The sequence below is a fragment of the Heptranchias perlo genome, chromosome 3 (assembly GCF_035084215.1).
Source record: "Heptranchias perlo isolate sHepPer1 chromosome 3, sHepPer1.hap1, whole genome shotgun sequence".
Lineage (NCBI taxonomy): Eukaryota > Metazoa > Chordata > Chondrichthyes > Hexanchiformes > Hexanchidae > Heptranchias > Heptranchias perlo.
In genome coordinates this window covers 1,195,230-1,327,423 of record NC_090327.1, presented here as the reverse complement: position 1 = coordinate 1,327,423, position 132,194 = coordinate 1,195,230, and the positions used below count along the sequence as shown (strand labels likewise).

Here is a 132,194-nt window from a genome sequence, read left to right as displayed (position 1 = left end):
TTGGAGAGGTGTGAGTGGGGAGAGAGGGGACAGAGCGATGTTTGGGGGAGTGGGTTGCAGAGGTGTGAGTGGGGAGAGAGGGGACAGAGCGATGTTTGGGGGAGTGGGTTGGAGAGGTGAGTGTGGGGAGAGGGGAGCTCCATGCCGATTATTCCACACTCTGGTCAATGACAACCTGATTTCTTAATTTCGCCCTTTACAGGAAAAGTACAAGAAGATGGAAAGGGCCTTGAAGGCAGAACACGAGCGGAAGATGCAGAACTTCCTGAAGGAGAAGAAAGATGCCGGGGGTGACAAAGAAAGGACAGCTTCCCGAGACCCCCAAAACCGCCGAGGAGATCTGGGAGCAGACGGTGATCAGAGATTACATAGCAAATCACCGGGTAAGTCAGCAGTGGATCAGAGCTGCTTTTGTTTATATTTATGTATCTCTTCTCGGGATGCGGTTTTCTGAATTGGCCTCCTCCAGCTGACCTACAGGCACCGGACCTTGCAACCCTCCTCTTCTATATCTATCAATAAAAATGTATTCAAAATCTTGCCTATTATGATGAACATTTATAAAACTCTGGTCCAATTCTGGACACCGCACTTTAGGAAAGATGTGAAGGCCTTAGAGAGGTGCAGGAGAGATTTACTAGAATGATTCCAGGGATGAGGGACTTTAGTTACGTGGATAGACTGGAGAAGCTGGGGTTGTTCTCCTTGGAACAGAGACGGTTGCGAGGAGATTTGATCGAGGTGTTCGAAATCATGAAGGGTCTAGACAGAGTAAATAGAGAGAAACTGTTCCCATTGGTGGAAAGGTCAAGGACCAGAGGACATAGATTTAAGGTAATTGGCAAAAGAACCAAAGGTGACATGAGGAAAAACTTTTTTACACAGTGAGTGGTTAGGATCTGGAATGCACTGCCCGAGGGGGTGGTGGAGGCAGATTCAATCATGGAAAGGTTACAGCACGGAAAAAAGCCATTCGGCCCATCGAGTCCATGCCAGCTGTATGCAAGAGCAATCCAGCTAGTCCCACTCCCCCGCCCTATCCCCGTAGCCCTGCAAATTTTTTCCTTTCAAGTACTTACCCAGTTCCCTTTTGAAGGCCACGATTGACTCTCCACGGGTGAGACGGCCTCTGTGGGGAGAGAGACGTAGGGTCACATTTCAGGTCAGAAACCTTACATTTCTGTCTCCGCTGTTGCTGCCTGACCTGCTGAGTGTTTCTATTTCAGATTTCCCACATCTGCAGTTTTCTGCTTTTAATGGTCAGCGTCTCACTAATTTTGCCTCCTGATTTTATTTAACTTCCTTTTTAAATGCTTACCCTGCTTCTGCCACTTATCATAAAGCAATCTGAGTTCTGGAAAACAAAATAAAATCCTTCTAACTTCCCCCTGATTCCCCACAGAGGCTGTCTCACCCGTGGAGAACCCACCCCTTTGACCAAACTTTCAGCGATGATTCAGTGTGTGCTTCCTTGTTACCAGTTCATCTGGAATTCCCTCCCTAAACCCCTGTGTCCCTCTCTCCTCCTTTAAGACACTCCTTAAAACCTACCTCTTTAACCGAGCTTTTGGTCACCCGTCCTAATATCTCCTTATGTAGCTCGGATGTTTGGAAGATTATGGCCAGCACCTCTGCAATTTCCACCCTTACTTCCCTCAGCAATCTCGAATGCATCCCATCCGGACCGGGTGACTTATCTACTTTGAGTATAGCTAGCCTTTCTAGTACCTCCTCTTTATCAATTTTAGCCCATCCAGTATCTCAACTACATCTTCCTTTACTGAGACTCTGGCAGCATCTTCTTCCTTGGTAAAGACAGATGCGAAGTACTCATTTAGTACCTCAGCCGTCCCCTCTGCCTCCATGAGTAGATCTCCTTCTTGGTCCCTAATCGGCCCCACCCCTCCTCTTACTACCCGTTTACTGTTTACATGCCTGTAGAAGACTTTTGGATTCCCTTTCATGTTGGCCGCCAGTCTATTCTCATACTCTCTCTTTGCCCCTCTTATTTCCTTTTTCATTTCCCCTCTGAACTTTCTATATTCTGCCTGGTTCTCACTTGTGTTATCAACCTGACATCTGTCATACGGCCCCTTTTTTCTGCTTCATCTTACTCTCTATCTCTTTTGTCATCCAGAGAGCTCTGGCTTTATTTGCCCTCCTTTCCCCCTCGTGGGAATGTACCCAGACTGTACCTGAACCATCTCCTCCTTAAAGGCCGCCCACTGTTCAATTATAGTTTTGCCTGCCAATCTTGGATTCCAATTTACCCGGGCCAGATCTGTTCTCATCCCATTGAAATTGGCCCTCCTCCAATTGGGTATTTTTACTTTAGAGTGGTCCGTGTCCTTTTCCGTAGTTATTCTAAACCTTATGATACTATGATCGCTGGTCCCTAAATGTTCCCCCACTGACACTTGCTCCACTTGGCCCACCCTCCTGCACCATCTCTCCAGCCACGCATTTATCTGCTCTATCCTCCTATTTCTATCTCACTAGCGTGTTACTGGGAGTAATCTGGAGATTACTACCTATGAGGTCCTGCTTCTTAATCTCTTTCCTAGCTCCTTAAAATCTACCTGCAGGACCTCATCCCTCTTTCTACCTATGTCATTGGTATCAATATGGACCACGACCCCTGGCTGTTCACCCCCCCCCCCCCCCCTCCAGAATATTCTGCAGCCGCTTAATGACATCCTTGACCCTGGCACCAGGGAGGCAACATACCATCCTGGAATCACGTCTACAGCCACAAAAACGCCTGTCTGCTCCCCTAGCTATTGTATCCCCTATCACTATTGCTCTCCTGATCTTTCTCCTCCCCCCCCTCTAACCAGTATTCAGAACTTGTCTGTCAGGTGGGCACCTAGTCCCCCTCTGCCTGTACTCTCCTAAGCTGCAGGGTGACCATCTCCTGAAATGTGCTATCCACGTGGCTCTCAATCATGGCTTTCAAAAGGGAACTGGATAAGTACTTGAAGAGAAAAAATTTGCAGTGCTACGGGAAAAGGGCAGGGAGTGGGACTAGTTGGATTGCTCTTGCATAGAGCTGGCACGGACTCGATGGTGCTGTAACCTTTCAATGATTTTATATTTCTAATTAAAAGTCTTACATTTGTGCAGACATCTTGATCTCTGACTCACTGTGAGCAGTACTAGAAGGGTCAGTGTGTGGGGTCAGTGCAGGGTCCGTGTGTGGGGTCAGTGTGTGGGGTCAGTGCAGGGTCCGTGTGTGGGGTCAGTGCAGGGTCCGTGTGTGGGGTCAGTGCAGGGTCAATGTGTGGGGTCAGTGCAGGGTCCGTGTGTGGGGTCAGTGCAGGGTCAGTGTGTGGGGTCAGTGTGTGGGGTCAGTGCAGGGTCCGTGTGTGGGGTCAGTGCAGGGTCAGTGTGTGGGGTCAGTGCAGGGTCAGTGTGTGGGGTCAGTGCAGGGTCAGTGTGTGGGGTCAGTGCAGGGTCAGTGTGTGGGGTCAGTGCAGGGTCAGTGTGTGGGGTCAGTGTGTGGGGTCAGTGCAGGGTCAGTGTGTGGGGTCAGTGTGTGGGCTCAGTGCAGGGTCAGTGTGTAGGGTCAGTGTGTGGGCTCAGTGCAGGGTCAGTGTGTGGGGTCAGTGCAGGGTCCGTGTGTGGGGTCAGTGCAGGGTCAGTGTGTGGGGTCAGTGCAGGGTCAGTGTGTGGGGTCAGTGTGTAGGGTCAGTGTGTGGGGTCAGTGCAGGGTCAGTGTGTGGGCTCAGTGCAGGGTCAGTGTGTGGGGTCAGTGCAGGGTCAGTGTGTGGGGTCAGTGCAGGGTCAGTGTGTGGGGTCAGTGCAGGGTCAGTGTGTGGGGTCAGTGCAGGGTCAGTGTGTGGGCTCAGTGCAGGGTCAGTGTGTGGGGTCAGTGTGTAGGGTCAGTGTGTGGGCTCAGCGCAGGGTCAGTGTGAGATCAGTGCAGGGTCAGTGTGTGGGGTCAGTGTGTGGGCTCAGCGCAGGGTCAGTGCAGGGTCAGTGTGAGATCAGTGCAGGGTCAGTGTGTGGGGTCAGTGTGAGATCAGTGCAGGGTCAGTGTGTGGGCTCAGCGCAGGGTCAGTGCAGGGTCAGTGTGTGGGGTCAGTGCAGGGTCAGTGTGTGAGATCAGTGCAGGGTCAGTGTGTGGGGTCAGTGCAGGATCAGTGTGTGGGGTCAGTGCAGGGTCGGTGTCAGGTCAGGGCCAGTGCTCCAGCCTCGACCGCCAAATCTCTGCCTCTTTCTCCCCAACTCATCTGCTCGATAGACTCTTGAAATGGTTTTCGGAATCTGTTAAGAAAAAGAAGCAGAAAATCTGTTAAATGGGCCGCTCTTTAATCCAAAAGGCTTGGCAGTGTTTTTGTTCCAAAGTATGAATTGTTTTGTTAAGAAGTTACAATAAGTAGAAAATATAAGAATACAATTAAGCATACTAATAAGACATTGGGATACAACCTGGCAAAATTTATCACTGACAAGGTTCCGAGGAACAATCTCGAAGGTCCCTGAAATTACCGTTGAGCGATCCAGCCTGCCTCCGAGAACGTTCTAACAGGGACGATTTACTTCTCAGTTTATATACGTTTATTAACACAAACGGTTCATAATATCGTAGTAGATACAGCACAGGAGGAGGCCATTCAGCCCACCGTGCCTGTACTGGCTTTTTGAAAGAGCTATCCAGTCCCATTCTCCTGCTCTTTCCCCACAGCCCTGTAAATTTTTTCCCTTCCAAGTATTTACCTAATTCCTTTTTGAAAGTTATTATTGAATCTGTTCCCACCGCCCTTTCAGGCAGCGCATTCCAGATCAGAACAACTCGCTGCGTAAAAAAATGTTTTCTCATGTCGCCTCTGGCTATTTTGCCGATCTCCTTAAATCTGTGCCCTCTGGTTACCGGCCCTTCTGCCACTGGAAACAGTTTCTCCTTATTCACTCTATCAAAACCCTTCATGATTTTGAACATCTCGATCAAATCTCCCCTTAACCTTCTCTGTTCCAAGGAGAACATTCCCAGCTTCTCCAGTCTCTCCACATAACTGAAGTCCCTCATCCCTGGAACCATTCTAGTAAATCCCCTCTGCACCCTCTCTAAGGCCTTGACATCCTTCCTAAAGTGCGGTGCCCAGAATTGAACACAATACTCCAGCTGAGGGCGAACCATTGTTTAAAAAAGGTTTAGCATAACCCCCCTCCCCTGCACTCCATGCCTCCACTAACAAAGCCCAGGATCCTACATGCTTTCCCAACAGCCCTCCAAACGTGCCCTGCCATGTTCTACAGGACTATGTGCAAACATCAAGTCTCCCATCGATAATTTTCTCTGTCCAGTGGTGTCAGCCATCTGCTCTCAGGGGTGAGAAAGGACCTTGGCTCGGAGGATCAGGAAGTAGAATCAATCTGGGTGGAAATAAGAAATAACAAGGGGCAGAAAACACTGGTGGGAGTAGTTTATAGGCCCCCCTAATAGTAGCTATACCGTTGGACAGAGTATTAATCATGAAATAATAGGAGCTTGTAACAAAGGTAATGCAGTAATCATGGGAGACTTTAATCTGCATATAGACTGGGCAAATCAAATTGGCAAAGATAGTTTGGAGGACGAGTTCATGGAATGTATTCCAGACGGTTTCCTAGAGCAATACATCATGGAACCAACCAGGGAACAGACTATTTTAGATCTTGTATTGTGTAATGAGTCAGGGTTAATTAGTAATCTCACAGTAAAGGATCCTCTGGGGAAGAGTGATCATAATATGATAGAATTTCACATTGAATTTGAGAGTGACGTACCCAAGTCTGAAACTAGAGTCTTAAACTTAAATAAAGCCAATTATATAGGTATGAGGGGCGAGGTAGATTGAGAATTTAAATTGAAGGGTTTCTCCATAGGAAAAGTAATCCACCCGTGGCTAATTAAAGAAGTTAAGGATAGTATTAGATTAAAAGAAGAGGCCTATAATGTTGCCAAGAAGAGTGGTAAGCCTGAGGATTGGGAGAGTTTTAGAAACCAGCAAAGGAAAGATAGAGCAGGAGGTAAGAGAGGAGGGGGAGTTGCGTTCTTGATTAGGGAGAACATCACGGCAGTAGTGAGAGGGGATATATCCGAGGGTTCGCCCACTGAGTCTATATGGGTAGAACTGAAAAATAAGAAGGGAGAGATCACTTTGATAGGATTGTACTACAGACCCCCAAATAGTCAACGGGAAATTGAGGAGCAAATATGTAAGGAGATTACAGACAGCTGCAAGAAAAATAGGGTGGTAATAGTAGGGGACTTTAACTTTCCCAACATTGACTGGGACAGCCATAGCATTAGGGGCTTGGATGGAGAGAAATTTGTTGAGTGTATTCAGGAGGAATTTTTCATTCAGTATGTGGATGGCCCGACTAGAGAGGGGGCAAAACTTGACCTCCTCTTGGGAAATAAGGAAGGGCAGGTGACAGAAGTGTTAGTGAGGGATCACTTTGGGACCAGTGATCATAATTCCATTAGTTTTAAGATAGCTATGGAGAAGGATAGGTCTGGCCCAAAAGTTAAAATTCTAAATTGGGGAAAGGCCAATTTTGATGGTATTAGACAGGAACTTTCAGAAGTTGATTGGGAGAGTCTGTTGGCAGGCAAAGGGACGTCTGGTAAGTGGGAGGCTTTCAAAAGTGTGTTAACCAGGGTTCAGGGTAAGCACATTCCTTATAAAGTGAAGGGCAAGGCTGGTAGAAGTAGGGAACCTTGGATGACTCGGGAGATTGAGGCCCTAGTCAAAAAGAAGAAGGAGGCATATGACATGCATAGGCAGCTGGGATCAAGTGGATCCCTTGAAGAGTATAGAGATTGCCGGAGTAGAGTTAAGAGAGAAATCAGGAGGGCAAAAAGGGGACATGAGATTGCTTTGGCAGATAAGGCAAAGGAGAATCCAAAGTGCTTCTACAAATACACAAAGGGCAAAAGAGTAACTAGGGAGAGAGTAGGGCCTCTTAAGGATCAACAAGGTCATCTATGTGCGGAACCACAAGAGATGGGTGAGATCCTGAATGAATATTTCACATCGGTATTTACGGTTGAGAAAGGCATGGATGTTAGGGAACTTGGGGAAATAAATAGTGATGTCTTGAGGAGTGTACATATTACAGAGAGGGAGGTGCTGGAAGTCTTAACGCGCATCAAGGTAGATAAATCTCCGGGACCTGATGAAATGTATCCCAGGACGTTATGGGAGGTTAGGGAGGAAATTGCGGGTCCCCTAGCAGAGATATTTGAATCATCCACCGCTACAGGTGAGGTGCCTGAAGATTGGAGGGTAGCAAATGTTGTGCCTTTGTTTAAGAAGGGCGGCAGGGAAAAGCCTGGGAACTGTAGTGGGTAAGTTGTTAGAGGGTATTCTGAGGGACAGGATCTACAGGCATTTGGAGAGGCAGGGACTAATTAGGAACAGTCAGCATGGTTTTGAGAGAGGAAAATCATGTCTCACGAATTTGATTGAGTTTTTTGAAGGGGTAACCAAGAAGATAGATGAGGGCTGTGCAGTAGACGTGGTCTACATGGACTTCAGCAAAGCCTTCGACAAGGTACCGCATGGTAGGTTGTTACATAAGGTTAAATCTCACAGGATCCAAGGTGAGGTAGCCAATTGGATACAAAATTGGCTTGACGACAGAAGACAGAGGGTGGTTGTAGAGGGTTGTTTTTCAAACTGGATGCCTGTGTCCAGCGGTGTGCCTCAGGGATCGGTGCTGGGTCCGCTGTTATTTGTTATTTATATTAATGATTTGGATGAGAATTTAGGAGGCATGGTTAGTAAGTTTGCAGATGACACCAAGATTGGTGGCATTGTGGACAGTGAAGAAGGTTATCTCGGATTGCAACGGGATCTTGATAAATTGGGCCAGTGGGCCGATGAATGGCAGATGGAGTTTAATTTAGATAAATGTGAGGTGATGCATTTTGGTAGATCGAATCGGGCCAGGACCTACTGCGTTAATGGTAGGGCGTTGGGGAGAGTTATAGAACAAAGAGATCTAGGAGTACAGGTTCATAGCTCCTTGAAAGTGGAGTCACAGGTGGATAGGGTGGTGAAGAAGGCATTCGGCATGCTTGGTTTCATTGGTCAGAACATTGAATGCAGGAGTTGGGATGTCTTGTTGAAGTTGTACAGGGCATTGGTGAGACCACACTTGGAGTACTGTGTACAGTTCTGGTCACCATATTATAGAAAGGATATTATTAAACTAGAAAGAGTGCAGAAAAGATTTACTAGGATGCTACCGGGACTTGATGGTTTGACTTATAGGGAGAGGTTAGACAGACTGGGACTTTTTTCCCTGGAGAGTAGGAGGTTAAGGGGTGATCTTATAGAAGTCTATAAAATAATGAGGGGCATAGATAAGGTAGATAGTCAAAATCTTTTCCCAAAGGTAGGGGAGTCTATAACGAGGGGGCATAGATTTAAGGTGAGAGGGGAGAGATACAAAAGGGTCCAGAGGGGCAATTTTTTCACTCAAAGGGTGGTGAGTGTCTGGAACGAGCTGCCAGAGGCAGTAGTAGAGGCGGGTACAATTTTGTCTTTTAAAAAGCATTTGGACAGTGACATGGGTAAGATGGGTATAGAGGGATATGGGCCAAGTGCAGGCAATTGGGACTAGCTTAGTGGTATAAACTGGGCGACATGGACATGTTGGGCCGAAGGGCCTGTTTCCATGTTGTAACTTCTATGATTCTATGATCAAAAAATTAATAGGGGGAGAAAATAGAATATGAAAGTAAACGAGCAAGAAATATAAAAACAGATTGTAAGAGTTTCTACAAGTATGTAAAAAGGAAGAGAGTAGCAAAAGTAAACATTGGTCCCCGAGAGACTGAGACAGGAGAAATTATAATGGGGAATCAGGAAATGGCAGATGCGTTAAACAAATATTTTGTATCTGTCTTCACAGTAGAAGACACAAAAAGCAAATCAGAAATAGTGGGGAACCAAGGGTCTAATGAGAGTGAGGAACTTAAAACAATTAATATCAGTAAAGAAAAAGTACTTGAGAAACTAATGGGACTAAAAGCCGACAAATCCCCTGGGCCTGATGGCCGACATCCGAGGGTTCTAAAAGAGGTGGCTGCAGAGATAGTGGATGCATTGGTTGTGATCTTCCAAAATTCCCTAGATTCTAGAAGGGTCCCAGTGGATTGGAAGGTAGCAAATGTAACCCCGCTATTCAAGAAAGGAGGGAGAGAGAAAACAGGGAACTACAGGCTAGTTAGCCTGACATCTGTTGTCTGGAAAATGCTGGAATCCATTATTAAGGAAGTGGTAACAGGGCACTTAGAAAATCATAATATGATTAGGCAGAGTCAACATGGTTTTATGAAAGGGAAATCATGTTTGACAAATTTATTCGAGTTTTTTGCGGATGTAACTAGCAGGGTGGATAAAGGGGAACCAGTGGATGGAGTATATTTGGATTTTCAAAAGTCATGGGAACATTGGAACAGGGGTAGGCCATTCAGCCCCTCGTGCCTGCTCCGCCATTTGATAAGATCATGGCTGATCTGTGATCTAACTCCATATACCTGCCTTTGGCCCATATCCCTTAATACCTTTGGTTGCCAAAAAGCTATCTATCGCATTGGACAAGGTGCCACATAAAAGATTGTTACACAAGATAAGGGCTCATGGGGTTGGGGGTAATATATTAGCATGGATAGAGGATTGGTTAACGGACAGAAAACAGAGAGTAGGGATAAACGGGTCATTCTCAGGTTGACAGGCTGTAACTAGTGGGGTACCACAAGGATCGGTGCTTGGGCCTCAGCTATTTACAATCTATATTAAAGACTTAGATGAAGGGATCGAGTGTAATGTATCCAAGTTTGCTGACGATACAAAGCGAGGTGGGAAAGTAAGTTGTGAGGAGGACACAAAGAGTCTGCAAAGGGATATAGACAGGTTAAGTGAGTGGGCAAGAAGATGGCAGATGGAGTATAATGTGGGGAAATGTGAGGTTATTCACTTTGGTAGGAAGAATAGAAAAACAGAATATATTTTAATTGGTGAGAAACTATTAAATGTTGATGTCCAGAGAGACTTGGGTGTCCTTGTACAAGGAACACGGAAATTTAGCATGCAGATACAGCAGGCAATTAGGAAGGCAAATGGCATGTTGGCCTTTATTGCAAGGGGGTTGGAGTACAAGAGTAAGGAAGTCTTACTACAATTGTACAGGGCTTTGGTGAGACCTCACCTGGAGTACTGTGTACAGTTTTGGTGTCCTTATCTAAGGAAGGATATACTTGCCTTCGAGGCGGTGTAACGAAGGTTCACTAGATTGATTCCTGGGATGAGAGGGTTGTCCTATGAGGAGAGGTTGAGTAGAATGGGCCTATACTCTCTGGAGTTTAGAAGAATGAGAGGTGATCTCATTGAAATACAAGATTCTGAGGAGGCTTGACAGGGTAGATGCTGAGAGGTTGGAGAGTCCAGAACTAGAGGGCATAGTCTCAGGATAAGTGGTCGGCCATTTCAGACTGAGATGAGGAGGAATTTCTTCACTCAGAGGGTTGTCAATCTTTGGAATTCTCTACCCCAGAGGGCTGTAGATGCTGAGTCGTTGAATATATTCAAGGCTGAGATCGATAGATTTTTGGACTTTAGGGAAATCAAGGGATATGGGGATCGGGCGGCAAAGTGGAGTTGAGGTTGAAGCTCAGCCATGATCTGATTGAATGGTGGAGCAGGCTCGAGGGGACGTATGGCCTACTCCTGCTCCTATTTCTTATGTTCGCTCCCTGGACATTCTAGATAACCGAATACCTGACATCATTGCCTCCCTTATGCTTAGTTGTCTCCGAATTATCAAGGACACCATGTTTACCCCGTGTTTATGCAATGGCCAACTCCTCCTACCCTCCCTAACCCATCTTCTGCACATGAGATAGAATATTTCATTGCACAACTGGTGTCTCATTACTCAAGCCTTTATAATGCTTTTCCTAACACGATTAGCAATATTATATCGGCAGCTTGCATAGTGCTTCTCTTACAAGTTGAAATCTATTGTGAGAAGTCTATCTTGCCTTTTCTCTCCTATTGCCCCCTCCCCCCCTTACTCCCCCCCCCCCCACCCCCCCCCACTGACTGCAGAACGACCGCAAAAAGGCACAATCAGCAATGGAGATCGCCTGGAAGACCATGGAGAAGAAGGAGAAGATCCCCTGGATTAAGAAGGCAGCAGACGACCAGAGGCGATACGAGGTGCGTACGGTGCAGATTGTGCTCATCAGACCTTGCTACCCGCACATGCCCCCCCCCCCAACCCCCCAACCCCCCCCCCCCACCTCCCCATTTCTCTCCTCTTGTCTTCTGAAGGCGCTGACTGTTGCTGGGAGACAGGGTGCCAAGGTCACCGACTGCCCCAGTGGGCACTCGACCCGTGACAGCCCGGGCGGTAAACACAAACTCAGGACCTCCCAAAGCTCCTCACAGCCAATGAAGAACTTTTGTGAAGTGTAGTCACTGTTGTAATGTAGGAAATTCAGCAGAAAATTTGCACACAGCAAGATCCCACAAACAGCAATGAGATAAATGACCAGATAATCTATTTTAGTGATGTTGGTTGAGGGTGTGAAGATCCCATGGTGATCCAGGGGCCATTTACCCGCATCAAAAAACATCCCAATTCAGCACCAAAATTGCAATCTCGCTCAAATAGGCAACAAAATGCAGAGAGTTCTAATCTGTATCTCCCACCCTGGGAATGTTTGATGGGACAGTATAGAGGGAGCTTTACTCCATATCTCACTCGTGCTGTACCTGCTCTGGGAGTGTTTGATGGGTCGGTGTAGAGGGAGCTTTACTCTGTATCTAACCCGTGCTGTACCTGCCCTGGGAGTGTTTGATGGGACAGTGTAGAGAGAGCTTTACTCTGTATTGATTAAGCAGAATATTGCAGTGCTGGAGAGAGAGGATGTCCTGGAGGGGTCAAGGACAGAATCTATTTGGTTAGAGTTAAGAGATAATTCTGGTCACCCTACTATAGAAAGGATATTATTAAACTAGAAAGAGTGCAGAAAAGATTTACTAGGATGCTACCGGGACTTGATGGTTTGACTTGTAGGGAGAGGTTGGATCGACTGAGACTTTTTTCCCTGGAGAGTAGGAGGTTTAGGGGTGATCTTATGGAAGTCTATAAAATAATGAGGGGCATAGATAAGGTAGATAGTCAAAATCTTTTCCCAAAGGTAGGGGAGTCTATAACGAGGGGACATAGATTTAAGGTGAGAGGGGAGAGATACAAAAGGGTCCAGAGGGGCAATTTTTTCACTCAAAGGGTGGTGAGTGTCTGGAACGAGCTGCCAGAGGCAGTAGTAGAGGCAGGTACAATTTTGTCTTTTAAAAAGCATTTGGACAGTGACATGGGTAAGATGGGTATAGAGGGATATGGGCCAAGTGCAGGCAATTGGGACTAGCTTAGTGGTATAAACTGGGCGACATGGACATGTTGGGCCGAAGGGCCTGTTTCCATGTTGTAAACTTCTATGATTCTATAATCTATGATTCTAGAGGTGCCATTACACTACTGGGTGTATTCTATAGGCCACCAACTAGTGGGAAGGATATAGAGGAGCAAATTTGCAGGGAAATTACAGAGAGGCGCAAGAACCATAGAGTGGTGATAATGGGGCATTTCAATTATCCTAATATAGACTGGGACTGCAGGGCATTCTGGAGGGGGAGGGTGAACAGCCAGTAGTCGTGGTCCATATTGGTAAAAAAAAAGGATGAGGTCCTGCAAGGTGAATTTAAGGAGTTAGGAGATAAATTAAAAAGCAGGACTTCAAAGGTAGTGATCTCAGGATTACTACCGGTGCCACGTGCTAGTGAGTATAGGAACAGGAGAATAGACAGGATGAATGCGTGGCTGCAGGGATGGTGCAGGAGGGAGTGATTTAGATTCCTGGGACATTGGGACCGGTTCTGGGGAAGGTGGGACCTGTACAAGCGGGACGGGTTACACCCGAGCAGGACCGGGACAAATGTCCTCGCGGGGGTGTTTGCGAGTGCTGTTGGGGAAGGTTTAAACTAGAGTGGCAGGGGGATGGGAACCTGAGCGGGGAGTCAGAAGGGAATGAAGTTGAGAGCAGCAAGAGAGGGGAAGACCCAGGGGAAATCTACAATACAAATAGTACATACAGTTGTTCAAGAACAAGTGAAAGGGAAAAGCGTAGAGCAGCGGAAAGAAAGTGCACTTTAGGCACGAGAGATAAAATAAAAACTAGAAAGTGCAAGGCGATTAACCCAGCATCAAAGCTGTGGCAGGGGGTTAGGAACCTGAGCAGGGAGACAGAGGAAAGCGTGTCAGGAAGGGACAGAAGGTATGGAGAAAAAGGTAAAGTGTTAAAAAAGGAAAAAGCAGGAACTAAGTGTCACAAAACATATTTGGAAGTTCTTTATCTGAATGCACGTAGCATTCGTAACAAAATGGACGAGTTAACGGCACAAATAACTACGTATGGATATGATCTTGTGGCCATTACAGAAACATGGCTGCAGGGTGACAACGACTGGGAATTAAATATGCCAGGGTATTTAACAATCAGGAAGGACAGGCAGGAAGGAAGGGGAGGTGGGGTGGCTATGTTAATAAGGGAAGGAATCACTGTAATACAGAGAAAAGATATTGGGACAAAGGATCAGGATAATGAAACAGTTTGGGTAGAGATAAGGAATAATAAGGGGGAAAAAACACTCGTGGATGTAGTATATAGGCCTCCTAATGGTTGCAACTCTGCTGGAAGAAGTATTAATCAGGAAATAGTCGGGGCATGTAATAAGGGAACAGCTATAATTATGGGGGATTTTAACTATCATATTGACTGGACAAATCAAATTGGGCAGGGCAGCCTTGAGGAAGAGTTTATTGAGTGTATTAGGGATGGATTTCTTGAGCAGTATGTAACTGATCCAACAAGGGGGCAAGCAACCTTGGACCTGGTCCTGTGTAATGAGCCAGGATTAATTAATAATGTCCTAGTTAAGGATCCCCTTGGAATGAGTGACCATAACATGGTTACATTCCATATCCAATTAGAGGGTGAGAAGGTTGATTCTCAAACAAGTGTCCTGAGCTTGAATAAAGGAGACTATGATGGTATGAGAGCGGAATTGATTAAAGTGGACTGGGAAAATAGTTCAAAGGGTAAGACGGTACATGAACAGTGGTGTTCATTTAAGGAGTTATTCTACAACTTTCAAAAAATATATATTCCACTGAGGAAAAAAGGGTGTAAAAGAAATGACAGCCATCCGTGGCTAAGTAAAGAAATTAAGGATAGTATCCGACTAAAAACAAGGGCATATAAGGTAGCCAAACTTAGTGGGAGGATAGAAGATTGGGAATTCTTCAAAAGACAGCAAAAAGTAACGAAAGGATTGATTAAGAAAGGGAAGATAGATTATGAAAATAAATTAGCAAAAAATATAAAAACAGATAGCAAGAGTTTCTACAGTTATATAAAAAGAAAAAGGGTGGCTAAGGCAAACGTAGGTCCCTTGGAGGATGAGACCGGGAAATTAATGGTGGGAAACATGGAGATGGCAAAAATGCTGAACAAATATTTTGTTTCAGTCTTTACGGTAGAGGACACGAAGAATATCCCAACAGCGGACAAACGGGGGGCTCTAGGGGGCGAGAAGCTAAATACGATTAAAATCACTAAGGAATTGGTACTCAGTAAATTAATGGGACTCAAGGCGGATAAATCCCCTGGACCTGATGGCTTACATCCCAGGGTCTTGAGGGAAGTGGCAGTAGGGATTGTGGATGCTTTGGTAATAATTTTCCAAAATTCTCTGGACTCGGCAAAGGTCCCGGCAGATTGGAAAACTGCTAATGTAACACCCTTATTTAAAAAGGGTAGTAGGCAAAAGGCTGGAATTGATAGACCAGTTAGCCTAACATCTGTGGTGGGTAAAATTTTGGAGTCTATTATTAAGGAGACAGTAGCGGAACATTTGGATAAACATAATTTAATAGGACAAAGTCAGCATGGCTTTACGAAGGGGAAGTCATGTCTGACAAATTTGCTTGAGTTCTTTGAGGATATAACGTATAAAGGGGAACCAGTGGACGTAGTGTATTTAGACTTCCAGAAGGCATTCGACAAGGTGCCACATAAAAGATTATTGCTCCAGATAAAGAATCACTGGATTGGGGGTAATATTCAGGCATGGGTGGAGGATTGGTTATCTAACAGGAAGCAGAGAGTTGGGATAAATGGTACATTCTCGGACTGGCAACCAGTAGCCAGTGGTGTTCCGCAGGGGTCGGTGCTGGGTCCCCAACTCTTTACAATCTATATTAACGATTTGGAGGAGGGGACCGAGTGTAACATATCAAAGTTTGCAGATGATACAAAGATGGGAGGGAAAGTAGAGAGTGAGGAGGACATAAAAAACCTACAGGGGGATATAGACAGGCTGGGTGAGTGGGCGGAGATTTGGCAGATGCAATACAATTGGAAAATGTGAGGTTATGCACTTGGGCAGGAAAAATCGGAGAGCAAGTTATTATCTCAATGGCGAGAAACTGGAAAGTACTGCAGTACAAAGGGATCTGGGGGTCCGAGTGCAAGAAAATCAAAAGGTTAGTATGCAGGTGCAGCAGGTGATCAAGAAGGCCAACGGAATGTTGGCTTTTATTGCTAGGGGGATAGAATATAAAAACAGGGAGGTATTGCTGCAGTTATATAAGGTATTGGTGAGACCGCACCTGGAATACTGCATACAGTTTTGGTGTCCATACTTAAGAAAAGACATACTTGCTCTCAAGGCAGTACAAAGAAGGTTCACTCGGCTAATCCCGGGGATGAGGGGGTGGACATATGAGGAGAGGTTGAGTAGATTGGGACTCTACTCATTGGAGTTCAGAAGAATGAGAGGCGATCTTATTGAAACATATAAGATTGTGAAGGGGCTTGATCGGGTGGATGCGGTGAGGATGTTCCCAAGGATGGGTGAAACTAGAACTAGGGGGCATAATCTTAGAATAAGGGGCTGCCCTTTCAAAACTGAGATGAGGAGAAACTTCTTCACTCAGAGGGTGGTAGGTCCATGGAATTTGCTGACCCAGGAAGCTGTGGAAGCTACATCATTAAATAAATTTAAAACAGAAATAGACAGTTTCCTAGAAGTAAAGGGAATTAGGGGTTACGGGGAGCGGGCAGGAAATTGGACATGAATTTAGATTTGAGGTTAGGACCAGATCAGCCATGATCTGTTTGAATGGCGGAGCAGGCTCGAGGGGCCGATTGGCCTACTCCTGCTCCTATTTCTTATGTTCTTATGGGATAGTAATAATAATAAGGGGCAAAGAGGGGGAGGAATTTTTGAAGTGTGTTCAGGAGAACTTTCTTAACCAGTACGTTTCCGGCCCAACGAGGAAGGAGGCATTGCTGGAATTGATTCTGGGGAATGAGGTGGGCCAAGTGGAGCAAGTGTTCGTGGGGGAACATTTAGGGAACAGCGATCATAGTATCATTAGGTTTAGAATAGCTATGGAACATAGGAACATAGGAACAGGAGTAGGCCATTCAGCCCCTCGTGCCTGCTCCGCCATTTGATAAGATCATGGCTGATCTGTGATCTAACTCCATATACCTGCCTTTGGCCCATATCCCTTAATACCTTTGGTTGCCAAAAAGCTATCTATCTCAGATTTAAACTTAGCAATTGAGCTGGTATCAATTGCTGTTTGCGGAAGAGAGTTCCAAACTTATACCACCCTTCGTGTGTAGAAATGTTTTCTAATCTCCCTCCTGAAAGGTCTGGCTCTAATTTTTAGACTGTGCCCCCGACTCCTAGAATCCCCAACCAGCGGAAATAGTTTCTCTCTATCCACCCTATCCGTTCCCCTTAATATCTTATAAACTTCGATCAGATCACCCCTTAACATAAGAACATAAGAAATAGGAGCAGGAGGAGGCCAATCGGCCCCTCGAGCCTGCTGCGCCATTCAATAAGATCATGGCTGATCTGATCCTAACCTCAAATCTAAATTCATGTCCAATTTCCTGCCCGCTCCCCGTAACCCCTAATTCCCTTTACTTCTGGGAAACTGTCTATTTCTGTTTTAAATTTATTTAATGATGTAGCTTCCACAGCTTCCTGGGGCAGCAAATTCCACAGACCTACTACCCTCTGAGTGAAGAAGTTTCTCCTCATCTCAGTTCTGAAAGAGCAGCCCCTTATTCTAAGATTATGCCCCCTAGTTCTAGTTTCACCCATCCTTGGGAACATCCTAACCGCATCCACCCGATCAAGCCCCTTCACAATCTTATATGTTTCAATAAGATCGCCTCTCATTCTTCTGAACTCCAATGAGTGGAGTCCCAATCTACTCAACCTCTCCTCATATGTCCACCCCCTCATCCCCGGGATTAACCGAGTGAACCTTCTTTGTACTGCCTCGAGAGCAAGTATGTCTTTTCTTAAGTATGGAGACCAAAACTGTATGCAGTATTCCAGGTGCGGTCTCACCAATACCTTATATAACTGCAGCAATACCTCCCTGTTTTTATATTCTATCCCCCTAGCAATAAACGCCAACATTCCGTTGGCCTTCTTGATCACCTGCTGCACCTGCATACTAACCTTTTGATTTTCTTGCACTGGGACCCCCAGATCCCTTTGTACTGCAGTACTTTCCAGTTTCTCGCCATTAAGATAATAACTTGCTCTCTGATTTTTCCTGCCAAAGTGCATAACCTCACATTTTCCAATATTGTATTGCATCTGCCAAATCTCCGCCCACTCACCCAGCCTGTCTATATCCCCCTGTAGGTTTTTTATGTCCTCCTCACTCTCTACTTTCCCTCCCATCTTTGTATCATCTGCAAACTTTGAAATGTTACACTCGGTCCCCTCCTCCAAATCGTTAATATAGATTGTAAAGAGTTGGGGACCCAGCACCGACCCCTGCGGAACACCACTGGCTACTGGTTGCCAGTCCGAGAATGTACCATTTATCCCAACTCTCTGCTTCCTGTTTGATAACCAATCCTCCACCCATGCCAGAATATTACCCCCAATCCAGTGATTCTTTATCTTGAGCAATAATCTTTTATGTGGCACCTTGTCGAATGCCTTCTGGAAGTCTAAATACACTACGTCCACTGGTTCCCCTTTATCCACCCTGTACGTTACGTCCTCAAAGAACTCAAGCAAATTTGTCAGACATGACTTCCCCTTCGTAAAACCATGCTGACTTTGTCCTATTAAATTATGTTTATCCAAATGTTCCGCTACTGTCTCCTTAATAATAGACTCCAAAATTTTACCCACCACAGATGTTAGGCTAACTGGTCTATCAATTCCAGCCTTCTGCCTACTACCCTTTTTAAATAAGGGTGTTACATTAGCAGTTTTCCAATCTGCCGGGACCTTTGCCGAGTCCAGAGAATTTTGGAAAATTATTACCAAAGCATCCACAATCCCTACTGCCACTTCCCTCAAGACCCTGGGATGTAAGCCATCAGGTCCAGGGGATTTATCCGCCTTGTGTCCCATTAATTTACTGAGTACCAATTCCTTAGTGATTTTAATCGTATTTAGCTTCTCGCCCCCTCGAGCCCCCTGTTTGTCCAGTGTTGGGATATTCTTAGTGTCCTCTACCGTAAAGACTGAAACAAAATATTTGTTCAGCATTTTTGCCATCTCCATGTTTCCCACCATTAATTTCCCAGTATCATCCTCCAAGGGACCTACGTTTGCCTTAGCCACCCTTTTTCTTTTTATATAACTGTAGAAACTCTTGCTATCTGTTTTTATATTTTTTGCTAATGTATTTTCATAATCTATCTTCCCTTTCTTAATCTATCTTCCCTTTCTTAATCAATCCTTTAGTTACCTTTTGCTGTCTTTTGAAGACTTCCCAATCTTCTATCCTCCCACTAAGTTTGGCTACCTTATATGTCCTTGTTTGTAGTCGGATACTATCCTTAATTTCTTTACTTAGCCACAGATGGCTGTCATTTCTTATACACCCTTTTTTCCTCAGTGGAATATATATTTTTTGAAAGTTGTAAAATAACTCCTTGAATGAACACCACTGCTCATGTACCATCTTACCCTTTAATCTATTTTCCCAGTCCACTTTAATCAATTCCGCTCTCATACCATCATCGTCTCCTTTATTCAAGCTCAGTACGCTTGTTTGAGAACCAACCTTCTCACCCTCTAATTGGATATGGAATGTAACCATGTTATGGTCACTCATTCCAAGGGGATCCTTAACTAGGACATTATTAATTAATCCTGGCTCATTACACAGGACCAGGTCCAAGGTTGCTTGCCCCCTTGTTGGATCAGTTACATACTGCTCAAGAAATCCATCCCTAATACACTCAATAAACTCTTCCTCAAGGCTGCCCTGCCCAATTTGATTTGTCCAGTCAATATGATAGTTAAAATCCCCCATAATTATAGCTGTTCCCTTATTACATGCCCCGACTATTTCCTGATTAATACTTCTTCCAGCAGAGTTGCAACTATTAGGAGGCCTATATACTATGCCCACTGGTGTTTTTTTCCCCTTATTATTCCTTATCTCTACCCAAACTGTTTCATTATCCTGATCCTTTGTCCCAATATCATTTCTCTGTATTACAGTGATTCCTTCCTTTATTAACATAGCCACCCCACCTCCCCTTCCTTCCTGCCTGTCCTTCCTGATTGTTAAATACCCTGGCATATTTAATTCCCAGTCGTTGTCACCCTGCAGCCATGTTTCTGTAATGGCCACAAGATCATACCCATACGTAGTTATTTGTGCCGTTAACTCGTCCATTTTGTTACGAATGCTACGTGCATTCAGATAAAGTACTTTGAAATATGTTTTGTGACACTTAGTTCCTGCTTTTTCCTTTTTTAACACTTTACCTTTTACTCCATACCTTCTGTCCCTTCCTGACACGCTTTCCTCTGTCTCCCTGCTCAGGTTCCTAACCCCCTGCCACAGCTTTGATGCTGGGTTAATCGCCTTGCACTTTCTAGTTTTTATTTTATCTGTCGTACCTAAAGTGCACTTTCTTTCCGCTGCTCTACGCTTTTCCCTCTCACTTGTTCTTGAACAACTGTATGTACTATTTGTATTGTAGATTTCCCCTGGGTCTTCCCCTCTCTTGCTGCTCTCAACTTCATTCCCTTCTGACTCCCCGCTCAGGTTCCCATCCCCCTGCCACTCTAGTTTAAACCTTCCCCAACAGCACTCACAAACACCCCCGTGAGGACATTGGTCCCGGTCCTGCTCGGGTGTAACCCGTCCCGCTTGTACAGGTCTCACCTTCCCCAGAACCGGTCCCAATGTCCCAGGAATCTAAATCCCTCCCTCCTACACCATCCCTGCAGCCACGCATTCATCCTGTCTATTCTCCTGTTCCTATACTCACTAGCACGTGGCACTGGTAGTAATCCTGAGATCGAAGTCCTGCTTTTTAATTTATCTCTTAACTCCTTAAATTCACCTTGCAGGACCTCATCCCTTTTTTTACCTATGTCGTTGGTACCAATATGGACCACGACTACTGGCTGTTCACCCTCCCCCTCCAGAATGCCCTGCAGCCGCTAAACTCGAGAGAATACAACCCCAATTTGTGTAATCTCTCCTCGTAACTTAACCCTTGAAGTTCGGGTATCATTCTAGTAAACCTACGCTGCACTCCCTCCAAAGCCAATATGTCCTTCCGAAGGTGCGGTGCCCAGAACTGCTCTCAGTACTCCAGGTGTGGTCTAACCAGGGTTTTGTATAGCTGCAGCATAACTTCTGCCCCCTTGTACTCTCGTCCTCTAGATATAAAGGCCAGCATTCCATTAGCCTTACTTGAAGGGAAGAAATTTGCAGGGCTACGGGGAAAGGGCGGGGGAATAGGACCAGCTGGATTGCTCTCGCACAGGGGCAGTGTCGAGGGAGCTTTACTCTGCATCAGACCCGTGCTGTACCTCCCCTTTGAAGCCTTTCTGGACTAGAAACCCAGAGGTTATGAGTTCACCTCTGAATCCGAAGGTCATGAGTTCAAGCCCAACTCTAGAGACTTGAGCCGACAATCCAGTCTGACACTCCCAGTGCAGTACTGAGGGAGTGCTGCATTGTTGGAGGTACTGTCTTTCTGATGAATCATAGAATTGATTCATAGAATGGTTACGGCCTGTCGAGTCCGTGCCGGCTCTCTGCAAGAGCAATCCAGCTAGTCCCACTCCCCCACCCTTTCCCTGTAGCCCTTCAAATTTTTTCCTTTCAAGTACTTATCCAGTTCCCTTTTGAAGGCCATGATTGAATCTGCCTCCACCACCCCCTCGGGCAGTGCATTCCAGATCATAACCACTCGCAGTGTAAAAAAGTTTTTCCTCATCTCACCTTTGGTTCTTTTGCCAACCAATGAGATGTTAGATCCCGTGGCCACTATTTGAAGAGGAGCGGGGGAGCTCTCCCACTGTCCCGACTGACATTCATCCCTCAACCAACATCACTGAAACTGATTATCTGGTTCGTAAATTTCTATGATTCTATGCTGAGGAAACTTTTTTCACCCAAAGGGTGGTGGGGGTCTGGAACTCACTGCCTGAGAGGGTGGGAGAGGCAGAAACCCTCAACTCATTTAAAAAGTACCTGGATGTGCACCTGAAGAGCCGTGACCTGCAGGGCTACGGACCGAGTGCGGGAAAGTGGGATTGGGCTGGGTGGCTCATTTTCGGCCGGCACGGATACGACGGGCCGAATGGCCTCCTTTTGCGTCGTAAATTTCTATGATTCTATGAAACCCACCAGGGCAAGTTGTGAAAATGAAATGAATAAATTTGGTAATTCCTGGGCTGGCACCAGGAAAAAATGTCCATGAAAACTGCCGGATTGTCGTAAAAACCCAACTGGGTCACTAACGAACTTCAGGGACGGGAACCTGCCGCCCCGACTCGGTCTGGGCCCACACCTCACCCCAGTCCCTCGCTGTGTGGGTGAGTCCTCATGCCCTCTGAAGTGGCCGAACAAGTCACTCAGTTATTGAATAAATCCGTTCGGTCCAGTCAATAAATGCAACCTCTCAACATCGAGCAGACGCCGAGAGTTTGGATTCAGTGGGCAGTGGTTGATGCGATGTTTTATGTAGTCCTTGTGTAGTTAATGGATTTTATTATAATACAATCATAAAAGCTCGGAACTATTTTCACCCTCCACTGCGAACTGAATAATTTACTCACTGTTCGAGATGTTAAACCGAGGCCCCTCCCACCCGGTGTCTGTCTCGCCCGCCCCCGTACCCCGCCCCGTACCCCGTCCGTCGGCCGCCCCGTACCCCGCCCGTCGCCCGCCCCGTACCCCGCCCGTCGCCCGCCCCGTACCCCGCGCGTCGCCCGCCCCGTACCCCGCCCGTCGCCCGTCGCCCGCCCCGTACCCCGCCCGTCGCCCTCCCCGTCCGTCGCCCGCCCCCGTACCCGCCCGTCGCCCGCCCCCGTACCCCGCCCGCCCCGTACGTCGCCCGTCGCCCGCCCCGTACCCCGCCCCCGTCGCCCGCCCCCGTACCCCGCCCGTCGCCCGCCCCGTACCCCGCCCCCGTCGCCCGCCCCCGTACGTCGCCCGCCCCGTACCCCGCCCCCGTCGCCCGCCCCCGTACCCCACCCATAGCCCCACACACCCAGTGTTTACACAGAGGATGGTTTAAAGCGGGTTTTGTTGTAATGGGAGCCCCGTTGTGTTGCAGAGGGAACTGATGGAGAGGCGTTGGTCCTCAGGCTCAGCACAGCACTCGAGGAAGCTGAAATTTGATGGGGAGCCAAAGAAACCGCCAATGTAAGTGACCGTCGACTGACCGGGGGCGACCGTCGACTGACCATCGACTGACCGGGAGTCTGGTTCTGTGTAGGTTACACTCTACTGACTGGCAGTGTGGGAGGTAATGGAGATCTCCCTGGGTACTGCCCCCTGACCCGGGAGAGCGGTACCCGGGCACTGCCCCCTGACCCGGGAGAGCTCTCGCCGGGCACTGACCCCTGACCCGGGAGAGCCCTCGCCAGGCACTGCCCCCTGACCCGGGAGAGCTCTCCCCGGGCACTGCCCCCTGACCCGGGAGAGCTCTCCCCGGGCACTGCCCCCTGACCCGGGAGAGCTCTCGCCGGGCACTGCCCCCTGACCCGGGAGAGCTCTCGCCGGGCACTGCCCCCTGACCCGGGAGAGCTCTCGCCGGGCACTGCCCCCTGACCCGGGAGAGCTCTCCCCGGGCACTGCCCCCTGACCCGGGAGTGCTCTCCCTGGGCACTGCCCCCTGACCCGGGAGAGCTCTCCCCGGGCACTGCCCCCTGACCCAGGAGAGCTCTCCCCGGGCACTGCCCCCTGACCCGGGAGAGCCCTCGCCGGGCACTGCCCCCTGACCCGGGAGAGCTCTCGCCGGGCACTGCCCCCTGACCCGGGAGAGCTCTCGCCGGGCACTGCCCCCTGACCCGGGAGAGCTCTCGCCGGGCACTGCCCCCTGACCCGGGAGAGCTCTCGCCGGGCACTGACCCCTGACCCGGGAGAGCCCTCGCCGGGCACTGCCCCCTGACCCGGGAGAGCTCTCCCCGGGCACTGCCCCCTGACCCGGGAGAGCTCTCCCCGGGCACTGCCCCCTGACCCGGGAGAGCTCTCCCCGGGCACTGCCCCCTGACCCGGGAGAGCCCTCGCCGGGCACTGCCCCCTGACCCGGGAGAGCTCTCGCCGGGCACTGCCCCCTGACCCGGGAGAGCTCTCGCCGGGCACTGCCCCCTGACCCGGGAGAGCTCTCGCCGGGCACTGCCCCCTGACCCGGGAGAGCTCTCGCCGGGCACTGCCCCCTGACCCGGGAGAGCTCTCGCCGGGCACTGCCCCCTGACCCGGGAGAGCTCTCGCCGGGCACTGCCCCCTGACCCGGGAGAGCTCTCACCGGGCACTGCCCCCTGACCCAGGAGAGCTCTCCCCGGGCACTGCCCCCTGACCCGGGAGAGCTCTCGCCGGGCACTGCCCCCTGACCCGGGAGAGCTCTCGCCGGGCACTGCCCCCTGACCCGGGAGAGCTCTCGCCGGGCACTGCCCCCTGACCCGGGAGAGCTCTCGCCGGGCACTGCCCCCTGACCCGGGAGAGCTCTCGCCGGGCACTGCCCCCTGACCCGGGAGAGCTCTCGCCGGGCACTGCCCCCTGACCCGGGAGAGCGGTCCCCGGGCACTGCCCCCTGACCCGGGAGAGCTCTCGCTGGGCACTGCCCCCTGACCCGGGAGAGCTCTCGCCGGGCACTGCCCCCTGACCCGGGAGAGCTCTCGCCGGGCACTGCCTCCTGACCCGGGAGAGCCCTCGCCGGGCACTGCCCCCTGACCCGGGAGAGCTCTCGCCGGGCACTGCCCCCTGACCCGGGAGAGCTCTCGCCGGGCACTGCCCCCTGACCCGGGAGAGCGGTCCCCGGGCACTGCCCCCTGACCCGGGAGAGCTCTCGCTGGGCACTGCCCCCTGACCCGGGAGAGCTCTCGCCGGGCACTGCCCCCTGACCCGGGAGAGCTCTCGCCGGGCACTGCCCCCTGACCCGGGAGAGCTCTCGCCGGGCACTGCCCCCTGACCCGGGAGAGCTCTCGCCGGGCACTGCCCCCTGACCCGGGAGAGCTCTCGCCGGGCACTGCCTCCTGACCCGGGAGAGCTCTCCCCGGGCACTGCCTCCTGACCCGGGAGAGCGGTCCCCGGGCACTGCCCCCTGACCCGGGAGAGCTCTCGCCGGGCACTGCCCCCTGACCCGGGAGAGCTCTCGCCGGGCACTGCCCCCTGACCCGGGAGAGCTCTCGCCGGGCACTGCCCCCTGACCCGGGAGAGCCCTCGCCGGGCACTGCCCCTTGATCAGACTATCACCCCCTCTAATCAGCAGTGAGCACTCCGGCCTGTATTTGTTGTGTGTACCTGTGGGTTATTGATTTGAATCCATGTCCCAGAGTCTGATCCACTGCCCCCGTCCTGCAGGAGTGGTTACCAGATGTTCTCCCAGGAGTTGCTGACCAATGGGGAGCTCAATCACTTTGGGCTGAAGGAGAGAATGGTGGAGATCGGGAAAAGGTGGCAAAAACAGAGCCAGGCCCAGAAAGACGGGTACAAGAAACGGGTGGAGCAGCAGCAGCAGGAATACAAGGCTGAGCTCGAGCTCTGGCTCAAGGTGGGTGAACCCAGTGCAGGGACAGACCTGTACCCCCCAGTACTGTACCCCAGTGTTATACAGGGACAGACCTGTACCCATCAGTACTGTACCCCAGTGTTATACAGGGACAGACCTGTACCCACCAGTACTGTACCCCAGTGTTATACAGGGACAGACTTGTACCCACCAGTACTGTGCCCCAGTGTTATACAGGGACAGACCTGTACCCACCAGTACTGTGCCCCAGTGTTATACAGTGACAGACCTGTACCCACCAGTACTGTGCCACAGTGTTATACAGTGACAGACCTGTACCCACCAGTACTGTGCCCCAGTGTTATACAGGGACAGACCTGTACCCACCAGTACTGTGCCCCAGTGTTATACAGTGAGAGACCTGGACCCACCAGTACTGTACCCCAGTGTTATAGTGACAGACCTGTACCCACCAGTACTGTACCCCAGTGTTATACAGGGACAGACCTGTACCCACCAGTACTGTGCCCCAGTGTTATACAGTGAGAGACCTGGACCCACCAGTACTGTACCCCAGTGTTATAGTGACAGACCTGTACCCACCAGTACTGTACCCCAGTGTTATACAGGGACAGACCTGTACCCACCAGTACTGTGCCCCAGTGTTCATTGAATCATAGAAAATTTACGGCACAGAAGGAGGCCATTCGGCCCATCATGTCAGTGCCGGCTGAGAAACGAGCCACCAGCCTAATCCCACTTTCCCGCACTTGGTCCGTAGCCCTGCAGGTCACGGCTCTTCAGGTGCACATCCAGGTATTTTTAAATGAATTGAGGGTTTCTGCCTCTCCCACCCTCTCAGGCAGTGAGTTCCAGACCCCCACCGCCCTCTGGGTGAAAAATTTTTCCTCAGCTCCCCTCTAATCCTTCTACCAATCACTTTAAATCTATGCCCCCTGGTTATTGACTCCTCTACTAAGGGAAATAGGTCATAGAATTCAATCATAGAAAGGTTACAGTACGGAAGGAGGCCATTCAGCCCATCGAGTCCGCGCCAGCTCTGTGCAAGAGCAATTCAGCTTGTCCCACTCCCCCACCCTTTCCCCGTAGCCCTGCAGTTTTTTTCCTTTCAAGTACTTATCCAGTTCCCTTTTGAAGGCCATGATTGAATCTGCCTCCACCACCCCCTCGGGCAGTGCATTCCAGATCATAACCACTCGCTGTGTAAAAAAGTTTTCCCTCATGTCACCTTTGGTTCTTTTGCCAATCACCTTAAATCTGTGTCCTCTGGTTCTTCACCCTTCCTCCAATGGGAACAGTTTCTCTCTATCTACTCTGTCCAGACCCTTCATGATTTTGAATACCTCGATCAAATCTCCTTTCAACCGCCTCTGTTCCAAGGAGAACAACCCCAGCTTCTCCAGTCTATCCACGTAACTAAAGTCCCTCATCTCTGGAATCATTCGAGTAAATCTCTTCTGCACCCTCTCTAAGGCCTTCACATCTTTCCTAAAGTGCGGTGCCCTGAACTGGACACAATACTCCAGTTGTGGGTGAACCAGTGTTTTATAAAGGTTCATCATGACTTCCATACTTTTGTACTCTATGCCTCTATTTATAAATCCCAGGATCCTGTATGCTTTTTTAACCACTTTCTCAACCTGCCCTGCCACCTTCAATGATTTGTGCACATATACCCCCAGATCTCTCTGTTCCTAGACCCCTTTTAGCATTGTGCCCTAGGTCCTTCCTATCCACTCTATCTCGGCCCCTCATAATTTTATATACCTGAATTAAATCTCCCCTCAGCCTCCTCTGTTCCAAAGAAAACAACCCCAGCCTATCCAATCTTTTCTCAGAGCTAAAATTCCCCAGTCCTGGCAACATCCTCGTAAATCTCCTCTGCACCCTCTCTAGTGCAATTACATCCTTCCTGTAATGTGGTGACCAGAACTGTGCGCAGTACTCAAGCTGTGGCCTAACCAATGTTTTATACAGTTCCAGCATAACCTCCCGGCTCTTATATTCTATGCCTCGGCTAATAAAGGAAAGTATCCCGTATGCCTTCTTAACCACCTTATCTACCTGTCCTGCTACCTTCAGGGATCTGTGGACATGCACTCCAAGGTCCCTCACTTCCTCCACACCTCTCAGTACCCTCCCATTTATTGTGTATTCCCTTGCCTTGTTTGCCCTCCCCAAATGCATTACCTCACACTTCTCCGGATTGAATTCCATTTGCCACTTTTCTGCCCACCTGACCAGTTCATTGATATCTTCCTGCAGTCGACAGCTTTCATAGAGTCATAGAGTTATACAGCACGGATAGAGGCCCTTCGGCCTATCGTGTCCGTGCCGGCCATCAAGCCCTGTCGAATCTAATCCCATATTCCAGCATTTGGTCCGTAGCCTTGTATGCTATGGCATTTCAAGTGCTCATCCAAATGCTTCTTGAATGTTGTGAGGGTTCCTGCCTCCACAACCCTTTCAGGCAGTGAGTTCCAGACTCCAACCACCCTCTGGGTGAAAAAGTTCTTTCTCAAATCCCCTCTAAACCTCCCGCCTTTTACCTTGAATCTATGTCCCCTTGTTATAGAACCCTCAACGAAGGGAAAAAGCTCCTTAGTATCCATCCTATCTGTGCCCCTCATAATTTTGTACACCTCAATCATGTCCCCCCTCAGCCTCCTCTGCTCCAAGGAAAACAAACCCAATCTTCCCAGTCTCTCTTCATAGCTGAAGCGCTCCAGCCCTGGTAACATCCTGGTGAATCTCCTCTGCACCCTCTCCAAAGCGATCACATCCTTCCTGTAGTGTGGCGACCAGAACTGCACACAGTACTCCAGCTGTGGCCTAACCAGTGTTTTATACAGCTCCATCATAACCTCCTTGCTCTTATATTCTATGCCTCGGCTAATAAAGGCAAGTATCCCATATGCCTTCTTTACCACCTTATCTACCTGTTCCGCCGCCTTCAGGGATCTGTGAACTTGCACACCAAGATCCCTCTGACCCTCTGTCTTGCCTAGGGTCCTCCCATTCATTGTGTATTCCCTTGCCTTGTTAGTCCCTCCAAAGTGCATCACCTCGCACTTTTCCGGGTTAAATTCCATTTGCCACTGTTCCGCCCATCTGACCAACCCATCTATATCGTCCTGCAGACTGAGGCTATCCTCCTCGCTATTTACCACCCTACCAATTTTTGTATCATCAGCGAACTTACTGATCAAACCGTTTACATTCATATCCAAGTCATTAATGTAGACCACAAACAGCAAGGGCCCCAGCACAGATCCCTGTGGTACCCCACTGGCCACAGGCTTCCAGTCACAAAAACAACCTTCGACCATCACCCTCTGCCTTCTGCCACTAAGCCAGTTTTGTATCCAAAATGCCAAGGCACCCTGGATTCCATGGGCTCGTGCCTTCTTGACCAGTCTCCTGTGGGGGACTTTATCGAAGGCCTTACTGAAATCCATGTACACCACATCCACTGCGTTACCCTCATCCACACGCCTAGTCACCCCCTCAAAAAATTCAATCAAATTAGTCAGACATGATCTTCCCTTGACAAAGCCATGTTGACTATCCCTGATTAATCCTTGCTTCTCCAAGTGGAGACTAATTTTGTCCTTCAGAATTTTTTCCAATAATTTTCCTACCACTGATGTTAGGCTCACTGGCCTGTAGTTCCCCGGTTTTTCCCTACTCCCCTTCTTGAATAATGGTATTACATTAGCGGTTCTCCAGTCCTCTGGCACATCCCCTGTGGCCAGAGAGGTTCTGAATATATGTGTCAGAGCCCCCGCAATCTCCTCCTTTGCCTCACACAGTAGCCTGGGTTACATTTCGTCCGGGCCTGGGGATTTATCCATTTTTAGGCCTGCTAAAACCGCCAATACCTCCTCCCGCTCGATGTTAATATGTTCGAGTATATCACAGTCCCCCTGCCGTATTTCTATGTCTACATCGTCCTTCTCCATAGTGAAAACAGATGCAAAAAATTCATTTAGAACCCCTCCTACATCTGCCGGCTCCACACACAGATTGCCATTTTTGTCCCTAATGGGCCCTATTTTTTCCCTAGTCATCCTCTTACCCTTAATATACTTATAAAACATCTTAGGATTTTCCTTTATTTTGCTCGCCAGTGTTATTTCATGGCCCCTCCTTGATCTCCTAATTTCTTTTTTAAGTATCCCCCTGCACTTTTTGTACTCCTCCAGGGCTTCCTCCGTCTTTAGCCTTTTGTATCTGCCAAAAGCCCTCCTTTTTTTCCTAATCCATTCTCGTATATCCCCTGACATCCAAGGTTCCCTGGAGTTCTTGGAACCACCCTTGACCTTTACGGGAACATGTTGCCATTGTATGGTCTCAATCTCCTTTCCGAAAGACTCCCATTGCTCCGATGCGGATTTTCCTACAAGCAGCTGATCCCAGTCCATTTTGACCAGATCCTGCCTTATCCTATTAAAATCGGCCTTCCCCCAATTTAGAACCTTTATTTCCGGCCCCTCCCTGTCCTTTTCCATGACCACCTTAAATCTCACTGAATTATGGTCACTGTCACCAAAGTGCTCACCTACGAGCACTTCTTCCACTTGGCCGGCCACATTCCCTAGAATTAGGTCCAGTACCGCCCCCTCTCTTGTAGGACTTTCTACATGCTGGCTCAAAAAGCTCTCCTGGATGCACGTTAAGAATTTTGTACCCTCTAAGCCTTTTACACTCTGAGTATCCCAGTTAATATTGGGGAAGTTGAAATCCCCCACTATTATTACCCTATTATTTGCACAATTTTCTGAGATTTGCCTACATATCTGTTCCTCTATCTCCCCCTGACTGTTTGGGGGCCTATAGTACACTCCCATCAAAGTGCTTGCCCCCTTTTTGTTTTTAAGCTCCACCCATATGGCCTCATTAGAGGAACCTGCTAATATATCATCCCTCCTTATGGCAGTAATTGATTCTTTAATTAATATTGCGACCCCCCCTCCTCTTATACCTCCCCCTCTGTCTCGCCTGAAGATTCTGTACCCCGGAATATTGAGCTGCCACTATCCTCCTCACTATCAACCACACGGCCAATTTTTGTATCCTCTGCAAACTTCTTAAGCATGCGAACCTACATTTAAGTCCAAATCATTAATATATACCACAAAATGCAAGGGACCCAGTACTGAGCAGTGACAGACCTGTACCCACCAGTACTGTATCCCAGTGTTATACAGTGACAGACCTGTACCCACCAGTACTGTACTCCAGTGTTATACAGTGACAGACCTGTACCCACCAGTACTGTACCCCAGTGTTATACAGGGACAGACCTGTACCCACCAGTACTGTACTCCAGTGTTATACAGTGACAGACCTGTACCCACCAGTACTGTACCCCAGTGTTATACAGGGACAGACCTGTACCCACCAGTACTGTACCCCAGTGTTATACAGGGACAGACCTGTACCCACCAGTACTGTACCCCAGTGTTATACAGTGACAGACCTGTACCCACCAGTACTGTACCCCAGTGTTATACAGTGACAGACCTGTACCCACCAGTACTGTACCCCAGTGTTATACAGTGACAGACCTGTACCCACCAGTACTGTACCCCAGTGTTATACAGTGACAGACCTGTACCCACCAGTACTGTACCCCAGTGTTATACAGTGACAGACCTGTACCCACCAGTACTGTACCCCAGTGTTATACAGTGACAGACCTGTACCCACCAGTACTGTACCCCAGTGTTATACAGTGACAGACCTGTACCCACCAGTACTGTACCCCAGTGTTATACAGTGACAGACCTGTACCCACCAGTACTGTACCCCAGTGTTATACAGTGACAGACCTGTACCCACCAGTACTGTACCCCAGTGTTATACAGTGACAGACCTGTACCCACCAGTACTGTACCCCAGTGTTATACAGTGACAGACCTGTACCCACCAGTACTGTACCCCAGTGTTATACAGTGACAGACCTGTACCCACCAGTACTGTACCCCAGTGTTATACAGTGACAGACCTGTACCCACCAGTACTGTACCCCAGTGTTATACAGGGACAGACCTGTACCCATCAGTACTGTGCCCCAGTGTTATACAGTGACAGACCTGCACCCACCAGTACTGTACCCCAGTGTTATACAGGGACAGACCCGTACCCACCAGTACTGTACCCCAGTGTTATATAGGGACAGACCTGTACCCACCAGTACTGTACCCCAGTGTTATACAGGGACAGACCTGTACCCACCAATACTGTACCCCAGTGTTATACAGTGACAGACCTGTACCCACCAGTACTGTACCCCAGTGTTATACAGTGACAGACCTGCACCCACCAGTACTGTACCCATGTCGGACGGTTCGCGTTGGTTATTGTGAATGTAAAAGAATGATTTGAATTCGATGCTCTTTTCATATCTTTCAGTCTCTGTCTCCACACGAGCGGACTGCATACAAGGATTATATGACAGCGGTCAGTATACTCAGTCACAGCGAACAAAACTCTCGAGAAACCTCTGTCACTGTAAATCCAGTCATATCACAACATTGCTCGGGCCCCAGCCGATCCCTCGGGCCCCGGCCGATCCCTCGGGCCCCGGTCAATCTCGGAGGAAGTCCCGGAGTTTGGTAAACTGCAGTGGGGCTACTGCGATTGGGCAACATTAGAGGGCATTAGAACAAGGGGCACAATCGTAAAAGTAGAGCCAGGCCAGTTAGGAGTGAAATCAGGAAGCACTTCTTCACATAAAGGGGAGTGGAAATCTGGGACTCTGTCCCCCCGAAAGGCTGTGGCTGCTGGGGATCAATTACAGCTTTCGAGACGGAGATCGATGGGTTTTTGTTGGGTGAGGGTATCGAGGGATATGGGGTTGAGACACAGATCAGTCATGATCTAATTGAATGGTGGAACAGACTTGAGGGGCTGAATGGCCTCCTCCTGTTCCCGTTTTCCCGATCCCATCCCCGGCCTGTATTGAGTTAGCCAATCCCACATGGGGCAGCAAATTTAATGGGCTGGTGGGACGGAGGGAGGAATGGGAGGGGGAGAGGGAGGGAGGGAGTGAGGGGGTGATGAAGTGAGGGAGGGAGGGAGGGAGGGGGTGATGAAGTGAGGGAGGTAGGGAGGGGGTGATGGAGGGAGGGAGGGAGGTGGAGGGGGTGATGAAGGGAGGGAGGGAGGTGAGGGAGGGGAGGAGGTGAGGGAGGGAGGAGGTGAGGGGGAGAGGGAGGAGGAGGGAGAGAGGCTGACTGACCAATTGAGGGTACCCCAGGGTTGAGCAAACACCCTCAGTCATGTAATGTCCTTTTCTGCTCCATGCAGTGATCAGATGATTTGTTCTCAGTTAATTCCCTCGCGTGTTTGTTTAAGAGCAAGGTGGGAACAGACTGAGATGATCTGACCCTTTGCGTTCGGTGTGAAATATTGTTCAGCAGCAGCCCTCTGTGACATGACTGTTACAGACCCTCGTGCACAGCAATGGAGGGTCTGTCCGTGTTTCAACATTTTAATTAATTGTTCTTTCCAGAAACGTAAAGGTCCAGTCAAGGCTGGAGGACCAGCGGCTAAAGTGAGAATCCCATCTCAGGTCACATCGGTGAGTGTCGGTAGCACAGGCCACTCTGCAGGTCTCCATTCCTTCATACTCTGTACTGATTGACCTCTCAATACTGTGGCCCTGTCACTGTGTGACTGACTGACCAACCTCTCTACCCCTTTCTCTCTCTCGCTCACTTCCTCCCTGCCTCTCTCTCCCACCCTCTCTCTATCTCTCCCCCTCTCTCTCCCACCCTCTCTCTATCTCTCCCCCTCTCTCTCTCTCTCCCTCTCTCTCCCTATCTCTCCCCCTCTCTCTCCCACCCTCTCTCTGTCTCTCCCCCTCTCTCTCCCGCTCTGTCTCTCTCTTCCTCTCACCCTTTCCTTCTCCCTCCCTCTCAACCCTCTCACACTCTCCCTCCCTCTCACACTCTTCCACTCTCCCTCCCTCTCTCCATCTCCATCTCCCTCCCTCTCCCTCCCTCTCTCTTGCTCCATCTCCCTCCCTCCCTCTCGCTCCACTCCCCTCCCTCTCGCTCCACTCCCCTCCCTCTCGCTCCACTCCCCTCCCTCTCGCTCCACTCCCCTCCCTCTCGCTCCACTCCCCTCCCTCTCGCTCCACTCCCCTCCCTCTCGCTCCACTCCCCTCCCTCTCGCTCCACTCCCCTCCCTCTCTCTCTCTCGCTCCATCTCCCTCCCTCCCTCTCTCCATCTCCATCTCCCTCCCTCTTCCTCCCTCTCTCTCGCTCCACCCCCTCCCTCCCTCTCTCTCTCCCTCGCTCCATCTCCCTCGCTCCATCTCCCTCCCTCCCTCTCGCTCCACCCCCTCCCTCCCTCTCTCTCTCCCTCCCTCTCCCTCCCTCCCTCCCTCTCTCTCTCTCGCTCCACCCCCTCCCTCCCTCTCTCTCTCCCTCCCTCTCCCTCCCTCCCTCCCTCTCTCTCTCTCACTCCACCCCCTCCCTCCCTCTCTCTCTCCCTCGCTCCATCTCCCTCGCTCCATCTCCCTCCCTCCCTCTCGCTCCACCCCCTCCCTCCCTCTCTCTCTCCCTCCCTCTCCCTCCCTCCCTCCCTCTCTCTCGCTCCACCCCCTCCCTCCCTCTCTCTCTCTCTCTCGCTCCACCCCTCTCCCTCCCTCCCTCTACCCCTCTCCCTCCCTCCCTCTCCCTCTCAATCTATTTTCTTGCTTTCCCCAGGAATCGTCTGATGATGACGATGATGAGATTGGGAGGAACGACTCTTCCGATTCGGATGATGAAGGAGATGATTCCTCAGCCTCGTCCAATAGTGGGGCAAACAGTGAGGAGGAGGAGGACGGAGAGGTGAGTGACGTCCGTTCAGGCAAAGCTCATCACTAGACTTGCGAATCTGTTGCTGCCGACACCGTCTGTCCGCAGCGGCTCCGGTCGCTCTCCGCGACTCTTCCTCACGATCATTTACTGTATGTGAACCAGGACCAAGCTATTCGGCCAAGGTGGGTGATCACAGCCGATCCCAATTTTCCCCTCTCCTGGTGTCCAGATCCATTTGTTGCCCACGACCTCCCTCTCCCCAACATGGAGACACTGAAGCCCCGACTGTAGATCGAACCCCCTCGTTATTGGCGACAGGCTGTGAAGGTGAGGAGCAGGGACGATGGCCTTGAATAGACGATCCTGTGACATGGCCTTTTGGAGCAGGGGCGTTGGTATTGGCCACTGCGCAGCTCCCCTCACCTCCGCCCTCCTCTCCCAGTGCCCCTTGTTCTAATTTATCGGGAGTGTTGATGATTAAACTTCACGCAGATCCTAAAACGCTGAATCTGTTTGTTTCCCGTCTCTCCCTGGGGTCCCTCCGAATCCTCGGCCATGAGAAACGGAGATTTTAACCTCCCCATCACTTTGCCTATTCCTCCCTCCCCCGGGGAGCTCCCAGTGTCCGGGTCCCACCAGCGAATATTCCTATATGTTTTTATTTTACATTAAAACGAACATATGAATTAAGAGCAGAAGTAGGCCATTCGGCCCCTCGATCCTGCTCTGCCATTTGATAAGATCATGATTGATCTGATTGTGACCTCAACCCTACTTTCCCGTCTACCTACTATGACCTTTGACTCCCTCGTTAATCAGGAATCCAGCTAACTCAGCCTTAAAAATATTCAATGACCCTGCCTCCATCTAAAATGGGAGACACCTTATTTTTAAACTGTGGCCCCTAGTTCTAGTCTCTCCCACAAGGGGAAACATCCTCTCAGCATCTACCCCTTCGAGTCCCCTCAGGATCTTATATGTTTCAATAAGATCACCTCTCATTCTTCTAAACTCCAGTGTATACAGGCCCAACTTGTCCAACCTTTCCTCATAAGATAACCCCCTCATCCCAGGAATCAGTCGAGTGAACCTTCTCTGAACCGCCTCCAAAGCCATTATGTCCTTTCTAAAATAAGGAGACCAAAACTGCACACAGTATTCTAGATGTGGTCTCACCAGTGCCCTGTCCAACTGTAGCAAAACATCTCTACTTTTATATTCCATTCCCCTGGCAATAAATGACAACTTTCCATTTGCCTTCCTAATCACTTGCTGTACCTGCATACTAACATTTTGTGATTCATGTACGAGGACACCCAGATCCCTCTGTACCTCAGAGTTCTGCAATCTCTCTCCATTTAAATAATGGTGTGGAGATGCCGGTGATGGACTGGGGTTGACAATTGTAAACAATTTTACAACACCAAGTTATAGTCCAACAAATTTATTTTAAATTCCACAAGCTTTCGGAGGCTTCCTCCTTCGTCAGGTGAACGGTGTTCACCTGAGGAAAGGAGGAAGCCTCCGAAAGCTTGTGGAATTTAAAATAAATTTGTTGGACTATAACTTGGTGTTGTAAAATTGTTTACATTTAAATAATATACTGCTTTTCTATTCCTCCTCCCAAAGTGGACAAGTAAACATTTTCCCACATTATACTCCATCTGCCAAATTTTTGCCCACTCACTTAACCTGTCTATATCCCTTTGCAGACTCCTTACGTCCTCTTCACAACTTATTTTCCTACCGACCTTTGTGTCCTCAGCAAATTTAGCAACAATACATTCGGTCCCTTCATCCAGTCATTGATATGTATGAACGATTAATTCATTCTTGGGATGTGGGTGTCACTGGCGAGGCCGGCATTTATTGCCCATCCCTAATTGCCCCTTGAGAAGGTGGTGGTGAGCCGCCTTCTTGAACCGCTGCAGTTCGTGTGGTGACGGTTCTCCCACAGTGCTGTTAGGAAGGGAGTTCCAGGATTTTGACCCAGCGACGATGAAGGAACGGCGATATATTTCCAAGTCGGGATGGTGTGTGACTTGGAGGGGAACGTGCAGGTGGTGTTGTTTCCATGTGTCTGCCAGGATGGGAGACGGTGAACTAGATGGACTTTGGTGTTTTTACATCAAGCAATTGCTGTTCCTCAGGATCAATGACCAATGGATAGTTCTAGAAGCCCATGAGGGGCGGGCCCTGATTGCAGTTCCTGCCTCGCCCAGTTCTCTGTCCAGACACTGAAAGGGATGAGTTACAACTGGGGGGCGAAATCCAGAGAGCAGAGAAACAGGTGAACTCTGAACTGTCCACACCACATGGTATGGAGCAGCATTGAGGGAGGGGGGGTTTAAGGTGGGGGGTTTAGGGTGAGGGGGGTTTGAGGTGGGGGGGTACAGGGTGCGGAGGGGGGGTTTGAGGTGAGGGGGGTTCAGGGTGGGGAGGGGGGGGTTTGAGGTGGGGAGGGGGGGTTTGAGGTGGGGGGGTTCAGGATGAGGAGATTGAACTGTTTTTGAGCCCTGGTTTTGCCTTTTCTTTTTAGAATGACGATGATGAAGAGAACCAATCCGATGCCAGCTCCTCCTCCTCTTCCTCCTCCTCCTCCTCCTCCGATGAAGATGATGATGAAGATGATGAAGATGAAGATGAGTCGTCTGAATCAGATTCTGACTGACCCCTCGCTCCACTCCTCCGAGACGGACAATGGTGGGAACAGTGAAATGCCCTAACCTGGGACTCCCGCTTAATGTAACATCACGGTGCGAACAGACCCACCGGCCGCGTTGGGTCACCGCGCAGTGTGTGTTCACACCGCACCCCCGCACGGACTGTAGTTATACTGTCTCAGTGACTTCCCGCCAGGGGCACACAGCTCCCTGTGATTGGCCCCCTATCTGCTCCGTCACGAGCTGTAAATAAACTCTTCTGTTTGTCGATGTGATCAACAACTCAACATTTTATATTTTAGAAGTAGAAAGTGAACTTTTTTTTTAACTTATTATTTTATTTGAATCGCCCTCCGGCCCGCTGACCTTCTCCCATTCCCGTTCTCCGTGAACTTTTCTCGTTGGTTGCTGGGCTGGAGACTCGGAGACGATCGCAGCCCCTCAGAGACAGTGTCCGAAAACGGAAAGGGGTCTGTGATGAGAAGAGACAGGGTAACCCTGGGGCCATTCCCTGGTGTGGAGAGAGGGAACCTCACCCAGACATCCTTCGCCTGCTCTCTCCAACATGCCCCTTCTCTGCGATTCTCCGCTATTTTATTTTTGGGTTTTCCAGAACTTTAGCTATCTGCTGTCGCCGTTACCGCTGCCCGACTCCCGACTCCAGTTTCGGGGATGATCGGGTTCAGCTCCACTGGGTCTGGTCCTGGACGAGCAGCCCAGGGCCGTGAGTTCAAAGGCCGAGTGAAACTTAAATTCAGTGAAGCCGCCTCCCTGACCCCAGTCTGGGTCCACACCTGACTCCTGTCCCACACAACCTGCTCCATTCTTGAAGCCCCCGGTGTCATCCAAACCCCGAGAACAAATACAAACAAAAAAGGGTCTGTTCCCTGGATCCTGGACCCCGGGCCGTGTCCCATTCCCCGAGACTCCAATCGCCCACCACCCCCCCCAGACCGAAGGCTTTGTTCAGGCCTGGGCTTTACAGCAGGTTTGCTCTGTGACTGCAGAATGGGGGAGGGTTGATTGCGATTTTACAAAACAAGATTTTTCTAAACCCTCACCTGCCCCGTAATAAGGACAGGCCCCAGGCCCCAGTGCTGGAGGGGATTGGGGGTCGAGGCCCCAGTGCTGGAGGGGATTGGGGGTCCAGGCCCCAGTGCTGGAGGGGATTGGGGGTCCAGGTCCCAGTGCTGGAGGGGATTGGGGGTCCAGGTCCCAGTGCTGGAGGGGATTGGGGGTCCAGGCCCCAGTGCTGGAGGGGATTGGGGGTCCAGGCCCCAGTGCTGGAGGGGATTGGGGGTCCAGGCCCCAGTGCTGGAGGGGATTGGGGGTCCAGGCCCCAGTGCTGGAGGGGATTGGGGGTCCAGGCCCCAGTGCTGGAGGGGATTGGGGGTCCAGGTCCCAGTGCTGGAGGGGGTCCGGGGTCCGGGGTCCAGGTCCCAGACCGGGGCCCTGTGTCAGCAGCCAATTGATTTACTCTTGTTCGTCCGCGGTCCAGTCAGAACCAGTAATTGTTCCCGTCCCCAACCCTCTCCTCTCAGAGGCACTGAATCGCACTGAGATGCAGTTCCACAGGTACCAGCTTCCCTCCCCCCCTCCTCCTCCCTCCCCTCCCCCCTCCTCCTCCCTCCCCTCCCCCCCTCCTCCTCAACCCCCTCCCCCCCTCCTCCTCAACCCCCTCCCCCCCTCCTCCTCCCTCCCCTCCCCCCTCCTCCTCCCTCCCCTTCCCCCCCTCCCCCCCTCCTCCTCACCCCCCTGAATGCTCATTCCTCTTGTGAGTCTGGACAGTGTGTGGTGACGGGCTATTCGACTGTTACAGCCATTCACTTTGCAGCGGGGGGTCTCCCGGAGAAGGACTGGGAACAGGTCCGGTCCCTGTCTCGGGGCGACTGATGTTGGCTCTTATCCCAGCTGCTGTTCCAGTGAGCAGCGCGGGAGGGAGGGGGTTTATTTTAGTTGAGGATTCAGCGTAATCCCTCCCCCTCCCCCTCCTCCCGTTGACGAAAGAAGGACCTCACACCTGAACAATTACAAGCGGACCTGAGCTCACCACTCGCCATGTTTAACGGCCAGTCTCTGGATCACAGGCCGGGTTTCGTGTGATCTCCACTCGGCTCTGTTCAGTAGATTCCGCCTGAGAGGCCTGCAGACTTCCTCGAGGTTTATTTTTAAATTAATTCTCGGGATGTGGGCGTCGCTGGCGAGGCCGGCATTTATTGCCCATCCCTAATTGCCCTTGAGAAGGTGGTGGTGAGCCGCCTTCTTGAACCGCTGCAGTCCGTGTGGTGAAGGTTCTCCCACAGTGCTGTTAGGAAGGGAGTTCCAGGATTTTGACCCAGCGACAATGAAGGAACGGCGATATATTTCCAAGTCGGGATGGTGTGTGACTTGGAGGGGAACGTGCAGGTGGTGTTGTTCCCATGTGCCTGCTGCACTTATCCTTCTAGGTGGTAGAGGTCGCGGGTTTGGGAGGTGCTGTCGAAGAAGCCTTGGCGAGTTGCTGCAGTGCATCCTGTGGATGGTGCACACTGCAGCCACGGTGCGCCGGTGGTGAAGGGAGTGAATGTTTAGGGTGGTGGATGGGGTGCCAATCAAGCGGGCTGATTTGTCCTGGATGGTGTCGAGCTTCTTGATTGGAGAGTATTCCATCACACTCCTGACTTGTGCCTTGTAGATGGTGGAGAAGCTTTGGGGAGTCAGGAGGTGAGTCACTCGCTGCTGAATACCCAGTGGTAAATGGAGGGTGGATGGGAGAGTGGGGAAGCCCCGAATAAACATGGATAAATGGGCCAGTGGTGGGCGATGAGATATGCTCCACTGGTGCCTGTTGTAGGAGGCAGCTGGTTGCGACTGACGCTGTAACGAGGCCGGAAATGGAGCAAATATCACCCGGGGAAAACCCACCTTCAGTTCAGTTTACTTTTCCCATAACCCAATAATCATGAGCGATTTAACAGACGGTGAAACTGATCGATCTGACGGTGGGCAAGAGAGCGATGTCAATTACCGGATATTAAATGACTGTAACGTGTTCAGTTATCAATCTGTATCACTCATTTTTTGTATAAACGACTAGATTGTGGTCCCAGGCTCGGTGCCAGAAAGTTAGAGGCTGGACTCTTGGGGTTTCTTTGGTAGAGTCTTGTGTTTGTTAGTTAGAAGGTTTTGTTTATCTGTGATTTTTGTGGCGGTTTCATGAATGTGAAAAGTTACTTATTCCCAATCCCAAGGCTGTGGGAAAAACTACTCGGAGAGAGAAAACTATCTGTTACTTGTGAAGTTCTTGGTGTTCGAGTAGAGCTCACCTCAAATCTGCTGTGAAAATTGCCACAAGTTTGTACCATTCGGGCCTTTGTAAAACATTTTTTAAACTCGAGCAGGTGTTTGAAGAATCTCCGTTGGTTCCATTGAAACGACCGAATTCTGCACAGATTCAGAACTCTGACAGCAGCCACTCGACACCACAATAAACCTGAGCTCAAAACAGTCCTCTCCTGTCTGGTTATTTTTAATACAAATTCTTGCTTCCAGTTTTCCCAGGTTTACAAACTGGGACAAAATCTCAGGAATTAAAATAAGGGGGGACGGGGAGGGGGCTCGGGGATGTTAATGCACCGAGAGCTGCTGAACCAAGACCCTGGATCATAAGAAATAGGAGCAGGAGTCGGCCATCCGGCCCCTCAAGTGTGCTCCGCCATTCAATCAGATCATGGCTGATCTTCAACCTCAACTCCACTTTCCTGCACCATCCCCATATCCTTTGATGCCTTTAATATCTAGAAATCTATCGATCTCTGTTTTGAATGTACTCAATGACTGAGCCTCCACAGCCCTCTGGGGTAGAGAATTCCAAAGATTCACCACCCTCTGAGTGAAGAAATTTCTCCTCATCCCAGTCCTAAATGGCCGACCCCTTATTCTGAGACTGTGACCCCTGGTTCTAGATTCCCCAGCCAGGGGAAACATCCTCCCTGCATCTACCCTCTCGAGCCCTGTAAGAATTTTGTATGTTTCAATGAGATCACCTCTCAATCTTCTAAACTCTGGAGAATACAGGCCGAGTCTACTCAATCTCTCCTCATACAACAATCCCGCCATTCCAGGAATCAGTCTGGTGAACCTTCTTTGCACTCCCTCGATGGCAAATATATCCTTTCTAAGGTAAGGAGACCAAAATTGTACACAATGCTCCAGGTGCGATCTCACCAGGGTCCTGTATAATTGCAGTAAGACATCTTTATTCCTGTACTCAAATCCTCTTGTGATAAAGGCCAATATACCATTTGCCTTCCTAATTGCTTGCTGCACCTGCATGTTAGCTTTCAGTGTCTTGTGTACAAGGACACCCAGGTCCCTTTGAACATCAACATTTCCCAATCTCTCACCATTTAAAAAATACTCTGCATTTCTGTTTTTCCTACCAAAGTGGATAACTTCACATTTTTCCACATTATATTCCATCTGCCATGTTCTTGCCAACTCACTTAGCCTGTCTATATCCCCTTGAAGCCTCTTTGCATCCTCCTCACAACTCACATTCCCACCTAGTTTTGTGTCATCAGCAAACTTGGAAATATTACATTTGGTCCCCTCATCCAAATCATTGATATGTATTGTGAATAGCTGGGGCCCAAGCACCGATCCCTGCGGTACCCCACTGGTCACAGTCTGCCAACCTGAAAAAGACCCGTTTATTCCTACTCTCTGTTTTCTGTCTGTGAACCAATTCTCAATCCATGCCAGTATATTACCCCCAATTCCATGTGCTCTAACTTTATTCACCAACCTCCTGTGTGGGATCTTATCGAAAGCCTTCTGAAAATCCAAATACACCACATCCATTGGTTCCCCCTTATCTATTCTACTGGTTACATCCTCAAAAAACTCCAATAGGTTTGTCAAACATGATTTCCCTTTCATAAATCCTTGTTGACTTTGCCAAATCCCATTATTATTTTCGAAGTGTTCTGTTATCACATCCTTTATAATAGACTCTAGCATTTTCCCTGCTACTGATGTCAGGCTAACAGGTCTGTAGTTCCATGTTTTCTCTCTCCCTCCTTTCTTAAATAGTGGGGTTACATTTGCCACCCTCCAATCTGCAGGAACCGTTCCAGAATCTATAGAATTTTGGAAGATGATCTCCAATGAATCCACTATCTCTATAGCCACCTCTTTCAAAACCCTGGGATGTAGATCATCAGGTCCTTGGGATTTATCGACTTTCAGCCCCATTAATTTCTCTAGTACTATTTTTTTTTACTAACACTAAGTTCCTTCAGTTCCTCATTCTCGCCAGACCCTTGATTCTCCAGTAATTCTGGGAGGTTTTTTGTGTCTTCTTCCGTGAAGACAGTCACAAAGTATTTGTTCAATTTCTTTGCCATTTCCTTATTCCCCATTATAAATTCTCCCGTCTCTGTCTGTAAGAGACCCACATTTACCTTCACCAGTCCTTTCCTTTTTACACACCTATAGAAGCTTTTACAGTCGTTTTTATGTTTCTCGCTAGATAACTCTCATAGTCCACATACGAATTAAGAGTAGGAATAGGCCATTCGGCCCCTCAAGTCTGCCAATTGATAAGATCATGGCTGATCTGATTGTGACCTCAACCCTACTTTCCCATCTACCTACTATAACCTTTGACTCCCTTGTTAATCAGGAATCTATCGAACTCAGCCTTAAAAATATTCAATGACCCTGCCTCCACCGCTCTCTGGGGAAGGGAGTTCCACAGACTCACGACCCTCTGAAAGAAAAAATTTCTCCTCATCTCCGTCTTAAACGGGCGACCCCTTATTTTTAAACTGTGGCCCCTAGTTCCAGTCTCTCTCACAACGGGAGACATCCCCTCAGCATCTCCCCCCTAGTGACCACAATTCAGTTAGTTTTAGCATTATTATGGAAAAGGACAGAGAGTTAAATCAGGAGTAAACGTTTTAAATTGGGGGAAGGCAAATTTTACAGAACTAAGAGGTGATTTGGCAGAAGTGAACTGGACACAACTACTTGAGGAGAAATCAGTGGCAAGACAGTGGGAGGCACTAAAAAGTGAAATTCTACAGGTACAATGCAGACACGTCCCCTCAAAGAAAAAGGGTGGCACTGGCAAATTTAGAGCCCCCCTGGTTGTCCAGAAGTATACGAGGCAAGATAAAGCAGAAAAAGAAAGCTTATGACTGTCACAGAAAACTAAATACCGCAGAAAGCCGAGAGGAGTATAGAACATACAGGGATGACATAAAAAAGGAAATAAGGAAAGCAAAGAGAGGGCATGAAAATATATTAGCTAGTAAGATTAAAGAAAACCCAAAGATGTTTTATCAGTACATTAAGAACAAGAGGATAGCTAAGGAAAAGGTGGGACCTATCAGGGATGATAAGGGTAACTTGTGTGTAGAAGCAGAGGATGTGGGTAGGGTTTTAAATGAATATTTTGTCTCCATATTCACAAAGGAAAGGGATGATCCGGATGTAGTAGTTAAAGAGGAGAGGTGTGAAATATTGGATAAGGTAAACATAACGAGAGAGGAAGTACTAGAGGGACTGGAATCCTTGAAAGTTGATAAGTCACCAGGGCCGGATGGATTGTTTCCTGGGCTATTGAAGGAAGCCAGGGAGGAAATAACGGATGCTCTGAGGATCATTTTCCAATCCTCACTAGTTTCAGGGGAGGTACCGGAGGACTGGAAGACTGCAAACGTAGTACCATTGTTTAAAAAGGGTACGAGGGAAAGGCCGAACAATTATAGACCGGTCAGTCTTACCTCGGTGGTGGGCAAACTATTAGAATCAATACTGAGAGATCGGATAAACTGTCACTTGGAAAGGCCTGGTTTAATCAGGGATAGTCAGCATGGATTTGTTCAGAGAAGGTCGAACCTTACAAATCTGATTGAATTCTTTGAGGAAGTGACAAGGAGGATTGATGAGGGTAGTGCAGTGGATGTTGTCCACATGGATTTTAGAAAGGCATTTGACAAGGTCCCACATGGCAGACTGGTCAGAAAGGTAAAAGCTCATGGGATCCAGGGAAATGTGGCGAATTGGATCCAAAATTGGCTCAGTAACAGGAAACAAAGGGTAAAAGTCGATGGATGTCTTTGCGAATGGAAATCTGTTTCCAGTGGTGTGCCACAGGGCTCAGTGTTGGGTCCCTTGCTGTTTGTGGTATATATTAATGATATGGACTTGAATGTAGGGAGCATGATTGGCAAATTTGCAGACGACATAAAAATTGGCCGTGTAGTTGATAGTGAACAGGATAGCTGTAGACTCCAAGAAGATATCAATGGGTTGGTGGAGTGGGCGGAAAAGTGGCAAATGGAGTTCAACCCGGAGAAGTGTGAGGTAATGCACTTCGGGAGGGCAAACAGTAAAAGGGAATACGCAGTAAACGGGAATATATTGAGAGGGGTAGAGGAAGTGAGAGACCTTGGAGTGCATGTGCTCAGGTCCCTGAAGATGGCAGTGCAGGTCGATAAGGTTGTGAAGAAGGCAAACAGAATGCTCTCCGTTATTAGTCGAGGTATAGAATACAAAAGCAGGGATGTAATGATGGAACTGTACAAAACGCTGTTAAGGCCACAGCTGGAGTATTGTGCGCAGTTCTGGTCACCACATTACAGGAAGGACGTAATTGCTCTGGAGAGAGTGCAGAGAAGATTTACAAGAATGTTGCCAGGGCTTGAAAATTGCAGCTATGAGGAGAGATTGGATAGGCTGGGGTTGTTTTCCTTGGAGCAGAAGAGGCTGAAGGGAGACTTGATTGAGGTGCACAAAATTATGAGGGGCCCAGATAGAGTAGACAGGAAGTACCTGTTTCCCCTAGTGGAGAGTTCAAGAACTAGAGGACATAGATTTAAGCTGATTGGCAGCAAAATTAGAGGGGACATGAGGAAAAAGTTTTTTACCCAGAGGGTGGTGGGTGTATGGAATTCGCTGCCCAAATTGGTGGTAGAGGCAGGGACCCTCAACTCTTTTCAAAAGTACCTGAACCTGCACCTAAAGTGCTGTAAGCTACAGGGTTATGGACCGGGTGCTGGAAGGTGGGATTAGAATGGGCACCTGGTTGTTCTTTGAGCCGGCGCGGACACGATGGGCCGAATGGCCCCCTTCTATGCTGTATCTTTTCTATGGTTCCAGTCCCCTCAGGGTCTTATATGTTTCAATAAGATCACCTCTCATTCTTCTAAACTCCAGTGTATACAGGCCCAACTTATCCAACCTTTCCTCATAAGATAACCCCCTCATCCCAGGAATCAGTCGAGTGAACCTTCTCTGAAACACCTCCAAAGCAATTATGTCCTTTCTTAAATAAAGAGACTAAAACTGCACACAGTATTCTAGATGTGGTCTCACCAATGCCCTGCACAACTGTAGCAAAACATCTCTACTTTTATATTCCATTCCCCTGGCAATAAATGACAACTTTCCATTTGCCTTCCTAATCACTTGCTGTACCTGCATACTAACTTTTTGTGATTCATGTACGAGGACACCCAGATCCCTCGGTACCTCAGAGTTCTACAATCTCTCTCCATTTAAATAATACACTGCTTTTCTATTCCTCCTGCCAAAGTGGACAAGTTCACATTTTCCCACATTATACTCCATCTGACAAATTTTTGCCCACTCACTTAACCTATCTATATCCCTTTGCAGACTCCTTACGTCCTCTTCACAACTTATTTTCCCACCTACCTTTATGTCATCAGCAAATTTAGCAACCATACATTCAGTCCCTTCATCCAAGTCATTGATATAGATTGTAAATAGTTGAGGCCCAAGCACTGATCCCTGTGGCACTCCACTCGTTACATCTTGCCAACCTGAAAATGACCCATTTATTCCTACTCTCTGTTTCCTGTTAGTTAACCAATCCTTTATCCATGCTAATATGTTACCCCCTACACCATGAGCTCTTATTTTGTGTAGTAGCCTTTGATGTGGCACCATGTCAAAGGCCTTCTGGAAATCCACAGGGTCCCCTTTATCCACGTTGCTTGTTACTTCCTCAAACACAATTTCCCTTTCACAAAGCCGTGTTGACTCTGCCTGATTGCATTCTATTTTCCCTTTATCAATTTCTTGGTCCTCCTTTGCTGAATTCTAAAATGCTCCCAATCCTCAGGCTTACTGCTTTTTCTGGCAACTTTTTCTGCCTCTTCCTTTGATTTAACACTATCTTTACTTTCTTTTGTTAGTCCTGTCTCTGATCAGTGCTGGTCTCAGACTCTCATCATTAGGGAGGAGATCAAAATCTGCCAGCGTTCCTGCTCCTGCTGAATCACAGAATCAGTGAAAATTTACGGCACAGAAGGAGGCCATTCGGCCCATCATGTCAGTGCCGGCTGAAAATGAGCTACCCAGCCTAATCCCACTTTCCAGCACTTGGTCCATAGCCCTGTAGGTCACGGCTCTTCAGGTGCACATCCAGGTTCTTTTTAAATGAGTTGAGGGTTTCTGCCTCTACCACCCTCTCAGGCAGAGAGTTCAAGACCCCACCACCCTCTGGGTGAAGAATTTATTTCTCAGCTCCCCTCTAATCCTTGTAGCAATTACTTCAACTCTATGCCCCCCGGTTATTGATCTCTCTGCTAAGGGAAATAGGTCCTTCCTATCCAGTCTATCTAGGCCCCTCATAATTTTATACACTTCAATTAAATCACCCCTCAGCCTCCTCAGTTTCAAGGAAAACAACCCCAGCCTATCCAATCTTTCCTCATAACTAAAATTCTCCAGTCCTGGCAACATCCTCGTAAATCTACTCAGTACCCTCTCTAGTGCAATCACATCCTTCCTGTAATGTGGTGACCAGAACTGTGCACAGTACTCAAGCTGTGGCCTAACTAGTGTTTTATACAGTTCCAGCATAACCTCCCTGCTCTTATATTCTATGCCTCAGCGAATAAAGGAAAGTATTCCATATGCTTCTTAACCACCTTATCTACCTGTCCTGCTACCTTCAGGGATCTGTGGACATGCACTCCAAGGTCCCTCACTTCCTCTACACCTCTCAGTATCCTCCCATTTATTGTGTATTCCCTTGCCTTGTTTGCCCTCCCCAAATGCATTACCTCACACTTCTCTGGATTGAATTCCATTTGCCACTTTTCTGCCCATCTGACCAGTCCATTGATATCTTCCTGCAGTCTACAGCTTTCTTCCTCACTATCAACCACATGGCCAATTTTTGTATCATCTGCAAACGTCTTAATCATGCCCCCTACATTTAAGTCCAAATCATTAATATTTACCATAAAAAGCAAGGGACCGAGTACTGAGCCCTGTGGAACCCCACTGGAAACAGCCTTCCAGTCACAAAAACACCCATCGACCATTACCATTTGCTGCCTGCCACTGAGCCAATTTTGGGTCCAACTTGCCACATTCCCTTGGATCCCATGTGCTTGCACTTTTTTGACCAGTCTGCCATGTCGGACCTTGTCAAAAGCCTTGCTAAAATCCATGTAGACCACATCAAACGTGCTACTCTCATCGATCCTCCTCAAAAAATTCAATCAAGTGAGTCAGACACGACCTTCCCTCAACAAATCCGTACTGACTGTCCTTGATTACTCCGTGCCTTTCCAAGTGACGGATTATCCTGTCCCTCAGAATTGATTCCAATAATTTGCCCACCACCGAAGTTAGACTGACTGGCCTGTAATTACTCAGTCTATCCCTCGCTCCCTTTTTAAACAACTTTTTAAATGACTGGTGGAAATTGCGACAAGGTCCCAGTGAGAAACAGTGTCTGGGAACCCATACCCCAGTGAGAGTCAGTGTCTGTGGAACTGTACCCCAGTGAGAGTCAGTGTCTGTGGAACTGTCCCCCAGTGAGAGTCAGTGTCTGTGGAACTGTACCCCAGTGAGAGTCAGTGTCTGTGGAACTGTATCCCAGTGAGAGTCAGTGTCTGTGGAACTGTACCCCAGTGAGAGTCAGTGCCTGTGGGACTGTACCCCAGTGAGAGTCAGTGCGTGTGGAACTGTCCCCCAGTGAGAGTCAGTGTCTGTGGAACTGTACCCCAGTGAGAGTCAGTGCCTGTGGGACTGTACCCCAGTGAGAGTCAGTGTCTGTGGAACTGTACCCCAGTGAGAGTCAGTGCCTGTGGGACTGTACCCCAGTGAGAGTCAGTGTCTGTGGAACTGTCCCCCAGTGAGAGTCAGTGTCTGTGGAACTGTCCCCCAGTGAGAGTCAGTGTCTGTGGGACTGTCCCCCAGTGAGAGTCAGTGTCTGTGGGACTATCCCCCAGTGAGAGTCAGTGTCTGTGGAACCCGTACCCCAGTGAGAGTCAGTGCCTGTGGAACTGTCCCCCAGTGAGAGTCAGTGTCTGTGGGACTGTCCCCCAGTGAGAGTCAGTGTCTGTGGAACTGTCCCCCAGTGAGAGTCAGTGTCTGTGGGACTGTACCCCAGTGAGAGTCAGTGTCTGTGGGACTGTCCCCCAGTGAGAGTCAGTGTCTGTGGGACTGTACCCCAGTGAGAGTCAGTGTCTGTGGGACTGTCCCCCAGTGAGAGTCAGTGTCTGTGGAACCCACACCCTATCACTAGATAACAAGTACTAGGTAAATTAATGGGTTGAAAGGCTGACAAGTCCCCTGGACCTGATGGCTTGCATCCGAAGGTTTTAAAGGAAGTGACGACAGAGATAGTAGATGCATTGGTTGTAATGAACCAGATTTAGTTAACGGCTTAACTGTGCGTGAACATCGATCCAATAGCGATCATAACATGATCGAGTTCAATGTAGTGTTTGAAAGGGAAAAAAAGTGAATCAGCTGCTAAGATTCCAGACTTGGGCAAGGCTGACTTCAATGGGATGAGACAGAGACAGTCCACAGTAAACTGGGCAAATCTGTTAATGGGTAAAACGACTGATGATCAGTGGGAAATGTTTAAAGAAACATTTAACGTGATACAGAACCGGTTTATACCCCTGAGGGACAAGAACTCTACTTGCCAAAAAAAAACAGCCATGGACAACTAAAGAGGTAAGGGACAGTACAAGACATAAGGAAAGGGCATACAAAAAGGCAAAAAATGGCACAGATCCTGGCGAATGGGAAAGATACAAAGATCAACAAAGGGTCACAAAACAGATAGTAAGAGCTACAAAAAGAGAGTATGAAAAGAAACTCGCAAGGGATATCAAAACCAATACAAAGAACTTTTATAGTTATATTAGGAAAAAGAGGGTGGTCAGGAGCAGTGTTGGCCCCTTAAAAACTGAAAGTGGGGATATTGTCATTGACAATGGGGAAATGGCGGACATGTTGAACAATTACTTTGTGTCAGTATTTACAGTAGAAAAAGAGGATAGCATGCCGGAAATCCCAAGAAAACTAATATTGAATCGGGGACAGGGACTCGATAAAATTAACAAAAGTAAAGCAACAGTAATGAAGAAAATAACAGCACTAAAGAGTGACAAATCCCCAGGACCAGATGGTTTCCATCCCAGGGTTTTAAAGGAAGTAGGTGAGCACATTGCAGATGCCCTAACTATAATCTTTCAAAGTTCTCTGGATTCAGGAACTGTTCCTCTGGATTGGAAAATTGCACGTCACTCCGCTTTTTAAGAAAGGAGAGAGAGAGGGAAACCGGGGAATTATAGACCAGTTAGCCTAACATCTGTTGTGGGGAAAATGCTGGAGTCGATAATTAAGGATAGGGTGACTGAACACCTCGAGAAATTTCAGTTAATCAGAGAGAGCCAGCATGGATTTGTGAAAGGTAGGTCGTGCCTGACAAACCTGATTGAATGTTATGAAGAGGTGACTAAAGTAGTGGACAGGGGAATGTCAATGGATGTTATTTAAATGGACTTCCAGAAGGCATTTGATAAGGTCCCACATAAGCGGCTGTTAGCTAAGATAGAAGCCCATGGAATCGAGGGAAAAGTACGGACTTGGTTAGGAAATTGGCTGAGCGAAAGGCGACAGGGAGTAGGGATAATGGGTAAGTATTCACATTGGCAGGATGTGACTAGTGGAGTCCCGCAGGGATCTGTCTTGGGGCCTCAATTATTCACAATATTTATTAACGACTTAGATGAAGGCATAGAAAGTCTCATATCTAAGTTTGCCGATAACACAAAGATTGGTGGCATTGTAAGCAGTGTAGATGAAAACATAAAATTACAAAGGGATATTGATAGATTAGGTGAATGGGCAAAACTGTGGCAAATGGAATTCAATGTAGACAAATGTGAGGTCATCCACTTTGGATCAAGAAAGGATAGAACAGGGTACTTTCTAAATGGTAAAAAGTTAAAAACTGTGGAAGTCCAAAGGGACTTAGGGGTTCAGGTACACAGATCATTGAAGTGTCATGAACAGGTGCAGAAAATAATCAAGAAGGCTAATGGAATGCTGGCCTTTATATCCAAAGGACGAGAGTACAAGGGGGCAGAAGCTATGCTGCAGCTATTCAAAACCCTGGTTAGACCGCACCTGGAGTACTGTGAGCAGTTCTGGGCACCGCACCTTCGGAAGGACATATTGGCTTTGGAGGGAGTGCAGCGTAGGTTTACCAGAATGATACCCGGACTTCAAGGGTTAAGATACGAGGAGAGATTACACAAATTGGGGTTGTATTCTCTGGAGTTTAGAAGGTTAAGGGGTGATCTGATCGAAGTTTATAAGATATTAAGGGGAACGGATAGGGTGGATTGAGAGAAACTATTTCCGCTGGTTGGGGATTCTAGGAGTAGGGGGCACAGTCTAAAAATTAGAGCCAGACCTTTCAGGAGTGAGATTAGAAAACATTTCTACACACAAAGGGTGGTAGAAGTTTGGAACTCTCTTCCGCAAACGGCAATTGATACTAGCTCAATTGCTAAATTTAAATCTGAGATAGATAGCTTCATGGCAACCAAAGGTATTAAGGGATATGGGCCAAAGGCAGGTATATGGAGTTAGATCACAGATCAGCCATGATCTTATCAAATGGCGGAGCAGGCACGAGGGGCTGAATGGCCTACTCCTGTTCCTAATCTTCCTCGATTCTGGTAAGGTCCCAGCGGATTAGAAAACCGCAAACATAACACCCCTATTCAAGAAGGGAGTGAGACAGAAACCAGGTAACTATAGACCAGTTAGCCTAACATCCGTCATTGGGAAAATGCTAGAATCCATTATTAAGGAAGTAGTTGCAGGACATTTGGAGACTCAAAATACAATCAAGGAGAGTCAACTTGGTTTTATAAAGGGGAAATCGTGTCTGACAAATTTATTAGAGTTCTTTGAGGAAGTTTCGGGCAGGGTGGATAAAGGGGAACCAATGGATGCAGTATATTTGGATTTCCAAATGGCTTTCGATAAGATGCCACATAAAAAGTTACTGCAGAAGAGCTCATGGTTTTGGGGGTAATATACTGGCATGGATAGAGGATTGGCTAACTAACAGAAAACAAAGAGTCAGGATAAAAGGGTCATTTTCAAAATGGCAATCTGTAACTAGTGGGGTGCCACAGGGATCAGTGCTGGGGCCTCAACTATTTACAATATATATCAATGACTTGGATGAAGGAACAAGAATGTCTTGTGACCAAATTTGCTGCTGATACAAAGATAGGTGGAAAAGCAAGTTGCGATGAGGACACAAAGTGTCTGCAAAGGGATATTGACAGGTTAAGCGAATGGGCAAAAATTTGGCAGATGGAATATAATGTGGGAAAATGTGAAGTCATCCACTTTGGGAGGAAAAATAAAAAAGCAAAATATTATTTGAATGGAGAAATACTACAAAATGCTGCGGTACAGAGGGATCTGGGTGTCCTCGTACATGAAACACAAAAAGTCAACATACAGGTGCAGCAGGTAATCAGGAAGGCAAACAGAATATTGGCCTTTATTTCTAGGGGGATGGAGAATAAAAGCAGGGAAGTCATACAACAACTGTACAGGGTGCTGGTGAGACCACACCTGGAGTACTGCGTACAGTTCTGGTGCCCTTATTTAAGGAAGGATATATTTGCATTGGAGGCAGTTCAGAGAAGGTTCACTAGGTTGATTCCGGGTATGGAAGGGTTGTCTTATGAGGAAAGATTGAACAGGTTGGGTCTATACTCATTGGAGTTTAGAAGAATGAGAGGAGATCTTATTGAAACATATAAGATTCTGAGGGGACTCGATGGGGTAGATGCTGAGAGGATGTTACCCCTCATGGGGTAATCTAAAACTAGGGGGCATAGTCTCAGAATAAGAGGTCCCCCGTTTAAGACGGAAACGAGGAGGAATTTCTTCTCCCAGAGGGTCGTGAATCTTTGGAATTCTTTACCCCAAAAAGCTGTGGAGGCCGAGTCATTGAATACATTCAAGGCTGAGTTAGACAAATTTTTGATCAGCGAGGGAGTCAAAGGATATGGGGAAAGGGCGGGAAAGTGGAGCTGAGGTAAATATCAGATCAGCCATGATCTCATTAAATGTCAGGGCAGGCTCGAGGGGCCGAATGGCCTACTCCTGCTCCAACCTCTTATGGTCTTGTAGTCACCCTAGTGAGGGTCACTGCCTGTGGAACCCGTACCCCAGTGAGAGTCAGTGCCTGTGGAATCCGTACCCCAGTGAGAGTCAGTGCCTGTGGAACTGTACCCCAGTGAGAGCCAGTGTCTGTGGAACTGTACCCCAGTGAGAGTCAGTGTCTGTGGAACCCTTACCCCAGTGAGAGTCAGTGTCTGGGGAACTGTACCCCAGTGAGAGTCAGTTCCTGTGGAACTGTACCCCAGTGAGAGTCAGTGCCTGTGGAACTGTCCCCCAGTGAGAGTCAGTGTCTGTGGAACTGTCCCCCAGTGAGAGTCAGTGCCTGTGGAACTGTCCCCCAGTGAGAGTCAGTTCCTGTGGAACTGTACCCCAGTGAGAGTCAGTGTCTGTGGAACTGTCCCCCAGTGAGAGTCAGTGTCTGTGGAACTGTCCCCCAGTGAGAGTCAGTGTCTGTGGAACTGTACCCCAGTGAGAGTCAGTGCCTGTGGAACTGTCCCCCAGTGAGAGTCAGTGTCTGTGGAACTGTCCCCCAGTGAGAGTCAGTGCCTGTGGAACTGTCCCCCAGTGAGAGTCAGTGTGTGTGGAACTGTACCCCAGTGAGAGTCAGTGTCTGTGGAACTGTCCCCCAGTGAGAGTCAGTGTGTGTGGAACTGTCCCCCAGTGAGAGTCAGTGTCTGTGGAACTGTACCCCAGTGAGAGTCAGTGCCTGTGGAACTGTCCCCCAGTGAGAGTCAGTGTCTGTGGAACTGTCCCCCAGTGAGAGTCAGTGCCTGTGGAACTGTCCCCCAGTGAGAGTCAGTGTGTGTGGAACTGTACCCCAGTGAGAGTCAGTGTCTGTGGAACTGTACGCCAGTGAGAGTCAGTGCTAGGAAAAGGAGGCTGTAATTCTGTATTTTTAGTCATAAACGCCATTTTCAAATGTATTTCATGTTTATCAAAGATGAGGGATGTTGGTGCTGGGAGTAGAATTCTTTCTATTTCAAAAACTCTCTTGGCAGGTACAGCACGAGTTAGATACAGAGTAAAGCTCCCTCTACACTGTCCCATCAAACACTCCCAGGGCAGGTACAGGGTTAGATACAGAGTAAAGCTCCCTCTACACTGTCCCATCAAACACTCCCAGGGCAGGTACAGCACGGGTTAGATACAGAGTAAAGCTCCCTCTACACTGTCCCATCAAACACTCCCAGGGCAGGTACAGGGTTAGATACAGAGTAAAGCTCCCTCTACACTGTCCCATCAAACACTCCCAGGGCAGGTACAGCACGGGTTAGATACAGAGTAAAGCTCCCTCTACACTGTCCCATCAAACACTCCCAGGGCAGGTACAGGGTTAGATACAGAGTAAAGCTCCCTCTACACTGTCCCATCAAACACCCCCAGGGCAGGTACAGGGGGTTAGATACAGAGTAAAGCTCCCTCTACACTGTCCCATCAAACACTCCCAGGGCAGGTACAGTCATAGAGTCATAGTCATAGAGTTATACAGCACGGATAGAGGCCCTTCGGCCCATCGTGTCCGCGCCGGCCATCAAGCCCAGTCTAATCTAATCCCATATTCCAGCATTTGGTCCGTAGCCTTGTATGCTATGGCATTTCAAGTGCTCATCCAAATGCTTCTTGAATGTTGTGAGGGTTCCTGCCTCCACAACCCTCTCAGGCAGTGAGTTCCAGACTCCAACCACCCTCTGGGTGAAAAAGTTCTTTCTCAAATCCCCTCTAAACCTCCCGCCTTTTACCTTGAATCTATGCCCCCTTGTTATAGAACCCTCAACGAAGGGAAAAAGCTCCTTAGTATCCATCCTATCTGTGCCCCTCATAATTTTGTACACCTCAATCATGTCCCCCCTCAGCCTCCTCTGCTCCAAGGAAAACAAACCCAATCTTCCCAGTCTCTCTTCATAGCTGAAGCGCTCCAGCCCTGGTAACATCCTGGTGAATCTCCTCTGCACCCTCTCCAAAGCGATCACATCCTTCCTGTAGTGTGGCGACCAGAACTGCACACAGTACTCCAGCTGTGGCCTAACCAGTGTTGTATACAGCTCCATCATAACCTCCTTGATCTTATATTCTATGCCTCGGCTAATAAAGGCAAGTATCCCATATGCCTTCTTTACCACCTTATCTACCTGTTCCGCCGCCTTCAGGGATCTGTGAACTTGCACACCAAGATCCCTCTGACCCTCTGTCTTGCCTAGGGTCTTCCCATTCATTGTGTATTCCCTTGCCTTGTTAGTCCCTCCAAAGTGCATCACCTCGCACTTTTCCGGGTTAAATTCCATTTGTCACTGTTCCGCCCATCTGACCAACCCATCTATATCGTCCTGCAGACTGAGGCTATCCTCCTCGCTATTTACCACCCTACCAATTTTTGTATCATCAGCGAACTTACTGATCATACCTTTTACATTCATATCCAAGTCATTAATGTAGACCACAAACAGCAAGGGCCCCAGCACCGATTCCTGTGGTACCCCACTGGCCACAGGCTTCCAGTCACAAAAACAACCTTCGACCATCACCCTCTGCCTTCTGCCACTAAGCCAGCTTTGAATCCAAAGTGCCAAGGCACCCTGGACTCCATGGGCTCGTACCTTCTTGACCAGTCTCCTGTGGGGGACTTTATCGAAGGCCTTACTGAAATCCATGTATACCACATCCACTGCGTTACCCTCATCCACACACCTAGTCACCCCCTCAAAAAATTCAATCAAATTAGTCAGACATGATCTTCCCTTGACAAAGCCATGTTGACTATCCCTGATTAATCCTTGCTTCTCCAAGTGGAGACTAATTTTGTCCTTCAGAATTTTTTCCAATAATTTTCCTACCACTGATGTTAGGCTCACTGGCCTGTAGTTCCCCGGTTTTTCCCTACTCCCCTTCTTGAATAATGGTACTACATTAGCGGTTCTCCAGTCCTCTGGCACATCCCCTGTGGCCAGAGAGGTTCTGAATATATGTGTCAGAGCCCCCGCAATCTCCTCCTTTGCCTTACACAGTAGCCTGGGATACATTTCATCCGGGCCTGGGGATTTATCCATTTTTAGGCCTGCTAAAACCGCCAATACCTCCTCCCGCTCGATGTTAACATGTTCGAGTATATCACAGTCCCCCTGCCGTATTTCTATGTCTACATCGTCCTTCTCCATAGTGAAAACAGATGCAAAAAATTCATTTAGAACCCCTCCTACATCTTCCAGCTCCACACACAGATTGCCATTTTTGTCCCTAATGGGCCCTATTTTTTCCCTAGTCATCCTCTTACCCTTAATATACTTATAAAACATCTTAGGATTTTCCTTTATTTTGCTCGCCAGTGTTATTTCATGGCCCCTCCTTGATCTCCTAATTTCTTTTTTAAGTATCCCCCTGCACTTTTTGTACTCCTCCAGGGCTTCCTCCGTCTTTAGCCTTTTGTATCTGCCAAAAGCCCTCCTTTTTTTCCTAATCCATTCTCGTATATCCCCTGACATCCAAGGTTCCCTGGAGTTCTTGGAACCACCCTTGACCTTTACGGGAACATGTTGCCATTGTATGGTCTCAATCTCCTTTCCGAAAGACTCCCATTGCTCCGATGCGGATTTTCCTACAAGCAGCTGATCCCAGTCTATTTTGGCCAGATCCTGCCTTATCCTATAAAAATCGGCCTTCCCCCAATTTAGAACCTTTATTTCCGGCCCCTCCCTATCCTTTTCCATGACCACCTTAAATCTCACTGAATTATGGTCACTGTCACCAAAGTGCTCACCTACTAGCACTTCTTCCACTTGGCCGGCCACATTCCCTAGAATTAGGTCCAGTACCGCCCCCTCTCTTGTAGGACTTTCTACATGCTGGCTCAAAAAGCTCTCCTGGATGCACGTTAAGAATTTTGTACCCTCTAAGCATTTTACTGCAGGGGGTTAGATACAGAGTAAAGCTCCCTCTGCACTGACCCATCAAACACTCCCAGGGCAGGTACAGCACGGGTTAGATACAGAGTAAAGCTCCCTCTACACTGTCCCATCAAACACTCCCAGGGCAGGTACAGGGTTGGATACAGAGTAAAGCTCCCTCTACACTGTCCCATCAAACACTCCCAGGGCAGGTACAGGGTTAGATACAGAGTAAAGCTCCCTCTACACTGTCCCGTCAAACACTCCCAGGGCAGGTACAGGGTTGGATACAGAGTAAAGCTCCCTCTACACTGTCCCATCAAACACTCCCAGGGCAGGTAGAGACCGGGTTGGATACAGAGTAATATTAAGGGATGTTGAGGCCCAACAGCTGTCACCACCTTGGAGATATCCCGTGCAATCCTCTTAGTGGAGGTGGACATCATGGAGCACTGTGCCCTCCCCTGTCCTCTGGTTTGCTGCTGGTCCTATTCCCTCACTTGCTGACCAATGGAGAACAGGTCAGGTGAATGCTCCTCACCTGAACAACACAAGGGTGCGTCGATAATTTCAAATTGAAATTTCTTTAAAGTTTCTATGAGTCTTTTTTTTAAAAAGACTTCAAAGCTTCCATTTTTTTTAAAAGGCTGATTTTAAATTCTTTTAAGTGTTTTTATATTTAAGAATTGAAAATTATTTTTAAAGACTTTTTTTGTTAAGTTTTCTGGTTGCAGACTGGGCCTCGGGAACCAGTGGGGTCTCCCCCTGCTCCTCGGAAAGAAAGACTTGCATTTCTATCGCACTGTTCACATCCTCAGGACGTCCCAAATCACTTTACAGCCAATGAATTACTTCCAAAGTATAGTCACTTGTCATGTAGGAAGCACAGCAGGATCCCATAAATGAGATAATCTATTTCAGTGATGTTGGTTGAGGGAGAACTTCCTGCTCTGCTTAGTGCCTTGGGATATTTCACATAAACTTAACAGGCAGACGGGGCCTCGGTTTAACATCTTATCTGAATGACGGCACCTCAGTCAGTGCAGCACTCCCTCAGTACGGCACTGAAATGTCAACCTAGATTATGGGCTCAAGTCTCTGAGTGGGGCTTGACTCCACAAGCTTGTGATTCAGCGGTGAGAATGCTATCCACTGAGCCAAGCTGGCAGAAGGGAGTGGAGCTGCTCAACACAGAACAGCCTCTGCCCACTTCTTGTAGCCAGTGTTGATAATGGCTGGTCCGGTTTAGCTTCTGGTCAATATTGACTCCCCCAGATGTTGCTGATTGGGGGGTTGGGGGTTGATGATGGTGGCATGGCTGAAGGTTATGGGGAGGTGGCTAGACACTCTCTTGTTGGAGATGGTCATTGCCTGGCATTTGTGTTGTGCAAATGTTACTTGCCACTTACCAGTCCAATCCTGGATGTTGTCCAGGTCTTGCTGCATGCGGGCACGGACTGCTTCATTATCTGAGGGCTTGCGAATGGAACTGAACACTGTGCAAGCATCAGCAAACATCCCCATTTCTGACCTTATGATGGAGGGAAGGTCATTGATGAAGCAGCTGAAAGTAGTTGTGCCTCGGATACTGCCCTGAGGAACTCCTGCAGCAATGTCCTGGGGCTGAAATGAATGACCTCTGACATGCAGAACCATCTTCCTTTGTGCTAGGTATGACTCCAGCCACTGGAGTTTCCCCCTGATCCCCAATACTCGGACTCCTTGATGCCATTCTCCGTCAAATGCTGCCTTGGTATCAAGGGCAGTCAATCTTCACCTCACCTTTGGGATTCAGCTCTTGACTGGATCAAGGTTGTGAAAAGTTCTATTGCTGAGTGACTACAGGTAACTGAACTGAGTGTTGTTTGATGGGACTATTGATGACTCCTTGTCACTTTACTGATGATTGGGAGGCTGATAGGGTGAGTTGGGATTGTCCCTTTTGTGGACAGGATATACCTGGGTAATCCTTCACCGTGTCAGGTAAATGGCACTGTTATAGCTGCACTAGAACAGCTTAGCTGGAGGAGAGAGGCTCACCGTGTGTGCAGGCCATCATCACTACTGTGTAGAAGGTACAGTGGCTTCGTGGTTCTGGTCCTGGACTAGAACCCCAGAGGTTGAGAGTTCAAATCCCACCAGGGCATGTTGTGAAAGTGAAGTGAATAAAATCCAGTAATTTCTGGGCTGGCACCAGGAAAATGAGCATTAAAACTGCCGGATTGTCGTAAAAACCCAACTGGGTCACTGATGTCCCTACCTGGCCTGGGCCCACACTTGACACTATACGCTGACTCTTAATGTCCGTGGGGCAACGTCTCACAGCGAAGAACAGGAACAGAAGCTGAAGTGCACGGAGTGGCTTGGGTACAGACAGACTTTACCAGGTGAGCAGTGTGCAGGCAACCCAGAGGATAAGACCTAATTTGCAGCACTTCCAAAACCCAAGGGATGCTCAGCGTCTCAATGATTGTCGAGACAGATGCTAGTCTGAGGATCTCCTTTGTCTTTATTCCCAGGTATTTTGTAGGTCCCAATAGACCGTTCCTTAATTGTGATCGAAACACACAAATTAAAACTAGAAATAAATGCCAGCCCATCAGTATTCCCTCATGGTAAACACATGCCCAACACCACACCCCAGATCGCACAACGACACTCCAAACACACAGTAGATTAAAAAATATTTGACCTCACACATCACATTGATACTGATGGACTTGCTTTGTATTTTCACCATTTTCTTGTTCTATTCACATGTATATTCGTTCACAATATAAACCCCGCTCGCACTCCCACCACCCAAAGATCCTGTAAATTCCCCAAAACCCTCCACCCAAAAATTAATCAAATTTAAAACACTGCATTTAGCTGAGCCCCCTCCCCTTCCCCCCTCCCCAGCTGGGAACAAAGTACACTCGCATTCAGCACACCAGTGACTACCTACATTCCACACACTGTAACAGACAATCACCACTTAACTACTGCAGTCCAGGTGAGGCAAACCCACCCAAGAAAGGAGAATAAACCCAGTTCATGTGTTTGGGTTCGACTGTCTATGATTTGTGGAATTAGCACCATGTAACGTATCCACTAACAGTTGGAATGCAGCCTTGGACTGGGCCCCTTACACCACAGAAAGGACCCCAGGCCCGATCTCCTACATTTCATTACTGCCTCCACCCACCCCCCACCCCACATTGTGTTAAAGATATTATTTTATTCTAGGACCAAACAGACAGGGCAGTCTCGAGGCACCCCTCCGACAGGGCAGTCTCGAGGCACCCCTCCGACAGGGCAGTCTCGAGGCACCCCTCCGACAGGGCAGTCTCGAGTCACCCTTCCGGCAGGGCAGTCTCGAGTCACCCCTCCGACAGGGCAGTCTCGAGTCACCCCTCCGACAGGGCAGTCTCGAGTCACCCCTCCGGCAGGGCAGTCTCGAGGCACCCCTCCGGCAGGGCAGTCTCGAGTCACCCCTCCGACAGGGCAGTCTCGAGTCACCCCTCCGACAGGGCAGTCTCGAGTCACCCCTCCGACTGCGCAGCTTCGGAAAACCCTTCCCAATTCAGTGTCTAACAAAGGTTCAAAGTTTTGGTGAAATGTTGTCTCCTTCACCTCCTCTTCCTCGTTGGAGCATCAACACCATGGCCGGTAACCATCTCTGCCCCAGCAACCGCCTCAACCACCACCCTCTCGCCCAGCAACCACCTTAACCAACACCCTCTCCCCTAGCAACCACCTCAAACAACACCCTCTCCCCTAGCAACCACCTCAACCAACACCCTCTCCCCTAGCAACCACCTCAACCAACACCCTCTCCCCTAGCAACCATCACGATCAACACCCTCTCCCCTAGCAACCACCTTAACCAACATCCTCTCCCCTAGCAACCAACTCAAGCAACACCCTCCCATAGCAACCATCTCAATCAACACACTCTCCCTTAGCAACCAGTTCAATCAACACCCTCCCCTAGCAACCAGTTCAATCAACATCCTCTCCCCTAGCAACCAGCTCAATCAACACCCTCCCCTAGCAACCAGTTCAATCAACACCCTCCCCTAGCAACCATCTCAATCAACACACTCTCCCTTAGCAACCAAATGAACCAACATCATCCCCCCATTGGCCGTCAGTCCCACACTGTGAACAGAGTGAGCTATGACATGTTCTCCCCAGCCCAATGACAGTCCAACTTGACCATATTGTGCAAAGTCCTCCAACAGTAAAATGAAATTTACAGCATTCATAGCCAAAGGATGGGGTGTTGGTGGATGGCATTACAGGCAGAAAATAGGAGCCGAAACACTGGCTGTTTAGTGTTCTAAGTTAATGTCCCCCCAAACTGCCTGGATAGCTGCAACAAAACTCAAGAAGCTCGACACCATCCAGGACAAAGCAGCCCACTTGATTGGCACCCCATCCACCACCCTAAACATTCACTCCCTTCATCACCGGCGCACAGTGGCTGCAGTGTGTACCATCCACAGGATGCACTGTAGCAACTCACCAAGACTTCTTCGACAGCACCTCCCAAACCCGCGACCTCTACCACCTAGAAGGACAAGGGCAGCAGGTACATGGGAACAACACCACCTGCACGTTCCCCTCCAAGTCACACACCACCCCGACTTGGAAATATATCGCCGTTCCGTCATCGTCGCTGGGTCAAAATCCTGGAACTCCCTTCCTAACAGCACTGTGGGAGAACCGTCACCACACGGACTGCAGCGGTTCAAGAAGGCAGCTCACCACCACCTTCTCAAGGGCAATTAGGGATGGGCAATAAATGCCGGCCTCGCCAGCAACACCCACATACCAAGAATGAATTTTTAAAAAACAAAGTGTTTTTTGTGAAACTATATCGGTGACCGTCAGTTCTTGCCGAGGTTGGGAAGCTGGTGGTTAGATCAAGGAAGGAAAGATATGATCACTCAGACGGACAGGTACGGAGACGCTACAGTGCAGGTCAATCCGCCTCTCAGGCCCAGACAACTGCACTCCCCTAACACCAACACTAACTGCACGAGCCTCAGCCCCACTCGGGAGGCGACCAGTTTTCTCGCTCTTCTCCGATATCCTCAAACTTGGTCTGGCAAATCCCATTCGTACCGCGTGACAACGAGAGGGTGTCAGGGAAATTCAGACAGTCGCAGCACTTGAGGTCTCGTCCCGAGGTTAATGTCCGGCCTCGACCATCTCCCCATCTCAATCGAGGGAGTGGGATTGCTAAAGGAGATACAGATGGGGAGGGAGGGGAGGAGCAGCTCCAGGTCGAGGCCATTGGGGACCCAACTCCACCCACAGAGCGATCGGGGGGCTGAGAGCGGTATGCGGCACCGTTCCGACCGTAGCAACGGCCTGGCCCCCTCTTGCCGTTGGAAGAGGTTGCAGGGGGCGGTGAGAGGCAACAGGCGAGTGGCAGGATAACCAAAAGCAACAGAGGGCTGGTACTCGCTCACTTAAACCGCCTTTTCGTGAAACCGCTGCGCCTCCCTGCAGATACTCAGGCGAACGAGCAAACGTCAGTCACGTGCCAGGACCCTCTGTTTAAAAGTCCGTCATCTCCAGGGGTGATATGAAAACAACTGGCAGTAGTTAGCATGTGAGAACACACAAAAGCAAAAAAAAATAATAAAACCGGGAAAGACTCTCGTTACACTCCAAAGAAAATAAAAAAAAGAGGAAAGGGGAGAAATAAAAAGTCTGAGCATTGCGAGAGTTCCCACCGATACTGGCGATACAATCTCCTGGAGCTCTGACTGCCGACAGGGCCCGATGTCAATTCTCCAAATATAAACAGGAGCAAGGTACAAAAAATCTAGTCTTTGATCGTCATAACTGCACGTCCAGGAGTCTTTTCCGTAAATAATGTTTAACTTCCTCGATCCCGTTCAACTTTTCCAGCTCGTGGTAAGGCAGCTGTGGGGAGAGCAGAGGACAAAGGGAGAGAGATTAGGTGGAACCATTTTGCTGTTGGTTTGCAGCGTGAAAGGTAAGGTGAGGCTCTCAGCACCCGTCCAGGGTCAGGATGCAGCCCGAGGGGTCTTTAAGACACATGCATTCTTTCCTGTCCCTCAGCATTCAGGCCAAGATCAGCTAACACAGCACAGAATGCGGATCAAACCGCACGCACCGCATGCCTAGAAAGAAAGACTTATAGAAAGGTTACAGTACGGAAGGAGGCCATTTGGCCCATCAAGTCTGCACCAGCTCTATGCAAGAGCAATCCAGCTCGTCCCACTCCCCCGCCCTTTCCCTGTAGCCCTGCAAATTTTTTCCTTTCAAGTACTTATCCAGTTCCCTTTTGAAGGCCATGATTGAATCTGCCTCCACCACCCCCTCGGGCAGTGCATTCCAGATCCTAACCACTCGCTGTGTAAAAAAGTTTTTCCTCATGTCACCTTTGGTTCTTTTGCCAATCACCTTAAATCTATGCCCTCTGGTTCTTCACCCTTCCGCCAATGGGAACAGTTTCTCTCTATCTACTCTGTCTAGACCCTTCATGATTTTGAATACCTCGATCAAATCTCCTCGCAACCGTCTCTGTTCCAAGGAGAATAACCCCAGCTTCTCCAGTCTATCCACGTAACTGAAGTCCCTCATCCCTGGAATCATTCCAGTAAATCTCTCTTCTGCACCCTCTCTAAGGCCTTCAAATCTTTCCTAAAGTGCGGTGCCCAGAACTGGACACAATACTCCAGTTGTGGCCGAACCAGTGTTTTATAAAGGTTCATCATGACTTCCATACTTTTGTACTCTATGCCTCTATTTATAAATCCGCTTTTTAGCCGCTTTCTCAACCTGCCCTGCCACCTTCAACGATTTGTGCACATATACCCACAGATCTCTCTGTTCCTGTACCACTTTTAGAATTGTGCCCTCTAGTTTATATTGCCTCTCCTCATTCTAGGAACATAGGAATATAGGAACAGGAGTAGGCCATTCAGCCCCTCGTGCCTGCTCCGCCATTTGATAAGATCAAGGCTGATCTGTGATCTAACTCCATATACCTGCCTTTGGCCCAAATCCCTTAATACCTTTGGTTGCCAAAAAGCTATCTATCTCACATTTAAATTTAGCAATTGAGCTGGTATCAATTGCCGTTTGCGGAAGAGAGTTCCAAACTTCTACCACCCTTTGTGTGTAGAAATGTTTTCTAATCTCACTCCTGAAAGATCTGGCTCTAATTTTTAGACTGTGCCCCCTACTCCTAGAATCCCCAACCAGCGGAAATAGTTTCTCTCTATCCACCCTATCCGATCCCCTTAATATCTTATAAACTTCGATCAGATCACCCCTTAACCTTCGAAACTCTAGAGAATAGAGACTTGCATTTCCATAGCGCCTTTCATGACCTCAGGGCATCCCAAAGTATTTTACAGCCAATTAAGTACTTTTTTGCAGTGTGGTCACTGTTTTGATGTAGGAAACACGGCAGCCAATTTGTGTGCAGCAAGATCCCACAAACAGCAATGTGATAATGACCAGTTCATCTGGGTTTTTTTTAGTGATGTTGGTTGAGGGATAAATATTGGCCAGGGCACCGGGAAGAACTCCCCTGCTCTTCTTCGAAATAATGGCCGTGGGATCTTTTACGTCCACTTGAGAGGGCAGACGGGGCCTCGGTTTTAACGCCTCATCCGAAAGACGGCACCTCCAACAGTGCAGCACTCCGAGTGTCGGCCTGGATTTTGTGCGTTCAAGTCCCTGGAGTGGGACTTGAACCCACAACTTTCTGAGTCAGAGGCGAGAGTGCGACCCACTGAGCCACAGAGCAGGAGACAGGAGAAACCACCTTTCCTTAAACTATTTTCAGGATGTGGGTGATGCTGTTAAGGAGGTGGTGAATCCGCTGAGTCCTTTTCACAGGTGGGTGGATTTGTTCGGCCACTTCAGGGGACATTAAAAGACAACCGCACAGTGGGCTGGAGTCAGGTGTGGGCCCGGACCGGGTCGGGGAGGCAGGTTTCCGTCCCTGAAGGACATTAGTGGCCCAGTTGGGTTTTGATGACAATCTGGCAGTTTTCATGCACATTTTTTCCTGGTGTCAGCCCAGAAATTACCAGTTTTATTCAATTCACTTTCACAACTTGCCCTGGTGGGATTAGAACTTGTGACAATCATTAATCAACATGACAGGACTATATCAGGGTACGCTAGTACAGTAGTGATGTTACTGGACCAGCAATCCAGAGAACCTGAGTTCAAATCCCATCCTGAGCAGTTTCAGAATTTGAATTCAGATTTACAAAATCTGTAAATAAAAATCTGGTCTCAGCAAAAGTGACCATGAAGCTGTCAGATTGTCGTAAAAACCCAACTGGTTCACGAATGTCCTTTAGGGAAGGAAACCTGCCGTCCTTACCTGGTCTGAGTCTAATGATTCCAGTCCCACAACCAATGTGGTTGATTCTTAACTGCCCTCTGAAGTGACCTAGCAAGACAGTTGCATCATCACCTTCTCAGGGCAACTAGGGATGGGCAATAAATGCCGGCCTAGCCAGCGACGCCCACATCGCGAAAAAAATAATAAAAATAAACAATGGAGCAGGCAACTTGTCACCTGAACAGTCCCACGGCCCTTTGGTAATTGGGAACGTACATCCCGAGTTTCTGCACTGAGGAAGACGCACAGTGGGCATTACTCATATTAAAATACCTGTTGCCATGGTGACGTGTAAACATTGTGCAAATTTGGTCTCCGCTGTTCCCACGAGGTTCTATTTCTATCTCCAAAGGCCACAAAACATACTCTCCGCACAAAAGAAATACAACGATTTGCTTCAAACACAATTCGAACATATGGTTTATCTAAAGATATGCATGTTAGAATCAAACATCACAGAAGGCGGCCATTTGGCCCATTTGGTCTTTGAAAGAGCTATCCAGTTAGCCCATTCCCCTGCTCTTTCCCCATACCCATGCAAAACTTTTCCTTTTCAGATATTTATCCAATTCCCTTTTGAAAACTATTACTGAATCTGCTTCCACCACCCTTTCAGGCAGTGCGTTCCAGATCACGTCCTGGGGGAGCTATGACGGAGGAAACACCCTTGGCAATTTCATAAGGACAGCATCATGGATGAGTTTAGTGGTAAAATCACTGCCCAGCGTATACAGACAGGAGGGATCCTGGCTCGATCCTTGTTCTGCTGGAACTCAACCAGGGTCTAATGAAGAATCAACCTGGCTCAGTCCGTAGAGGTCTACCCTCTGAGCTAGAAGGTCTTGCGTTCAAAGCCCCAATTCAGGATTTGAGCTCAGAATCCAAGCCAACACACAAAGGAGGGAGTGCTGCACTGTTGGGTCATAAGAACATAAGAACATAAGAAATAGGAGCAGGAGTCGGCCAATCGGCCCCTCGAGCCTGCTCCGCCATTCAATAAGATCATGGCTGATCTGATCCTAACCTCAAATCTAAATTCATGTCCAATTTCCTGCCCGCTCCCCGTAACCCCTAATTCCCTTTACTTCTAGGAAACTGTCTATTTCTGTTTTAAATGTACTGAGTACTGAGGGAGCGGCGCACTATTGGAGAGGCAGTACTGAGTTGGGGTGGGGTGCACTGTCGGAGGGGCAGTCCTGAGGGAGTGTTGCACTGTCGGAGGGGCAGTCCTGAGGGAGCGCTGCACTGTCGGAGGGGCAGTCCTGAGGGAGCGCTGCACTGTCGGAGGGGCAGTCCTGAGGGAGCGCTGCACTGTCGGAGGGGCAGTCCTGCCTGAGGGAGCGCTGCACTGTCGGAGGGGCAGTCCTGCCTGAGGGAGCGCTGCACTGTCGGAGGGGCAGTCCTGCCTGAGGGAGCGCTGCACTGTCGGAGGGGCAGTCCTGCCTGAGGGAGCGCTGCACTGTCGGAGGGGCAGTCCTGAGGGAGCGCTGCACTGTCGGAGGGGCAGTCCTGAGGGAGCGCTGCACTGTCGGAGGGTCAGTACTGAGGGAGCGCTGCACTGTCGGAGGGGCAGTCCTGAGGGAGCGCTGCACTGTCGGAGGGGCAGTCCTGAGGGAGCGCTGCACTGTCGGAGGGGCAGTCCTGAGGGAGCGCTGCACTGTCGGAGGGGCAGTCCTGAGGGAGCGCTGCACTGTCGGAGGGGCAGTCCTGAGGGAGCGCTGCACTGTCGGAGGGGCAGTCCTGAGGGAGCGCTGCACTGTCGGAGGGGCAGTCCTGAGGGAGCGCTGCACTGTCGGAGGGGCAGTCCTGAGGGAGCGCTGCACTGTCGGAGGGGCAGTCCTGAGGGAGCGCTGCACTGTCGGAAATATATCCGACTTGGAAATATATCGCCGTTCCTTCATCGTCGCTGGGTCAAAATCCAGGAACTCCCTTCCTAACAGCACTGTGGGAGAACCTTCACCACACGGACTGCAGCGGTTCAAGAAGGCGGCTCATCACCACCTTCTTGAGGGGCAATAAATGCTGGGCTTGCCAGCGACGCCCACATCCTATGAACGAATTTTTAAAAATCGCCCTCCCCAGCAAACAGATGAAAGCCATTCGGCCCATCTTAATTCAACATCCAGCGAAATCTTATATTCTCCCTGTTTCAACTTCCAATTGTTTCTTAAATTATCCCAGAGTTTTCACCTCCTTTATTTAATGAATCCATTCCACATGTTATTCACTCGAAGAACTTCTAATATCAGTTCTAAAATTTGAGTACAGGAGTAAAGATGTCTTACTGCAATTATGACAGGGCCTTGGTGAGACCACACCTGGGATATTGTGTACAATTTTGGTCTCCTTACCTAAGAAAGGATATACTTGCCATGGAGGGAGTGCAACAAAGGTTCACCAGACTGATTCCTGGGATGGCGGGATTGTCATATGAGGAGAGATTGAGTAGACTCGGCCTGTATTCTCTAGAGTTTAGAAGAATGAGAGGTGATCTCATTGAAACATACAAAATTCTTACAGTGCTCGTCAGGGTAGATGCAGGGAGGATGCTTCCCCTGGCTGGGGAATCTAGAACCAGGGGTCACAGTCTCAAAATAAAGGGTAGACCATTTAGGACTGAGATGAGGAGAAATTTCTTCACTCAGAGGGTGGTGAATCTTTGGAATTTTCTACCCCAGAGGGCTGTGGAGGCTCAGTCATTGAGTACATTCAAAACAGAGATCGATAGATTTCTAGATATTAAAGGCATCAAGGGATATGGGGATAGTGCAGGAAAATGGCGTTAAGGTAGAAGATCAGCCATGATCTGATTGAATGTCGGAGCGGGCTCGAGGGGCCGGATGGCCGACTCCTGCTCCTATTTCTTATGTTCTTACGTACCTTTTATTACTTTAAATCCAAGTCCCTTGTTCTACTCTTCAAGTTTAGTTTAAAGTAATTTTCTGGATTTACTTTTTCTATACCATATCTTATATCCCACTCGAAGATCACCTCTCAGGCGCCTCCTTTCCAGGCTAAAAGCTCCGATGTCTCCGGTCTTTCCCCATAACTCAGACTCAGACCCTGACCCTGGGGACCAGCATTGTGGCTCTTGTCTGCTCTGCCTGCAGTGGTTGAATATTTCCCTTCAGTCTCAGTGACCAGAACTGGACACAGTGCTCAAGGTGGGTCTGACCAGAACTGGACACAGTGCTCAAGGTGGGTCTGACCAGAACTGGACACAGTGCTCAAGGTGGGACTGACCAGAGGGAGTGGTTGAGGCCCTTAAACCTATTAAGGGAAAATTAGATCAATATTTGAAGCAGAGGAGGGTACAGGGCTATGGGGAGTGAGCAGGGCAGTGGGATTAATTTGGGATTGATACAGGGCTATGGGGAGAGAGTGGGGCAGTGGGATTAGTTTGGGGATTGATACAGGGCAATGGGGAGAGAGTGGGGCAGTGGGATTAGTTTGGGGATTGATACAGGGCTATGGGAAGAGAGTGGGGCAGTGGGATTAGTTTGGGGATTGATACAGAGCTATGGGGAGAGAGTGGGGCAGTGGGATTAGTTTGGGGATTGATACAGGGCTATGGGGAGAGAGCAGGGCAGTGGGATTAGTTTGGGATTGATACAGGGCTATGGGGAGAGAGCGGGGCAGTGGGATTAGTTTGGGATTGATACAGGGATATGGGGAGAGAGCCGGGCAGTGGGATTAGTTTGGGATTGATACAGGGATATGGGGAGAGAGCGGGGCAGTGGGATTAGTTTGGGATTGATACAGGGCTATGGGGAGAGAGCGGGGCAGTGCGATTAGTTTGGGGATTGATACCGAAATATGGGGAGAGAGCGGGGCAGTGGGGTTAAAAAAAGCATTCAGGGTCTTGGGCTTTATAAATAGAGGCATAAAGTACAAAAGCAAGGAAGTCATTAAGAACCTTTATATGGAGGAAGGTGTACAGTGGTGTTCACCAGGGGTCAGTGCTGGGACCACTGCTTTTCTTGATATATATTAATGACTTGGACTTGGACGTACAGGGCACAATTTCAAAGTTTGCAAATGACACAAAACTTGGAAGTGTAATAAACAGTGAGGAGGACAGTGATCGACTTCAAGGGGATATAGACAGGCTGGTGGCACGGGCGGACACGTGGCAGATGAAATTTAACACAGAAAAATGCGAGGTAATGCATTTTGGTAGGAAGAATGAGGAGAGGCAATATAAACTAAATGACACAATTCTAAAAGGGTTATAGGAACAGAGAGATCTGGGGGTATATGTGCACAAATCGTTGAAAGTGGCAGAGCAGGTTGAGAAAGCGGTTAAAAAGCATACGGGATCCTGGGCTTTATAAATAGAGGCATAGAGTACAAAAGTATGGAAGTCATGATGAACCTTTATAAAACATTGGTTCGGCCACAACTGGAGTATTGTGTCCAGTTCTGGACACCTCACTTTAGGAAAGATGTGAAGGCCTTAGAGAGGGTGCAGAGGAGATTTACTAGAATGATTTCAGGGATGAGGGACTTTAGTTATGAGGATCGACTGGAGAAGCTGGGGTGGTTGTCCATGGATCAGAGACGGTTGCGAGGAGATTTGATCGAGGTATTCAAAATCATGAAGGGTCTAGACAGAATAGATGGAGAGAAAATGTTCCCATTGGCGGAAAGATCAAGAGCCAGAGGACATAGATTTGAGGTGATTGGCAAAAGAACCAAAGGTGACATGAGGAAAAACTTTTTACACAACGAGTGGTTAGGATCTGGAATGCACTGCCCGTGAGGGTGGTGGAGGCAGATTCAATCATGGCCTTCAAAAGGGAACGGGATAAGTAATTGAAAAGAAAAAATTTGCCGGGCTACAGGGAAAGGGCGGGGGATTGGGACTAGCTGAATTGCTCTTGCATGGAGCCGGCACGGACTTGATGGGCCGAATGGCCTCCTTCCGTGCTGTAACCATTCTATGATTCTAAGATTAGTTTTGGATTCTTGTAGTGAAGAGTTGGCACACAGAGGATAGACCGGCCGGCCTCCTCCTGTGCAGTAGATGGTTCAATGGTTTCAGTAATTGAAGCACTGTACCTGCAGAATGGTATATCCTAGAAGTCGTAGGTGTCGATCCCTCATCGCTCGAGACCCCACCAAGACGTCCGAGTTGTGACAGTAATGCCATTTGTCATTCACCGACATCACAATCCTGTTGGGGGGGTGGGGGGGGGTGGGAAGGAGACAGTCTTTTAGTGATGATATATTAATTACAACAGTCACACTGGGGCAGGAAGTTCAGCTCTAATACCACTCTTCCCCAGGATTTACAGGCCAAAGCCCCACCACAAGTCTCAGCCTCTCAAACCCCAGTACCCATGGGTATTGGCATAGCTAAAGATGCAAAAAACAACCACTCTCTCTTTCCTCCTCCACTTCACTGAAGGCCGCTCAACCCATTGGTCCTGCGCTGGGTCTCTGAAAGAGCTCTCCCCTCAGTCCCATTCCTCTGTCCTTTCCTCATTAGGCCCATCACCCCTGCGCCCTCTCTCTGAAAGAGCTCTCCCCTCAGTCCCATTCCTCTGTCCTTTCCTCATTAGGCCCATCACCCCTGCGCCCTCTCTCTGAAAGAGTTCTCCCCTCAATCCCATTCCCCTGCCCTTTCCCGATTCGGCCCATTGCCCCTGTGCCCTCTCACTGAAGGACCATGAACGACCATTTTGGTCTACCCTTTTTAAACAGCTAGGCAAGGTAATACGAACGTACCAATTAAGAGCAGGAGTCGGCCATTCGGCCCCTCGAGCCTGCTCTGCCATTTGATAAGATCATGGCTGATGTGATTGTGACCTCAACCCTACTTTCCCGTCTACCTACTATAACCTTTGACTCCCTTGTTAATCAGGAATCGATCTAACTCAGCCTTAAATATTCAATGACCCTGCCTCCACCGCTCTCTGGGGAAGGGAGTTCCACAGACTCACGACCCTCTGAGAGAAAAAAATTCTCCTCATCTCCGTCTTAAACGGGAGACCCGTAAAGTAACAAAGTCAGCCCGAGTTCGTGCTTCTGATGATTGTTGAGTGACCAGTGAATTGATTCCCCAGCGGTTACCTGTTCACTCGTTCTGTGTCCGGGCTCCTCTCTTTCTCGATGAGTGCCGACGGGCTGGAGAGTTGCAGAGGTGCTGGCACTGGGCTCACCATCTCCCCTTGCCCCACCCTGCCCTGGCTCTCGGAGTAGTGGGGGCTGTCGTAAAAACTCTGAGCGGACTGCTCCGCTCTGAAGAGGTTGTGCTCTTGGTTCTGGGGTGTCGTCTCTGTTTCCTCGTCCAGAATCTTTCCGATGGGGAACTGAAAGAGGGAACTGGAGCCCATGACGGGTGAGCAGCTGGTGGGGTTGGACGCCTGGTTCAAGCAGTCGGATGGGCTGCTGAGCGTGGAGCTCTCCTGACTTTCCAGCGACTGCTCCTTGGTCAGGCTGGTGTAGTAGTTCGAGGGTGGGTAGTAAGCATTGTACTCGATGGTCGAGCCGGTCAGGATGGAGGCAGCGCTGGAGCGCCCACTGCTGCCCGGTGCCCGGATGCGGGTGAGGAAATCCACTTCCGCCGCCAGCTCGCCGTTCCGCTTCTCTTTCACCGTCACCTCGTCGTGGCCAAACGGCGAGAACTTCTGAAAATCGGAGGTGAGGGAAGGGATATCGGGTTGGGCGTGGAGGGCAGCGGGGTTCTCTGCGGGTTTGGAATTGGGGACAGACGGGCACAGAGGAGTGCCAGCACCGGGAATGGTCCCGTTAATATGAAGAACAGTGCCGGAACCATTTATCCACAGTAAGAAATCTGCAATAGAGCAATAAAGAACAAGGAGGTCATTGTATGACCCTCGATCAGGTTCGTTCCCTCACTCCCACCATGACCTTTGAACTGGTGAAGGTCGGTACAGGGGGAGAAAGGCATAGTATATTATCAAATATGCAACTTTCAGTCCCAACAATACAGGTGACTCCTCCTTTTGTGTAAGTGATACCCAAGCTGTACGTTTGTGTAAACTGGTGTGAAGATGTGAATTAAGGGCACAGTAGCCGAGTGGTTCTGGTCCTGGACTGAGAAACCAGGGAATCATAAGAACATAAGAAATAGGAGCAGGAGTAGGCCATCCGGCCCCTCAAACCTGCTCCGCCATTCAATTTTTGACCTCAACTCCACTTTCTCGCCCGATCCCCATATCCCTTGAAATCTTGAGTTCAAATCCCACCAGGACAGGTTGTGAAAGTTAATTGAATAAATCTGGTCATTTGTGGGCTGGCACCAGGAATAATGACCATGAAAGCTGCCGGACTGTCGTAAAAGCCCAACTGGGTCACTAATGTCCTTCAGGGAAGGGAACTTGCTGCCCCCTACCCAGTCTGGGCCCATACCTGACTCCTAATGCCCTCAGAGCAACTAGGGATGGGCAATAAATGCAGCCTTGCCAGTGTCACCCACATCCCAAGATAAAATTAGCACACAATTAGGCACCAAGGTTTTCTACTCCCCTCCTTGCCTGAATCTTGCTGCGATGCAGTCCACCACCATCAGCTTGCTATTAGATATCCAAGTGCCCACTCTTTATATGTGAGCCTAGACAGTGAGTGGCCTCAGGCTATTCGACCACGGAGGGCATCTGGTCCTCAACCAGCGGTCACACAAGTTCACTTTCCAGCATGAGTCACCGAATAGCGATAAGGGTCAAGGAATCCTTGACTTTTCCTGTTACCCAAGCTCAGGAGAAACTCAACTACTCAACCAGCTGAGAACTGCAAACCCAGCACAGATCCAAGGTCACACCTGGAACCTTTACCACCTGATGCCTCAGGACTGGATGTGGTGCTGCCTGTATGCACAAGGTCACAGAGCGAGCAGTCAACCTCACTCCAGACCAGTCAGCTGGATTGGAAGAAAGCGTTGGAACTTGTGCTCAGATATCCTGTATCTTTCAGTCAGAGCTGGGAATCTCTCTGTGGCCCTGTGTTAGTCAGAGCTGGGAGTCTCTCTGTGGCCCTGTGTTAGTCAGAGCTGGGAGTCTCTCAGTGGCCCTGTTAGTCAAGAGCTGGGAGTCTCTCTGTGGCCCTGTGTTAGTCAGGAGCAGTTCAGCTTTGTGGGGCAGAATAGGTCTCCCTTTCAGCTCACACAGTGCTTTATCCAATGGACTGAGCAGATAACTGGTCAGCATTCAACGTTATAAAGACAGACTGAGTTTCAAACACAGGCCCTTAAAAGGGGAGCACACACAGAGGGGAGTGCTGCGCGGTCAGAAAGACCGTATTGAGGGGCTGCTGCACTGTCAGGCGGGCAGTACTGAGAGAGAGCTGCACTGTCAGAGATGCCCTCTTTCGGATGAGACGTTAAACCAAGGTTCTGGCTCCCTGTTCAGATGAACATAAAAGATCCCATGGAACTATTCGAAAAAGAGCAGGGAGATATCATAAGAACCTAAGAAATAGGAGCGGGAGTAGGCTATACAGCCCTGCGAGCCTGCTCCGCCATTCTATAAGATCAGGGCTGATCTTATGTCCTGGCCAACATATATCCCTCAACCAACATCGAACAAAAATTGTTTATCTCAGTGCTGTTTGTGGGATCTTGCTGTTCGGGATTTGGCTGCCGCCTTTGGCTACAAAACAACAGTGACTGCACCACAAAAATAATTCATTGGCTGTGAAGTGAAGCGCTTTGAGATGTCCTGAGGACGTGAAAGGCGCTATATAAATGCAGCTTGGTGCTGTAATGGGGTGGTGGTAGAGTTGCTAGTCAGCTGGGTGCTGTAATAGGAAGGTGGTTGGGTTTGTACTCTGGAAGGATATCAAATGGGATGAAGTTCCTTCTTCAATCCAACCTGATGATCTTATGTTCTCAAAGCAGCTCATGGTACTAATGGTGAGTACCCTGTGCAACCTTACCACCTCCCCATTACAGTACCCAGCTGAATGCTAACCTTACCACCCCCCATTACAGTACCCAGCTGAATGCTAACCTTACCACCTCCCCATTACAGTACCCAGCTGAATCCAACCTTACCACCTCCCCATTACAGTACCCAGCTGAATCTTGTTGAAGTTGTACAAGACATTAGTAAGGCCACACTTGGAATACTGTGTACAGTTCTGGTCAAGAGAGAAATCAGGAGGGCAAAAAGGGGACATGAGATTGCTTTGGCAGATAAGGCAAAGGAGAATCCAAAGAGCTTCTACAAATACATAAAGGGCAAAAGAGTAACTAGGGAGAGAGTAGGGCCTCTTAAGGATCAACAAGGTCATCTATATGCGGAGCCACAAGAGATGGGTGAGATCCTAAATGAATATTTCACATCGGTATTTACGGTTGAGAAAGGCATGGATGTTAGGGAACTTGGGGAAATAAATAGTGATGTCTTGAGGAGTGTACATATTACAGAGAGGGAGGTGCTGGAAGTCTTAATGCGCATCAAGGTAGATAAATCTCCGGGACCTGATGAAATGTATCCCAGGACGTTATGGGAGGTTAGGGAGGAAATTGCGGGTCCCCTAGCAGAGATATTTGAATCATCCACCGCTACAGGTGAGGTGCCTGAAGATTGGAGGGTAGCAAATGTTGTGCCTTTGTTTAAGAAGGGCGGCAGGGAAAAGCCTGGGAACTACAGACCGGTGAGCCTGACATCTGTAGTGGGTAAGTTATTAGAGGGTATTCTGAGAGACAGGATCTACGGGCATTTGGAGAGGCAGGGACTGATCAGGAACAGTCAGCATGGTTTTGTGAGAGGAAAATCATGTCTCACAAATTTGATTGAGTTTTTTGAAGGGGTAATCAAGAAGATAGATGAGGGCTGTGCAGTAGACGTGGTCTACATGGACTTCAGCAAAGCCTTTGACAAGGTACCTCATGGTAGGTTGTTACATAAGGTTAAATCTCATGGGATCCAAGGTGAGGTAGCCAATTGGATACAAAATTGGCTTGATGACAGAAGACAGAGGGTGGTTGTCGAGGGTTGTTTTTCAAACTGGATGCCTGTGTCCAGCGGTGTGCCTCAGGGATCGGTGCTGGGTCCGCTGTTATTTGTTATTTATATTAATGATTTGGATGAGAATTTAGGAGGCATGGTTAGTAAGTTTGCAGATGACACCAAGATTGGTGGCATTGTGGACAGTGAAGAAGGTTATCTAGGATTGCAACGGGATCTTGATAAATTGGGCCAGTGGGCCGATGAATGGCAGATGGAGTTTAATTTAGATAAATGTGAGGTGATGCATTTTGGTAGATCGAATCAGGCCAGGACCTACTCCGTTAATGGTAGGGCGTTGGGGAGAGTTATAGAACAAAGAGATCTAGGAGTACAGGTTCATAGCTCCTTGAAAGTGGAGTCACAGGTGGATAGGGTGGTGAAGAAGGCATTCGGCATGCTTGGTTTCATTGGTCAGAACATTGAATGCAGGAGTTGGGATGTCTTGTTGAAGTTGTACAGGGCATTGGTGAGGCCACACTTGGAATACTGTGTACAGTTCTGGTCACCCTATGATAGAAAGGATATTATTAAACTAGAAAGAGTGCAGAAAAGATTTACTAGGATGCTACCGGGACTTGATGGTTTGACTTATAGGGAGAGGTTAGACAGACTGGGACTTTTTTCCCTGGAGAGTAGGAGGTTAAGGGGTGATCTTATAGAAGTCTATAAAATAATGAGGGGCATAGATAAGGTCGATAGTCAAAATCTTTTCCCAAAGGTAAGGGAGTCTATAATGAGGGGGCATAGATTTAAGGAGAGAGGGGAGAGATACAAAAGGGTCCAGAGGGGCAATTTTTTCACTCAAAGGGTGGTGAGTGTCTGGAACGAGCTGCCAGAGGCAGTAGTAGAGGCGGGTACAATTTTGTCTTTTAAAAAGCATTTGGACAGTTACATGGGTAAGATGGGTATAGAGGGATATGGGCCAAGTGCAGGCAATTGGGACTAGCTTAGTGGTATAAACTGGGCAACATGGACAAGTTGTAACTTCTATGATTACAATACTCAGCTGAATCTAACCTTACCACCTCCCCATTACAATACTCAGCTGAATCTAACCTTACCACCTCCCCATTACAGTACCCAGCTGAATGCCAATGTGAAAGATACGTTTCTATTCACCTCGTGTATTTACAGCGTGAGTCACACATCTAAATTTCTTTTCTGTGTCACGCTTCAAAAAACAGCATTAAAAATAAGAGTAAGAAAGCCAGCCATGAGCAATCGACAGGGAAATGCCTCCAGGACACAGGGGTTAGAAGAAGAACTTAATTGATACAGCACCTTTCACAATCTCAGAACATCCCTAAGTACTTTAAGAAGTGTAGTCAATGTTGTAATCTAGGGAAACGCGGCAGATAATTTGTGCACAGCAAGGACCCACAAATAGATAATGACCAGATTATCTGTTTTTTTGATGGTGTTGGTTGAAGGATAATGTTGGTCATGTCAACACCACTGCTCTTCTTCGAATAATGCCAAGGGATCTTTTACGTCCACCCGAGAGGACAAACGGGGCCACGGTTTAAAGTCTCAACTGAAAGACAGTGCGGCGCTCCCTCAGTACCGACCCTCCGACAGTGCGGCGCTCCCTCAGTACCAACCCTCCGACAGTGCGGCGCTCCCTCAGTACTGCCCCTCCGACAGTGCGGCGCTCCCTCAGTACCGGCCCTCCGACAGTGCGGCGCTCCCTCAGTACCGGCCCTCCGACAGTGCGGCGCTCCCTCAGTACCGGCCCTCCGACAGTGCGGCGCTCCCTCAGTACCGGCCCTCCGACAGTGCGGCGCTCCCTCAGTACCGGCCCTCCGACAGTGCGGCGCTCCCTCAGTACCGGCCCTCCGACAGTGCGACGCTCCCTCAGTACCGGCCCTCCGACAGTGCGGCGCTCCCTCAGAACTGACCCTCCAACAGTGCAGCACTCCCTCAGTACTGACCCTCCGACAGTGCAGCGCTCCCTCAGTACTGACCCTCCGACAGTGCGGCGCACCCTCAGTACTGACCCTCGACAGTGCAGCGCTCCCTCAGTACTGACCCTCCGACAGTGCAGCGCTCCCTCAGTACTGACCCTCCGACAGTGCAGCGCTCCCTCAGTACTGACCCTCCGACAGTGCAGCGCTCCCTCAGTACTGACCCTCCGACAGTGCAGCGCTCCCTCAGTACTGACCCTCCGACAGTGCGGCACTCCCTCAGTACTGACCCTCCGACAGTGCAGCGCTCCCTCAGTACTGACCCTCCGACAGTGCAGCGCTCCCTCAGTACTGACCCTCCGACAGTGCGGCGCACCCTCAGTACTGACCCTCCGACAGTGCAGCGCTCCCTCAGTACTGACCCTCCGACAGTGCAGCGCTCCCTCAGTACTGACCCTCCGACAGTGCGGCACTCCCTCAGTACTGACCCTCCGACAGTGCAGCGCTCCCTCAGTACTGGCACTGGAGTGTCGGCCTAGGTGATGTCCCCGAGTCTCTAGAGTGCTTTGAACCCATGACCTCCTGACTCAGAGGCGAGTCATGGCTGATGGAAGAATGTCCGTAACTTCATTGACCCCAGCACTGACTTCAAGAACACAGAGCAGTTATACCCTACACTCAAGTAGCAGAATTAACACATTGTGAAACATGGGGCATTGCATTTGTGGTTATTAAACTGCAGAGCAGCGCCACGGGAGGTCAGCTTGTTCAGAATAAAAGGGGTGATTACCTGTATAATACCCTGGGGGAAGAACCTCGTCCTGCTTGTAACACTGATCCCCGATCAGTTGTCTCAAAGCTTCTGCCACCAGCCCTTTGTAACTGGAAAGCACAGCAAGAGAGATGAGAGAGAGAGTCACATCTCAGGTAAACATGAAGGCAATTGCAACAACTTACATTTATATCACACCCTTTAAATTAGGGAAACATCACAAGGCGCTTCACAGGAGCCTAATAAATAGAAACAGACGCCGACACGCAGAGGACGATACTAGGAGGGCTGACCCGAGTCAAAGAGGTGGGTTTTAAGGAGGAGAGGGAGCGGAGAGGTTTCAGGAGGGAACTCCACAGCGTGGGATCCATGCGGCTGAAGGCACGGCCACCAATGGCGGGGCAGAGAGAAGGAGAATGCACAAGAGGCCAGAGTCAGAGGAATGGAGAGTTTGGGGTAAGGATTGTAGGGCTGGAGGAGGTTACAGAAATAGTTCAATGGAAACAGAAATCGAAACGGAAAAATCTGCAGGGCTGTGGGGAAAGGGCAGGGGAGTGGGACTAAGTGGATAGCTCTTTCAAAGAGCCAGCACAGGCACGATTGGCCGAATGGCCTCTTTCGTGCTGTAAGACTCTATGATTCTATTGCCCCTAAAGTTAAAAGCCTGCAGAACTCTATCTTCAGAAGGGACTCGAATAGCCTGATCTCAAGGTTAAACTGATCATAGTTAGAATTGAAACCTTCTCACAATTCATGGGTGTTTAGAGACGAACTTATTGGTGGTATAGCAATAGGTATATTCTATGCTTTGGTTAACTAGTGGTCTTTCAAGTTATGAAGGGGTTTGATAGGGTAGACGTAGAGAAGTTGTTTCCACTTGTGGGGGAATCCAAAACTAGGGGCCATAAATATCAGATAGTCACTAATAAATCCAATAGGGAATTCAGGAGAAACTACTTTACCCAGAGAGAGGTTAGAATGTGAAACTCGCTACCACAAGGAGTAGTTGAGGCAAATAGCACAGTTACATTTAAGGGGAAACTAGATAAACACATGAGGGAGAAAGGAATAGAAGGATATGGTGATAGGGTGAGATGAAGTAGGGAGGGAGGAGGCTCGTGTGGAGCATAAACACCGGGATAGACCTGTTGGGCCAAGTGGCCTGTTTGTTTTTTTAAAATTCGGTCATGGGATGTGGGTGTCGCTGGCGAGGCCGGCATTTATTGCCCATCCCTAATTGCCCTTGAGAAGGTGGTGGTGAGCCGCCTTCTTGAACCGCTGCAGTCCGTGTGGTGAAGGTTCTCCCACAGTGCTGTTAGGAAGGGAGTTCCAGGATTTTGACCCAGTGACGATGAAGGAACGGCGATATATTTCCAAGTCGGGATGGTGTGTGACTTGGAGGGGAACGTGCAGGTGGTGTTGTTCGCATGTGCCTGCTGCCCTTGTCCTTCTAGGTGGTAGAGGTCATGGGTTTGGGAGGTGCTGTCGAAGAAGCATTGGCGAGTTACTGCAGTGCATCCTGTGGATGGTACACACTGCAGCCACGGTGCGCCGGTGGTGAAGGGAGTGAATGTTTAGGGTGGTGGATGGGGTGCCAATCAAGCCGGCTGCTTTGTCCTGGATGGTGTCGAGCTTCTTGAGTGTTGTTGGAGCTGCACTCATCCAGGCAAATGGAGAGTATTCCATCACACTCCTGACTTGTGCTGTACATTCAATGTAAACACCAGCAACTCCTGCTAGATCCTGGGACCACAGGTGACAAATGTTTACAGAGCCTGAAACTTGTTGATGAAGACTGGAGTGAGCTGGTGCAAAGTGTATGAAGGTCACGGAATATAATGTAGTTCGAACAATATTAAAAGGGTCGATATTGAAACGTGAATTGGAAGATGATGATGTAGAAAGTTGAGCTCAATGACTGTAGCATGTGATCTTCTACAGCAAAGCGTCTCTGTGTATCCCGGGCTGTGAGTTCACTTAACCCTGAATAAACCTGTAATTGTTTACTCTCATTCTTGGTGCAGCTGCTATCGACCCTCACACACCCACCCCATTGAACCCCTTCACAAGTCCCAGACCTTGAACAGACGGCTGCAGCTTCGATCCGAGTTAACTGGGCTGAGTCGGGTAGTGACGGGGCCCGACAGGAAGCACCTTCTTTAACGGTTGGTCTCAGCGTTCTCGAGGTAAGGGGTGGGGGGAAAACAGGTCTGACTGGGATCCTGCTCCCATTCATCATCCGGGGGGGGGGGGGGGGCAAGAGGGGGCGCAGTGGAGAGGGGGGATGGAGAGAGAGAGAGAGAGATGGAGAGAAGGGGGAATGGAGAGAGAGAGAGAGAAGGGGGGATAGAGAGAGAGAGAGAGATGGAGAGAAGCGGGAATGGAGAGAAAGAAAGATGTGGGGATAGAGAGAGAGAGAGAGAGAAGGGGGGATAGAGAGAGAGAGAGAAGGGGGGATAGAGAGAGAGAGGAGGGGGATAGAGAGAGAGAGAGAGAAGGGGGATAGAGAGAGAGAGAGAAGTGGGATAGAGAGAGAGAGAGAGAGAAGGGGGGATAGAGAGAGAGAGAGAAGGGGGGATAGAGAGAGAGAGGAGGGGGATAGAGAGAGAGAGAGAGAAGGGGGATAGAGAGAGAGAGAGAAGTGGGATAGAGAGAGAGAGAGAAGGGGGGATGGAGAGAGAGAGGGAGATGGGGATGGAGAGGGAGGGAGATGAGGATGGAGAGGGAGGGAGATGGGGATGGAGAGGGAGAGGGATGGGGATGGAGAGGGATGGGGATGGAGAGGGAGAGGGATGGGGATGGAGAGGGAGAGGGATGGGGATGGAGAGGGAGAGGGATGGGGATGGAGAGGGATGGGGATGGAGAGGGATGGGGATGGGGATGGAGAGAGAGAGCGAGAGAGAAGGGGGGATGGAGAGAGAGAGCGAGAGAGAAGGGGGGATGGAGAGAGAGAGCGAGAGAGAAGGGGGGATGGAGAGAGAGAGAGAGAAGGGGGGGGATGGAGAGAGAGGGAGATGGAGAGAAAGAGGGGGAGATGGAGAGAGAGAGATGGAGAGAGAGAGATGGAGAGAGAGAGATGGAGAGAGAGGGGGGATGGAGAGAGAGAGAGGGGGGATGGAGAGAGAGAGAGGGGGGATGGAGAGAGAGAGAGGGGGGATGGAGAGAGAGAGAGGGGGGATGGAGAGAGAGAGAGGGGGGATGGAGAGAGAGAGAGGGGGGATGGAGAGAGAGAGAGGGGGGATGGAGAGAGAGAGAGGGGGGATGGAGAGAGAGAGAGGGGGGATGGAGAGAGAGAGAGGGGGGATGGAGAGAGAGAGAGGGGGGGATGGAGAGAGAGAGGGGGGGATGGAGAGAGAGAGGGGGGATGGAGAGAGAGAGGGGGATGGAGGGAGCGAGGGGGATGGAGGGAGCGAGGGGGATGGAGGGAGCGAGGGGCATGGAGGGAGCGAGGGGCATGGAGGGAGCGAGGGGCATGGAGGGAGCGAGGGGCATGGAGGGAGCGAGGGGCATGGAGGGAGCGAGGGGCATGGAGGGAGCGAGGGGCATGGAGGGAGCGAGGGGCATGGAGGGAGCGAGGGGCATGGAGGGAGCGAGGGGCATGGAGGGAGCGAGGGGCATGGAGGGAGCGAGGGGCATGGAGGGAGCGAGGGGCATGGAGGGAGCGAGGGGCATGGAGGGAGCGAGGGGCATGGAGGGAGCGAGGGGCATGGAGGGAGCGAGGGGCATGGAGGGAGCGAGGGGCATGGAGGGAGCGAGGGGCATGGAGGGAGCGAGGGGCATGGAGGGAGCGAGGGGCATGGAGGGAGCGAGGGGCATGGAGGGAGCGAGGGGCATGGAGGGAGCGAGGGGCATGGAGGGAGCGAGGGGCATGGAGGGAGCGAGGGGCATGGAGGGAGCGAGGGGCATGGAGGGAGCGAGGGGCATGGAGGGAGCGAGGGGCATGGAGGGAGCGAGGGGCATGGAGGGAGCGAGGGGCATGGAGGGAGCGAGGGGCATGGAGGGAGCGAGGGGCATGGAGGGAGCGAGGGGGTCGGAGGGAGCGAGGGGGTCGGAGGGAGCGAGGGGGTCGGAGGAGCGAGGGGGTCGGAGGGAGCGAGGGGGTCGGAGGGAGCGAGGGGGAGCGGAGGGAGCGAGGGGGAGCGGAGGGAGCGAGGGGGAGCGGAGGGAGCGAGGGGGAGCGGAGGGAGCGAGGGGGAGCGGAGGGAGCGAGGGGGAGCGAGGGGTAGCGGAGCGAAGCGGAGGGAGCGAAGGGGACGCGAGGGGGAGCGGAGGGAGCGAGGGGGAGCGGAGGGAGCGAGGGGGAGCGAGGGGGAGCGGAGGGAGCGAGGGGGAGCGGAGGGAGCGAGGGGGAGCGGAGGGAGCGAGGGGGAGCGGAGGGAGCGAGGGGGAGCGGAGGGAGCGAGGGGGAGCGAGGGGGAGCGGAGGGAAGCGGAGGGAGCGAAGGGGGAGCGAGGGGGAGCGGAGGGAGCGAGGGGGAGCGGAGGGGCGGGCAAAGGGAGCGGAGAAAGATACAGCGAGGGGGGAGAGAGAGATAGCGGGGGGAGCGAGAGACAGCGAGGGGGGAGCGAGAGACAGCGAGGGGGGAGCGAGAGACAGCGAGGGGGGAGAGAGAGACAGCGAGGGGGGAGAGAGAGACAGCGAGGGGGGAGAGAGAGACAGCGAGGGGGGAGAGAGAGACAGCGAGGGGGGAGAGAGAGACAGCGAGGGGGGAGAGAGAGACAGCGAGGGGGGAGAGAGAGACAGCGAGGGGGGAGAGAGAGACAGCGAGGGGGGAGAGAGAGACAGCGAGGGGGAGAGAGAGACAGCGAGGGGGGAGAGAGAGACAGCGAGGGGGGAGAGAGAGACAGCGAGGGGGGGAGAGAGAGACAGCGAGGGGGGAGAGAGAGACAGCGAGGGGGGAGAGAGAGACAGCGAGGGGGGAGAGAGAGACAGCGAGGGGGGAGAGAGAGACAGCGAGGGGGGAGAGAGAGACAGCGAGGGGGGAGAGAGAGACAGCGAGGGGGGAGAGAGAGACAGCGAGGGGGGAGAGAGAGACAGCGAGGGGGGAGAGAGAGACAGCGAGGGGGGAGAGAGAGACAGCGAGGGGGGAGAGAGAGACAGCGAGGGGGGAGAGAGAGACAGCGAGGGGGGAGAGAGAGACAGCGAGGGGGGAGAGAGAGACAGCGAGGGGGGAGAGAGAGAGAGCGAGGGGGGAGAGAGAGAGAGCGAGGGGGGAGAGAGAGAGCGAGGGGGGAGAGAGAGAGCGAGGGGGGAGAGAGAGAACGCGAGGGGAGAGAGAGAGAACGCGAGGGGAGAGAGAGAGAACGCGAGGGGAGAGAGAGAGAACGCGAGGGGAGAGAGAGAGAACGCGAGGGGAGAGAGAGAGAACGCGAGGGGAGAGAGAGAGAACGCGAGGGGAGAGAGAGAGAACGCGAGGGGAGAGAGAGAACGCGAGGGAGAGAGAGAGAACGCGAGGGGAGAGAGAGAGAACGCGAGGGGAGAGAGAGCGCGAGGGGAGAGAGAGAGAACGCGAGGGGAGAGAGAGAGAACGCGAGGGGAGAGAGAGAGAACGCGAGGGGAGAGAGAGAGAACGCGAGGGGAGAGAGAGAGCGCGAGGGGAGAGAGAGAGAACGCGAGGGGAGAGAGAGAGAACGCGAGGGGAGAGAGAGAACGCGAGGGGAGAGAGAGAACGCGAGGGAGAGAGAGAGAACGCGAGGGGAGAGAGAGAGAACGCGAGGGGAGAGAGAGAGAACGCGAGGGGAGAGAGAGAGAACGCGAGGGGAGAGAGAGAGAACGCGAGGGGAGAGAGAGAGAACGCGAGGGGAGAGAGAGAGAACGCGAGGGGAGAGAGAGAGAACGCGAGGGGAGAGAGAGAACGCGAGGGGAGAGAGAGAGAACGCGAGGGGAGAGAGAGAGAACGCGAGGGGAGAGAGAGAGAACGCGAGGGGAGAGAGAGAGAGCGCGAGGGGAGAGAGAGAGAGCGCGAGGGGAGAGAGAGAGCGCGAGGGGAGAGAGAGAGAACGCGAGGGGAGAGAGAGAGAACGCGAGGGGAGAGAGAGAGAACGCGAGGGGAGAGAGAGAGAACGCGAGGGGAGAGAGAGAGAACGCGAGGGGAGAGAGAGAGAACGCGAGGGGAGAGAGAGAGAACGCGAGGGGAGAGAGAGAGAACGCGAGGGGAGAGAGAGAGAACGCGAGGGGAGAGAGAGAGAACGCGAGGGGAGAGAGAGAACGCGAGGGGAGAGAGAGAGAACGCGAGGGGGAGAGAGAGAACGGGAGGGGAGAGAGAGAGAACGGGAGGGGAGAGAGAGAGAACGGGAGGGGAGAGAGAGAGAGAACGGGAGGGGAGAGAGAGAGAGAACGGGAGGGGAGAGAGAGAGAACGCGAGGGGAGAGAGAGAGAACGCGATGGGAGAGAGAGAGAACGCGAAGGGAGAGAGAGAAAGCTAGCGAGTGGGGGACAGTGAGAGACTAAGGGAGGGGGAGGACGAGAAATGTGGAAAGGGAGGGGGGAGAGAGACGGGGAAGGGGAGGGGCAGAGAGAGAGAAAAACATGGGTAGACAGTAATTGAGGATGATATCCCCACCCCAGGTTTTAGCACTGGGTCTCCGTTTACACTTGCAGAATGTGGCACACCTTGGTGTCTGGGGTCAGTGGCTCTGAATGCCAGCACCTGCAGGGGGGGACTTTAAAAGCCCCAGAACCACGTAATAAATAGTTAATAATGAAAGTTGTGGAAGAGTTCTGTTGTGGGCAGAGTTCAGGGCGAGCACTGACCTGTACTTCCTGTTGACCTCGTCGGCAGTCAGCACACGGTCAAACATCATCACTTTGTACCTGTCCTCCAGCCGAGGACCCTTGTAGTCTCTGTACTCCAGCTCGACGGCAGCATCGAGCAAGGACAGGTACCGACGCACAATCAACCCATATGGACTGTCTGTAAAAGGAAAGGAAACGGCACAAAGAATTGGACGTACTCTCAGAATCCCAGAGTGAGGGATTTGCACAAAAGAACATAATAAATACGAGCAGGAGTCGGCCATACGTCCCCTCGAGCCTGCTCCGTCAGTCAATAAGATCATGGCTGATCTTCAACCTCAACTTCACTTTCCTGCCCGATCCCCATATCCCTTGATTCCCTGACAGTCCAAAGATCTATCGCTCTCAGCCTGAATATATTCAACGACTCAGCATCCACAGCCCTCTGGGGTAGAGAATTCCAAAGATTCACAACCCTCTGAGTGAAGAAATTCCTCCTCATCTCAGTCTTGAATAGCAGACCCCTTATCCTGAGATTATGCCCCCAAGTTCCAGACTCTCCAGCCCAGGGAAACAACCTCTCAGCATCTACCCTGTCAAGCCCCCTCAGAATCTTATTTGTTTCAATGAGATCACCTCTTATTCTTCTAGTCTAGAGAGTATAGGCCCATTCTACTCAACCTCTCCTCATAGAACAACCCTCTCATCCCAGGAAATAATCTGGTGAACCTTCGTTGCACCCCCTCTAAGGCAAGTATATCCTTCCTTAGATAAGGAGACCAAAACTGTACACAGTACTCCAGATGAGGTCTCACCAAAGCCCTGTACAATTGTAGTAAGACTTCCTCACGCTTGTACTCCAATCCCCTTGCAATAAAGGCCAACATGCCATTTGCTTTCCTAATTGCCTGCTGTACCTGCATGCTAACTTTTTGTGTTTCTTGTACGAGGACACTTAAGTCTCTCTGAACACCAACATTTAACAGTCTCTCACCATTTAAAAAGTATTCTGTTTTTCTATTCTTCCGACCAAAGTGAATAACCTCACATTTCCCCACATTATACTCCACCTTCTTGCCCACTCACTTAACCTGGCTCTATCCCTTTGCAGACTCTTTGTGTCCTCCTCACAGCTTACTTTCCCACCTCGCTTTGTATCGTCAGCAAACTTGGATACATTACACTTCATCTAAGTCATTAATATAGATTGTAAATAGCTGAGGCCCAAGCACTGATCCTTGCGGCACCCCACTAGTTACAGCCTGCCAACCTGAGAATGACCCGTTTATCCCAACTCTGTTTTCTGTCCGTTAACCAATCCTCTATCCATGCTAATATATTACCTCCAAACCCATGAGCCCTTATCTTGTGCAACAACCTTTTATGTGGCACCTTATCGAATACCTTTTGAAAATCCAAATATACTCCATCCACTGGTTCCCCTTTATCTACCCTGTTTGTTACATCCTCAAAAAACTCCAATAAATTTGTCAAACATGATTTCCCTTTAATAAAACCATGTTGACTCTGCCGAATCATATTATGATTTTCGAAGTGCCCTGTTACCACTTCCTTAATAATGGTACGGTAGCATAGTGGTTATGTTACTGGGCAAGTAATCCAGAGGCCTGGACTAAAATCCAGAGTCATGAGTTCAAATCCCGCCACGGCAGCTGGCGAATTTAAATTCAATTAATTAATTAAATTCAATTAATTAAATAAAAAATCTGGAATTAAAATACTAGTATCAGTAATGATGGCCATGAAACTACTGGATTGTCGTAAAAACCCATCTGGTTCACTAATGTCCTTTAGGGAAGGAAGCCTGCCGCCCTTACCCGGTCTGGCCTACATGTGACTCCAGACCCACAGCAATGTGGTTGATTCTTAATTGCCCTCTGAAATGGCCTAGCAAGCCACTCAGTTGTAAAATCTCGCTACGAAAAGTCATAATAAGAATAAAACCGGACGGACCACCCGGCATCGGACCACTAGGCACCGGACACGACAACGGCAAAACACCAAGCCCAGTCGACCCTGCAAGGTCCTCCTCACTAACATCTGGGGACTTGTGCCAAAATTGGGAGAGCTGTCCCACAGACCAGTCAAGCAACAGCCTGACTTAGCCATACTCACAGAATCATATCTTTCAGCCAACGTCCCAGACTCTTCCATCACCATCCCTGGGTATGTCCTGTCCCACCGGCAGGACAGACCCACCAGAGGTGGCGGTACAGTGATATACAGTCAGGAGGGAGTGGCCCTGGGAGTCCTCAACATTGACTCTGGACCCCATGAAATCTCATGGCATCAGGTCAAACATGGGCAAGGAAACCTCCTGCTGATTACCACCTACCGTCCTCCCTCAGCTGATGAATCAGTCCTCCTCCATGTTGAACACCACTTGGAGGAAGCACTGAGGGTAGCAAGGGCACAAAATGTACTCTGGGTGGGGGACTTCAATGTCCATCACCAAGAGTGGCTCGGTAGCACCACTACTGACCGAGCTGGCCGAGTCCTGAAGGACATAGCTGCTAGACTGGGCCTGCGGCAGGTGGTGAGCGAACCAACACGAGGGAAAAACTTACTTGACCTCGTCCTCACCAATCTACCTGTCGCAAATGCATCTGTCCATGACAGTATTGGTAGGAGTGACCACCGCACAGTCCTCGTGGAGATGAAATCCCGTCTTCGCACTGAGGACACCATCCAACGTGTTGTGTGGCACTACCACCGTGCTAAATGGGATAGATTCAGAACAGATCTAGCAGCTCAAAACTGGGCATCCATGAGGCGCTGTGGGCCATCAGCAGCAGCAGAATTGTATTCCAGCACAATCTGTAACCTCATGGCCCGGCATATTCCTCACTCTACCATTACCAACAAGCCAGGGGATCAACCCTGGTTCAATGAGGAGTGTAGAAGAGCATGCCAGGAGCAGCACCAGGCGTACCTAAAAATGAGGTGCCAACCTGGTGAAGCTACAACTCAGGACTACATGCATGCTAAACAGCGGAAGCAACATGCTATAGACAGAGCTAAGCGATTCCACAACCAATGGATCAGATCAAAGCTCTGCAGTCCTGCCACATCCAGTCGTGAATGGTGGTGGACAATTAAACAACTAACGGGAGGAGGAGGCTCTGCAAACATCCCCATTCTCAATGATGGCGGAGTCCAGCACGTGAGTGCAAAAGACAAGGCTGAAGCGTTTGCAACCATCTTCAGCCAGAAGTGCCGAGTGGATAATCCATCTCAGCCTCCTCCCGATATCCCCACCATCACGGAAGCCAGTCTTCGGCCAATTCGATTCACTCCACGTGATATCAAGAAACGGCTGAGTGCACTGGATACAGCAAAGGCTATGGGCCCCAACAACATCCCAGCTGTAGTGCTGAAGACTTGTGCTCCAGAACTAGCTGCACCTCTAGCCAAGCTGTTCCAGTACAGCTACAACACTGGCATCCACCCGACAATGTGGAAAATTGCCCAGGTATGTCCTATCCACAAAAAGCAGGACAAATCCAATCCGGCCAATTACCGCCCCATCAGTCTACTCTCAATCATCAGCAAAGTGATGGAAGGTGTCGTCGACAGTGCTATCAAGCGGCACTTACTCACCAATAACCTGCTCACCGATGCTCAGTTTGGGTTCCGCCAGGACCACTCGGCTCCAGACCTCATTACGGCCTTGGTCCAAACATGGACAAAAGAGCTGAATTCCAGAGGTGAGGTGAGAGTGACTGCCCTTGACATCAAGGCAGCATTTGACTGAGTGTGGCACCAAGGAGCCCTAGTAAAATTGAAGTCCATGGGAATCAGGGGGAAAACTCTCCAGTGGCTGGAGTCATACCTAGCACAAAGGAAGATGGTAGTGGTTGTTGGAGGCCAATCATCTCAGCCCCAGGGCATTGCTGCAGGAGTTCCTCAGGGCAGTGTCCTAGGCCCAACCATCTTCAGCTGCTTCATCAATGACCTTCCCTCCATCATAAGGTCAGAAATGGGGATGTTCGCTGATGACTGCACAGTGTTCAGTTCCATTCGCAACCCCTCAGATAATGAAGCAGTCCGAGCCCGCATGCAGCAAGACCTGGACAACATCCAGGCTTGGGCTCATAAGTGGCAAGTAACATTCGCGCCAGATAAGTGCCAGGCAATGACCATCTCCAACGAGAGAGAGTCTAACCACCTCCCCTTGACATTCAACGGCATTACCATCGCCGAATCCCCCACCATCAACATCCTGGGGGTCACCATTGACCAGAAACTTAACTGGACCAGCCATATAAATACTGTGGCTACGAGAGCAGGTCAGAGGCTGGGTATTCTGCGGCGAGTGACTCACCTCCTGACTCCCCAAAGCCTTTCCACCATCTGCAAGGCACAAGTCAGGAGTGTGATGGAATACTCTCCACTTGCCTGGATGAGTGCAGCTCCAACAACACTCAAGAAGCTCGACACCATCCAAGATAAAGCAGCCCGCTTGATTGGCACCCCATCCACCACCCTAAACATTCACTCCCTTCACCACCGGCGCACTGTGGCTGCAGTGTGTACCATCCACAGGATGCACTGCAGCAACTCACCAAGGCTTCTTCGACAGCACCTCCCAAACCGGCGACCTAGAAGGACAAAAGCATCAAGCACATGGGAACAACACCACCTGCACGTTCCCCTCCAAGTCACACACCATCCTGACTTGGAAATATATGGCCGTTCCGTCATCGTCGCTGGGTCAAAATCCTGGAACTCCCTACCTAACAGCACTGAGGGAGAACCGTCACCACACGGACTGCAGCGGTTCAAGAAGGCGGCTCACCACCACCTTCTCAAGGGCAATTAGGGATGGGCAATAAATGTTGGCCTCGCCCACATCCCATGAACGAATAAAAAAAAATTGAACAAATACTTTGGTTCTGTTTTCACAGAAGAGGACTCAAATAACTTCCCAGAAATGCTAGGGAACCAAGGGACTAGTGAGAAGGAGGAATTAAAGGAAATTAGTATTAGTAAAAAAAATAGTGCTGGAGAAATTAATGGGACTGAAAGCTGATAAATCCCCAGGACCTGATAATCTGCATCCCAGAGTACTAAAAGAGGTCGCCATGGAAATAGTGGATGCATTAGTTGTCATCTTCCAAAATTCGATAGATTATGGAACAGTTCCTGCAGATTGGAGGGTGGCAAATGTAACCGCACTATTTAAAAAAGGAGGAAGAGAAAACAGGGAACTACAGACCGGTTAGCCTAACATCAGTAGTAGGGAAAATGTTCGAGTCTATTATAAAGGATGTGATAACAAGTCACTTGGAAAATATCAACGGGATTAGGCAAAGTCGACATGGATTTATGAAAGGGAAATCATGTTTGACAAACCTACTGGAGTTTTTTGAGAATGTAACTGGTAGAACAGATAAGGGAGAACCAGTGGATGTGGTTTATTTAGGTTTTCAGAAGGCCTTTGATAAACTTCCACACAAGAGGTTAGTGTGCAAAATTAAAGCACATGGGATTGGGGGTAATATACTGGCAAGGATTGAAAATTGGTTCACAGACAGGAAACAGAGAGTAGGAATAAATGGGTCTTTTTCAGGGTGGCAGGCAGTGACTAGTGGGGTACCGCAGGGATCAGTGCTTGGGCCCCAGCTATTCACAATATATATCAATGATTTGGATGAGGGAACCAAATGTAATATTTCCAGGTTTGCTGACGACACAAAACTAGGTGGGATCGTGAGTTGTGAGGAGGATGCAAAGAGGCTTCAAGGCGATTTAGACAAGTTGAGTGAGTGGGCAAATACATGGCAGATGCAGTATAATGTGGATAAATGTGAAGTTATCCACTTCGGAAGGAAAAAAAGAAAGGCAGAGTATTATTTAAATGGTGATCGATTGGGAAATGTTGATGTACAAAGGGACCTGGGTATCCTTGTACATCAGTCACTGTAGGCAAACATGCAGGTGCAGCAAGCTGTTCGGAAGGCAAATGGTATGCTGGCTTTCATTGCAAGAGGATTTGAGTATAGCAGCAAGGATGTCTTACTGCAGTTATAAAGGGCCTTGGTGATACTACACCTGGAGTAACGTGTGCAGTTTTGGTCTCCTTACCTAAGAAAGGATATACTTGCCATGGAGGGAATGCAGCGAAGGATCACCAGGCTGATTCCTGGGATGGCAGGACTGTCCTATGAAGAGAGATTGGGTCGACTCGGCCTGTATTCACTCGAGTTTAGAAGAATGAGAGGGGATCTCATTGAAACATACAAAATTCTGACAGGGCTAGACAGACTGGATGCAGGGAGGATGTTTCCCTGGCTGGGGGGTTTCACAGTCTCAGGATGCAGGGTAGGACATTTAGGACTGAGATGAGGAGAAATTTCTTCAGTCAGAGGTTGGTGAACCTGTGGAATTCTCTACCAAAGAAGGCTGTGGAGGCCAAGTCACTGAATATATTTAAGAAGGAGATAGATAGATTTCTAGACACAAAAGGCATCAAGGGGTATGGGGAGAGAGCAGGAATATTGAAGTGTCATGAACAGATGCAGAAAATCATCAATAAGGCTAATGGAATGCTGGCCTTTATATCTAGAGGACGAGAGTACAAAGGGGCAGAAATTATGCTGCAGCTATACAAAACCCTGGTTAGACCACACCTGGAGTACTGTGAGCAGTTCTGGGCACCGCACCTTCGGAAGGACATATTGGCCTTGGAGGGAGTGCAGCGTAGGTTTACTAGAATGATACCCGGACTTCAAGGGTTAAGTTACGAGAAGAGATTACACAAATTGGGGTTGTATTCTCTAGAGTTTCGAAGGTTAAGGGGTGATCTGATCGAAGTTTATAAGATAATAAGGGGAACAGATAGGGTGGATGGAGAGAAACTATTTCCGCTGGTTGGGGATTCTAGGAGTAGGGGGCACAGTCTAAAAATTAGAGCCAGACCTTTCAGGAGCGAGATTAGAAAACATTTCTCCAAAGGGTGGTAGAAGTTTGGAACTCTCTTCCGCAAACGGCAATTGATACTAGCTCAATTGCTAAATTTAAATCTGAGATAGATAGCTTTTTGGCAACCAAAGGTATTAAGGGATATGGGCCAAAGGCAGGTATATGGAGTTAGATCACAGATCAGCCATGATCTTATCAAATGGCGGAGCAGGCACGAGGGGCTGAATGGCCTACTCCTGTTCCTATGTTCCTATATGGTATTGAGATAGAGGATCAGCCATGATCATATTGAATGGCGGAGCAGACTCGAAGGGCTGAATGGCCTACTCCTGCCCCCATTTTCTATGTTTCTATGTCTATGTTTCTCGCTCCTCAAACTGTCTCAGCAGAGCCTCATTCCTAGTTCTACCTACGCCGTTGGTTCCTCCGTGGACCACGACAACTGAATCCTCCCCCTCACGCTCCAAGTTCTTTTCCAGCAGCGAGGAGATGTCCTTAACCCTGGCACCGGGCAGGCAACACAGCCTTCGGGACTCACGGTCGCGGCTGCAGAGAACAGAGTCCATCCCCCTGACTATACCGTCCCCTACCACCACCACATTCCTTTTCACTTCCCCCACTTGAATGGCCTCCTGTACCACAGTGCCGTGGTCAGTTTGCCCATCCTCCCTGCAGTCTTTGCTCCCATCCATACAGGTAGCAAATATCTCGTACCTGTTGGACAAGGTCAAAGGCTGAGGGTCCTCCATCACTACATCCCCATACCTGCCTGACTCACAGTCACATCCTCCTGGCAACTGAACCAATCTAAACTATTACCTAATCTAAGGGGTGTGAGTGCCTCCTGGATCAAAGTGTCCAGGTAACTCTCCCCCTCCCGGATACATCGCAATGTCTGCAGCTCGGACTCCAGCTCAACAGCTCTGAGCTGAAGTTCCTTGAGTTGCAGACACTTACTGCAGAAGTGGTTGCTGGGGATCACGCTGCTCTCCACAAACTCCCACATACTGCAGTTACGACACACCACCTGCACTGCCATCACTTGTCGAACCAGCATGGGATCCCAGAGTGAGGGATTTACACTGAGCGACTCTCGGGATCCCAGAGTGAGGGATTTACACTGAGTGACTCTCGGGATCCCAGAGTGAGGGATTTACACTGAGCGACTCTCGGGATCCCAGAGTGAGGGATTTACACTGAGTGACTCTCGGGATCCCAGAGTGAGGGATTTACACTGAGTGACTCTCGGGATCCCAGAGTGAGGGATTTACACTGAGCGACTCTCAGGATCCCAGAGTGAGGGATTTACACTGAGCGACTCTCGGGATCCCAGAGTGAGGGATTTACACTGAGTGACTCTCGGGATCCCAGAGTGAGGGATTTACACTGAGTGACTCTCGGGATCCCAGAGTGAGGGATTTACACTGAGCGACTCTCGGGATCCCAGAGTCAGGGATTTACACTGAGTGACTCTCAGGATCCCAGAGTGAGGGATTTACACTGAGTGACTCTCAGGATCCCAGAGTGAGGGATTTACACTGAGCGACTCTCGGGATCCCAGAGTGAGGACTTACACTGAGTGACTCTCGGGATCCCAGAGTGAGGACTTACACTGAGTGACTCTCGGGATCCCAGAGTCAGGGATTTACACTGAGTGACTCTCAGGATCCCAGAGTGAGGGATTTACACTGAGCGACTCTCAGGATCCCAGAGTGAGGGATTTACACTGAGTGACTCTCGGGATCCCAGAGTGAGGGATTTACACTGAGTGACTCTCAGGATCCCAGAGTCAGGGATTTACACTGAGCAACTCACGGGATCCCAGAGTGAGGGATTTACACTGAGTGACTCTCGGGATCCCAGAGTCAGGGATTTACACTGAGCAACTCTCGGGATCCCAGAGTGAGGATTTACCCTAAGTTGCTCTCAGGATCCCAGAGTCAGGGATTTACACTGAGTGACTCTCGGGATCCCAGAGTGAGGGATTTACACTGAGCTACGGTTCTGGAGGAGTTAGGGGAAGGAACTCAGTGTTCCTTAAGTAGGGGATCAAGAGGTGGTGAGGTAAAGCTCACAACAGAATAATGATGTAAGGACCATAGGAGAGCAGGACTAATGAGGGGGAACAGGGGAATATATGATACAATAATCAGACACGGACTCAGGATGGATTGGGACTGATGGACAGAGGATTGGTTAACGGACAGAAAACAGAGTAAGGATAAACGGGTTATTTTCAGGCAGGCAGGTTGTAACTAGTGGGGTGCCGCAAGGATCGGTGCTTGGGCCTCAGCTATTTACAATCTATATTAATGACTCAGATGAAGGGACCAAGTGTAATGTATCCAAATTTGCTGCGATACAAAGCTAGGTGGGAAAGTAAGCTGTGAGGAGGACACAAAGAGTCTGCAAAAGGATATAGACAGGTTAAGTGAGTGGGCAAGAAGGTGGCAGATGGAGTATAATGTGGGGGAATGAGAAGTTATTCATGTTGGTCGGAAGAATAGAAAAACAGAATATTTTTTAAAGGGTGAGAACCCATTAAATGCTGGTGTTCAGAGGGATTTGGGTGTCCTTGTACACGAAACACAGAAAGTTAACTTGCAGGTATAGCAAGCATATAGTATGCGAACCTTTATTGGAGGGGGGTTGGAGTACAAGAGTAAGGAAGTCTTATGACAATTGTACAGGGCTTTGGTGAGACCTCACCTGGAGCAATGTGTAGAGTTTTGGTCTCCTTACCTAAGGAAGGAGATACTTTGCCTTCGTGGCGGTGCAATGAAGATTCACGAGATTGATTCCTGGGATGAGAGTGCTGTCCTATGAGGAGAGACTGAGTAGAATGGGCCTATATTCTGGAATTTAGAAGAATGAGAGGTGATCTCATTGAAACATATAAGATTCTGAGAGGGCTTGACAGTGTAGATGCTGAGAGACTGTTTCCCCTGGCTGGAGAGTCTAGAACTAGGGGTCACAGTGTCAGGATAAGGGGTCGGCCATTTAGGACTGAGATGAGGAGGAATTTCTTCACTTCAAGGGTTGTGAATCTTTGGAATTCTGTACCCCAGAGGACTGTGGATGTTGAGTCATTGAGTATATTCAAGGCTGAGATAGATAGATTTTTGGGCTCTAAGAGCATCAAGGCATATGGGGATCGGGCAGGAAAGTGGAGTTGAGGTCGAAGATCAGCCATGATCTGATTGAATGGCGGTGCAGGCTCGAGGGGCCGTATGGCCTACTCCTGCTCCTATTTCCTATGTTCTTAATAATCAGACAGGGACTCTGAATGGAGTGACGGGGAGCGGGGGTGGATTCCATGACACAATAATCAGACACGGACTCCGGATGGGGTGGGACTGAAGGGGAGAGTCCGTGATACAATAATCAGACACGGACTCCGGATGGAGCGAGGCTGATGGGCTGAATGGCCTTTTGCCTCTTTGTGTGGTTTTAACTAACCATACCTCAGCACGAGGCAGAGCTTCAAGACAACAAGCAGATATTGTGCTGTTTTCCACATCCATCCGATGTTCTGTTAACTGCGTCCCCCCACCCGCAGTGACACCTTCTCGCCCTGTTCCTAAGACGGTTATAAAGGGGTCTCATACTCATAACGTTGTTGATGAACACGGCTGAGAAGACACGGTCCAGTATGGCCCCTGGGAAGTGCCCGAGCTGGAACATGGACATGAAGATGTTGACCGTGGCCAGAGGTGAGTTCATGGCCTTGACCTCCAGCACCGACTCCAGCTTTTCAAAGAACTTGGCCTCGTTGGAGGGTTTGTAGTTCATGCGACTGAATGGGAAGACCAGCTTCTGAATGACCTGCAACATGAAACGGTCCAAAGTCAGACACTGTGTTACATGATTGAAAACATGCAATGCCAGTCAGGCAATGCCGGGACATCACTGACACCAGTCCACAGCTGGAAGCCATGTGGCCCCAAGCTGTGCAGACCCTCGAGGTTCCAGGTTCAATCCCCACACGAGGCTGAGTTAGTTGGTATCAGCAGGGGGACCCCTGTAAAATTCACACACTCCCAGAGACCCCCTGTAAATATTCACACACTCTTGGGGTCCCCCTGTGGATGGTACACACTGCAGCCACTGTGCGCCGGTGGTGAAGGGAGTGAATGTTTAGGGTGGTGGATGGGGTGCCAATCAAGCGGGCTGCTTTGTCCTGGATGGTGTCGAGCTTCTTGAGTGTTGTTGGAGCTGCACTCATTCCAGGCAAGTGGAGAATATTCCATCACACTCCTGACTTGTGCCTTGTAGATGGTGGAAAGGCTTTGGGGAGTCAGGAGGTGAGTCACTCGCTGCAGAATACCCAGCCTCTGGCCTGCTCTTGTAGCCACAGTATTTATATGGCTGGTCCAGTTAAGTTTCTGGTCAATGGTGACCCCCAGGATGTTGATGATGGGGGATTCGGCGATGGTAATGCCGTTGAATGTCAAGGGGAGGTGGTTAGACTCTCTCTTGTTGGAGATGGTCATTGCCTGGCACTTGTCGGGCATGAATGTTACTTGCCACTTATGAGCCCAAGCCTGGATGTTGTCCAGGTCTTGCTGCATGTGGGCTCGGACTGCTTCATTATCTGAAGGGTTGCAAATGGAATTGAACACTGTGCAATCATCAGCAAACATTCCCATTTCTGACCTTATGATGGAGGGAAGGTCATTGATGAAGCAGCTGAAGATGGTTGGTCCTAAGACACTGCCTTGAGGAACTCCTGCAGCAATGTCCTGGGACACCCGCCCAGAGACCCCCTGTAAATATTCACACACTCCTTGGGACCCCCTAAATATATTCACATGGGTCAAGCAATTCTTGTAGTCCCTTCAGGAACACTCCATTCTTTGTTCATCCACCCCACAGCACCGATCCCACAGATTCACACAGAACACTGGTGCATGTACACAGGGAAAGCTCTCGATATCACCTGTCCTGTGCAGGGAGCAGTTCAAGCTGAGAGTGAGAGATCCCTTTTACAGATGGAACAGGACATACCAAGTACCAAGGTCGGGAAGCACGATCGCTGACCACCTTTAAGGCAATAAAACATTGCTCGAGCATGCAAGAGACAGACAAATAACAGGCAAAGATATTAAGATGAGGGGACCGAGTGTAATGTATCCAAGTTTGCTGACGATACAAAGCTAGGCGGGAAAGTAACTGTGAGGAGGACAGGGGGTTGGGAACCTGAGCAGGGAGAGAGAGGAAAGCGTAACAGGAAGGGACAGAAGGTATGGAGTAATAGGTAAAGTGTTAAAAAAGGAAAAAGCAGGAACTAAGCGTCACAAAACAGATTTGAAAGTTCTTTATCTGAATGCACGTAGCATTCGTAATAAAATGGACGAGTTAACGGCACAAATAACTACGTATGGGTATGATCTTGTGGCCATTACAGAAACATGGCTGCAGGGTGACAACGACTGGGAATTAAATATGCCAGGGTATTTAACAATCAGGAAGGACAGGCAGGAAGGAAGGGGAGGTGGGGTGGCTATGTTAATAAAGGAAGGAATCACTGTAATACAGAGAAATGATATTGGGACAAAGCATCAAGATAATGAAACAGTTTGGGTGGAGATAAGGAATAATAAGGGAAAAAAAACATTAGTGGGCGTAGTATATAGGCCTCCTAATAGTTGCAACTCTGCTGGAAGAAGTATTAATCAGGAGATAGTCGGGGCATGTAATAAGGGAACAGCCATAATTATGGGGGATTTTAATTATCATATTAACTGGACAAATCAAATTGGGCAGAGCAGCCTTGAGGACGAGTTCATTGAGTGCATCAGGGATGGATTTCTTGAGCAGTATGTAACTGATCCTACAAGGGGGCAGGCAACCTTGGACCTGGTCCTGTGTAATGAGTCAGGATTAATTAATAATGTCCTAGTTAAGGATCCCCTTGGAACGAGCGACCACAACATGGTTGAATTCCATATCCAATTAGAGGGTGAGAAGGTTGATTCTCAAACAAGCGTACTGAGCTTGAATAAAGGAGACTATGATGGTATGAGAGCGGAATTGATTAAAGTGGACTGGGAAAATAGATTAAAGGGTAAGACGGTACATGAGCAGTGGTGTTCATTTAGGGAGTTATTTTACAACTTTCAAAATAAATATATTCCACTGAGGAAAAAAGGGTGTAAAAGAAATGACAGCCACCCGTGGCTAAGTAAAGAAATCAAGGATAGTATCCGACTAAAAACAAGGACATATAAGGTAGCCAAACTTAGTGGGAGGATAGAAGATTGGGAATTCTTCAAAAGACAGCAAAAAGTAACTAAAGGATTGATTAAGAAAGGGAAGTTAGATTATGAAAAGAAATTAGCAAAAAATATAAAAACAGATAGCAAGAGTTTCTATAGTTATATAAAAAGAAAAAGGGTGGCTAAGGCAAACATAGGTCCCTTAGAGGATGAGACCGGGAAATTAATGGTGGGAAACATGGAGATGGCAAAAATGCTGAACAAATATTTTGTTTCAGTCTTTACAGTAGAGGACACTAAGAATATCCCAACACTGGACAAACAGGGGACTCTCGGGGGGGAGGAGCTAAATACGATTAAAATCACTCAGGAGATGGTACTCAGTAAAATAATGGGACTCAAGGCGGATAAATCCCCTGGACCTGATGGCTTCCATCCTAGGGTCTTGAGGGAAGTGGCAGTAGGGATTGTGGATGCTTTGGTGATAGTTTTCCAAAATTCCCTGGACTCAGGAGAGGTCCCGGCAGATTGGAAAACTGCTAATGTAACACCGTTATTTAAAAAGGGTAGTAGGCAGAAGGCTGGAAATTATAGGCCAGTTAGCTTAACATCTGTGGTGGGTAAAATTTTGGAGTCTATTATTAAGGAGACAGTAACGGAACATTTAGATAAGCATAATTTAATAGGACAAAGTCAGCATGGCTTTATGAAGGGGAAGTCATGTCTGACAAATTTGCTTGAGTTCTTCGAGGATATAACGTATAGGGTGTATTTAGACTTCCAGAAGGCATTCGACAAGGTGCCACATAAAAGATTATTACTTAAGATAAAAAATCACGGGATTGGGGGTAATATTCTGGCATGGGTGGAGGATTGGTTATCAAACAGGAAGCAGAGAGTTGGGATAAATGGTTCATTTTCGGACTGGCAACCAGTAACCAGTGGTGTTCCACAGGGGTCGGTGCTGGGTCCCCAACTCTTTACAATCTATATTAACGATTTGGAGGAGGGGACCGAGTGCAACATATCAAAATTTGCAGATGATACAAAGATGGGAGGGAAAGTAGAGAGTGAGGAGGACATAAAAAACCTGCAAGAGGATATAGACAGGCTGGGTGAGTGGGCGGAGATTTGGCAGATGCAATATAATATTGGAAAATGTGAGGTTATGCACTTTGGCAGGAAAAATCAGAGAGCAAGTTATTTTCTTAATGGCGAGAGACTGGAAAGTACTGCAGTACAAAGGGATCTGGGGGTCCTAGTGCAAGAAAATCAAAAAGTTGGTATGCAGGTGCAGCAGGTGATCAAGAAAGCCAACGGAATTGTTGGCTTTTATTGCTAGGGGGATAGAATATAAAAACAAGGAGGTATTGCTGCAGTTATATAAGGTATTGGTGAGACCGCACCTGGAATACTGCATACAGTTTTGGTCTCCATACTTAAGAAAAGACATACTTGCTCTCGAGGCAGTACAAAGAAGGTTCACTCGGTTAATCCCGGGGATGAGGGGGCGGACATATGAGGAGAGGTTGAGTAGATTGGGACTCTACTCATTGGAGTTCAGAAGAATGAGAGGCGATCTTATTGAAACATATAAGATTGTGAAGGGTCTTGATCGGGTGGATGCAGTAAGGATGTTCCCAAAGATGGGTGAAACTAGAACTAGGGGGCATAATCTTAGAATAAGGGGCTGCTCTTTCAAAACTGAGATGAGGAGAAACTTCTTCACTCAGAGGGTGGTAGGTCTGTGGAATTTGCTGCCCCAGGAAGCTGTGGAAGCTACATCATTAGATAAATTTAAAACAGAAATAGACAGTTTCCTAGAAGTAAAGGGAATTAGGGGTTATGGGGAGCGGGCAGGAAATTGGACATGAAGCTGAGTTCGGATCGGTCAATGCCCTGTGGGTGGCGGAGAGGGCCCAGGGGCTATGTGGCCGGGTCCTGCTCCGACTTCTTGTGTTCTTTCGATTTGTGGTTGGGATCAGATCAGCCATGATCTTATTGAATGGCGGAGCAGGCTCGAGGGGCCGATAGGCCTACTCCTGCTCCAATTTCTTATGTTCTTATGTAAGAGGCTGCAATGAGTCATATCTAGCACAAAGGAAGATGGTTGTGGATGTTGGAGGTCAATCATTTCAGCCCCAGGACATTGCTGCAGGAGTTCCTCAGGGCAGTGTCCGAGGCCCAACCATCTTCAGCTGCTTCATCAATGACCTTCCCTCCATCATAAGATCAAAAATGGGGATGTTTGCTGATGATTGCACAGTGTTCAGTTCCATTCGCAACCCCTCAGATAATGAAGCAGTCTGTGCCCGCACGCAGCAAGACCTGGACAACATCCAGGCTTGGGCTCATAAGTGGCAAGTAACATTTGTGCCCGACAAGTGCCAGGCAATGACCATCTCGAACAAGAGAGTCTAACCACCTCCCCTTGACATTCAACAGCATTACCATCGCCGAATCCCCCACCATCAACTTCCTGGGGGGTCACCATTGACCAGAAACTTAACTGGACCAGCTACATAAATACTGTGGCTACAAGAGCAGGTCAGAGGCTGGGTATTTTGTGGCGAGTGACTCACCTCCTGACTCCCCAAAGCCTTTCCACCATCTACAAGGCACAAGTCAGGAGTGTGATGGAATACTCTCCACTTGCCTGGATGAGTGCAGCTCCAACAACACTCAAGAAGCTCGACACCATCCAGTACAAAGCAGCCGGCTTGATTGGCACCCCATCCACCACCCTAAACATTCACTCCATTCACGACTGGAAATATATCGCCATTCCTTCATCGTCGCTGGTTCAAAATCCTGGAACTCCCTCCCTAACAGCACTGTGGGAGAACCTTCACTACACGGACTGCAGCGGTTCAAGAAGGCGGCTCACCACCACCTTCTCAAGGACAATTAGGGATGGGTAATAAATGCTGGCCTTTCCAGCGACACCCACATTCCACAAATGAATAAAAAAATATAGACAGGTTAAGTGAGTGGGCGAGGAGGTGGCAGATGGAGCATAATGTGGGGAAATGTGAAATTATCCACTTTGGTAGGAAGAATAGAAACGCAGAATATTTTTTTAAAAGATGAGAGACTAAGAAAGATTGGTATTCAGAGGGATTTGGGTGCCCTTGTACACGAATCACAGAAAGTTAACATGGAGGTAGATCAAGCAATTAGGAAGGCAAATGGAATGTTAGCCTTTATTGCAAGTGGGTTGGAGTACAAGAGTAAGGAGGTCTTGCTGCAATTATAGAGAGCTCTGGTAAGACCACACCTGCAGTACTGTGTACAGTTTCAGTCTCCGTATCTAAGGAAGGATATACTTGCCTTACAGGCGGTGCAACAATGGTTCACTAGATTGATTCCTGGGATGAGAGGGTCGTCCTATGAGGTCAGATTGAGTAGAATGGACCGATACTCTCTGGAGTTTAGAAGAATGAGAGCTGATCTAATTGAAACATATAAGATTCTGAGGGGGCTTGACAGGGTAGACGCTGAGAGGCCTTTTCCCATGGCTGGAGGGTCTAGAACTAGGGGGCACAGTCGCAGGATAAGGGGTCGGCCATTTAAGATTGAGATGAGGATTTCTTCACTCAGAGGGTTGTGAATCTTTGGAATTCTCTATCCCAGAGGGCTGTGGATGCTCAGTCGTTGAATATATTCAAGACTGAGATCGATAGATTTTTGGACTCTTGGGGAATCAAGGGATATGGGGATCGGGGGGTAAGTGGAGTTGAGGTCGAAGATCAGCCGTGATCTTATTGAATGGTGGAGCAGGCTCGAGGGGCCGGATGGCCTACTCCTGCTCCAATTTCTTATGTTCTTTGAACAGTTGTAAAACGAGGAGGAGCGATAAACTGGACCCAGGTCTTTGTTCCCACAATCTACAGACGTTTAAAATCCATGCTTGGTGTCAACTAACCACAGTTCCCCGTGATCCCATCTTCTGTCCCATTTTATCCCCCCTACACTAAGCCCCTCATTCCGATTTCTCAAAACACAAGCGTGTGTGTAAGGGACATGTGTGTTGAAAGCGTGCCTGTGTTGGGTGAACAGCAGTCGTAATGGACCTGATACCTTTATCTTACTGTTTGCAACTAGGACATCAGGACCAGCCGGCATCAGGCTGTCCCCTGCTCCCACTTTTGCCGATCTGTGGGCAAACCTAGTTTCCCCTTACCTTCACTGCGCTCATCCACCGATCCCCTCCCACTGGATCACTGTCCCTCTCTAAAGATCCCCTTGGAGATCATACTATCTACAGATCCCCATTGGATCACCGTCCCTATCTACAGATCACTCCATGGGCTTGTTCTCTCTGCCTCTTGAAAAGAGCCGCTGGTTTCTCCCCCAATCCAGGCCTGACTCCAGCTGTTGTGTCTCAGAGGGTGGTTTTTGTTATGTTGGAGCAGCTGTAAATAATTACCTTACTGTCCAGGTATTCGCCCTTTTTGATGAGGAACTCTGCGATGGTGTCCAGAAGTTTGGTCTCACGCAGTCTATGACGTGCGATATACTTTGCGATGAGTGCCATGGTGTAGGGGGTGATGCTGTCCGCTTTCTTCGGGAGTTCCTCTGAAGTGGAAAGAAATATCATCACCTCAGAGGCTGCAATCCTAATCAGCTCGGAATCCCGGGGTGTCCCATAGCAGCTTCTGCGGTCCTGGGATAGGGAGAGGGAAAATCAGCCACTGCTCCCACTCCTGACCTCATGCAGTGATCTTGGTTGCAAAGGGCACGAGCATGGATTCAGGTAAGGACAGAATTGGGCACAACCACGATGCCCTTCAGAGTCAAATAGCCAGCCGCCACTCTCTGCTTAGGGTCACACAGGAAGAAGGGCCCCTTGGGAAGGTAGCAGAGGGCGACCAGTAATGGTAGAACTGAAGCTATTCAGGAGAGGCGAGGCACAACGACCCTGTAGAGCTGAAGTGTCAGGTTCGTCGCCGAGTGAAAGCGTAAAATCAGGTCATAAGGAGGGGCATAAGCAAGTCATTCTTCACACAAGCTGATTCATATTTGGAGTGGAGTCCAGGAGGGGGAATGGAGGTGAACACTCCAGAGACATGTAAGAGGCAGTTAGATGCTGTCATGGGGGATCACGGGTCATAGAATCATAGAAAATTTACGGCACAGAAAGAGGCCATTCAGCCCATCGTGTCCTCGCCGGCCGAAAATGAGCCACCCAGCCTAATCCCACTTTCCAGCACTTGGTCCGTAGCCCTGTGGGTTACAGCACTTCAGGTGCACATCCAGGTACTTTTTAAATGAGTTGAGGATTTCTGCCTCTCCCACCCTCTCAGGCAGTGAGTTCCAGACCCCCACCACCCTCTGGGTGAAAAAATCTTTCCTCAGCTCTCCTCTAATCCTTCTACCAATCACTTTAAATCTATGCCCCCTGGTTATTGACCCCTCTGCAAAGGGAAATAGGTCCTTCTTATCCACTCTCTCTAGGAAAGATGAACTAGATGGGGCTCAGCACTGGTTTAAGTGGTATCTGTATTTGCACCAGTTACGACACATTGATGGTTTAAAAGGTATCAGCGCCCTACCTGCCAAGCTGCTGATGAATTTTTCCTGCCTGTTCTCATAGAAGAGCTGAGAGCTGAAGATCAGCTCCAGTGACTTGTTACTGGCCTCCCGTGAGCATATGGCCAGCATCTCATCCAGCAGGGTCATCTCATGGTCCCGCACGTTGCTGACGTGCCCCAGCGTGTGCTTGACCAGGCGTAGGATCTTGCGGTTGTTGAGAAGCTGTTCGCTGGTGTAGGTGTCGGACTGGAGCGTCTGGGACTTGAGTTTGTAGTAGGAGAGCAAGAGGAAAAGGGTCTGGGGGTGACGCTCCTTCTCGATGTTCTTCTCCAGGCCCTTGAGGCAGCTCTCGACCAGCGGATGCTGGGTGGACGGGTGTAGCTTCATGACACTGCTGAAAACCATAGAGATATCCTTCTGATTGAACTGGGAGAGGCGGATTCGCGATTCCTCCTCCAGGACCTGAACAATCTTGGAATCGCAAGGAAGACCTGTCAGCGCAACGAGACGAGAAACTTCATTGATATGGAAAAAGGAGACAACACCAATCATTCTCTGACTGACTTAAGACATCTGTCTGCATGAATTGGATCCAATACCGTGGGCTGCACAGGTCCTGTCAAACCGACAACTGTGTCAGCTGTCGCTCAGTGGGTAGCACTCTCGCATCAGAGTCAGAAGGTTGTGGGTTCAAGTCCCACTCCAGAGACTTTAGCACAAACATCTAGGCCACAAAAATCCAGGGCCAGTACTGAGGGAGTGCTGCATGGCACAGGTGCCGTCTTTCGGATGAGACATTAAACCAAGGCCCCATGTGCCCTCTCAGGTGGACGTAAAATATCCCACGGCCACACCCAGAGTTGCAAATGTTATGTCCTTGTTCAAAAAAGGGTGTAAGAATAAACCCAGCAACCCACCAGTCTTATGAGGAAAGACTGAACAGGTTGGGTCTATACTCATTGCAGTTTAGAAGAATGAGAAGAGATTTTGTTGAAACATATAAGATTCTGAGGGGACTCGATAGGGTAGATGCTGAGAGGACATTACCCCTCATGAGGGAATCTAAAACTATGGGGCATAGTCTCAGAATAAGGGGTCGCCCATTTAAGATGGAAATGAGGAGGAATTTCTTCTCCCAAAGGGTTGTGAATCTTTGGAATTCTTTACCCCAAAAAGCTGTGGCGGCTGAGTCACTGAATACATTCAAGGCTGAGTTAGACAGAGTTCTGATCAGCAAGGGAGACAAAGGATGTGGGGAAAGGCAGGAAAGTGGAGTTGAGGTAAAAATCAGATCAGCCATGATCTCGTTAAATGGCAGAGCAGGCTCGAGGGTCGAATGGCCTACTCCTGCTCCTATCTCTTATGGCCTTATGGTCTAACTCTTGGTCAGTCAGTTTAACCTCGGTGGTGGGGAAACTTTTAAAAACGATAATCTGGGACAGAATTAACAGTCACTTGGACAAGTGTGGATTGATTAGGGAAAGCCAACACAGATTTGTTAAAGGCAAATCATGTTTAACTCCCCTGATAAGAGTTTTTTGATGAGGTAACAGAGAGGGGAGATGAGGGCAATGCAGTTGATGTTGTGTATATGGACTTTCAAAAGGCGTTTGATAAAGTGCTGTACGGTAGGCTTATCATCAAGATTGCAGCCCATGGAATAAAGGGGGCAGTAGCAACATGAATACAGAATTGGCTAAGTGACAGGAAACAGAGAGTAGTGGTGAACGGTTGTTTTTCGGACTGGAGGGAGGTGTACAGTGGTGTTCCCCAGAGGTCGGTGCTGGGACCACTGCTTTTCTTGATATATATTAATGACTTGTACAGGGCACAATTTCAAAATTTGTAGATGACACAAAACTTGGAAGTGTAGTAAACAGTGAGGACGATAGTGATAGACTTCAAGAGGATATAGACAGGCTGGTGGAATGGGCGGACACGTGGCAGATGAAATTTAAGGCCGAAAAATGCGAAGTAGTACATTTTGGTAGGAAGAACGAGGAGAGGCAATATAAATGAGAGGGCACAATTCTAAGAGGGGTACAGGAACAGAGAGATCTGGGGGTATATGTGTACAAATCGTTCAAGGTGGCACGGCAGGTTGAGAAAGCAGTTAAAAAAGTATACGGGATCCTGGGCTTCATAAATAGAGGCATAGAGTACAAAAGTATGGAAGTCATGATGAACCTTTATCAAACACTGGTTCGGCCACAACTGGAGAATTGTGTCCAGTTCTGGGCTCCGCACTTTAGGAAGGATGTGAAGGCCTTAGGAAAGGTGCAGGAGAGATTTACTAGAATTATTCCAGGGATGAGGGACTTTAGTTACGTGGATAGACTGGGAAAGCTGGGGTTGTTCTCCTTGGAACAGAGAAGGTTGAGAGGAGATTTGATAGAGGTGTTCAAAATCATGAAGGGTCTAGGCAGAGTAGATAAAGAGAAACTGTTCCCATTGGTGGAAGGATCAAGGACCAGAGGACATAGATTTAAGGTGATTGGCAAAAGGACCAAAGGTGACATGAGGAAAAACTTTTTTACACAGCGAGTGGTTAGGATCTGGAATGCACTGCTCGAGGGGGTGATGGAGGCAGATTCAATCACGGCCTTCAAAAAGGAACCGGATAAGTACTTGAAAGGAAAAATTTGTAGGGCGACGGGAATAGGGCGGGGGAGCGGGACTAGCTGGATTGCTTTTGCATAGAGCAGGCGCTGACTCGATGGACGAATGGTCTCCTTCCGTGCTGTAACTTTTCTATGAATCTATGAAGAGCAGGGGGGTTCTCTCCGGTCTCCTGGCAAATATCCATCCCTCAACCAACATCTCTGATAAACAGATTATTTGGTCATCACCACATTGCTATTTGTGGGATCTTGCTTTGCGCAAATTGGCTGCCATGTTTCCTGTATTGCAACGGTGACTGCACTTCAAAAGTATTTCACTGGCTGTAAAATGCTTTGACCATAATAAGACCAGAAGAGATAGGAGTAGGCCACTCGGCCCCTCGAGCCTGCTCTGCCATTTAATGAGATCATGGCTGATCTGATATTTACCTCAACTCCACTTTCCCGCCCTTTCCCCATATCCTTTGACTCCCTCGCTGATCAGTAATTTGTCTAACTCAGCCTTGAATGTATTCAATGACTCGGCCTCCACAGCTTTTTGGGGTAAAGAGTTCCAAAGATTCACAACCCTCTGGGAGAAGAAATTCCTCCTCATTTCCGTCTTAAACGGGCGACCCCTTATTCTGAGACTATGCCCCCTAGTTTTAGATTCCCCATGAGGGGTAACATCCTCTCAGCATCTACCCCATCGAGTCCCCTCAGAATCTTGTGTGTTTCAATAAGATCTCCTCTCATTCTTCTAAACTCCAATGAGTATGGACCCAACCTCTTCAATCTTTCCTCATAAGACAACCCTTCCATACCCGGAATCAACCTAGTGAACCTTCTCTGAGCTGCCTTCAATGCAAGCATGTCCTTCCTTAAATAAGGGCACCAGAACAGTACGCAGTACTCCAGGTGTGGTCTCACCAGCACCCTGTACAGTTGTAGCATGACTTCCCTGCTTTTATACTCCATCCCCCTAGAAATAAAGGCCAATATTCCATTTGCCTTCCGGATTACTTGCTGCACCTGTATGTTGACTTTTTGTGTTTCATGTACGAGGACACCCAGATCCCTCTGTACCGCAGCATTTTGTAGTATTTCTCCATTTTGCTTTTTTATTTTTCCTCCCAAAGTGGATGACTTCACATTTTCCCTCATTATATTTCATCTGCCAAATTTTTGCCCATTCGCTTAACCTGTCAATGTCCCTTTGCAGACACTTTGTGTCCTCATCACAACTTGCTTTTCCACCTATCTTTGTATCAGCAGCAAATTTGGCCACAATACACTCTGTTCCTTCATCCAAGTCATTGATATATATTGTAAATAGTTGAGGCCCCAGCACTGATCCCTGCGGCACCCCACTAGTTACAGATTGCCATTTTGAAAATGACCCTTTTATCCCAACTCTTTGTTTTCTGTTAGTTGGCCAATCCTCTATCCATGCCAGTATATTACCCCCAACACCATGAGCTCTTATCTTGTGCAGTAATCTTTTATGTGGCACCTTATCGAATGCCTTTTGGAAATCCAAATATACTGCATCCATTGGTTCCCCTTTATCCACCCTGCCTGTTCCTTCCTCAAAGAACTCTAATAAATTTGTCAGACACGATTTCCCCTTCATAAAACCAGGTTGACTCTCCTTGATTGTATTTTGAGTCTCCAAATGTCCTGCTACTACTTCCTTAATAATGGATTCTAGCATTTTCCCAATGACAGGTGTTAGGCTAACTGGTCTATAGTTAACTGCTTTCTGTCTCACTCCCTTCTTGAATAGGGGTGTTACGTTTGCTGTTTTCCAATCCGCTGGGACCTTTCCAGAATCTGGTGAATTCTGGAAGATTACAACCAATGCATCCACTATCTCTGTAGCCACTTCCTTTAAGACCCTCGGATGCAAGCCATCAGGTCCAGGGGACTTGTCAGCCTTGAGACCCATTAGTTTACCTTGTACTTTTTCTCTAGTGATAGTGATTGTTTTTAGTTCCTCCCTCCCCTTTGCCCCTTGATTTTCTAGTATTATTGGTATGTTATTAGTGTCTTCTACTGTGAAGACAGATACAAAATATCTGTTCAATCCTCTGCCATTTCCTTGTTTTCTATTATTATTTCCCCAGTCTCATCTTCTAAGGGACCAATGTTTACTTTAGCTACCCTCTTCCTTTTTATATACTTGTAGAAGCTTTTACTGTCAGTTTTTATATTTCTTGCTAGTTTACTCTCATAATTTATTTTCTCCCTCTTTATTATTCTTTTAGTCATCTCTTGCTCGTTTTTAAAGTTTTCCCAATCTTCGGGCTTACCAGTAATCTTTGCCATGTTGTATGCTTTTTCTTTTAACCTGATACCATCCTTGACTTCCTTAGTTAGCCATGGTTGGTTCACCCTTTTTGTGGAGTCTTTCCTCCTCACAGGGATATATTTTTGCTACGAGTCATAAAATATCTTTTTAAATGTTTGCCACTGCTTATCCACCATCATACCATCTAATCTGTTTACCCAGTCCACTTTAGCCAATTCCACCCTCATTCCTTTATAATTGCCCTTATTTAAATTTAATACAGTAGTTTCAGACCCAAGATCCTCGCTCTCAAACTGGATGTGAAATTCTATCATGTTATGATCACTGCTTCCCAAGGGATCCTTTACTTTGAGATCATTAATTAATTCTCTTTCGTTACCCATCACCAAATCCAAATTGGCCTGTTCCCTGGCTTGTTCCCCGACGTATTGGTCTAAGAAACAGTCCCTAATACAAACTATGAACTCCTCCTCAGGGCTATTTTTGCCAATTTGATTTGTCCAATCTATGTGAAAGTTAAAATCACTCATGATTATTGCATTATCTTTTTTACAAGCCCCCCTTATTTCCTGATTTATATTTTGCCCTATAGTGTAGCTACTATTAGGGGGCCTATATACTACTCCCACCAGTGATTTCTTTCCCTTGCTATTTCTTACCTCCACCCAAATTGATTCGACATCTTGATCTTCTGAGCCAAGATCATTTCTCACTATTCATCCTTTATTAACAGAGCTACCCCACCACCTTCACCTTTTTTCCTATCCTTCTGAAATGTTAAATAACCCTGAATATTTAGCTCCCAACCTTGGTCACCTTGCAAACACGTCTCTGTAATGGCCACGAGATCATTCCCATTTGTTTCTATTTGTGCCATCAATTCATCGATCTTATTACGAATGCTGCGCACATTCAGATAAAGAGCCTTTAATTTTGTCTTTTTACCATTCTTTCCTACCCCGGCCCCATTTGCGAGTGCACTCTTATGTTTGTACACATTGTCCCTTCCTGACACACTCTGTTTATAACTACCCCCATCACTTTCCTGTACTACTTCCTTGTCTTTTCTCTTTATCAATCTAAACTTCGCCCCACCTGAGCCCTCCCACCCTCCCCCCCCCCCCCCCCCCCCGACCCCAATTTAGTTGAAAGCCTTCTCTACTGCTCTAGTTATTCGGTTTGCCAGAACACTGGTCCCAGCATGGTTCAGGTGAAGCCCGTCCCAATGGAACAGCTCCCTCTTTCCCCAGTACTGGTGCCAGTGCCCCATGAATTTGGGACATCCTGAGGTCGTGAAAGGCCCTATATAAATGCAAGTCTTTCTTTCTTTAACTTGGGCTCTTCAGACTTTAAAAGAGGCAACACAGAGAGCTCCATAGAACTCCAGAGGCTTTTATTTATCACACCTCTCAGAAATGTCGCTAAATGCTCTGCACACAACAAATTACTTTGAAATGCAGTGACTGTAGCTATGTAGCAAAACGCAGCAACCATCTTATGCACTGCAAGATCCCACACATAGCAATGGGACGAATGACCCAGTTCATCTGCTTTTTTGGGGTGCTGGTTGAGGGATAAATGTTGACCAGGGCACTGGGAGAACTCCCCTGCTCTTCTCCCAAATAAGCCAATGGATCTTTATATTTGGTTTAACATCTAAAGGATGGCACCTCCGACAGTGCAGCACTCCCTCAGTAGTGCCCTGGAGTGCCATCTTAGATTATGGACTCAGAGGGGAGAGTGACACACAACTAGGAAGCAAATGGTATCGAGAAGGTAAATCTGGAACAATTATCTGAAGCCATTAACAGTAAGACAGGGTACAATGGAATTGAAGTGATGAAAAGAAAATTTAGCAAAGATGTTGGGAGATTCTTCAGAGTATTCAATGTGTGGCGTGGATTTTTGGGGAGCAGATGGGTGATCTCGGAGGGGCCGAATTCACCTGTCTTTATCGAATGAGTAACTTCAGCTGAAATCTCAGCCCAACGCAGTGTTCAGCAAGTTCCTTTATTTTTGTTTTTGTTATTCATTTTTAGGATGTGGGCGTCGCTGGCAACGTCGGCATTTATTGCTCATCTCTGAATTTACAACCGAGGGGCTTGCAAGGTCAATTCAGAGGGCAGTTACGAATCAACCAGGTTGGTGTGGGACCGGAGTCATATATAGGCCCAGACCGGGTAAGGACGGCAGGTTTCTTTCCCTGAAGCGAACCAGTTGGGATTTTACGACAGTTTCACCGTCACTTTCACTGATATCAGATTTTTATTTCCAGGTTTTTTAATTCTCAAGCTGCCATGGTGGGATTTGAACTCACACTATCTGGATTGCTAGTCCAGTAACATCATCACTACACTAACATACCCATCGCGCGGATGCAGGAGTAGAACAGTCGGAGAATAAATCTGGAGAGTTCTGAGTTAGCTTGTCTCAGCCAGGGCAGCAGTGGGTGTGCAGGATTCACACCACTCGTGCACTGCCGAAGAGCGTGTGCAGGAGCTGGGTGACGAGAGGATCCAGCTCGGATACGATGACCTCCACAGTTGCCACTCGGTGGTCGCTCAGGCGAGGTACTGGAGGGCGACGAGCGCCATCCGATCAGTACCCCAACAAGAGTGAGCGCCTTCAGGAGGGGAGGAGAGGTAAAGTGGGGGAGGGTTACCTGGCCCTCTGTGTGCCACTGCTGTCTGAATGTTGTGAGTGGGATTCGCACACAGACAGACAGGGGCTCAGGACGGGACAGTGAGTAGGGAATCAGCATCAATGATCCATCTGTAAGCACCTGGCTGGTGGAGTCTGGCTCAGGACACTCCCCAGAAACACTCCATGGAAAGCAGGATTCCCTGTGGGAGGAGAGACCTACTTCCCCATCTTCTGCCCGTCCCTCACTGAGTGAGCTACGGCCTATGGCCGAGCACCCTGTTTAAATGCATGAACTGTTTGCTCGCAAACTCTTTCACGGTCTGCTGTGCGCTGCAAGTTCCCATTGAGCCTGTTGGAGTGCCGATAGGGATGGGAGCCTGTGTCACACATGCTGTCAGAAGCACCTTTCAACCCATGAAAAATTTAGGCCATTGCATCTTTTAAGGGAAGAGCAAAGAAATATTTGAAGTGGAGAAGTCGGGGGGGGGGGGAAATGAGATTACAGCACAGACATGAAGGGGCGAATGGCCTTTTTCAGTGCTGTGAACTTCTAACTATTGGCTCTTGCGAAAAGTGGTGTAATCTTCCGTCATAGCTGGTGCCTTCCTCCCTTCCCTCTACCAAAGTGTTCAATTCTATGAAATCTTGGTCTGAGGGCAGATTCAGATGGGACAGAATCAGAACTGGAAATGGAAGGCAGAAAATTAGTAAGTGAGTTTGGAAGGCAGAGGAAACAAAGGTTAGAAAATAAACAACAAAGCAGTTTGGCAGTGCTTAATGGTATATAACTCAATGCAAGGAGTATGGTGAATAAGGCAGATGAGCTGAGGGCACAGATAGACACGTGGCAGTATGATATCTTAGTTATTACAGAAACCTGGCTTGAAGAGGGGCAGGAATGGCAGCTCAATGTTCCTGGTTATAGGGTTTTTAGATGAGATAGAAGGGGACAAAAAAGGAGGGGGTGGCAATTTTGGTTAAAGAAACAATTACGGCTGTGAGGAGGGATGATATGTCAGAAGGATCATCAAATGAGGCCATATGGGTTGAGCTGAGGAACAAAAAAGGGGCAGTCACACTGCTGGGAGTGTACGATAGACCCCCAGTCAGAGGGAGATAGAACAGCAAATATGGAATCAAATTTCTGAGAATTGCAAAAACCATAGGACAGTAATAGTAGGGGATTTCAACTACCCTAATATTAACTGGGACACAAACAGAGTAAAAGGTACAGAGGGCGCAGAATTCTTAAATTGCATTAAGAACTTTTTTAACCAGACGTAGCAAGCCCAACAAGAGAGGGGGCAGTTTTGGATTTAGTTTTAGGAAATGAGGCTGGGCAAGTGGAAGGAGTATCAGTGGGAAAGCATTTTGGTGCTGGTGATCATAATTCAGTTAGTTTTAGCATAGTTGCGGAAAAGGACAAAGAACAGGAGTTAAAATTCTCCAATTCTCAATTGGGGAAAGGCCAAATTTACTAAGCCAAGAAGTGATTTAGCAAAAGTGGACTGGAAACAGCTACTTGAAGGTAAATCAGTGTCAGAGCAGTGGGAGGCATTCAAGGGGGAGATCCAAGGGGTTCAGAGTAAACACGTTCTCACGAAGAAAAAGGGTGGGACTGCCAAATCGAGAGACCCCTGGATGTCAAGGAACATACAGGGTAAGCAAAAAAGGAAAGCTTATGTCAGACACCGAGAACTCAATACTGCAGAAAGCTGAGAGGAGTACAGAAAGTGCAGGGGTGAAATTAAAAAGGAAATTAGGAAAGAAAAGAAGGGTGAAAAAATATTGGCAAGTAAAATCAAGGAAAACCCAAAGATGTTTTATAAATACATTAAGAGCAAGAGGCTAACTAAGGAAAGAATAGGGCCTATTAGAGACCAAAAAGGTAACCTATGTGTGGAGGTGGAAGATGTTGTTATGGTTCTTAATGAATACTTTGCGTCTGTCTTCACAAAAGAGGGGGACGATGCAGACATTGTAGTTAAGGAGGAGTGTGAAATATTGGATGGGATAAACTTGGAGAGAGAGGAAGTATTAAGGGGATCAGCATCTTTGAAAGTAGATAAATCACCAGGGCCGGATGAAATGTATCCCAGGCTGCCAAGAGAAGCATGGAGGAAATAGCGGAGGCTCTGACCATCATTTTCCAATCCTCACTGGATACAGGCGTGGTGCCGGAGGATTGTTTAAAAAGGGAGCGAGAGATCGACCGAGTAATTACAGGCCAGTCAGTCTAACCTCGGTGGTGGGCAAATTATTGGAATCAATTCTGAGGGACAGGATAAACCGTCACTTAGAAAGGCACGGAGTAATCAAGGACAGTCAGCACGGATTTGTTAAGGGAAGGTCGTGACTGAGTAACATGATTGAATTTTTTGAGGAGGTAACAAGGAGGGTCGATGAGGGTGGTGTATTTGATGTAGTCCACATGAATTTTAGCAAGGCTTTTGACAAGGTCCCATGTGGCAGACTGGTCAAAAAGGTACAAGCCCATGGGATCCAAGGGAAAGTGGCAAGTTAGATCCAAAATTGGCTCAGTGGCAGGAAGCAAAGGGTAATGGTCGACCGGTGTTTTTGTGACTGGAAGGCTGTTTCCAGTGGGGTTCCACAGGGCTCAGTACTAGGTCCCTTGCTTTTTGTGGTACATATCAATGATTTGGACTTAAATATCGGGGGCATGATTAAGAAGATTGCAGATGATATAAAAATTGGCTGCATGGTTGATAGTGAGGAGGAAAGCTGTAGACCGCAGGAAGATATCAATGGACTGGTCAGGTGGGCAGAAAAGTGGCAAATGGAATTCAATCCAAAGAAATGTGAGGTAATGTATTTGGGGAGGGCAAACAAGGCAAGGGAATACACAATAAATGGGAGGATACTGAAAGGTGTAAAGGAAGTGAGGGACCTTGGAGTGCATGTCCACAGATTCCTGAAGGTAGCAGGACAGGTAAATGAGGTTGTTAAGAAGGCATGTGGAATATTTTCTTTTATTAGCTGAGGCATAGAATATAAGAGCAGGGAGGTTATGCTGGAACTGTATAAAACACTGGTTGGGCCACAGCTTGAGTACTGTGTACAGTTCTGGTCACCCCATTACAGGAAGGATGTGATCCTCATGGGGGAATCTAAAACTAGAGGGCATAGTCTCAGAATAAGGGGTTGCCCGTATAAGACGGAAATGAGGAGGAATTTCTTCTCGCAGAGGATCGTGAATCTTTGGAATTCTTTACCTCAAAAAGCTGTGGAGGCTGAGTCATTGAATACATTCAAGGCTGAGTTAGACAAATTTTTGATCAGCGAGGGAGTCAAAGGATATGGGGAAAAGGCTGGAAAGTGGATGAGGTAATAATCAGATCAGCCATGATCTCATTAAATGGCTCGAGGGGCCGAATGGCCTATTCCTGCTCCTATCTCTTATGGTCTCTTATGGATTGCACCAGAGAGGGTACAGAGGAGATTTATGAGCATGTTGCCAGGACTGGAGAATTTTAGCTATAGGAAAGATTGGATAGGCTGGGGTTGTTTTCCTTGGAACAAAGAAGGCTGAGGGGAGATTTAATTGAGGTGTACAAAATTATGAGAGGCCTTGACAGAGTGGATAGGAAGGACCTATTTCCCTTATGAGGGGGTCAATAACCAGGGGGCATAGATTTAAAGTGATTGGCAGAAGCATTAGAGGGGAGCTGAGGAAAATTATTTTCACCCAGAGGGTGGTGGGGGTCTGGAACTCACTGCCTGAAAGGGTGGTAGAGGCAGAAACCCTCAACTCATTTAAAAAGTCCCTGGATGTGCACCTGAAGTGCCGTAACCTACAAGGCTGGAAAGTGGGATTCGGCTGGGTGGCTCATTTTCAGTCAGCGCGGGCATGATGGGCCGAGTGGCCTCTTTCTGTACCGTAAATTTTCCATGATTCTATCTTCAGCTTACTGGGCTGTTTGCTCAGGCCAATATTGTCCATGATGGCACTGGGCGAAATGGCCTCCTGATAACTATTTTTCCATTGCCCAAGTAACATGGATGATGTTTGCCCTTCAAATCTATCCTGGAGTCTGCAACCCGACTACGCCCAAGAAACCCCACACAAGCCAAACTGGAGGATTGGAGTTGCAGGCAGTCTCTGATATCACCTTGGTGAACCTCTGCTCTACCCTCTCCAAGGCCGCAGATTTACGAGAAGAAATTCCTCCTCATTTCTGTCTTATACAGGCGACCCCTTATTCTGAGACTATGCCCCCTAGTTTTAGATTCCCCCATGAAGATCACATCCTTCCTGTAATATGGTGACCAGAACTGTATGTACCACATAACAAGCGTCAGTGAATCTCAAAGTAATTCATTGCATGTGAAGCTCCTCCAGATAGCTCGACGAGACAAAGTGTTATATAAATAGAACCATAGAAAAGATACAGCACAGAAGGGGGCCATTCCGCCCATTGTGTCCACACCAGCTTGAAGAACAACCAGGAGCCCATTCTAATCCCATCTTCCAGCACCCGGTCCGTAGCCCTGCAGCTTACAGCACTTTAGGTGCAGGTCCAGGCACTTTTTAAAAGAGTTGAGGGTCCCTGCCTCTACCACCAATTCGGGCAGTGAATTCCATACACCCACCACCCTCTGGGCAAAAAAGTTTTTCCTCATGTCCCCTCTAATCCTTCCACCAATCAGCTTAAATCTATGTCCTCTAGTTCTTGAACTCTCCGCTAGGGGAAACAGGTACTTCCTGTCGACTCTATCTGGGCCCCTCATAATTTTGTACACCTCAATCAAGTCTCCCCTCAGCCTCCTCTGCTCCAAGGAAAGCAACCAAAGTCTATCCAATCTCTCCTCGTAGCTGCAATTTTCAAGCCCTGGCAACATTCTTGTAAATCTTCTCTGCACTCTCTCCAGAGCAATTACGTCCTTCCTGTAATATGGTGACCAGGACTGCGCACAATGCTCCAGCTGTGGCCTTACCAGCGTTTTATACAGTTCCATCATTCCATCCCTGCTTTTGTATTCTATACCTCGGCTAATAACGGAAAGCATTCCGAATGCCTTCTTCACAACCTTATCGAACTGTACTGCCATCTTCAGGGACCTGTGCACATGCACTCCAAGGTCTCTCACTTCCTCTACCCCTCTCATTATATTCCCGTTTACTGCGTATTCCCTTTTACTGTTTGCCCTCCCTAAGTGCATTACCTCACACTTCTCCGGGTTGAACTCCATTTGCCACTTTTCTGCCCATTCCACCAACCCATTGATATCTTCTTGGAGTCCACAGCTATCCTCTTCGCTATCAACTACACGGCCAATTTTTGTGTCGTCTGCAAATTTGCCAATCATGCCCCCTACATTCAAGTCCAAATCATTAATATATACCACAAACAGCAAGGGACCCAACACTGAGCCCTGTGGCACACCACTGGAAACGGATTTCCATTCGCAAAGACATCCATCGACTTTTACCCTTTGTTTCCTGTTACTGAGCCAATTTTGGATCCAATTCGCCACAGTTCCCTGTATCCCATGGGCTTTTACCTTTCTGACATTCTGCCATGTGGGGACCTTGTCAAATGCCTTACTAAAATCCATGTAGACAACATCCACTGCACTACCCTCATCAATCCTCCTTGTCACTTCCTCAAAGAATTCAATCAGATTTGTAAGGCATGACCTTCTCTGAACAAATCCATGCTGACTATCCCTGATTAAACCATGCCTTTCCAAGTGACAGTTTATCCTATCTCTCAGTATTGATTCTAATCGTTTGCCCACCACCGAGGTAAGACTGACCGGCCTATAATTGTTCGGCCTTTCCCTCGTACTCTTTTTAAACAATGGTACTACGTTTGCAGTCTTCCAGTCCTCCGGTACCTCCCCTGAAACTAGTGAGGATTGGAAAATGATCCTCAGAGCATCCGCTATTTCCTCCCTGGCTTCCTTCAATAGCCTAGGAAACAATCCATCCGGCCCTGGTAACTTATCAACTTTCAAGGATTCCAGTCCCTCTAGTACTTCCTCTCTCGTTATGTTTACCTTATCCAATATTTCACACCTCTCCTCTTTAACTACTCCGTCTGGATCATCCCTTTCCTTTGTGAATACGGAGACAAAATATTCATTTAAAACCCTACCCACATCCTCTGCTTCTACACACAAGTTACCCTTATCATCCCTGATAGGTCCCACCTTTTCCTTAGCTATCCTCTTGTTCTTAACGTACTGATAAAACATCTTTGGGTTTTCTTTAATCTTACTAGCTAATATATTTTCATGCCCTCTCTTTGCTTTCCTTATTTCCTTTTTTATGTCATCCCTGTACTTTCTATACTCCTCTAGGCTTTCTGCAGTATTTATGCAAGCTCTTTATCTAGACTGTTTGAACCATCTGGGTTTACAGCACAGGACGCCATTCGGCCCATCGTATCTGTGCCAGCTTTGTGCTAGACAAATCCAAAACTAATTCCACTGCCCTGCTCTCTCCCCATAGCCTTGTAACTTACTGCTTTGAATATTTATCCAATTTTCCCTTAAAAGATGCAATGGTCTCGCACTGTATCAAATCATTCTGTACTCCAACAACCCTCTGTGTAAAGGAATTTCTCCTAACCTCTCTCCTCATTCTCTTTGTGACGATTTTAAATTGATGACCCTCATCACTGACCCTGCCCCAAAATAGTCCCTCACCTTTCTCCTTCGCAGTTGGAGTCTGTGCACCTGTTATCTATAAAACCTTTCGCAGAAAATATTTTTTTTATGCAGGATATCTCCTGAAGTGATTGTGGACAGCAACATTTCAAATCCCATCCAACCTGTGCTTTTCAATCATCCTGAACGGGGGTAGGACAGAAAAGACCAGAGTTGATGCTCTTTCTTACCCAAGGCTGCTACAGCGTACAGACAGTTGACAATGCTGAAGTTGTCGAACTTGGAGCAGTCGCTCACAATGGAGTCGCAGAGCGTCTGGAAATCCTCCAGCTCCAACATCTGGCTGTGGTGCGTCTCCCCGTTGGCCCCTCCCGGCAGCTGCTGCAGCACCTGGCCAATCTTCTGCAGGGCGATGGGGTAATGGTTGTAGGAGATCTTGCCGGGGTTCTGAGTCACCCAGCGCAGGACCTCGCCCACGGTCCGCGAGCGATCGATCAGCCGCTTCATGGTGAAGAAAGTGTCGTAGGTCATCTTCTCATGGATGAAGTTCCAGGTTTTCTTCTTGGCGCGGTGGTGATGGTGGTGGTGGTGGTGGTGGTGATGATGGGGTTTGTGCCCATTGTGCCTCCCCTGGTAGAGGTGAGGGAAGAGCTCCGGATAGGCGGCCCAGTTGTTGTGCGGCTTGCAGGCGTGGTAACGGGCGGCATACATCGTACCCCAGCTCCTCGGCGGGCAGTCGGCAGCTGGGCGGCAGGCCAGGCGGAAGAAACGGAGAAAGCAGGTGAGGCCGAGACGAGTCAGTCCGTCTAATAGCAGAACACTCTCACTCCCCGGCGGCAGAGACCCGAAGCAGCGTAGGGGCGACCTTTGCATCTTAGGCAGCGCTCACCTCGAGGGAGTCTGGGGAACAGCAGAAACCTGCGGCAGAGCAGACCACACCACTCAGAACAGCAAAGTCTGACACTTGGCATCGTAACGTGCACCTGAATTAAATTAAACTTTGCCAATGTCACCCACAACCCAACAAGAAATAAAAGAATGCAAACTCGGCACAGGCTGGAAGCGACTCCGAGAGGTTCTGGGCTGTGCTATCCGAGTCCTCGGGATTAGATACCCTCAGTAAAATCCTGATGGTCACCGGGCTAATCCTGGTCACCTCGGAGTCACAAGGTCATGAGTTCAAGTCCCACTCCAGAGACTTGAGCACATAATCCAGGCTGACACTCCCAGTGCAGTACTGAGGGAGCGCTGCACTGTCGGAGGGTCAGTACTGAGGGAGCGCTGCACTGTCGGAGGGTCAGTACTGAGGGAGCGCTGCACTGTCGGAGGGTCAGTACTGAGGGAGCGCTGCACTGTCGGAGGGTCAGTACTGAGGGAGCGCTGCACTGTCGGAGGGTCAGTACTGAGGGAGCGCTGCACTGTCGGAGGGTCAGTACTGAGAGAGCGCTGTACTGTCGGAGGGTCAGTACTGAGGGAGCGCTGCACTGTCGGAGGGTCAGTACTGAGAGAGCGCTGCACTGTCGGAGGGTCAGCGCTGAGGGAGCGCTGCACTGTCGGAGGGTCAGTACTGAGAGAGCGCTGCACTGTCGGAGGGTCAGCACTGAGGGAATGCTGCACTGTCGGAGGGCTGCACTGTCGGAGAGTCAGTACTGAGGGAGCGCTGCACTGTCGAGAGGGTCAGCACTGAGGGAGCGCTGCACTGTCGGAGGGTCAGTACTGAGGGAGCGCTGCACTGTCGGAGGGTCAGTACTGAGGGAGCGCTGCACTGTCGGAGGGTCAGCACTGAGGGAGTGCTGCACTGTCTGAGGGTCAGCACTGAGGGAGTGCTGCACTGTCGGAGGGGCTGTCTTTTGGATGAGACGTTAAACCGGTGGATGTAAAAAAGATCTCACAACACTATTTGAAGAGCAGGGGAGTTCTCCCCGGTGTTCTGGACAATATTATCAGCCATAATCTTATCAAATGGCGGAGCAGGCTCGAGGGGCTGAATGGCCTACTCCTGTTCCTATGTTCCTAGTATCCCTCTACCAGCACCTTAAAAACAGATTATCTAGTTATTATCTCATTGCTGTTTGTGGGTTCTTGCTGTGCGCAAATTGGCTGCTGCGTTTCCGACATTACAACAGTGACTACACTTCAAAAGTGCTTCATTGGTTGTAAAGCGCTTTGGGACGTCCTGAGGTTGTGAAAGGCACTATAGAAATGCAAAGTTCTTTCCCATGACAGTCAGTACACACACCTCAGACTCCGAGTACTCACTCACTCCAGCAGCACCCCCTGTAAACAAGCCGCTCTCTCGCCCAGGGAACAGGGGCAGAGCACGGCACAGCAGAGGGAGTTTTATATTTAGTTCCCCTCACTCAGTTCCCTTCTTCCCTTTTCTGAATTTTCAGCTCCTCCCGAGGAATCTGCCTGGCTGATTTTCCCTCCCCATCCCCCACACCAAATCTCATCCACATCGTGTGGGAAAGTCTCTGCCCTCTGTTCCCCTCCCCCAACAATCCAACATCACGAGATCAGTAAGGATTAATGGTGCAGTTAAAAGAAAATCAGTACTCCAGTGTTATTCAGGGACAGACCTGTACCCACCAGTACTGTACACAACAATTATACCGTGACAGGCCTGTACCCACCAGTACTATACCCCAGTGTTATACAGTGACAGACCTGTACCCACCAGTACTGAGCCCCAGTGTTATGCAGTGACAGACCTGTACCCACCAGTACTGTACCTGTGTTATACAGTGACAGACCTGTACCCACCAGTACTGTACCCGTGTTATACAGTGATAGACCTGTACCCACCAGTACTGTACCCCAGTGTTATAGTGACAGACCTGTACCCACCAGTACTGTACCCCAGTGTTATACCATGACAGGCCTGTACCCACCAGTACTGTACCCATTATACAGTAACAGGCCTGTACCCACCAGTACTGTACTAGTTATGCAGTGACAAACCTGTACCCGCCAGTACTGTACCTGTTATACAGTGGCAGACCTGTACCCACCAGTACTGTGCCCGATTGTTATAGTCACAGACTTGTAGCCCAGTGTTATAGTGACAGACCCGTACCCACCAGCACTGTAGTCCAGTGTTATAGTCACAGATCTGTACCCATCAGTACTGTACCCATATTATAGTGACAGACATGTACCCACCAGTACTGTACCCGTTCTACAGCATCAGATCTGTACCCACCAGTGCTGTACCCCAGTGTTATACAGTGACAGACCTGTACCCCAGTCTTATAGTGACAGACCAATAGCGACTAGTACTGTATCCCATTGTTATACAGTGAGAGACCTGTACCCACCAGTACTGTACATCAGTGCTACAACGTGACAGACCTATACCCACCAGTATTGTACCCGTTATAGTGACAGACCTGCACCCAACAGTACTGTTCCTGTGTAATGCAGTGACAGACCTGTACCCCAGTGTTATACAGTGACAGACCTGTATCTACCAGTACTGTACCCAGTGTTATACAGTGTTAAATCAGAAACATTTCCCTCTTAGGCCAGACCCTCTCCAAAACCTGGGGTATACTTGGCCATGTTTCTCCCCCCTTTAAATTGTGATCTCTTGCATGTTCATGGCCTTTGGTCTCACCATCCAAGTATGTGCAATTGGACCACATATTCCATTGGCTTTTTTTGCTTTTGTATTGCTGCATAATTTTCTTTTTTGTTATTTGTACTGTATTTGTACCCTCAGTACTTTTTTTAAATTCGTTTATGGGATGTGGGCGTCACTGGCGAGGCCGGCATTTATTGCCCATCCCTAATTGCCCTTGAGAAGGTGGTGGTGAGCCGCCTTCTTGAACCGCTGCAGTCCGTGTGGTGAAGGTTCTCCCATAGTGCTGTTAGGAAGGGAGTTCCAGGATTTTGATCCAGCGACGATGAAGGAACGGCGATATATTTCCAAGTCGGGATGGTGCGTGACTTGGAGGGGAACGTGCAGGTGGTGTCGTTCCCATGTGCCTGCTGCTCTTGTCCTTCTGTACCATATTATATAGTGACAGACCTGTACCCACCAGTACTGTACCCGTATTATAGTCACAGACGTGTACCCAATACTGTACCCCAGTATTGTACAGAGATAGACCTCTACCCACCAGTACTGTACCCCAATGTTATACAATGACAGACCTGTACCCACCAGTACTGTGCCCCAGTGTTATGCAGTGACAGACCTGTACCCACCAGTACTGTTCCCATATTATGCAGTGACAGACCTGTAGCCACCAGTACTGTCCCCGTATTATAGTCTCAGACCTGTACCCAATACTGTACCCCAGTATTGTACAGAGATAGACCTCTACCCACCAGTACTGTACCCCAATGTTATACAATGACAGACCTGTATCCACCAGTACTGTACTCCTGTGCTGTACAGTGACAGCCCTGTACCCGCCATTACTGTACCCAGTGTTATAATGAGCGACCTGTACCCCAGTGTTATACAGTGACAGACTGTACCCCAGAGTTATACAGTGGCAGACCTATACCCCAGTACAGTACCCCAGTGTTATACAGCGACAGACCTGTACCCCAGTGTTATACAGGGTCAGACCCGTACCCACCAGTACTGTACCCCAGTGTTATACAGTGACAGACCTGTACCCACCAGTACTGTACCCCAGTGTTATAGTGACAGACCTGTACCCCAGTCTTATACAGTGACAGATCTGTACACCAGTGCTTTACGGTGACAGACCTGTACCCACCAGTACTATACCCCAGTGTTATACAGTGACAGACCTGTACATCCAGTGTACTGTACTCCAGTGTAATAGTGATAGCCCTCGACCCACCAGTACTGTACCCGTGTTGTACAGTGACAGACCTGTACCCACCAGTACTGTACCCCAGTGCTATACAGTGACAGACCTGTACCCACCAGTACTGTGCCCCAGTGTCATACAGTGACAGATCTGTACCCACCAGTGCTTTAGTGACAGGCCTGTACCCACCAGTACTATACCCCAGTGTTAAACAGGGTCAGACCTGTACCCACCAGTACTGTGCCCCAGTGTCATACAGTGACAGATCTGTACCCACCAGTACTGTACACCAGTGCTTTACAGTGACAGACCTGTACGCAACAGTACTGTACCCCAGTGTTATACAGTGACAGACCTGTACCCACCAGTACTGTACCCCAGTCTCATACAGTGACAGACCCGCACCCACCAGTACTGTGCCCCAGTGTTATACAGTGGCAGACCTGTGCCCATCAGTACTGTACCCCAGTGTCATAGTGACAGATCTGTACCCACCAGTACTGTACACCAGTGCTTTACAGTGACAGACCTGTACCCACCAGTACTATACCCCAGTGTCAAACAGGGTCAGACCTGTACCCACCAGTACTGTGCCCCAGTGTCATACAGTGACAGACCCTCTACCCACCAGTACTGTGCCCCAGTGTTATACAGTGGCAGACCTGTACCCACCAGTACTGTGACCCAGTGTTATACAGTGATTGACCTGTACCCACCAGTACTGTGCCCCAGTGTCATACAGTGACAGACCCTCTACCCACCAGTACTGTACCCATGTTATACAGTAACAGATCTGTACCCACCAGTACTGTACACCAGTGCTTTACAGTGACAGACCTGTACCCACCAGTACTATACCCCAGTGTTAAACAGGGTCAGACCTGTACCCACCAGTACTGTGACCCAGTGTTATACAGTGATTGACCTGTACCCACCAGTACTGTGCTCCAGTGTCATACAGTGACAGACGCGTACCCACCAGTACTGTGCCCCAGAATTACACACTGATAGACCTGTACCCACCAGCATTGTGCCCCAGTGACAGACCTGTACCCACCAGTACTGTACCCCAGTGTTATACATTGACAGACCTGTACCTTAGTACAGTACCCGTTTTTTACAGTGACAAACCTGTACCCACCAGTACTGCATCCCAGCATTATACAGTGACAGACCTGAACCCACCAGTACTGCACCCCAGAATTACACACTGATAGACCTGTACCCACCGGTACTGTACCCCAGTGTTATAGCGACAGACCTGTATCCACCAGTATTATAGAGTGTACCCACCACTATGATACAGAGACAGACCTGTACCCACCAGTACTATACACACCATTAATGTACCCGTTATAGAGGCAGACCTGAACCCACCAGTACTGTATCCCAGTATTGTACAGAGATAGACCTCTACCCACCAGTACTGTACCCTGTTAGACAGCGACAGTCCTGTAACCCACCAGTACCGTACCCCAGTGCTGTACAGTGACAGGCCCGTGTTATAGTGAGCGACCTGTGCCCCAGTGTTATACAGTGACAGACTTGTAACCCAGTACAGTACCCTAGTGTTATACAGTGACAGACCTGTACCCACCAGTACTGTACCCCAGTGTTATACAGTGACAGACCTGTACCCACCAGTACTGTACCCCAGTGTTATACAGGAACAGACCTGTACCCACCAGTACTGTACCCCAGTGTTATACAGTGACAGACCTGTACCCACCAGTACTGTGCCCCAGTGTTATACAGGGACAGACCTGTACCCACCAGTACTGTGCCCCAGTGTTATACAGTGACAGACCTGTACCCACCAGTACTGTGCCCCAGTGTTATACAGTGACAGACCTGTACCCACCAGTACTGTGCCCCAGTGTTATACAGTGACAGACCTGTACCCACCAGTACTGTGCCCCAGTGTTATACAGTGACAGACCTGTACCCACCAGTACTGTACCCCAGTGTTATAGTGACAGACCTGTACCCACCAGTACTGTGCCCCAGTGTTATACAGTGACAGACCTGTACCCACCAGTACTATACCCCAGTGTTATAGTGACAGACCTGGATAGAAACAACTCTACACATTTTATATTTTTATAACAAATCTCTACTTAAATTTACTTCACGTCCAGTGAGAGTAAATAATTATCAGCACAAACTCCATGTCCTAATTAATATTCCAACACAATGTTATGGATATAAATGGTTTTTGATCGTATCTCCTGTGGAATGTGTGAGGGTATTTGATCAGGTGTAATGTAAATATATATAAATATTATTTTAATGATATTGAGTTGCTCGGAAGGGAATATCTGTGTATAAGTGGATTTTATTTATACATTAATTTTTACAGATAAATTGTCTGATAATTAGAAAATGTGGTTATTTTTATTATATTTGACACTTATTATAGCGCTACTTTCTCTATTAATATTATTTGCATTTACTGATGTTAAGTCTTTATTCTCCATATTGTTTCCATCACCGACACCCGGAGCCGCTCCTCCCGGGCCCGGGCTCATCTCACCGGGCTCCCAGGCGCCAGGCCAGGCCCCGGCTCCCCGCCGAGTCCGAGTCCGACTCCAAGGCCCCGACTCCCCTGCCGCCCACTTACATTGTCCGGGAGGCCCCGCTGGGCCCGGCTTAGGCCTCGGCCTCGGGTTCCTGCTGCTCCTGCGACCGGCGCCGCTCGCTCTGCTCCCGGGACCGCTCCTCCCGCCGGCTCCAGCCGCCAACCGCCGCCAAACGCGCGCCCCTGCCGCGCGCTCCCGCAGCCAACTGCGCGCGCCCGCCGCCAACCGCTGGCAAACGCGCGCGCCCGCCGCACGCTCCCCACTCGCCTCGCGCAACGGACTCCGCCCTCAGTGCGCAAGCGCGCTGATCCCCCACCCCCTCATCATCCCCCACTCCCTCATACCCTCACCCCATCATCCCCCTACTCCCTCATCCCTCACCCATCATCCCCTCACCCCATCATCCCCCTACTCCCTCATCCCTCACCCATCATCCCCCACTCCATCATCCCCTCATCATCCCCCACTCCATCATCCCCTCATCATCCCCCACTCCATCATCCCCTCACCCCATCATCCCCCACTCCATCATCCCCTCACCCCATCATCCCCCACTCCATCATACCCTCACCCCATCATCCCCCACTCCATCATCCCCTCATCATCCCCCACTCCCTCATACCCTCACCCCATCATCCCCCACTCCATCATCCCCTCATCATCCCCCACTCCCTCATACCCTCACCCCATCATCCCCCACTCCATCATCCCCTCATCATCCCCCACTCCCTCATACCCTCACCCCATCATCCCCCACTCCATCATCCCCTCATCATCCCCCACTCCCTCATACCCTCACCCCATCATCCCCCACTCCATCATCCCCTCATCATCCCCCACTCCCTCATACCCTCACCCCATCATCTCCCTCATCCCTCACCCATCATCCCCTCACCCCATCATCCCCCTACTCCCTCATCCCTCACCCATCATCCCCCACTCCCTCATACCCTCACCCCATCATCTCCCTCATCCCTCACCCATCATCCCCTCACCCCATCATCCCCCTACTCCCTCATCCCTCACCCATCATCCCCCACTCCATCATCCCCCATTCTCCTCATCATCAAATCCTCCCAATCCCCTCATCTGATCTCTTTATCCCCCCCGCCCCCCCCCATGTCCCATTTCCTCGTCCCTCCAGTCCCCTGGTACCAGATACCGGGTTATAAGGTCTACAGGAGAGATAGGGAAAATGGAAGAGGGGGAGGAGTAGCCTTAGTGATTAGAAATGAAATCACTTCAATGATAAAGGAGGATATAACGAGAGGTAAGCAGCCAACAGAGACCTTATGGGTTGAATTGAGAAATAGGAAAGCATCTAAGACTATAGTGGGAGTTGTGTATAGGAGCCCTGGCAGCAGCTCTGAAGTGCTAGATTGTATAAATGCAGAGATTAGACAAGCGTGTAAGAAAGGCATAGTGGTCTTAATGGGGGACTTTAACCTTCACATAGATTGGGAAAAGCAGACTAGCAACTATTAGAAAGGTAGTGAATTTCTTGAGTGTGTCCGGGATAGTTTTCTACAGCAGTATGTCCTAGAGGTAACAAGGGAGCAAGCCAGACTAGATTTAGTAATGAGTAATGAACCAGATTTAGTTAACGGCTTAACTGTGCGTGAACATCTATCCAATAGCGATCACAACATGATCGAGTTCAATGTTGTGTTTGAAAGGGAAAAAAGTGAGTCAGCTGCTAAGATTCTAGACTTGGGCAAGGCCGACTTCAATGGGATGAGACAGAGACTGTCCACAGTAAACTGGGCAAATCTGTTAATGGGTAAAATGACTGATGATCAGTGGGAAATGGTTTATACCCCTGAGGGACAAGAACTCTACTTGCCAAAAAAAACAGCCAAGGACAACTAAAGAGGTAAGGGACAGTATAAGACATAAGGAAAGGGCATGCAAAAAGGCAAAAAATGGCACAGATCCTGGCAAATGGGAAAGATACAAAGATCAACAAAGGGTCACAAAACAGATAGTAAGGGCTACAAAAAGAGAGTATGAAAAGAAACTTACAAGGGATATCAAAACCAATACGAAGAACTTTTATAGTTATATTAAGAAAAAGAGGGTGGTCAGGAGCAGTGTTGGCCCCTTAAAAACTGAAAGTGGGGATATTGTCATTGACAATGGGGAAATGGCGGACATGTTGAATAATTACTTTGCGTCAGTATTTACAGTAGAAAAAGAGGATAGCATGCTGGAAATCCCAAGAAAACTAATATTGAATCGGGGACAGGGACTCGATAAAATTAACATAAGTAAAGCAACAGTAATGAAGAAAATAATAGCACTAAAGAGGGACAAATCCCCAGGACCAGATGGTTTCCATCCCAGGGTTTTAAAGGAAGTAGGTGAGCACATTGCGGATGCCCTAACTATATTCTTTCAAAGTTCTCTAGATTCAGGAACTGTCTCTCTACATTGGAAAATTGCACATGTCACTCTGCTTTTTAAGAAAGGAGAGAGAGGGAAACCAGGGAATTATAGACCAGTTAGCCTAACATCTGTTGTGGGGAAAATGCTGGAGTCTATAATTAAGGATAGGGTGACTGAACACCTCGAGAATTTTCAGTTAATCAGAGAGCCAGCATGGATTTGTGAAAGGTCGGTCGTGCCTGACAAACCTGATTGAATTTTTTGAAGAGGTGACTAAAGTAGTGGACATGGGATGTTATTTATATGGACTTCCAGAAGGCATTTGATAAAGTCCCACATCAGAGACTGTTAGCTAAGATAGAAGCCCATGGAATCGAGGGAAAAGTACGGACTTGGTTAGGAAGTTGGCTGAGCGAAAGGCAACAGAGAGTAGGGATAATGGATAGGTACTCACATTGGCAGGATGTGACTAGTGGAGTCCCGCAGGGATCTGTCTTGGGGCCTCAATTATTCACAATATTTATTAACGACTTAGATGAAGGCATAGAAAGTCTGATATCTAAGTTTGCCGATGACACAAAGATTGGTGGCATTGTAAGCAGTGTAGATGAGAACATAAAATTACAAAGCGATATTGATAGATTAGATGAATGGGCAAAACTGTGGCACAAATGGAGTTCAATGTAGACAAATGTTAGGTCATCCACTTTGGATCAAAAAAGGATAGAACAGGGTACTTTCTAAATGGTAAAAAGTTAAAAACAGTGGATGTCCAAAGGGACTTAGGAGTTCAGGTACATAGATCATTGAAGTGTCATGAACTGGTGCAGAAAATAATCAATAAGGCTAATGGAAAGCTGGCCTTTATATCTAGAGGACTGGAGTACAAGGGGGCAGAAGTTATGCTGCAGCTATACAGAACCCTGGTTAGACCGCACCTGGAGTACTGTGAGCAGTTCTGGGCACCGCACCTTCGGAAGGACATATTGGCCTTGGAGGGAGTGCAGCGTAGGTTTACTAGAATGATACCCGGACTTCAAGGGTTAAGTTACGAGGAGAGATTACATAAATTGGGGTTGTATTCTCTGGAGTTTAGAAGGTTAATGGGTGATCTAATTGAAGTTTATAAGATATTAAGGGGAACGGATAGGGTGGATAGAGAGAAACTATTTCCACTGGTTGAGGATTCTAGGAGTAGGGGGCACAGTCTAAAAATTAGAGCCAGACCTTTCAGGAGTGAGATTAGAAAACATTTCTACACACAAAGAGTGGTGGACGTTTGGAACTCTCTTCTGCAACGGCAATTGATACTAGCTCAATTGCTAAATTTAAATGTGAGATAGATAGCTTTTTGGCAACCAAAGGTATTAAGGGATATGGGCCAAAGGCAGGTATATGGAGTTAGATCACAGATCAGCCATGATCTTATCAAATGGCGGAGCAGGCACGAGGGGCTGAATGGCCTACTCCTGTTCCTATATTCCTATGTTCCCTCATCCCATCTTGTTATCCCTACACCCTCAGTGTCCCTGCTCCCCAATCTCCCCTTCCAATCTCCCTGCTCCCCACTCTCCCCTCCCAATCTCCCCGCTCTCCCCTCTCTGCTACGAGTCTCCCTGCACCCCACTCTCCCCTCTCTGCTACGAGTCTCCCTGCACCCCACTCTCCCCTCTCTGCTACTAGTATCCCTGCTCCCCACTCTCCCCAACCAGTCTCCCTTCTCCCCAATCCCCTCGTGCGCTGGACTCCGCCCTCAATGTGCAAGCACGCTCATCCAACACGTCCCATCCCCAGCCCCCATAGTCCATCTCCTCACCCCCCAGTTCCCTCATCCCCACAACAGTCCATCTCCTCACCCCCCAGTTCCCTCATCCCCACAACAGTCCATCTCCTCACCCCCCAGTTCCCTCATCCCCACAACAGTCCATCTCCTCACCCCCCAGTTCCCTCATCCCCACAACAGTCCATCTCCTCACCCCCCATCCATTCCCATAATCTCATCCCCACAGTCCTTCTCCTTATCCTCACATCCCTCTCATCCCCATCCCCTCATCCCCCACAGTCCATCTTATCCCCCCATCCCATTATCTCATCCCCCAGTCCCCTCATCCCATCTCCTCATCCCCTTCCAGCCCCCCAGTCCCCTCATCCCATCTCCTCATCCCCTTCCAGCCCCCCAGTCCCCTCATCCCATCTCCTAATCCCCTCTCCTCATTCCCTTCCAGCCCCCCAGTCCCCTCATCCCATCTCATCCCCCTCTAGTTGCCACAGTCCATCTCCTCAACCCCAACCCCCCAGTCCCATCATCCTATCCAATGCCCCCAGTCCCCTCAGTCCATCTCCCCAGTCTCCACATCCCCCAGTGTCCTCTTCCCATCTCCTCACCCCCTGGTCCTCTCGTAGAATCGTAGAAAGGTTACAGCATGGAAGGAGGCCATTCAGTCCATTGATTCCGCGCCGACTCTAAGAGCAATCCAGCTGGTCCCATTCCCCCTCTTTTCCCGTAGCCCTGCAAGTTTTTTCCTCATCCGACCTCCTTATCCCCCCACATCCCATAGTCCCCTCATCCCATCTCATCAACCCCCCAGTCTTCTCATCCCCCCATCCCCCCAATCCCCACATCCCTTCTACTTAGCCCCACACCCTCTGTCTCCTCATCCCATCCTCACATCCTGTCCCCACATATCTGCTCTCAGCTTTCCTTACTCCCCGCTTCCACTTATCCCACTCTCTCCAGTCTTCCCTCTTCCCTCTTTTTGTGGGGTTAGCCATCGCTTCGTGGGTAGAACTCTCACCTCTGATTTAGAAGGTTGTGGGTTCAAGTCCCACTCCAGAGACTTGAGCCCATAATCCGGGCTGACACTCCCAGTGCAATACTGAGGGAGAGCTGCACTGCTGGAGGTGCCATATTTGGGATGAAACGTTAAAACCGAGGCCCCGTCTGCCCCTTCAGGGCATTATTGGGCAAGAAAAAGGGAGTTCTCCCCGGTATCCTGGTATCACTCATTCAACATCACAAAAAACAGATGATCTGGTCATTTATCACATTGCTGTTTGTGGGATCTTGCTGTGCGCAAATTAGCTGCTGCATTTCCGACATTACAACAGTGACTGCACTTCAAATTGGCTGTAAAGCACTTTGGGACATCTTGAGGTCATGAAAGGTGCTATATAAATGCAAGTTCCTCCTTTCTTTCCCCACCCCTTACCCTGCCCTAATTCTTCAGTCCTCACCCTGCTCCCCCTGCTCGTCGTATGCTTCCCACTCCCTCTCTCCTTCTTGTCACTCTCCCCCACTCACACTCTGCCCCGTCTCATCCCTCCCATTCCGTTGCTCCCACTTTCCCCACTCCGAGGTTTCCTCCTCCCAGCACTGCCACTCTCCCTGCTGCCCCCTCCCCCCTCTCCCCACTCTCCAGGACCAGTCTCCCCCCCCCCCCTCTCCAGGACCAGTCTCCCCCCCCCCCCTCTCCAGGACCAGTCTCCCCCCCCCCCCCCCCTCTCCAGGACCAGTCTCCCCGCCCCCCCCCCTCTCCAGGACCAGTCTCCCCGCCCCCCCCCCCTCTCCAGGACCAGTCTCCCCCCCCCCCCCCCTCTCCAGGACCAGTCTCCCCCCCCCCCCCTCTCCAGGACCAGTCTCCCCCCCCCCCCCAGGACCAGTCTCCCGCCCCCCCCCCCTCTCCAGGACCAGTCTCCCCCCCCCCCCTCTCCAGGACCAGTCTCCCCCCCCCCCCCCTCTCCAGGACCAGTCTCCCCCCCCCCCCCCTCTCCAGGACCAGTCTCCCCCCCCCCCCCCCTCTCCAGGACCAGTCTCCCCCCCCCCCCCCTCTCCAGGACCAGTCTCCCCCCCCCCCCCCCTCTCCAGGACCAGTCTCCCCCCCCCCCTCTCCAGGACCAGTCTCCCCCCCCCCCCCTCTCCAGGACCAGTCTCCCCCCCCCCCCCCCTCTCCAGGACCAGTCTCCCCCCCCCCCCCCTCTCCAGGACCAGTCTCCCCCCCCCCCCCCTCTCCAGGACCAGTCTCCCCCCCCCCCCCCCCTCTCCAGGACCAGTCTCCCCCCCCCCCCCCCTCTCCAGGACCAGTCTCCCCCCCCCCCCCCCCTCTCAGGACCAGTCTCCCCCCCCCCCCCCCTCTCCAGGACCAGTCTCCCCCCCCCCCCCCCCCTCTCCAGGACCAGTCTCCCCCCCCCCCCCCCCTCTCCAGGACCAGTCTCCCCCCCCCCCCCCCTCTCCAGGACCAGTCTCCCCCCCCCCCCCCTCTCCAGGACCAGTCTCCCCCCCCCCCCCCCCTCCAGGACCAGTCTCCCCCCCCCCCCCCCCCCTTCCAGGACCAGTCTCCCCCCCCCCCCCCCCTCTCCAGGACCAGTCTCCCCCCCCCCCCCCCCTCTCCAGGACCAGTCTCCCCCCCCCCCCCCCCTCTCCAGGACCAGTCTCCCCCCCCCCCCCCCTCTCCAGGACCAGTCTCCCCCCCCCCCTCTCCAGGACCAGTCTCCCCCCCCCCCCCCTCCAGGACCAGTCTCCCCCCCCCCCCCCCCCTTCCAGGACCAGTCTCCCCCCCCCCCCCCCCTCTCCAGGACCAGTCTCCCCCCCCCCCCCCTCTCCAGGACCAGTCTCCCCCCCCCCCCCCTCTCCAGGACCAGTCTCCCCCCCCCCCCCCTCTCCAGGACCAGTCTCCCCCACCCCCCCCCTCTCCAGGACCAGTCTCCCCCCCCCCCCCTCTCCAGGACCAGTCTCTCCCCCCACCCTCTCCAGGACCAGTCTCTCCCCCCCCCCCCCTCCCCCTTCTCCCCCCCCCCCCCCTCTCCACCACTGTTTGTGATCTCCTTGCTCCCCGCCAGCTCTCCAACCCCCACTCTCTTCCCCCTACTTTTTTTTTAACTGGCAAACACTGCAGTGAATTTATGCACAGCAAGATTCCTCAAGCAGCAAATTTGATCAATGACCAGCTAATCTGATTTGGTGATGTTATTTGAAGGGGAACGTTTCCCACTCTCCGACAAACAGTGCCACGGGATCTCTTACATCCAATAGAATAGGTAGACGGGGCCTCGGTTAACGTCGCATCTGAAAGACTGCACCTCAGCCACTCTTCTCGGTGGTAACATTTGAGGTAGGTTTGGAAAAATGGCAGAAGTTAGCCCTGGATCAATGAACAAACAGCCACCCTCCAGCCACCCAGGCTGTGTGAGGCAGCATTTCTTTCAGCAGCTGAACGATGCTGTGTGTGAGGCCACACTCTCTCATGTCGCACTGTGGTTTGACAGTAGCTTTGGAGGCAGAGGTCTCCCATCCTGGAAAACCTCCAGCCCTGCACATAAAATTGATCCTGTTGTTTGCTTCAGCCCTTCCATCACCTCGCTCGACATACAGCCGTCTCCAGCTACAGGATGAGCGAAGTGCAAGAAAACAGACAGATCAACAACACTTCAAACCAGAGTCGGTTTACCAGAGGTGGATGTAAAAGATCCCACGGCACTATTTCAAAGAAGAGTAGGGGAGTTCTCCCTGGTGTCCTGGCCAATATTTATCACTGTACAAACATCACAAACAGATTATCTGGTCATTATCACATTGCTGTTTGTGAGACCTTGCTGCCATGTTTCCTACATTACAACACTTCCAAAAAAAAAAGGACTTCATTGGCTGTAAAGTGCTTTGGGAGAACCTGAGGTCATGAGTGGCCCTATGTAAATGCAAGTCTCTTTTTTTCTTTAGAGCAAGTATAAAAAGCTTATGGAAAACTGGTTTTGACAGCAAGAGATATTGAAAGTCCAGATGTAATGGAAGGATGTTGAGGTAAAAGAGAGA

General features: G+C 49.2%; 2 protein-coding genes across 2 annotated transcripts in view; one reads left to right on the top strand and one right to left on the bottom strand.

The window, feature by feature from the left end:
* ubtfl (upstream binding transcription factor, like) overlaps positions 1–36,890 on the top strand; it is a 105,862-nt gene extending 68,972 nt beyond the window's left edge. Inside the window, 9 exon segments of the mRNA XM_067977515.1 lie at positions 203–286; positions 288–383; positions 11,106–11,216; positions 22,712–22,800; positions 24,961–25,150; positions 31,547–31,594; positions 32,649–32,717; positions 33,850–33,975; positions 36,485–36,890. Of these exon segments, the coding sequence (XP_067833616.1) occupies positions 203–286; positions 288–383; positions 11,106–11,216; positions 22,712–22,800; positions 24,961–25,150; positions 31,547–31,594; positions 32,649–32,717; positions 33,850–33,975; positions 36,485–36,616 (945 nt within the window). The 3' untranslated portion in view covers positions 36,617–36,890.
* A 21,565-nt stretch (positions 36,891–58,455) lies between these two features.
* fastk (Fas-activated serine/threonine kinase) lies at positions 58,456–124,237 on the bottom strand. Its single transcript, XM_067977505.1, has 10 exons — positions 124,045–124,237; positions 116,865–117,552; positions 102,468–102,938; positions 101,342–101,490; positions 94,303–94,519; positions 83,768–83,927; positions 77,033–77,124; positions 70,437–71,160; positions 69,423–69,537; positions 58,456–61,894 (listed from the first exon to the last, which is right to left on the bottom strand). The coding sequence occupies exons 2-10, from the start codon at positions 117,505–117,507 to the stop codon at positions 61,808–61,810; spliced, it is 2,658 nt and encodes an 885-aa protein (XP_067833606.1). The 5' UTR covers positions 117,508–117,552; positions 124,045–124,237; the 3' UTR covers positions 58,456–61,807.
* Positions 124,238–132,194: the final 7,957 nt, after the last annotated feature.

Coding starts and splice junctions, on each gene's coding strand:
- fastk (XM_067977505.1), bottom strand. CDS start 117,507: ATGCAAAGGTCGCCCCTACGCTGCTTCGGGTCTCTGCCGCCGGGGAGT. Junction 101,491..102,467: donor ATTCATCAGCAGCTTGGCAG/GTAGGGCGCTGA, acceptor TTTCCACTTCAG/AGGAACTCCCGAAGAAAGCG. Junction 77,125..83,767: donor GAGGTCAACAGGAAGTACAG/GTCAGTGCTCGC, acceptor TGTGCTTTCCAG/TTACAAAGGGCTGGTGGCAG.